Source organism: Notechis scutatus, chromosome 1, assembly GCF_049901735.1.
Source record: "Notechis scutatus isolate UNSWTSFEM ecotype Mainland chromosome 1, rNotScu1.2, whole genome shotgun sequence".
NCBI lineage: Eukaryota > Metazoa > Chordata > Lepidosauria > Squamata > Elapidae > Notechis > Notechis scutatus.
Window position 1 is genome coordinate 12,612,239 of NC_142009.1, and position 123,329 is coordinate 12,735,567.

General features: G+C 40.6%; 2 protein-coding genes across 4 annotated transcripts; both read left to right on the forward strand.

The window, feature by feature from the left end:
- The first annotated feature begins 212 nt into the window (after window positions 1-212).
- On the forward strand, window positions 213-108,052 carry NLK (nemo like kinase). Of its 3 annotated transcripts, XM_087957240.1 has the most exons (12): window positions 1,501-1,639; window positions 1,750-2,190; window positions 65,424-65,553; window positions 72,087-72,142; window positions 85,282-85,388; window positions 87,549-87,634; window positions 89,442-89,651; window positions 93,270-93,371; window positions 96,451-96,537; window positions 101,162-101,360; window positions 103,727-103,820; window positions 106,176-106,911. In XM_087957240.1, exons 2-12 carry the CDS (start codon window positions 1,769-1,771, stop codon window positions 106,228-106,230), a joined length of 1,548 nt encoding a protein of 515 aa, XP_087813366.1. In that variant the 5' UTR covers window positions 1,501-1,639; window positions 1,750-1,768; the 3' UTR covers window positions 106,231-106,911. The 3 variants fall into 3 exon arrangements, with proteins under 3 accessions (XP_026538476.1, XP_026538477.1, XP_087813366.1); XM_026682691.2 differs by having other exon boundaries at window positions 213-2,190; XM_026682692.2 differs by having other exon boundaries at window positions 1,197-2,190; window positions 103,727-103,826; window positions 106,176-108,052.
- A 3,236-nt stretch (window positions 108,053-111,288) lies between these two features.
- TMEM97 (transmembrane protein 97) lies at window positions 111,289-114,778 on the forward strand. The gene is made up of 3 exons (XM_026682699.2): window positions 111,289-111,462; window positions 113,631-113,775; window positions 114,480-114,778. The coding sequence occupies exons 1-3, from the start codon at window positions 111,349-111,351 to the stop codon at window positions 114,728-114,730; spliced, it is 510 nt and encodes a 169-aa protein (XP_026538484.2). The 5' UTR covers window positions 111,289-111,348; the 3' UTR covers window positions 114,731-114,778.
- Window positions 114,779-123,329: the final 8,551 nt, after the last annotated feature.

Consider the following 123,329-nt stretch of genomic DNA (forward strand, 5'->3'; position numbering starts at 1 on the left):
TCTCTACAAGCACTGGGTCAGGCTGTCAGGCAAGAGCGCCCACCTAGCAAAAGGGAGACGGGTCTAGAAAAAGGCTCGGGGGGAGGGACTGGGCGACTGGGCTGAGGAGTCTCAGGAGCGTCCCTGGGTGCTTCCTCTTTCTGCTGCTGGCTTTTCCTGTCACCCTTTTCTCGGTCTCGTCCATCCCATTCCTTCCTTTCTGTCACCTGTTTGGGTCCCCCGCCCCAGCGCTGTCAGCTTCTTTTCTTCTCCCTTTGCCGCCTCCTTCACTTTCCATTCATTCTCCAGTTTTCATGCTACTCTTCCAACCCTTTAACGTACAAGAGTTTCTCCTGCACTTCAAATCCTCCTCTAGATTTTTCAGAAAATTTCAACTCCCCTTGCCTTTTTTCTTATCAGTCTTCTTCACCTTTAATTCAAGACCGCGTTTTCCTTTTCCTCCACTTCTGTTTCCCATTTTGATTATTTGTTGCCTGTTTTTACACATACTCACAAAGCAGGCTTTCCCTTTGCTTTAAAAAAAGTTTGTCTTTTCAACCATTGAGTATGCTGTTCATCTTTGTTTAGTACACTGTCTGTATCTATGCTTTTGCTTCCCAAACTCTTTTTTTTCCTCAAAGCAAGAAATTATTTCCTCTTATATTTTTGCACCCTTTAATGTTTTCTCCTTTTTAAAGTGTTCTGTTTCCCACTTTTTTTACTTTGACATTTTCCAACTTTTTTCCACTGCTTAACAGATTTAGCTATAATTCTTCTCACTTTTAAAAGGTGTTTGTTGTGTAGAATTCGGCCTCTTTTCTTGCCACTTCATTCTATTACTTTTAAATACTTTAAATCCATTCATTTCAAATCCATATTCCTTGTTTTTCTATATTTTCCTTCTTTCCCCTTTATGTTCTTTATTCTTTACAATATTTTTTTTTTAAAAATCACACTTTTACCTGATTGCTTCACATTCCTTTTTGCAGTCTTGTTTTCTCGCTTGTTCTTTCACTGTTCTATTTTCTGCCACTAGCATTTCCTTTAGTCTTCTCTATCAACTTCTTGCAACCTTATGTTCTTTATTGATAATTTAACTTGCCTTATTTAGCTTCCAAATTTTAAATCTTCAGTTTATTTCCTTTGTTCTGTTTTTCCCCTCCATTTTAAATTGTCAATCCCATTCTTTCCTAATTTTCTTCCCCTTATTAATTTTGGAAACTTTCATTTCTACTAGCTTGATGTCTCTTGACCTGTTCAACTTTGTGGAAGTTGTTCATGTATTTCCAAATTTAATATAAAAAGTAGATGGATGTATATCCAGAGCAGAAAGGAGGAAAGCTGTAGAAGGCCTTTAGCATCCTACATGTTTTGACAAGATAAATGAAAAGGATGTGGGAATGGAAGGGGTGGGTTTGTCAGTACTCCTAACATTTTTTAGGGGGGTGAACTTGCATCCTTTTTCTGGAGGGGAGGGGGATTGAGTTGAAATTTCAAGACTGGCCCAGTTGAAGTGGAGGAGGTATGGCATTTTAGTACCAATTGCACCAGCCATCTTGGGGGAAGGGGGTTTATTGCATGCTCATACGCACATATACAAGCCTCCATTTTCTCAGATTGATGAAGACATAAAGGCCTGTTGAGCTCCATGTTTTTGAAGGTGGGCAACTTGTTTAGGAAAGTGTAGTAAACTTCATTTTTGTGGCCAAATGGCAGCTTGACCCAGTTGTTAACCAATCAGAGGGCATCATCTTGAATGTCTCTTTGTAGTGCTACAGTCAGCGCAAAAATGATGGCAGCTTACAATGGCGGTACATCTGCAGCAGCAGCAGGTCACCACCACCATCACCACCATCACCTTCCTCACCTTCCCCCTCCTCATCTCCATCACCATCACCATTCTCAACACCACTTGCACCCGGGTTCTGCAGCCGCAGTGCATCCTGTACAGCAACACAGTTCTTCAGCGGCGGCAGCTGCAGCAGCGGCAGCTGCCGCCGCCATGTTAAATCCGGGGCAGCAGCAGCCATATTTTCCATCCCCGGCACCAGGTCAAGCACCTGGACCGGCAGCAGCAGCCCCAGCTCAGGTACAAGCTGCAGCAGCTGCTGCAGTTAAAGCGCACCATCATCAGCATACTCATCATTCACAACAACAACTGGATATTGAACCAGACAGGCCTATTGGATATGGAGCCTTTGGTGTTGTCTGGTGAGTAAAAGGAGCAAAGCTCTTGTACTCTTGTGGTTTCTAAGCCACCGTATAATATATTGTAATTCAGGAGCGCTTGAGGATTTTTCAACAAATTCCCTTGCAGACCTGTTGTATGAAAAGGGTAGCTAAGGGCTGTGATATAGAAGACTTCAGTTTGAATTTATCTTTAATATTTTTAAAGTAACATAATGAATGTAAGTTAAACCTTTCTGTTAATGTAACACACACCAAAATGACTAATCTTGTGATACCTTTCATTGATAAATTTTACTTTGGGGAAAAGAGGGATGTGCCCCAACATTGGCACCCATAAGGATTTAACTATTTTTGATTGATCTGTATTTTTGCAAGGAGGTCCCTAAACATTTTCCAGTTTGAAGGTTGCAAGCATTTCAAAGTGGAAGCTGGTGTTTTTTATCCTTCCAGGAGCATGTTACTCATGTCTCTGTGCTTGGAAGTGGACTTTCCCAAACTTTTTCAGTACTATAACTTTAGCTTAATAGTTTCATCCTTTGAGTCTCAGTTTATATAAAAGTCCCACTGAATTTGGTGGCATGTAGCTTATTGAAGCAAAATACATTTTTTTTGGGGGGGAGGAAGGGTGATGACAATGTTTAATGATGTCATTATATAAATAATGATTTAATGTACTGTACGTATCACATATCAGAATAGTTCATAACTTAGTCACTTGCCTAATTACGTATCATGCAAGAGTTGTCATTTTGAAGTCATCATGGCTTGTTATGGATATCTATGAGAGAGTTTGGAAATATATAAGATTACTGCCTACCTTGCAACATTACTTCAAGATGAATGCTGCATGGTTACATTTTTCCCCAAACATTTTATTTAGAACAGTCTATTTTGCTTTATAAAATCAGGCTATATATTATTATTACTGCATTATTATTATTATTATTATTATTATTATTATTATTATTATTATTATTATTATTATTATTATTATTATTATTAATCATCGAAAAATAGCATTTCATCCATCTATTTTTAATTATAAATAAACTGCTGAATTTATTTCCTGATTTTTTAAATTTAGTTCATAACTGGCTGAGGCATTAGAAACAATTTATTTTGGACTTTGGTCTTGGCAGGTGATTGGAGCCTGCATTTCCACTGCAATAGCACATAATGTATACTCTTAATTTGTGATCTCAGTACTTTGTGCCTCACCCAATTGATTTTTCCATCTTGTTTTGCTTGGATATGATCCTGTCACCATGGCACAACCTGCATGAACTCTGTGAAAGGAATTTATTTATTTATACCACTTTTGTATGAATTTCAGGATTTAATAGTTCCCTACTTGGTCTACCTCTCATAGTGGAAATATGTTTTAAAGAAATAAAGTTACTTGTGTCACTTCCCTCACATTTTGGTTTTTATACCAAGTACTAACCAAAAAGCCATTTAGATTTTTATAAAATATGTTTGCTTTTTATCTTTTATAGAAATACATATTTATAACTTGTTTTCCTACATTGAGACATGAAGCCATATGTGCATGAATAAATGTTCATTTTTATTTAAAACAGAGTCAGAAATTAGACAGCTGAAAAGCTTTTCAGTGGCCCACTAAAGTGATCTCAAAAAAGCTACCCTTTTTTATTTTGTATTCTGATACCACCAGAATAACAATTCTTGATTCAGCAGAATTTGTCTTTTGTCCTTTAAGGAATGCTTTGCTTGCTTTAGCTGTCATGCTATGACAGTACTGAACTAAAACCACTGCATATATTAATGCTGTGATTCACTGGATTAATATGTATTGTAATTGAGTGCTTTGGAACAGAGTGGTTTTGACAGCTAAAACACAGTTGGTTTTAGATTAGATTGGTGACTGAAAATATGCAAATATATTAAACAGGTTTCATCATTTAAAAAACTTAAATGCATGCCTTACTTTACAATTTGTGAATTTTCCCATATCATAAATGAAAATTTGTCAAATGTATTTGCTATGTTGCTTATATCATTCTGAAATTAAGGGAGAATTTTAAAATTAAAATAGATTGTCACTTTCTTCCAGGATTTATACTTACTTGATTCATTTTATGTTGATCTATACATGGTTACTAAATGCTTCAAAAGTGAACTCTGGTAAATTTTATATATTTTAGTTTTTTAGGTTTAGGTTTTTGTTTCTGTCTGTTGAAAAAGATGCTTGCATTTTTAATCCTAATGGTTTGGCTTGTTAGATGATAGTTTTAAATGATTGATAGGTTATATGTTCACAATGAGAATACTTTAGCAAAATGAATTTTTAAGATACAAATTCAACAGCTTTAAAAAACTTAAATGCAGTAATATATATAAAGCTGTTAATTTAAAATATGATTTTAAGAATTACTACTCAGAAAATACAACATTTTAATTATAAAAGTTTTGAGAGGTTACTAGATATTTGTGCAAACCCTTTTGTAGCAAAGACAACATAAAGAGTCTTGTGGCTTTTTAAAGACTAACACATTTATTATCACATGTGCTTTCATGCATCATGTCCACTTCATCAGATGGATTTATTTTAATGCTCTTTTTACTACATAGTTTCCTTGATCTTTGGTCATCAAAATAGATAAATATAGAAAATTTTCTTTTACTCCATATAATCCAGATTTATTATATTTATTTTGCCAGCACAGTCACATATAAACAAAGACTGCTCTTTTTAGTTTGAATAATACTGTGTCTCAGCTTTAAAAAACAAACTCAGAGCTTACATGCTAAAAGAATTAGCTCAACATTTAGAGACATGACATATTTGCAAGTAGGTTCAGGGTTGTTCTTTGTGACATTTACCACTCTGTCATTTGAGTCCTCAATTGCAGTCTGAGATGGTAAAACTCTGGCACACATTTTACCACCTCTGTGAGAATTGGACTTTGTGCTCAGGATTGGTTTTATATCTCTAACAAAGATGTGCAGTGTATCTTTGAAGTAATCTGTAAGGGACTGAAAGCTTGTAAAAGGAGTCTGAGTTTTTTGTTTTTTTTAAAGTGAAACAAGTTTCTTAAAATTTATGGCAAGTATAATAGTTTTCATTTTCACTTTATTAAGCAACTTATAAAAGTTAGTTTTTCAGTATTGGAATATTTGTACAGTGGCTAAATCTACAGGCTAAATCTACTTCAGAAAATGGTATCTTTCTGTGGATATAGTTTTATTGAGATAATGTATACGAAGCTATCCTGAACTCGGTTGTGATTTTATCTGTTGTTAGTTAAATTGAATTTCAAATTAAATGACATTCTTCAGAGAGTCAGTTTTAAATTTTATTATTTATTGAATAGACTTATAACCTTGTTTTTCATTCAGCAGTTCAAGGCAGCATACTCAACACTAACAATCTTGCTGTTGTAGACCATAATATTAACTTCCATGAATTTAGAGTTATCAGTGATTACTCGTCATGATGGTTATATATTGCTTCCAACATTGGAAATAGTAGGGCTATATATAAGAGTTGCTTGTTAAGATCCATTGGAAAATACTCAAAATGATACCTGTGGACTTTCCATTATCCTTTGATGGAGCATGTAGGAAAAGAAACCTGAATTATTGAGTGCTTGTTCTGAAATATTACACTGCCATGTAATATTTATATTTGTATGACATTATTGAATAGTTTGAGATAATTACAGAATTATACACTGCTATAGTATGAGTGCTTGATTTTTTAAAATCCATTAAATGCTTATATTAAGGAGGCTAAAAATTTCAAATACTAATGCTTAGTTTGTTTCAATGAACTTTGAAAAGGGTTAAGGTAAAAATGTGAAAAAAGATTGCTGCCGTTTTTTTACATTCTGAAAAGCAATAAGAAAGATTCCCATTTTGAAGACTCCCTGGGTAGGATTAGTGTTGGCACTTCCATCGTAGTGTTCTGCACTGTAGTTGAGTGGCTGGTGTTAATATTGAATCTTTTGTTGCACGCACTGTTTGTCCAGTTCACTGATATAGTGCCTCAGTCTTAAGCTGTTATAGCATGATGTTTTGGCAGTTCTTCACATATAGTTGACTTTGGATGGTCAACTGAGTGCGTTTCCAGAATATTTCTCTTGGTTTTGCTATTACAGGCAATATTGCTCCCTTTCTGGCTGAATCTGATTGTTGGTGAAATAATAAACTGATTACTGTAGTTGTATACAGTATGAAAAATGTCCAGTTGTTTACAGTAGTATACATCAGTTTCACTTTATGTGTTTCACAAAAAGCAAGCTAAAACAAAAAGGCAGGTGCAGTTTTAGCTTGCTATTTTTCAATTTATAAAAGTCATGTTTAAAAAGATAGGTGGTGCGGTGGCTCAGTGATTAAGATGCTGGGTTTGTTGGTTGGAAAGCCAGCAGCCCAAGTTTGAGCCCTTCGCGCCACATGATGGGATGAGCTACTGTCCTCATCCCAGTTCCTGCCCACCCAGCAGTTTGAAAGCATGCAAATGCAAGTAGATAAATAGGAACCACTTTGGTGGGAAGGTAACAGTGCTTCATGATGTCACATGACAATGAAAACGTCTCCGGACAGTCTGGCTCAATGACCTTGAAATGTGTCAGAAATATAGTACATTAGCTCAAATTTACTACCTCTAGTTTTTGCACTGAAAAGGACAGTTGATGCTTCTTTATGCTATTTTATATTGGCTGCAATAAATTGCAAGTAACTGTAGATAGTTATGTAGAATCATGAATCATTTAAAATGTAATAATTCTAAAAAATGTTAAACAAAAAAGTGCTGGAAAAGTTACCTAATGCTTGTTTCGCTTATCTGGAAAGAACTAGATACCCATTTTCTAAATTAACTGGAGATAAAAGTTTGAAATCTGTTTTACCAGAGGCAGTCAACCAAGACACTTCACATGTTGATGAAATGCAGCTTTCAGTATCCCTCGCTATTTAATATGGCTGAAGTTTTCATTTACCAATATTTAGAGTTATATATGTTGTCTGTTTCTGATTAATATTATCAAAAGATACTTGATTCTACAGCAGATTCCATTATTCACTGGCCTAGTTAAGATTCTTGTGGAGAATGTGATACCACATTTCAGTTATTTAAGCATAAAAATGCTGTATGAAAGCATCTTTTTGGTAAAGTTTCTTTTTTTAATACCAGAACCACTTGGTTTAAAAAGCCCACTGCTTGTTCATTTCCCTTCTGAATCATTATTTAAAATTTTCTAAAGTTTAGGGTTTAAATGTAATATAGATTATATTCCCTGGTTTTCAGTCGCAGTGTCAATTTGGTGCAATGATTAAAAAATCAAGACTAGAAACCATCAAATGGTGAGTTCTAGTTCTTTGTTGGTAACAAAGCCAGGTGAGTGATCTTGGGTTGGTCACTTTTCTCACTCTTAGAAAGAAGACAACGGTTAACCATTCCTGAATACTGCTGCCAAAACAAGTGCAGGGAGCAGTCACCTGGAGCCATAACTGACAGTCAGGATTCTGAGAGCCAGTTTGACGTACAGTAGTGGTTAAGGCATTGCCTCGAAACTGTGAGACCATGAATTTTAGACCAGTCTTAGGCACAAATCTAGCTGGGGGAACTTGGCCAGTCACTTTTTGTCAACTCTGGAAAGAAGATAATAGCAAAGCACTTCTGAAAATTTTGCCAAGAAGGCTGAAATAATTAATCCAGGTGTTAACACTGACTCAAAGGCACAAACAAAAAAGGTTAAAAGTTAGTGTTTCAAATACAGAATCTTTGATTTATGTAACCAGTATTTTGAGACAAAATACAGGTGGTCCTCAACTTATGACCACAATTGAGCCGAACGTTTATGTCGCTAAGTGAAAAATTTGTTAAGTGAGTTTTGCCCCATTTTATAACTTTTCTCGCCACATTTGTTAAGTGAATCACTGCAGTTCTTAAACATGATTGTTAAGTGAATCTGGTTTCTCTATTGGCTTTGCTTGTCAGAAGGTTGCAAAAGAGGATCGCATGACCCCAGGACACCGCAACAGTCATAAATATAAGTCAATTGCCAATCATCTGAATTTTAATCACATGACCATGGGGATGCCACACACGAAGTGTGAAAAATAGTCATGTCATTTTTTCCAGTGCCGTTGTAACTTTTTGAATGGTCACTAAATGAACTGTTGTAAGTCAAGGACTACCTGTATTAGCTATAATAAACAAACATGATACCTACAAAAATATAATATTGTTAATATTCTCTCCTGTTTTATTATGTACCTGACAGTCTTAGACCTCTCTGGAATAACTGAAAAATGCCGTCCTCTATTTTCAATCTGGAAGATAAGGAATGTAATAAAAGATGAAAAACAAACAGGAATAGGAAAGAGGAGCTGAATGATTGTATTGTATGAATCAAAAAACCAACACAGTCCTAGACTGCATTAACAGGGCGCTAGAATCAAGATCACGTGAAGTGTTAGTATCACTTTATAATGCCTTGGTAAAGCCACACTTGGAATAATACATCCAGTTTTGGTTGCCACAATTTTAAAAAATGTTGAGACTCTAGAGTCAGAGAAAAGCAACAAATATGATTAGGGGATTAGAGGCAAAAACATACAAAGAATGTTTACTGTGTATGTCTAATTTGCTGTTTAATGAAAATAACAACTAGGGGTGATATGATAGCAGTGTTCCAATAGCTAAGGGGACGCCACAAAGAAGAGAGAGTCAACCTATTCCCCAAAGCACCTGAAGGAGGACAAGAAGCAATGAATGGAAACTAATCAAAGAGAGAAACAACCTAGAACTAAGGAGAAATTTCCTGACAGAACAATTAATCAGTGGAACAGCTTGCCACCAGAAGTTGTGGGTGTTTTCCAATACTTGACATTTTAAAGAAGAGATTGGACAGTCATTTGTCTGAAAGCGGTATAGTATTTTTTGCCTGAGCAGAGGGTTGGACTAGAAGACCTCCAAAGTCCCAGTTTTGTTATTCTGTTAATCAATTGAGCAAATAAAACAATACTAGCAACTATGGTTTTGGAGAAATGTACTTATTTCATTTGTAATTATATTTTAAAACAGAAAACAAAGCACAGACTCTTTGAAGAAAATATACACTGCTCAAAAAAATAAAGGGAACACTTAAACAACACAATGTAACTCCAAGTCAATCACACTTCTGTGAAATCAAACTGTCCACTTAGGTAGCAACACTGATTGACAATCAATTTCACATGCTGTTGTACAAATGGAATAGACAACAGGTGGAAAGCATAGGCAGTTAGCAAGACATCCCCAATAAAGGAGTGGTTCTGCAGGTGGTGACCACAGACCACTTCTCAGTTCTTATGCTTTCTGGCTGATGGTTTGGTCACTTTTGAATGCTGGCGGTGCTTTCACTCTAGTGGTAGCATGAGACGGAGTCTACAACCCACACAAGTGGCTCAGGTAGTGCAGCTCATCCAGGATGGCACATCAATGCAAGCTGTGGCAAGAAGGTTTTGCTGTGTCTGTTAGCGTAGTGTCCAGAGCATGGAGGTGCTACCAGGAGACAGGCCAGTACATCAGGAGACGTGGAGGAGGCTGTAGAAGGGCAACAACCCAGCATCAGGACCGCTACCTCCGCCTTTGTGCAAGGAGGGACAGGAGTTGCACTGCCAGAGCCCTGCAAAATGACCTCCAGAGGGCCACAAATGTGCATATGGTTGCTCAAATGGTCAGAAACAGACTCCATGAGGGTGGTATGAGGGCCCGACGTCCACAGGTAGGGGTTGTGCTTACAGCCCAACACCGTGCAGGACGTTTGGCATTTGCCAGAGAACACCAAGATTGGCAAATTCTCCACTGGCGCCCTGTGCTCCTAATATTTCATTCATTCAGATCTAGGATGTCTTATTTTTGTGTTCCCTTTATTTTTTTGAGCAGTGTATTATCTGACAGTTATATACTGAAACTTTTAGATCTCTTCAGAGAATGACAGTTATGTTTTCACAGATCATGGCTGCATGTAAACCTGTGTTTCAATATTCAATGTATACTTTTAACCATATAAAGTACTGTTTCAAGCTTACAAAGTACTATTTCAAAATGAAATGTCTGTATTTAGAACATTCATGTTTGTATGATGATGTAGCAAGACCTTTTGTTGTCTAGAGCATTTAATGCCAAAGCAGTGTGATTTCCTGAATGACTGTGTCAGCTTGATCTGTTTGTTGCTTGGAGGGAAATTGTGGGAATGCCTGGGGCAAGCAATCCAGTTCCTTAGTGAGCATGTGACAAACCAGTGAAACAGCGAACCTAACTTTAAAAAAAATACTCATTATTTTTATCACATTGCTTTGAGGCTATTCTGGTGTTCCAAAATAAATGTCCTACTTATATTCCTTACAAGTTTTGACTTCCTTCAGGTTTCAATACAGAGAGAAATCAGAAGTTTATTTCTTGTAAATGTGACCTAACCGAAATTGCTTGCCCACATGTGAATTTTTGCTCAAATAATGGATTTTCTCTTCTGACTTCATGTAGGTAAATTATTTCCCTATATTGATAAAGTCATTGAAGAAGTCTTCATGTCATTTTAGAAGGAATCAATGGATAGCCTCAGGGAATTGCAACTCCTTAACCATTAAGATAACTCAATGAGAATCTTCTAGTTCATAAATATGGCATTTCTAGGAACTTTCAATCCCCAATCATTAGTTCTTTTAAATATTTGAATTAATTGTAATCTGCCTTAAACATTTTGTTGTTTATGAATAAAGGTAAAGATTCCCCTCGCACATACGTGCTAGTTATTTCCGGCTCTAGGGGGTGGTGCTCATCTCCGTTACAAAGTCGAAGAGCCAGCGCTGACCAAAGACGTCTCCATGGTTATGTGGCCAGCATGACTAAATGCTGAAGGCTCATGGAACGCTGTTACCTTTCTACTGAAGTGGTCCCTATTTTGCTACTTGCATTTTTACATGCTTTCGAACTGCTAGGTTGACAGGAGCTGGGACAAGTAACGGGAGCTCACTCCATTACGCGGTGCTAGGGATTCGAACCGCCAAACTGCCAACCTTTCTGATAGACAAGCTCAGTGTCTTAGCCACTGAGCCACCGCGTCAGTGGTGATGAATAAAGGACATTAAATCTAAATAATGTGAAGGTATTTTTCTCTTTTTGCAAATACAAAGAATCTAGGTTGGTATTTTGTGCCAAATCACAGTTTACTTAATTATGATTTGTCATAAATTGCAATTGACTTAGTTTACATATGTAGTTAAAATCAAATCACATTATGGCTTAATGCAATGTTTAATCGCAGTTACATTTGTATGAACTGTATTGGTTCTATTCACAGATGATGATTTGTTTATATTTATGCAAATGTATTTTTAATTCCAATGTTTAAAAATTGAGAAAATTATATTTAATCCTTCTAATTCCCCTACCCCCACATTTCATTCCAGGGGTTACACACAACTCTTCATGAATGAGTCAGTGTTTGGAAAATATTTGTACAGGTTAGCCTCATGACTAACCTGGTTGTTTTGTTCTAGCATAGCATTTGCAGGTCTTAATGTTGTTTGTGTCTGTGTAATTGCATGTTGGCATTACACACAGAAGTGATCCAATATTTGTTTCAAATATTCTCGGCAAATGTTATAGCTGAACAGATTGTAACTGTATTGAGAACCAAAATTAGCTTTCCATAAGATATTTATATTTCCAATGTGGATTATTTTCTTTTAAGTTAATTCTTATACATTCTTTCTTCTCTATCATTGGTACTGAATATACTGTACATTAACATGGAATTATTTAAATTGGTCTGCTTGTTAATATACTTGATTGAATCATTTGGATTACCCCATCCCCTACCCCCACAAAATGGAACTCTGGTCAACAGCTGGTCTTAAAAAGAATCTTTTTGGGGATGAAATACAGTGCACTCATATTCTCCCAATAAATCTAAGAAAGTTTGTTAGGATATCTCAATGCTACAGCTACTGTTTCTACCACTCACAGCAACTGCCATGAACTTGGTAGCAATTGATTGAAGATAGTTTATGTTAACAATGCTGCCTTATGATCTGTTGGCTTAACTTGTTTCAATCCAAGTGCTGTGGGAGCCACTGCTGGACAATTTTCTAGACAATTTTAAGTGTTTTGAGATTTAGAATTGTCCTGAATCTTGCACAAATAAGATCAATCCAGATATTACTGCTGAAATATAATCTACTGTAAGGAATATAAAAGGGCCATAAGAAGAAGAAGCTGCTTCAACATGATGTTAATATAGTGGTTATTAGGGGATGTCTCTGCATTTTCTACTAAGCTTAAGAATTACTGAATAGCACAACTGTCATAATTACATAGTATCTTTTATTTTCAAAGAGCAATGGGAAATTGTTTTCCCATCTTGGTTCAAAACAGGAAACGATATTTATGCAAATTCACATTATTGATTCAGTAATGCACTAAATTTTCCATAGTAGATTATTCACTTATTAATCTCAAGTCGCTTAACATGTTTCAGTCATGCTGCTTGCTGTTCTGAATTAATGCTTTGGGCAAAGTGATTTAGACTGATAATACTACTTTATTTTGGAATTTTTTAAATAGAAAATGAGATTATAAAACAAACAGTGAAAAAGAGTTTGTTCTCAGGATAAAATAAGCAAGTAAAAAGGACACTTTTATTTAAACGTGATATAGTATATTGAGGAGCATATATAGTAAGCATCAGACCTTGACACTCTTAAATAACTTTAAACTAATGGGGGTGAAAGAACTTGCGCTCTGTTTCCATTGTGAATGTCTTTTTCCACAAATAACCTATTGTTTTAAGCATAATCACTTATATATATTTTGTCCACGACAATATCTCATCTAAGGATCTGAATGCCACATTATTTGAAAATTAAAATGCAGTGCATTTCTTAAGAATTTTTTAGGCAGGCTTGGCATCATTGATATTTCTTCTGAGATAGAAGAATGTCTGGTTGTGTGCAATACAGTGGAGATCAGCAATACCGGTATTTTAAAATTGATTTATTAAATTAGTTCACCATCCATCTCGCTGCGAGGCAATTGTGGGCGACTTAACATTCAAAGCAACTAAATCATACAAACCCATATACAGGTAGTCCTTGACTTACAACAGTTCATTTAGTGACCATTCAAAGTTATAACTGCACTGAAAAAAAGTGAGTTATAACCGTTTTTCACATTTACAACTTTTGCAGCATCCCCATGATCGTGTGATCAAAATTCAGGTGCTTGGCAACTGATTCATATTTATGATGGTTGCTGTGTCCCAAGGTCTCCTTTTGCGACCTGACAAGCAGAGTCAAGGGAGGAGCCAGATTCACTTAACAACTAGGTTACTAACTTGTCAACTGTAGTGATTCACTTAAGAAATGAGGCATGAAAGGTCACAAAATGGGGCAAAACTCACTTAACAAATGTCTCACTTAATGACAGAAATTTTGAGCTCAGTTGTGGTCATAAGTTGAGGACAACCTGTATAATTATAAAAAATACAAATTTTGACTAAAAGATGGCGCGGATCTGGATGTTTAGAGAGGGAAGAGGGATCTGCTATTGGTTCATCATCCACCTCCATCTCCCCCATTGAGGCCCCAAACCAACTTACCTTCTGTAAGGGTCTTCAGGCCCTTACAGAAGGTCAGAAGGGTGGGAGCAGACCTCATTGGGGGGACCAAGATGTTCCAGAGGGCAGGAGGCATGGCAGAGAAGGCTCTTCTTCTGGACCCTGTTGGCCAGAATTCCCTGACCGACAGAGTCCACAGCATGCCCCCTCTGCTGGCACAGGTGGGGCAGACCAGTCCCATTGGGACACAATGGTTCCTTAGGTATGTGTTTCTTCCCGAAGTAATTGCTTTTGGGAAGCAATCTGCTGTGCCTATGAGGTGAAGGGGAAAAAAACTAGAGTTTTGTAAGCTCTACTAGGAAAAAAGTAGATTTTTATTGAGCTTCTGCTGAAGAATAATATGTGACTACTGTGCTTCTGATTTGATGTACAATGTTGCACAGAAGTCCTTTGAGAAGTATAAGCACTATTGTATTGGTGGAAATGGGATAGGTAAACAAACTGAGGATAAAAATGGCTGTAGATTAGTTCTTGATACTACTTGTAACATTTTTGAGTGTTTACAGAAATATTAACACTAATATAGATCAAACAGAAGAGTCTTTTTTCTTCTTGGTCTGACTGAGAAATAATGCTAAACACAGTTTTTGTCTGCTGGGTTACTGAATAATAATGGCAACATATATTGGGACTTGCCATATAAAAGTACCTAAAATGTAAGGAGGAATACTGCTAGAATCATCCAACACATTAAGCAAACCTTTCATTGCTTAATCTTGCCTTCTAGCAATACTTGTCTTTTGTGTATAATCTTTATCTCTTTGAAGTCCCTTGTAAAACTGTTGTTCACTGCTTTGGAGGGACCATAAGTCTTCTCTTCCATGCTGCATCGAGAGCCCAGGATAGGATGGGTTGACTCCTTTCTATGACGTCATTAACTGAGTCTGTACTAAGATATAAAAGCCAGCCCCTGGAAGAGACCCTAGCTTTTGACTCAGCTCCTTTCAGTCAGTAGTTGTGTCTCTGAAAGCTTCTGTTAGATAACACTCACCAGTGATCTTCAGTGCCATTTTTCCTTGTTTCAAGCAGCCCCCAGGATCTGGGCAGCTGCTCTTCCAGGAGAGCAGGGCTCTCTTTCCTGCAAGGTTGGGAGCAGTGTTGCCAGAGTGCTGTTCAGGCAAATTGGGCAGCGTCTGTAGACCTCCCCCACGCATGCGGTTTGAGCGGTCGTAAAAAGCGATCGGCAAACCGATACCAGTGTCAGCCAGCTGATCGTGTGGCCAGAGGCTGCCCTTTCCTTTGCTGACTTCACTCGGGGCTCTGTATAGCCTAAGGAGCAATTGTTCGATCTCGGAGCCTGTTTCCCATAGTCAGTGGCCATCTTGGATTGAAGCCTTCCACCACAAGGTGAGCGGCCATTTTGTAAGCCCGGCGGCCAATTTATACCCTAAGGGGCTTAATACAAAAAATTTACAAACAGTTTCTTTGACCCCAATTGATCTTTCATCATTTATCTACCACCTATTGACTCCCAGCCATTTATTGGTCCCGTTTTACCCCAACCATTTATTGACCGCTTCCATTGTTCCACTGATCTTTGAGGGTTGATAGTGATGACTTTGGAGAACCCTGACCTAGAACATTATGTTAAAAATTACAGTAATCAAGTATTTATAGTAATAATCATGAATTATCTGAATTATCTATCTAATTATCTAAATTATTTATCACAATGGCAGAATATTATGTTGCCAATTTGGGGTGATTGTGGTCAAGTGGAAATTTGGGGCTAGGGTTTTGCTATCTGCAAGTGAAAAAGCAGGATTCAGTAATGTTGGCAGGAAGGAAGAAGGAACCAGTGATTTTCTAGATCTATATTATATAATGAGACATTCTGCTATTTGTAGCTTGGAGACTTGAATACTTTAGACTAAACTGTTGGGGGATTTGTTTATTTGTTATATTTTTACTGCCAGCTAGTAATAGTTTGATTTTTTCCATTTAGGTTTATGAATTAATGTCCCATAATTAATCACTAGTGAACTGATACATTGCCTAATATTTTGCTGATTTTTCCAGATATTTTGATTTCTAAATGCCACAACACTGTTGGATTTAACATTTGAGGATTTAAACATAACCTGGCTGACAGGACAGTGCTATTTTTTATAATCTGAAAATCTAAATAAATGTTTTACTTTTGGAAGACTGGTCTGCTTTGATCATAGGAATTGATTTGATATCTGCATATACAGTTCAAAGCAGTAGCTAATTATGATTGGATGTATTTCATAAGAGGGAAGTTAGTATAATTTTTAAAGTGATGGTAACTGATTATCTCTACAATCAATAGCGTTTGTGTTGCTATCCTGCCCTTTCCTCCATGTGATCTTTTTCTTTGCATTATATGAGATAGATTTAATTTAGACTAGATGAATAGACAGATTACAGATTAACAGAATTGGAAGGGACCTTGTAGGTCATCTAGTCCAACCCTCCGCCCAAGCAGGAGACCCTACCAATCTCTGATAAATGGCAGTCCAATCTCTTCTTGAAAGCCTCCAGTGATGAAGCTCCCACAACTTCCTTGTCTGGCCTTCGGGTGCTTTGGATAATAGCTTGACCCCCTTCCTCTCTGTGGCAGCCCCTCAAATATTGGAAGACTGCTCTCATGTCTCCCCTGGTTCTTCTCTTCACTAGATCAGCCATGTCTAGTTCCTGTAATCGATCTTCATATGTTTTAGTCTCCAGTCCCCTAATCATCCTGGTTGCTCTTTTCTACACTTTTTCTAGAATCTCAACATCTTTTTAATAGTGTGGTGACCAAAACTGGATGCAGACAAGATTAAAACAGTGAACATTGAGACCGAGTAGCAGCTACACAAGCTTTTGGTTTTCTTTCTTTTCCCGACTCATACACCCAATTTGTTTGTGCTTACCCTATGATCCTGAGTAAAATATAAAACTGGTTGAGCCATGTCACATCTAAATTTGAATTATTATTCTTTTACTTACATGATATGTTCTATCTAAGGTTGTGTTACCATCTCCTCAGCCCTACATATTTTGGTAACGCAATTTAAAAAGATTCCCACATAAATCTGTTTTTGAATTACTATTCTGACATGGTGTCAACATGATTTTGAAGAGCATAAATGCTGCATGATAAGTACTGTAAATTTTAGAGCTCTGTAGATATGTTGCAAAAATAGCTTCTCTGTAATGACCTCTTTATGATAAACTAGTCAAAGGACCATCTGCACCTCCTTCTTACCACTTTTTGACTGAATTATATTACCAACTATCATGGCCTTTAAACTGCCTGCCACAGGCAGTTTTCTGAACCATTAAATTTTGTGTAACCCTTTAAACCAGTTTTTTTTTTAAAAAAAAAGATATATTATTAGCATTTTATAATGGTTGGGTGGGTTAATGATTGATTGGTTGTTTGAACGATCATTAAATGAATGATAGTAAGTTGAGGACTATCTAAAGAGTGATAGCTGATGTAGCATCCAAACTCAGGTGAGGACAGGGAAAACCATTTCATGCAATACCACTTCTGCCCTCTCATTCACAGCTTGGAGATGAGATAGAATTATTATAGAAAGCCTTGACATTTAAAGCAGTACCCTGAGGCCAAAGCTCCCAATTATGATATTTTCATCTTTTTTTCCTTGTAACTATCTCCTATTATATTTCTTCCTTCAACTTCCAGCCTCACGTGTCCTGAGTTGCTGTATAACCAGGGCCCTCCCAAATATCCAAGGTGATTCTTTCAAGTTAAAAGGCCTCTACAACATATCAGTCTGTTATTCCTCCCAGGTTCACTAATCTCTTTCTGGAATCTCTCATCCCACCTATCAACCCCATCCTATTCAGAATTGTTTGAATGCCTCTGGTTTTACAGTGATCATTCTAGTCATGGTAATCCCAATGGCTTTCCATTCTCCATGTTTTTCATCTTCTCCCTTCTCTTGTTCATTTGTTTATGTCCTGCCTTGATATTATTTTTACAAATAGCTTACATCCATCTTCCTCCTGTTTTCACTCTAACCACAACTATGTGAGATGGGTTGGGCTGAGAGAGTGACTGGCCCAATGTCACTCATATGGCTTTTGGGGCTAAGGCGGGACTAGAACTCACTGTCTCCCGATTTTTAAACCAGTGCCTTAATCATTTGATCAAACTGGGTGTTACAAGTTTTTTGTTACTTCCTCCTCTTTTCCACACATCTTTAATTTTCTTTGCTATCATGGATTCACACATTGCAATAAATACACAGCATGGAATCTAAAGCTGAGAAAGCCCAAATATAAGTTCTAAAAAGTAAATGTTAGAAATAAATGTGTGTTAGCTGCAAGAAATTGAATGAGAAAGATCTTTAATTGGGACTGAGCCTAACTTGTTGCTGCAGCATTTTATGTCCAAATAACCAGTGTGGATGGATGTCAGTTCTACTAATATGATTTGAAAGATTTCCTGTTCTTCCAATATTTTTGTTCATTGTCCATGCAACCTGGACTTTCGTTTTGCCTAAAAATATGTAGTAGTCCTGCTGTATATTTTTGTCTTAAAATATTATGGCAACTGTTACCTAGCCCCTTCTCCTTCCAGCTAAAATTACTTAGAAGATGACAAAACATGTTAATTTGACATCATTGAATTTGACTCATAGTATCATATCACCACAGTGTAGGCTAAACACAAATGTATCACAGGTCTATTTCAGTTGAGCTCAGCTAAAACCTTTTCCCATTCATTTGGTCTTTTAATCTTGATTCCCTGTGATGGCAATCTTTCAACTATATGGGTTAAACTTCCTGTCTGGGATATTTTAATTCTAGATACCATTCTAATCCTGGTTTTAGGAAGTTACCCAAATTATATTTTGGAGCTGATAGTAATTGAAACTCTAATGATTAATGGGATCTGTCATCTCTGCTTTCTTGGTAGGAAAAACAATCAGTTCCTTTCTCAAGTCTATTTACATATCTTCTATGAGCCATGGTGGCGCAGTGGTTAGAGTGCAGTACTGCAGGCTACTTCTGCTGCCTGCCAGCTGCCTGCAGTTTAGCAGTTCAAATCTCACCAGGCTCAAGGTTGACTCAGCCTTCCATCCTTCCGAAGTGGGTAAATTGAGGAGGCAGTATGCTGACTCTGTAAACCGCTTAGAGAGGGCTGTAAAGCACTGTAAAGCACTGTAAAGCGGTATATGTCGATTGCTGTCTTGTGGTAACGCTTTGTGTTGTGCTAATGCTTTTATGCTTCTAATGTAGACAGATGATGGCCTCAAACCATGTCCCTGATGCAGGACACCTCACAACATCCTATGGCTGAGGGAAGGCCTTATGGAGATCCTGAGGGAGGTTTCAGGGTGGTACCTTGGCAAAAACAAGAGTGCAGTAAGCCTGGAATGGAGGTCACTTTTACACTTACTGCTGCTGGCCTCAGACCTGCTGAGCCTTCTGAATGAGAGATTTCTGTTAATTTGCAGCTTTTGATTGACAGAGCGATCAGAAAAGGAATCTCTGAAGGCATTCAACGGTTTGCCTGCCATTCTTCAGTGGTATCTGAGGCGTCTGTGATTCCATCCCGTGAACAGGTGGCTCTACTATCAGAACGGGGTTCCTTGATTCAAGAACATGTTTCTCCATCTGCTTCGGCTTATGCTCCATCTGTTGCTGCTGCGACCTCCTTGATAGGCGAGGCAGACAAAAGGGAATCTGACATGTCTGAGGATGAAGGCCTTACCCCGGAAATTCCAGTGTTTGTAGGCTGTTTCAAACATACATTATTCACCCCGTCAGTGTTCAAGGCAAGAAACACAGCCAACTTGAAAGATGCTGATGATGAGGACACTGCTGCTCATTCTCCCACGGAGTCAGATGCTCTTTTTGGTGAGCCTACAGTGAAGAAGAGGTAGTACCATCCCCCAGGCTTTCCCTGAAAGTGGTTCAGATACAGTTGGAGTCGCTGACTCCAGGACCCAATCCCTTGAATTCTGACTGCAGATTCTTCAATGTCAGTCCAGAGCTCACCAAGAGCCTCCAAGTGCCAATGGTAGATGCACCTGTAGCAGCATTGGCTTCCACCTCTATGGCTTCTTCTGATCTGGAAGATGTCCTCAAGGCCGAGGAGAAAAGGATAAAAAAGTCTTTGCAGAGATCTCACCAGGCGGCTGCCTGGGCTGTAAAGGCATCCACAGCAGCGTTGTTCTTCACCAGAATGTCCCTCAAATGGCTGAAGCTACGGGACAGGATTCCAATGGCAAACATCTGAACTCATCAAGATCTTAATAAGATAGTAGCTGCAGCAGACTTCACAGCGGATGCCATTCTTTACAGGGCCAGGTTCACCACCAAAGCTATCGCTTCTTCCGTGGCAGCCAGATGCATGTGTTGGCTGCATAATTGGCAGGCCAATGGCAGGAAAAAATGGAAGCTAGCATTGACTCCTATACGAGGTGACAAGCTATTTGGGGAAGCATTAGAACCATTCCTGGTGGAAACCAAGGATAAGAGGAAAGTGCTTCCATCGCTTTACAAAAGGGCTGAGAGCCGACCTGCTCCATACTTCAGATGCCCAGCCTTCTGGGCGGAATCTGGCTCCAGCTTCCATCAGCCTGCAAAGTCCCCTTACAATGTCCTGAGCCACCGTCAGGTCGATCAAGCAAGGGCAGACAGCAGTTCTTGGGCAAGCAGCCCTTTCGAGGAGGAGGAAGTCACCCGTATCATCGCCAACGCTAATAGTTCTCAATCTTTCTCCATTGGCGGACGTTTAGCTAGGTTTGCTGACAAATGGGGAGAGGTTACATTAGATGTCTGGGTGTTAAATACCATAAGATTGGGTCTTTTGTTAGAGTTCTACTCCACTCCAAGGTTTTTCATCTCCTGTCCCATTTCTAGGGATAAGGTGAGAAAGGGGCTCATGGAATCAGTTATCCAGCATTTGCTGGAGCTCAGAGCCATCCAACTGGTCCCAGAAGACCAACAGGGAAAGGGATTTTATTCCAGACTCTTTGTCATCCCCAAGGACTCAGGGGGTGGATGCGTTCCCTCCAGACCATCCTGGAGAGCATTAGGCAGGGGGACTTCCTCACTTCCATTGATTTGAAGGAAGCTTACTTACTTATCCCAATCTGTCATTTCCATAGGAGTTTCTTATGTTTTTGTTATCTGGCTACTTTGGCAGTGCACCTACGTTCTTTCCTGGTGCGTCTGCAATGTTACTTAGATGACCCTCTCCTCATCCTTTCAAGGGGCACGGAAGGATCTGCAGACTACCATTTTGGTGCTGCAGGATCTTGGTTTCTCAATAAATGTAAAAAAGAGCCAGCTTACTCCTTCCACTCGTCTTCTTCATTTGGGAGCTACTATTGACACCCTGGTTTGTCAAGTTTTCCTTTCCCAGGAAAGGCAGGACAGCCTGCAGTTGCTAGCTAAATGTATCCGGAGAGAGAGTTCCACTCCATTGGCTCATCTCTCCCAACTTTTAGATAAGATGATTTCATGTATTGGCATCATTCCCTGGGCTAGGCTTCATTCCAGGATCCCCCAGTGGTTTCTCTTGCCTCATCAAAAATTAGGTAAGAGTCACTCCTTGATGAAGGTGAAGGTGCCCAAGCAGGTGGTGCAAGTCTTTTCAGTGGTGGCTCTCCGGAGCCATTTCCAAAGGTCTGTCCTTCAAGGTGAGGATAGAGTCATCCTCACAACCAGTGCCAGTTTATCAGGTTGGGGAGCTCATCTGGCTTCTCACATGGCTCAGGGCATATGGTCGACTGAGGAAAAAGCACACAATATAAATTGGCTGGAACTTCGGGCTGTCCGTTTAGCTCTCAGAAAGTTTAGCCAACAGGTCTCTGGCACACATATCCTCGTCATGACAGACAATGTAGCCACCAAAGCCCATATTAACAGGCAGGGAGGCACCAGGTCCAAATCCCTTATGACAGAAGCTGAGGCTTTAGGTAGATGGGCAGAATGGCACCTACTGTCCATCCAGGCTGAGCATATTTCCGGCATGGATAATGTGCAGGCAGACTGGCTCAGCAGAGCTACTATTGACCACATGGAATAGAGGCTGCACCCTTCCTTCTTTCTACAGATTACTCAGAGATTCGGACTTACTGTGGTGGATTTGTTTGCTACGCCACACAATGCCCAGTTACCAAGATTTTTTACCAGATTTTTCACCCGGGGGGGGGCGCTGAAGGGACCAATGCTCTCTGTACCAGGTGGCCCCGGGGTTTGTTATATGCTGTAAGATTTTGGTTCTGCATATCTCAGAAACCATACTCAAATAACATTTGATCTGAAATTCAGTAACTTGAATCTAGAGAGAGATCAGGTTGTATTTTTTTAGAAATTGCTTATTTTAATCTTGTGGGAAAGAATATTCATAATACAGCTTTACTCAATAAGTGGGGCTTGATAAAAAATGTCATTTGTACTGAATAATTGGAAATGAAAAAATAAAGTTGTCAAGCATCTAGAAAATCACCATGCATGGTTACTAGACTGATTTAGCCTTAGTAGGCTAATGTGGTCAGGCCTTCTCCAATGGAACATGATAAGATAGGCTCCTTGCCTACCTGGAAGATTTGTAAAAAACAGTATTAATTTTAATACTAAAACTGATACAATTGCAAATGTTAGATTACCCATATCTGCATAGTAGAAAATCACATGCTTTCCTTTTCAAGCTGTCTTGTGATGAACATGAAAAGTAATAACATTGAATCCTATTTCCAAACATTATCAGCATTTAGACATAGAATAACAGAGTTGGAAGGGATCTTGGAGGTCATCTAGTCCAACCCCCTGCTTGAGCAGGAGAGTCTATTCCAAATATTAGCCTCTACCTAAGATCAAACTCACAGCCTCCTGATTGTGAGGCAAGAAATTCAGGGGCTGTACTCTATGATGCTGTCTGCATTTATTAATACTAAGCAGAATGAAAATTCTTAATGTACTATGTATCTGGAATTTTTATTCTCAACACAGTAACATCTGGAATTTTCCTGTAGCCTCTAATAAGGAGATGAATAAAGAATGGAATCTGTTTGCTGAAGATTAATGCATCTGCTGAACAGTTAGCTCCTTCCTATTATATGCTTGTCTGGAGCTCATGCTTCTTTATTGTAGTAACTGTACTGAATACTGTAATTGCTATCTTTGGTCACTGAGAAAGCTTTATTTTCTACAAGAACTGCTCAGGAGATATCTTAAATTTAATATTTGTCTCAATAGTAGTCATGCCAGAATATTCATTAACTATAACCGCCAGGCTCAAATAGCCTCAGAAAACTTTTGTCATAACAAAAAAAATTAGAGCAAATGGTCAACAGCATAATTTTTTCTTTTTCTTTTATGTCTAATCTAACTAAAGAATAGGCTAGATTTAAATTTACAGATTAGAGAGGAAAATAAAATGATTGGAACTGATTTTTTACTGTTGAATTGAGTTACTCAATTATCTTGAATTTGTAACTTAACTCAATGTTACCTGTATGCTGAGATTTAAATGGAAAGAATGGATCACAGCAGGTAGGGCATATGACACAACTTGGTTAACCGCACCATCATGCAAACTCTGTAATTTATGGACTTGCATCAAATACCAGAATGCTAATGTGTAGTCTTGACATTTGTGTGATGAAAATAGTTTTATTTAACTCATCAATATCCTTTGTTATTGGCCAAAGTGGCTAATGTTCTTTAAATTGTGTATGTCAAGAATAAATCTGGAACATTCTTTTTGGAGGGATGCCATACATTCCTCAATACTTAGTTTCAATTTAAGAAAGAAGTGAATATATAGAAAATATATGATATTTTGCATTTTACTAAATAGAAGCAGAACAGAAACAAATGACATTTTTCTTTTTGTAATTTCCATTCAAGAATTTCATCATGGGCTGTTCTCAAATCTTATTGTAGTGAAAGGCCAAAAATATTTATTGTTACTTTTAAGCAAATAAAAGTATGAGGTAACCTACTACAGACACATCATGCGTACATTTCTGCAAAAAAAAAAGAAGCTGATTAGTTAGATGCTACTTGAACAGTAATTTTAATTTGACCAAGGCCTCTGTTTATCTGAATTTTAAGTAGTGATCTGTATTTTTACCTTCATCATTGTTTGCTTCTGATATGTGTCTACTTAAAAGGAATTTTAAAATGTCATTTTTCTTATTTTTAATAAATTTGCTATCTTGTCTTACTGAACTCTAAAAGAATTCGTAGCCATATGCCTCAAAATTACTATTAATCTTCTCATCACTCCTTATCACCCATCCCCTCCCACTTGTGACTGTATGACTGTAACTTTGTTGGTTGTATCCTTACTATTTACACTGACTGTTTCCTAGTATGATTTGATGGCTTATTGTACCCTATGACTATTATTAAGTGTTGTACCTTATGATTCTTGACTCTTGACAAATGTATCTTTTATGTACACTGAGAGCATTTGCACCAAGACAAATTCCTTGTGTGTCCAATCACACTTGGCCAATAAAGAATTCTATTATAAGGAAATAGAATGAAGAATCAAGGAATAGCAAGATATAGATTCTGATTGTAATATAATACTGAACAAACAGTGGATAGAATTTTCATTTTTATTTAGCTGTACTACTGACAGAAAAGCAGCAAACAGAGCATTAATTCAACTACATAAACAGATATACTTTCTTTGTCATAAATCAATCTTTTGATTTGAACTAGTTTATCATAAGGTCAGACCAGGCCTACTTATGCATGATAATGTCATGGATGACAATACTGCCCTATATTCAAGTTCTCTTATTAAAGTACCGTATTTGCCGGCGTATAAGACGACTGGGCGTATAAGACGAGCCCCCAACATTTCCACTCAAAATATAGTTTTTGTTATATACTCGCAGTATAAGACGACCCCCACTTGGAGGCATGCTTTTCAAGGCAAAAAGTCGTCTCATACGCCGGCAAATACGGTAAGTTGTAACACTTGGGGTATTCTGGATATAATTCTTGATTGACACCCCCAACCCCTTTCCCCCAAACTTACAAAGCCACCAAAATGCTTTAGAGAGGCAGCTTCGCCTTTCTCAGGCTGGCACTCAATTCCTCTCCCTTTCTTTGTGACAGCCCCGCGTGCGTGCCATCGGGACTCCAAGGGTGGGGGGATGGACAGCTGCCAACTCTCTCTCTCTCTCTCTCTCTCTCTCTCTCTGTGTGTGTGTGTGTGTGTGTGTGGTGTGGAGGGTAATTCGGCTATCTCTGGCCTCCGCTCGGTTTTAAAGTCGCTTGGCCGGTTCCCAAGTCGCAGCGCGCGCTGGCCGGGAGACGCGGCGCCGGGTGGAAGCTCGGTGCAGGGGAGGCAGATCTTCTCTCTTAAGCGGGGAGGGGAGGAGGGGACAAGAGGAGGGACGGGACGGGACAGGGGCGGGAGGAGGCGCTCGCCTTCTTCCACCGCCCACCGGACCCTTTTCTTCCCAAGGGGACCCTGGAAAGCAGCTCGGGAGCCGGGTGGCCCTGCCCAGCCGGGTCCCATCAGGAACTTCCTGAGGACACCCCCCGCCCCAAGCACAGCCCTCCCGGTCTTTCAAAGAGGGAGGGAGCGGGAGGAGCAAATTGCCGCCCCGCCCGCTGCCCAGAAGGAGGGGCGCCACAGTCCACCCCACCACCTTCTCCCCCCACTCCCGGGCCATTACGCGGCTCGGGGCTGGCTGGGCGAAGCGGCCCGCCAGAGACCCTCCCGCTCCACCCCCACCCCACCTCCAGATTGGCCTCCGCAGCGCCCGAGCCGGGCGGAGGGTGGGTGGGTGGGTGGGAGGAGGAGGAGGAAAGAGAGACTTCGGCTGGGCTTGAAGGGGCTTCGCAAGTTGCGGAGCTCCGCCCCGTCGCTCTTGCACCGCAGTGACAATGTATTTACCGGCGATAAGACGACCCCCCACTTGGAGGCATGTTTTTAGGGCAAAAAGTTGTCTTATACGCCGGCAAATACGGTAACTTGGTGTACTTTATTTCAATGGTTAAGTTTTTTTAATCAATAATATACTGAACACTAAGAAGTTTCAGTAATTATTTTCCCACTTACAGGTATTTGTGTCAATTTTTCCTTGTTTCTTTCTCCACTTGTTCACTTTTTTTCTTGTAAAAAAGAGAGGTAAATAAATAAATCCCATGTTATAAAAGGTAGAATAATTACATTCTTTGGTTTATAAAGCAAATGAAAAAAAATTAATGGGAAGCATTTCCTAGGAGAAATAAACAAAAATGGCTTCTGATTTGAAGCTTCCTGAAAGAACTGTTTTTCAAAAAATATTATTGATGAGAATTCCCTTTAATTTTCTTGCCTTTCTTCCCAATAGTCTGGTTGACCTGGATTTCTTGTAACAATCTTTTTTTGGTTTTAGTTCTAATTTTGTTTAATTTAATGGTAATGATTCACGTGCTTGAGGGGGTGATTAGAACATCCTAAAAGGCTTTTTAATGCTATCTGCAATTGAAAAGAAACTCTGGAAATCTCCAGTTGGCAGCTGAATGAGATATGAATGAAGGTTACTTTTGAAGTATGGTGTGCATTGCGAGTTGCTTAACTCATTTATATGAAAACGTGCATTTCTGTTAATATCAGCTTAATATGGGACATATTTTTAAAATATTAATGTTCCTTAGACATTTTTTGATTTTGACAGACCCAGTAAATTCTGATCCCGCGTATATTGAAAGTAATTCTAGGTTTTGGAGGTGGGAGAACTTCTGGATACATATTGTTTGGCTGGTTATTTTTGGATAAGTTTAAATTATGGTTTAGAGTCAATAATTGTAAATTGCAATGTAATGTTTGTGGTGTGGCATATTAATTAGATCTCTTTCCTTTTATGTACAGCTCTTTTTTGTGTGTGGAGAAGTTTATTTCTAGATGCTTGTATGGCTACACTGCTAGAGATCAAATAGAAATCCCTGGATTGTAACATTTTTTTGCCTCTAGAACAGACCTGAAGAAAAAAAAAAACAGCTGGGGAAATAGTAGCTTCTAGGTCCCAGATGTCTAATTATAACTCAGACCTGTTTTTGCCTTTGACTGTTAAGATATTCTTCCAGTTTTCAAAGTACGACTGGATATATAAAGAATGTGTGAGAACACTTTTATTGCAGACAACTACCAGTTGGAGCAGGACCAATTTAATTAATATTCAGAAATTATGGAGATACACAAGTTCAGCATGCAAATAGGTTGTTGTGCTGGATGTATTTAACTTAACACAGAAGAGTCAATGTGTTTACCATTTTTAAAATTAACTTACATTGTTTAATGTCCTCTGTGTTGTATCCACTTTCAATATTTCATTTTAAATTTCAAATAAGCTATTCTTTTCTGGCAACCAGAAATATAAATTTGAAGAAAAGTATGTTGAATGCATTTTATAATAACTGCCAAAAAAGAAATATGCAAACTGCAGTAGGCCTACATGCTTCCTACTTATTTAGTTCATTTAAAAATTCATTAAAAGTCATCCATTTCAGTTTGGTCTTAGTTCTTCAAAGATGTACAATAGCTTTGTGTGATGGTAGGAGTTTGCCTAGAGTTTGCTATCTCCTTAGTTGTCTCAGTAATACTTTTAGAGCACTTCTCTAAATGAAACACCCTCATTCCCTTAAGCAGGGGTCTTCAAACTTGACAGCTTTAAGACTTGTGGACTTCAACTTCCAGAATTCCTCCTCCAGTCATGTTAGTTCAGGAATTCTGGGAGTTGAAGTCCACAAGTCTTAAACTTGCCAAGTTTGAAGACCTTTGTGCTATGGTTTCTGAAACTATATTTTAACAATCCTTTTTCAGGGTGCCATTTTACCCAGAGTTCTGCTCAGCTGTAACAATGTAGAAATTACTATAGTATAACTAATAACCTAGCATGTTTCCTTAAAAGTATTGCTTGAATAGAATAGCTTCCCTGTAGTAGTACATTATGTCTTTTATACAAGATATATGATTGTTATTAGATATATGATTATATTTCCTTATTTCCTTTAAGCAGAATTTGGGGATTGTTTTATGACTTTTTTTCTGAAACTCTGGTTTGCATATTATAGCTAACTAAGGTAATGATTTAAAGAATCTATACCTTGTGTGTCATGGGAAAAAGATGTTATTCATTTATTTGATTTGTATTGCTGCTCGTCTCAAGTGACTCAAGTGACATAAAAATAAATAAGATGAAATAAATAAAAGCATTGTGTAAATTGATACTCTTATGTGTATCTCTGAACGGATGAAAAAAGTGTAATGCTATTTAAAATGTTCACTACACTGCAAAGTATAAGTGGTATTACTCTTCTACATATCAAAAGCAATGTGATCATACTACCAGCAAGAAAGGGCCAGGCAAAAGCAAGATTGCCTATTGCTTGTTTCCCTCCCTATCTCCCTCCCCGCCTCTCTCCACCCCCTCCCCCTGTGCATGCTCACAGCTGCCTGTTTCAGGTTGCAGTGTGAGTGCATTGCTTTCAATATGTACAAGACAATAAGCAGGCACCAAAGGATGGGGGTGGTGGTTAGGAGGCAAACAAAAATGCTACTTTCATTTGGATTGTCTTTTCATTTCATTATTAGCTAACATTGCAGACCAGGATTCAGATTTTAATTTAGAAAACCATGTACCTATAGAAATAACATCTTAAAAACATCTGTGTGTGTGTGTGTGTGTGTGTGTGTGTGTGTGTATGAAAAGAGTATTTTTACATTATATTGCATTATTATACTGTATCATTTATTCCTTTGTACGACAGGCATATATTACTGTTTATCTCTTTTTGTACCATTGGAGTCTGTGCTGCTTTCAAGTAATCTATAGGCGTAAGCAAATAAATCAGTGTATGTGTGTGTGTGTGTGTGTGTGTGTGTGTGTGGTATGTAGTTAAAATAGAAAAACAAAATATCTTAATAAAGCAGATAATCCAAGGAGTCAGACTTGAAAAAGCCTAATGTTTTTAAATCATGAGAGGTCAAAATATTTTGCTGTGTTTTTTCAAAGGTAGTTTGGATTAAGTGTGATTCTTAGTCTGGATGGGATGACAAAAACTTTATAAACTAAGTGCAGAAATGAATGTTTCTGAAATCTTCCTAAGTCTCTAGAACAGTTGGGACATTCTGTCTTAACATGATGTTCAAGTGTGACTAATGTCTTAAACTAGTACTAGTAGAACAGAAAGGTCTTATTCTGTTTACCTTTGGTAATCAGATTAATTTAGCTTTTAGCTGCTGTAACTACTTTCATAATTACTTTTTCTTTACAGTAGGGTCTCAAGTGAGGTGAATATGAGTGAGTGATTGCTTAATCTTTTTAAGCATCTTCTTGCAATTATTTTAAGATAATTCTACATTTTATAGTAAGAACAGATTGATTGATGGCTATGGTATTTCACTTTTCTTTTCTTAAAAAATTGTACATTTCCTTAACAAGGAATTGACCATTTAAGTAATGTATCTACCAGTATATCTCTTATCATTTTGTTCATTTTAGTTATATGCTGTGAGACTTTTTCCCTTTTTTAATGGAAATTCTTTCTTTCTTGCATTTCACAAAATTGAAATAGACACTTTGCTCAAGTGTCTTCTCAGTGATCAACAATTAAAGTAGAAGTGAAATGTTGAGACCTAACAGATAATAAATACAGTAGTTAGAAAACAATGCCCTTATGAGATAGATAGGATTAGACAATATTGTGGCTGAGCCAGATAGAAGAGTGAAAGACAGTGGCTACATTGTGGCTATACTGGAAATATCAAGAGAAGCAGAAAAGGAATGAAGGATCAGTAAGCGTTGCACAGAAAATAAAAATAAATCTGAGGGCTGATATTCATTGGAGCTTGTTTGCTTATTAGCTTATGGCAGTTTAAGAATCTCTTCAAGCACAACATTTTGTAAATGAATGCAGAAAAAGTAAAATCAGAATTTCCATTAAATTTGCTAGTTTCATTTGTAGTTTTAAGTGGTAATCTGTCAACTCTTTCTTTTCTTTTCTTTTTTTTTTGGTTTAAAACTTGAGGATTACTTTATTGATGATGTACAGAATCTTTTAGGTGGTTGCCACAGCAGCTGCTTGAGTTCTTTGCACAGACACTCTGGTGGCATGGGTCTTTGCCAGATGATCAGTGAACTCCTGGTAAGGAGATTTAGTGAAGACGGTTTCTTTCCAGAGATCAGGGGTCAGGTAACTGTAGGTCTTGGATATAGCATCAAAGGTGGCTTTAGCAAAATTGCCCAAGGTAGCAGTGCAGCCCCTGGCTGAGGTGTAGCAGTCATCAATTCCCGCCATCATCAGTAGCTTCTTGGGAACGGGGGCAGACACAATCCCTGTGCCACGTGGGGCAGGAATGAGGCGAACCAAGACGGACCCACAGTGGCCTGTGACCTTGCAACCCTTTCTTAACACATAGAATATGAAGAGCTAAATCTCAAGGCTGATACAGTAGGTCAGCAGAGTAGTACAGATAGTCCTCAACTTACAATATAGTGACCATTACAACAGCACTGAAAAAAATAACTTATGAATACTTTTCACAGTGATGATCTTTGCAGCATCCCCATGGTCAAGTGATTTACTTTTGGATGCTTGACTCACATTTATAATGGTTGCTGTATCCCAGAATCATGTAATCTCCTTTTGCAAATTTCTTTTTATTATTATTTATTTATACATTTTCTCTTTACATACATCTGCTTTGTGAACAGTGTGTTGTCTTGGTTAATTTGCTTACATAATATTATTTGTCCAATTCCTAGTTTCTACCTCTGTTGTCTAGCCATTTGTAAAACAAGTCCCACGTTTGAAAGTAGTCTGTGTCTTTCTCTTTTATCTCCAGTGTCAGTCTGACCATTTCTGCACAGTCTAATTTTTTTTATTATTGCTTCTTCTGTAGATGTTTCCTCATTTTTCTAGTGCTGTGCAAATACAATTCTTGCTGCTGTCAAGACATGTAATATTAAATATACATTCCCTTTCTCATATTTTTCTGGCATTATGTGTAACAAAAATAATTCTGGCTTATATGCTGTTTTAACATTTTTTTCTAACCATGTGTGCATTTTTGTCCATTTTTTTTTTTTGCTTTTGGACATGTCCGCTACATGTGGTAATATGTGCCCTGTGTTTGATTACATTTCCAACATTTGGCGGATCTGTTTTTAAACATCTTTGCTAATCTCACTGGTGGCAAGTGCCACCTATTGAACATTTTGTACAAGTTTTCCTTGTAAGTGGTTGCCATTGTCAATTTGTAGTTTCTTTCCCAGAGTTTTTGCCATCTATCTAATTCTATTATATGTCAAAAAATTGTCTCTTTTACCTGTTCATCTTCCATTTTTAAACTTAATAAGAAATTATATATTTTCTTTATTACCTTTTCATCTGCCGCAACCAATATTTAATCAAGTGCTATTTGCTCTTTATAAAAGCCACAAGTCTTAATATCTTTCTCATATCTCATTTGCATTTGCATATGCCACCATGACAAACTTTTGCAAACTTGTGACAAGCAAAGTCAGTGGGGAAACCAGATTCACTTAACAACTGTGTAAACACTGCAGTGATTCACTTAACAAATGTGGCAAGAAGTCATAAAATAGGGCAAACCTCACTTAACACATTTTTCACTTAGTAACATAAATTTTGGACTCAATTGTGCTCATAAGTTGAGGACTACCTGTAGTAATTTTCTGTTTGAGAATTTTCCATTGAAGTTACTCATGGTAACCATATCAACAATTCCTCTGCCTTAGAGCACTACATCAATATCATTACTGGTAATTATGGATTTGTAGATTATTAGCAATTAGTTATCTATGTTTTCTTTTTTTCACTGCTTGATTCAGTGTTGTCTGTATAAGCCTAGATCATTTCATTTTTATATATATAATTTTTATTAAATTATTTTTTTAAATGAGTAATAACTACCAATTTGGAAAGGAAAAGAAATTAGGTATTTTCTTTCAAAAGAAATAACAGCGCCCATTAAGTAAAGGTTTTTTTAGAAAGGTTTTTGTGAGCATGTGCACATTTAAGTAATAACATACTATTATTATTGGAATTAATGACTAAAATAATAGTGTTATTTTTATACATTGCTGTTGGATTATTCTTTTTTGCCATACGTTCCATAGGCAAATATATATTTATTGTTCAGTTTATATTATAATTATGAGGATATCTGGCTAATAAACAGCCCATATGAGAAACACTTGGGTGGATCACAAGCTCAGCATGTCCAAATGGTACAATGAAACTGGAAAAAAAACAAAACAAAAGGCCAACGAAACCTTGAAGAGCATCAAGAGGAGTGTAGAGCTTTGATTGTGGGAACTAATTAGCTTGCTCTATTCTGTCTTGCTCAGCCTTCACTCAGAGTATAGATATGTCAGACCTGCCCCAGTCTGATCCCTTAGGAAAGAAAGACCCTCGACTCCATTTGGGTGAAGTGATAGGGTGTTTTTTTTACTAAAAGATGCTGACTGCAGTAAAGTCAGGCTATAACTAAATTTCCCATGTTAAGAAGATGCAGAATGTTCCTCCTTGTCCCAGTCCCCCCATGACCATTTCATCTTCAGCCAATGAGGATTCGCCTAGATGTTTCAAGAATTCTGAGATGTTTGCAGTGATCCACATTCCTTCTCGGGGTGCATGGCCTTGAGTGCTGGCACACAATGGTTCTGAGCTTCTCTGTTCTTCGTCAAGCTGTCATTTCCCCCCTCCCTATTTCACGACACAGGTTTATTGCCCATTTGTTCATCCCCTGCTGTCCCCTCTCCGCTAGCCTTTGATGGCTCGATGCCAGTGAGGTGTAAAGCCGAGAATGGCAGACCTGACCAGATAGTTCTCAATTTAATGACCAGTTGCTAACAACTGTTTGAAGATCTACAGATCTACCTGAGGGCTTACATGCAGCTTGGATTTGAAGTTCTACTGGTCTGTGCCTCCCTGTGGTCACTTGACCCACCCTTAGGTGTTCAGCAGCCGGGCTGCATTTACAGTCATTTGCAGCATTCTGCAGTCACATGACCATGTTTTGCAATATTTTTGCTGAAACTAGCAGTTTTTGGCAAACCAGTTTTCGGCAAAACTGTGCCCGTAGTAAATTATTGGTTTGCTTAATGACTAAAGTACTCACTTAACAACTACAGATGTACTTAATGACCACTGCAAAAGTTGTAAAATCAGGTTAGTCACGTGACTGACCTGCTTTACAACTGTCATGAGTTAACAACCATGATGGACAAGCTCCATTGCAGTTGTAACTTGAGGACTGTCAGACACAAGTAGTCTTCAAACCTACTCTCTTCAGACCATTACTCAGCAAGGCCTTGGTCACTGCCAAGCTGTCGCCAGAGGAAGTGGCTCCCGAGCCACAAGGAAATCCCTCTAGCCAAGGGGATTTGCTCTTCTCCAAGCCTGTAGTGCATGCAGAGGTTTTGCCTTCTCCCATTTTGTTCCTGGACATGGTCAAGGAACAGTGCGCTTCTCCTTCAGCAGGTCCTCACCCATCTTCTCTAGATAAGCGTTTCTACAATGTCAGCGCAGCTCTGGACAATGCCCTAGCAGTGCCTTCTGTTGACATTCCGGTTCTGGCCTCGTTCTCATCTTCTGGCACTCCCACGGAGCCAGAAGATATCCTGAAACCGGATGATAAACGTTCCAAACAGACCCTCAAGCGCAATCACCAGGCTGCTGCTTGGGCTGTTTGGGCTTCAACAGCAGCACCCTTCTTCACCAGGGCATCCATACGATGGCTGCGCCAACTCCAGAATAGATTGCCTGCTTCTGACCTTCAGTCTCACCAAGACCTTAATAAGATTATTGCAGCAGCAGAATTCACTGCGGATGCCACTCTCAATTCTGCCAAATTTGCATCCAAGGCCATGGCATCTTCTGTAGCAGCAAGAAAACTTTTATAGCTCCAAAATTGCCAGGTGGAGTCACGACCAAAATGGAAGCTGGCTTCAGTTCCATTCACAGGCGATAAGCTTTTTGGCAATGCTCTGGAACCTTATCTCATTGAAACCAGAGGTAAACGTAAAATTCTCTCTTCCTCTGGGAAGAAAGCCAACTATCGCCCTGCTCCTTATCGCCCTCCTGCCTTCCGAGCAGAGACCTCATCTCGCTTCCCCCGTTCTCCTGAGAGCCGTTCGGATCATCCAGTGTGTGGGAGGTGCTCCAGTCTGCGTCGTTGTAGGCTGAGCTTAATTACTGAGGAACGCTCCGCCCTCCGTCACGTGGCTCCCTTGCATTCCCCAGTTTGCGCTCAGCCTACGTGAGATTAGGCTGTGTAATTCTTTTCTCTCTCTGGCCGATTCAAGCTATTAACTTTCAGGTTTGATTTTTGATTTAAAAGGGACAATCCTTCCTTCCTTAGCCTGCTCGTATAGGAGATACAAGGGGAGCACGTTTTCTTCGCCCCCTGGGGGTTGTAGAACGGGTGGCTTTAGCGCTCGGCGCCAATCCCCCAATTCGGACGTTTCCCTGCCGTTCTTTTCGCCGCGATCGCAGCGGCTTGTTTAAACGCGCCAGATAGCGCTGCTGGCATTCCCCCCACCGCTAACGCCGCTTACAGCAAGTAGGGGAACAGCTTTAACTACCTTCTCTCGGCATTCCAGGTGCCAGAGAGGTCCCTACTCAGCCCTGAGCAGCCCGTAATTACAGGAGCGTGGGCGGTCGCCTTTTTGGGCACCGCCGCGCGTCGGGCGCCATTCTTGAGGCCTCGTTGTGCTGCGAAGTGACTGATTTTACATACAGGCCCTCAACCAGAGGACCGATTGATTAATCTGTGAATTTGGACAATATTGTTGGCCTTCCGCAGCTGGCTCAGGGCAGAATTAGCAGCCTATCCCTCCCGGTTGTTGTCTGGGAGCTCCAGCTGCCAGAGGCCTCATTACAGCCTCAGGCGTTCTAATTCGAAACATTGGTGTCAGTTAGCAGAAGAATCATAGAATATTAATAATTATAATCTTATTTTAATAATACTAATAATATTAACAATAATAATAATAATAATATCAGCAATAATAGTAATAATAGTAGTAACAGTAATAATATTACTATTGATCACAACTGTATAACTGCATCTTTGCAGGTCTAGATTCATATATATATATGTGTATACATACACATATATAGACTTATTAATGAATTCCTACAGCACCCACTGGAGGCCAAGCCTTGGGGTGCACAGAACCTTAATAATTAGACCAACTGCTATATTATAGAATTTATACATCTAAATTCCAAAAGGGGGTGTGGACCAGCTGAAAGGACACCCGGCCTTTGTTGTAGGTCGAACCCTTGGCGAGCCAACCGCCCTTAAAATTGTATTGTAGTCCTTTCTCTATAATGGCAGATGACAACTTCAACAAGCGCCCTTCTTTGAAGGCCAAATCTAAATCCTATCACCTGCGCAAACAGGCTAAGGAAGCCCCTAAGGAAGCCCCTAAGGAGACCTCCAAGGCTTCTCAGAGAGACGCCCTACGACATCATAGGGCTCTAGAGAAGGAATTTGACAGGCGATCTAGAGAGGCACAACCGGTTCTTCCAACCCTCCTGCCCTCAGCTCCTTCTACCTCCTCCCCCCCTCCTCCAGTTTGTTCTCCCTCTCCAGGCACAGCCCATCCCAGGGACAACAGGTTCCCGGTCCATCGACCAGACAGACTCCTGAAGCTACATTCACGCCCACGGCCGCTGGCCTGTGCCCAGAGGAGGCTGTCACACCAGAGATTCCTGCACACGTGCAGGCTTGGATGGAACGGGCCATTCGCCAGGGGATAGCAGAGGGCCTTCAGCAGAGGGTCAGGTCCGGTCCCCCTCATTGGCGTCCGAACTCGATCCGCCATCTGTCAGGTCCTCGCCCAGATCGGATCCCTTTCATGGTCAGGTACCTTTACAAGGGGCAGCCCTCTTCCAGAAAGAGATCTGGAGGAGGCCATGGAAGATCAGTTTGGGGTGGAGGAGGAACTGGAATGGGGGTCTATGCACCAAGAGGAGCTCCTATCGGAGGTAGACCTCTTGGAGGGGGACATGTCCGAGGACGAGGGCCTTACCCCGGACCAACCCACTGTTACGGGACTGTTCAAACCACACATGTTCAAGTCGCTGTTATTCAAAGCCAGGATTATGTCTGGCCTGTCCGTGCAGCCCTCCTTGACTCTCTCCTCCCCGGCAGAAGGCCAGGAGGATGTCATTTTAGACAGCCCGTGGTGGAGGCGGTGGTAATCCCGGCCCCACCCTTATTTCACGACCTGGTCTCTAACCAGCTGAATTCCACTAGGGCCCCCCCGCCCCATCCAGCCTGGACAAGAGGTTCTTCAACCTCGAGTCAAGCTTCTGCGACTTACTTAATTCTCCCGGGGTAAATGACCCCATCGTTGGCCTGGCCTCTTCGTCGTCCCCCAGTGATCCTCTAGAGGCCCTAAAGCCCGAGGACTAGAGGTCTGAGCTCGCCCTCCGTAGGGCTCATCAAGCAGACACCTGGGCCATTAGATCAGCCACTGCCGCCTCCTTCTTCACCAGATTTCTATCCGGTGACTTCGTCAACTGAAGCAGCACGTCTCCCCCTCCAACCCTAGGGCTCAACAGGACGTAGCAAAATTGTTGGCCGCGGCAGAGTTCTCCGCCGATGCCACCTACCATGCGGTTAAGTTTTCCGCACGAGCAATAACATCCCACGTCATAGCTCGCCGCCTGCTCTGGCTCAAGGCACTGGCAGGCGGGCATAAAAAACAAGGTTAAGCTGGCCACGCCCCCCATAAAGGGGGGACAAAATATTGGGTTCTGCTTTGGACCCCTTGCTTTCTGAAACCCGAAACAAGAAAAAATTTCTCCCTCCTCTTTTTCGGAGGTCAGAATCTAGAGCCCCTCAGCCATTTCGGAGAGGTTCCTCCCGTCCCTTCTACCAGTCCCCCTTCCCGCCCAGGTACCCTAGGCCATTCCTTCCGGCCATTCCAGCCCCAGGACCAAACCGATCCGGGCGACAGGAACAGGAGGGGCAGCGGCTACAGGCACCCCTCCAGGGGTTCAGGAGGGAAGCCCTTCCGGCGTAGATAGATCCCGTCCCTCCCTTCCCATCGGCGGCCGCCTCTGGCACTTCGCCGACCGATGGGACCCCTCCACTTCTGATGCTTGGGTCCGTGATACCGTTAGACTTGGTCTCACGCTTGAGTTCCAGCGCGCCCCTCCTGACTTCTTCATGGCATCCCCCCCCTCAAGGGACCCCTCCAAACGCAACCTAATGGATTCAGCAATCCGTCATCTCCTCACCATACAGGCCATTCAACCCGTCCCACCATCCCAGCGTGGACAGGGGTTCTATTCTCACCTCTTCGTGGTCCCTAAATCCTCTGGTGGATGGAGGGCCATTCTGGACCTGAAACGTCTTAACCGTTATTTGGTTTATCGCAGTTTCAAGACGCACACCCTACAGTCCATCTTACTCAGCATCCGGCAGGGGGATTGGCTATCCTCCATAGACCTTTCCGAGACATACCTTCACATCCCTATCCGGCCCTCCCATTTCAAATTCCTCAGGTTCTGCTACAACCATCGCCACTTCCAATATGTGGCCCTTCCCTTTGGGCTGGCCTCGGCCCCGGGAACCTTCACCAAGGGCCTCGCGGCCCTGGCGGCCCACCTCAGGAACCTCCCGGTCCGCCTCCATTGTTATCTGGATGACATCCTCATCCTCTCTCCCTCCAAAACCCACGCAGAGAGGCATTTTAGAGCTACTCTCTCAGCCCTCCAAGACCATGGCTTCCTAGTTAATTGGCAAAGAGCCAACTGTCACCATCTACACGGATCACCCCCTTGGGGGCCGTCATTGACTCAGTTCAGGGTAAAGTTTTCCTTTCCTCGGAGAGATTCCTTAGCATCCAGGAAGCCATCAAACATATCAGGTGATCAAGGAAGGTAACAATTTTAGGATTGTCTAAATTACTGGGTACATGGTCTCTTGTATTTCCATTGTTCCATGGGCCCGTTTACACTCTAAATCCCTACAGTGTTTCCTGCTCCCGTTCCAGCGGGCCGGCAGAAGCAATTCAAAGGCCTCAGTCAAGGTGCCTTCAAGGGTCCTCACGTCTCTCCTCTGGTGGACCCGTCCCACCATCAACAAGGGCCATTTCTTCAAGGAGCCCCAACGCCTCTCCCTCACCACAGACGCCAGCCTGTCCGGATGGGGCGCCCACATCCACTCCCTCTCAACACAGGGCAGATGGTCACAGGTAGACCGGGAATACAGTATAAACGGGTTGGAACTCCGCGCGATCCACTTGGCCCGGCGCAAATTCCTTCCACACGTATGCGGGCGGCATGTCCTCATACCCACGGACAACGTCACCGCCAAGGCTCACGTCAACCGACAGGGGGGCACCCAGTCCATCTGTTTGATGAGAGAGGCCGCGCACCTTGCCGTTGGGCGGAGAGCAACCTCCTCTCCCTCAAAGCCGAACACATCTCAGGGGACTCAAACTCTCAAGCGGATTGGCTAAGCAGGACCACGGTCGACCAGTCCGAGTGGCGCATCCACCCGTTACTGTTCAGGGAGGCGACCAGGATGTTCGGTCTTCCATTGGTGGATCTCTTCGCCTCCCCGCTCAACACACAACTACCCAGGTTTTTCTCCAGGTACCCCTCCCACGGGGCCGAGAATTACGACGCCCTCCGTGTCCCTGGCACACAGGGCTCCGATATGCATTCCCTCCACTAGCCCTGCTTCCCAGAGTCATCCAGAAGCTTATCTCCGAGAGAGCGGAGCTGATTCTAGGGGCCCCCCTCGGGCCCAGGCGCCTTGATTTGCGGACCTCCGCAACTTGTCGGTGGCCCCTCCTGGAAAATTCCTTCCAACAGGATTTCCTTCTCCCAGGGGCCCCTCCGACACCCGGACCCTCAGTGGCTCCAGTTAGCCATTTGGAGGTTGAGCGGGAACGTTTTAAAAAAACGAACACTTTTCTGACCAGGTTATTACTACCATTTTAGCTGCCAGGCGGCCTTCAACAACCCGTATATACGACGGCACTTGGAATAGCTTTTGCAAGTGGTGCCATAGTCTCCAGGTCAACCCGATTTCACCTCCCATCGCTCAGGTCTTGGAGCTTCTCCAAGAGGGCTTGAGGAAAGGGTTTCACAAACACCTTCCGGCGTCAGGTCGCAGCTCTCTCAACAGTCATTGCCTGTGATAATCTGGGTTCCCTCTCCCACCACCCTCGTATTCGGACATTCCTCAGAGGAGCCACCAACTTGTGTCCACCAACCGTACATCGATATCCTACCTGGGATCTTGATAGGGTCCTGGTGTCCTCACTAAACATCCCTTTGAGCCCCTCAGGAGGCCTCACCCCAGTTATTAACGTTCAAAGTCGTGTTCCTGGTGACTATTACTTCGCCCACGCCGAATATCAGAGCTTGCAGCCTTGTCGGTAAGGAAGGACCTTTGCATCTTCCATGCCGACCGGGTGGTCCTCCGACCGGATCCCACCTTCCTGCCCAAGGTCAACTCGGCCTTCCATAGGGCTCAGGAACTCACATTCCGAACTTCTGCCCCAATCCCTCTCGGGGAAGGGAGCAGCTTTGGCACACCCTGGACGTTAGGCGGGCCCTATGCGTTTACATTAAACGTACTCAGCCCTTCGGAGATCAGAATCCTTATTTCTTCCAGCCCAATTCACTAGGCCATAAGGTGTCCCCGTCTACCACCGGCCGCTGGATTAGGGCTACTATTGCCAAGGCCTATTTGTCCCAGGCCCTGCCGGTACCCAGGGGGATCACAGCGCACTCCACCAGAAGTGCAGCCACCTCGGCAGCTTGGGCCACTCAGGCTCCAATTTCCGACATTTGTAGGGCAGCCACTTGGGCATCCCCTTCTCCTCTCATTAGACACTATAAGATAGACACGTTTGCCTCGGCGGAGGCTTCGTTTGCAGACGAGTCCTTCAGCAAGTCTTTAGGGAACCTCAGAGGTTGCAGGGCCAGACGGAGTCCCCCCCGTAGGACAGCCAAGCTTTGGTATGTCCCACACACTGGATGATCCGAACGGCTCTCAGGAGAATGGGCGTTGGTTCTTACCTGACATGCCGATTCTCTGAGGCCGTGAGGATCATCCAGCCCCACCCTTTAGATTTGCCGTCTGGTGGGAACTTGTTTCGCCAATGAACTCTTTAGCATAGGAGGATGGGAGAACGACCTTCCTTCACTCGTCTTCGCGCAAACTGGGGAACGCAAGGGAGCCACGTGACGGAGGGCGGAGCGTTCCTCAGTAATTAAGCTCAGCCTACAACGACGCAGACTGGAGCACCTCCCACACACTGGATGATCCTCACGGCCTCAGAGAATCGGCGTGTCAGGTAAGAACCAACGCCCATTCTCACAGGCCATACTCCCAACGCCAAGACCAATGGGCGGAAACATCTGGCAGGCAACAACCTTCTACTGGTAAATGGCCCTTTCGGGGGGGAGGGGGTCGTTCCTTCCGTCGCTCTAAGTAATCCCTCGTTCTCCCCACCCATCGGAGGTTGCCTAGCCTTCTTTGCCTCCAAATGGGAGGAGTCAACGACGGACGCCTGGGTGCTCAGCACTATTAGGTCAGGGTTACAATCGGACTTCCTAACCCCACCCCCCCAAAAATTTTTTGATCTGTCCTGTGTCTCATGACATTTCCAGGCAAGCCCTCATGAATCAGGCCATTCAGCACCTTCTTGAAATCAGGGCTATTCAACCTGTTCCCCCGTCTCAACAGGGACGTGGACTTTACTCTCGCCTTTTCATCATTCCCAAAGCCTCAGGGGGTGTGGCGAGCCATCCTTGATCTAAAATTTCTCAACCAATTTGTAAAATACAGGCGATTTAAAATGCAGACTCTGCGTTCTATTTTAGAGAGCATTCGGGAGGGCGACCTCCTCTCTTCCATTGATCTCACTGAGGCTTACCTCCACATCCCAATTTGGCCTCATCATTGCCAGTTTCTCTGTTTCTGTTATCAGAATACCCATTACCAGTATCAAGCACTTCCTTTCGGCCTCTCATTGGCTCCAAGGGTCTTCACAAAGGTTCTGGCAGCATTGGTTCTGCGTTCTATTCCAGTGCTGGAATAGAATGTTGCTGGATCCAATGCTACTTGGACGACATTTTGATTCTTTCCTCTTCCATCCTTGCAACCCATCGGGATCTGCAAATTACCCTGTCATGTCTTCAGAGCCACAGATTTTCCATCAACACCAAAAAGAGCCAGCTCTCTCCTACAACCAAATTGCAACACTTGGGAGCAGTCATCGATACCATGTCGTGCCAGGTTTTCCTGTCCCCAGCTCGTGGAAAGAGCCTTGCAGAGATCATCAGCCAGATCCAGCAACATCAAATTGTCCCCCTGTCGCTGCTGTCCAAACTTCTAGGGGAGAGGGTTTCCTGTATTGGCATCGTCCTGTGGGCTTGGCTCCACTCCCGAGCCCTCCAATGGTTCCTGCTTCCCTACCAATGAGCAGGAACCAGCCACTCATCCATCAAAGGTCTCACTCCCGCCACAAATCCGGATATCTCTCAATTGGTGGCATTCCTCATCTATCTGGAGGGGACTCCTGTTCAGGGACCCAGACAGGCTAGTGATAACCACCGATGCCAGCCTCCTGGGTTGGGGTTCCCATATGCAGGACCAGATAGCTCAGGGCGTTTGGTCCAGATCCGAACAGACCCTTCCCATAAATTGGCTAGAGCTCAGAGCCATTTTTTCTGGCTCTCAAGCATTTCAGGCAATCAGTGACCGGCTCTCATGTTCTAGTCCTTACGGACAACATGGCCGCAAAGGCTCATGTCAACCGGCAAGGGGGGACGAGGTCCAAAGCCCTCATGAAAGAGGCTCTACGGTTGGGGTTATGGTCAGAGAAACACCTGTTATCAATCTTGGCGGACCACATCTCCGGGGTCAACAATTCCCAGGCTGGCTGGCTCAGCAGGAGCCTAGTTGACCAGGCAGAATGGTCCATTCCTCCATCTCTATTCAGGGATCTTTCCCTCAGATTCGGAACACTGGAGGTGGATCTTTTCTCCACTCCTCAAAACGCCCAAGTCACCAGATTTTTCACCAGGTTTCCTTGCCAGGGAGCGGAGGGGACCAATGCTCTTCGGTGCAGATGGCCCAAGGGTCTCCTCTATGCCTTTCCCCCGCTTCCCATCATTCCGGCAGTAATTTGGAAGAGGTTGGAGGAACGTGCGGAGCTCCTCCTGGCACCCTATTGGCCAGGGAGGCCCTGGTTTGCGGACCTGGTCAAACTGTCGGTGGCTTCTCCTTGGAGGATCCTTGCCCATCTAATCTCCCTTCACCAGGGGGTCCTGCTCCACCCAGAGCCCCAGTAGTTCAAGCTGACCGTGTGGCACTTGAGCGGCAGTGGCTAGAGGAGGCTGATCTTCCAGAAAGGGTCATCCTCACTATCCTGGCTTCTCGCAAACCTTCTACAAGGTGCATCTATGATGCCACGTGGAAGCCTTTTTCCCAATGGTGCCTCGGGGAGGGTCTTTCTCCTGCTTCAGCCCAGTTGGCAGAAGTTCTTAGCTTTCTTCAGCATGGGCTGGAGAAAGGTTTGGCCCCCAACACCTTACGCAGACAGGTTGCGGCCCTCTCCTCAGTCCTTTCATGGGGTTTGCTTCCTTCCTTATCCCATCACCCTTCAGTCAGGAGGTTTTTGAAAGGGGCTTCCAACCTGCACCCTCCGGTGGTTCACAGGTATCTTTCCTGGGACCTTCATTTGGTCTTTAATGCCCTTACAAAGCCCCCCTTTGAACCTCTTAGAACAGTGTCTCTCCGTTTCCTGACTCTGAAGGTAGTGTTCCTTGTTGCCATCACTTCTGCCAGGAGGGTTTCCAAGCTTGCTGCTCTTTCCATCAGACAGGACCTTTGTTCCTTTCACGATGATAGGATTGTTCTTCGTCTGGACCCCTCATTTATTCCGAAGGTTAACATCTGGTTTCACAGGTCCCAGGACATTGTTTTGCCTGACTTCTGTCCTCTCCCGCACCATGACTTAGAGCGGCAGTGGCACATGCTAGACGTAAGAAGGGCTCTTAGAATAAACATTAAGCGCACTTCCTTCTTCAGGAAGTCGTAAGCCATGTTTGTTTCCTTTTTCCCTTCTCACTTGGGGCACAAGGCCTCTTCTCCTACTATTAGCAGGTGGGTCAGGTCTTGCATTGAGCAGACCTACAAAGCTGCAGCCCTTCCAGTTCCCCGATGTCTGATGGTGCACTCTACCAGAAGCGAGGCCACTTCTGCTGCCTGGGCGACCCAAGCATCCTTGGAGGAGATTTGTCGTGCAGCCATGGGGACATCCCCGTCTCCTTTCATCAGACACTACCGTCTGGATGCTTTTGCCTCAGCGACTGCAGCCTTCGGCAGACGGGTGCTTCAACGAGTGGTTCCACAGTCTGTGTGATGAGCCAGACGAGGACCCACCCGTGGACATGCAAGCTTTGGTATGTCCCATCCTGGGCTCTCGATGCAGCATGGAGGAGAATAGGCGTTGGTAGAAGTTACCGTGAATGCCCTTTCTATCTATGCTGCGAGAGAGCCCAGCCCCTCCCTTGATTTGTCCGGAGAGGGTAAGACATATTTCTGTATTTATTTTGGGCTTTCAGAGACACCTTTCAGTCTGTCGAGTATCTTTGCCAAAGCTGGGGTTTCTCCCGGGGGCTGGCTTTTATGTCTTAGTACAGATTCAGCTATGACGTCATAGGAAGGAGTCAACCCATCCTGGGCTCTCTTGCAGCATAGATAGAAAGGGGGTTCACGGTAACTTCTACCAACGCCCATTCTCACTTGCTCCAGAGGGTAAGACTAGAATATGGGATGAAATTTCAAGGATATAGATACAGATTAGACATGAGAAAAAAACCTCTTGACAGTAAGAACTGTCAGTCAGTGGAACAGGTTATTGGAGTAGTATTTTTCTGTTCATTGGAAGTTTTCAAACAAAGACTGGATAATTGTGGGGATGTGTTGTGAATCCTGCAGTGTGCCAGGGATTGGATTTGATAGCCTCTTATGTCTCTTCCAACTCTGATTCATTGATAAAATAGTGATAACAAAAGTAACATTTTGAAAGTCTAGAAAACAGCATTAATGATACCAAATTTGTTGATCTCTACATACAAGAATGCTCCTTGGGGTGATTGTTGAATTTCAGTGTGGAAAATTTGGAATAAAATATCAGATGGCTTTAAATGTACAATTTGATTATATCATATTTAAGAAATGGAATATGATTTGAGAACCATTTGTCTGAAATGGTATAGGGCTTCTTGCCTGAGCAAGAGGTTGGACTAGAAGACTTCCAAGGTCCCTTCCAACTCTGTTGCCCTGTTATTCTGAGAAAGGCAAAGTAAATAATTATAACAAAATTAACATCCTTGGAGGATCTAGACTCAATAACCAGTTACTGTAGCATCTTTGTTGATTGCTAGGCTTTTCTAATTATGTTTTTCTCAATCTTGGAATCTTGATACAGAATAATAGGTGTTGCATAAGAAAACTATGATAAGAGGGAAGGCACAGTCTACTACCTTTGAATATTATTCCCACTTTTTAAATAAGTGCAAAAATATTTCCACTAACAGGGCCATATTTTAAATATGAAATGGTGTTTTAGATGTGAGAGGCAGGGAGAACAATTATGGTACAGGACTGCCTTATATAATTATATAATTACCAGCTAGATATTTTGTTGTTAGCGTGACAGTCATCTGAGCCTCCTGGGAGCCATATCCTCATTTGTCACCCCAAATAAACACTAAGGAGTCTAGACTAGGCACTTTGTATTTAGTCAGCCTCAGATTTCCAACAGTTGGATTTCAAAATACTGTACTACTGGCAGAGGTATTTATCTATATTACAAATATAATACAAGGTAATGGCCAAGAAATGAAAAAGTATACAGAGAAAATGATAATTTTCCAATAAACGTTAACAATGTCATTGAAACTGTTACCAATGAAATTTAGTAGGTAGAATCTAGGTAAATAAAAAGATAAAAACAGGGTGTAAGAGAGAATTATTTCGAAAGGATAGTTCCCAAGTCAAGATGTTATCCCGAAAAGTCCTTGTCCTGGATGTCATACATTTCGTCTCAGAAGGTGGAGGTGTTTTCATGACTAATCTAACTCAACAGCTGTCAAGTTGGAAAAGGCAGTCTTCAAGATATCTGGCCTGGATCATTAAATTTATAAAATGACGCAGATATTTTCAATTATCCTAAATGCATATTTAAATTCCATATGGAAGTTTCTGAATTTTTTTCAAAGTTGCTCAATCTCCACTTTTGGTAATCTTGTCTAATCTACCGAAAGTAAACCAATATGCTATTTAATCATGTAAAGTTATATTTTAAGAGAATTGGATTGATCCAGTGGTTAAGGCACTGGGCAGAAAAGGGGAGTGATCAGGAGACCTGAGTTCTAGTTCTGCTTTAAACTTGGAAGCCAGCTGAGTAACTTTGGGCCAGTCACTTTCTCTGAGCTCTCTAGGAAGACCATAACAGCAAACCACTTCTGAAAATGTTGCCTGGAAAATGCCATGGGCCTGCTGCCTAGTCATTTGAAGGCAATTTTTTATCTCCTTAAGTGGTTGGACTGCTGTTATAATCTAACTTACCCTTGTCTCATTTTCCTTCTCTTGATCCTATTATGTGAGCTGTTGTTGGAATGTGGAGCGAATATACTTCATACCCTTGCTGGAATGAGTTTGATAATAAAGCTCCCTTCTCTTGGACATTTCCCTTCTATTGGTAAAGGAAAGGCTTGCTTGAGAAATGGGGGGTGGGGTTTTTCACTTTTTAAATAACACTATCTTTTAGAGTTCCTTCTCATTGCTACTTGATGTGATACAATGAAGCTGTGAACTGATAGCAGACAATACTTTTTAGACGTAATCTAGTGCTTGAGCCAATGTGATCAGCTTAAAACTTGGGAACATTGGCTGTGAGAAACTTAATGCATTTTTGCTCACTGTGAGACATTTTTGTTGCTCACAGGAAAGTGTGAAGCACAAAAAGTCTTCAACCTTTTGTGAGAATGATTAGAGGAAATTAAAACAACACTAAGGAGTTTTACACTTTCCAAATACAGAGGTGTTTTTGAATTCAAAATCTGTCACTGACTGGAGAGCAGTTTGTGAACTGGATAAAGGTTGACATATGTGTGTGTGTGTGTGTGTGTGTGTGTGTGTGTGTGTGTGTGTGTGTGTGTATGTATATATATATATATATATATATATATATATATATATATATATATATATATATATATTCTTAAGTTTTGCTGGTATTACATGTATGGTGTTCGGCTTGTTTGGGTATTTTCCACGTCATTGTAGCTCTTTTAAAGTTGTAGAACGTTTCAGCAGAATCTCAAGCCTGATGATGGCAGATGAGATTCTGCTGAAACGTTGCTACAACTTTAAAAGAACTACAATGACGGGAAAATACCCAACCAAGCCAACTATATATATATATATATATATATATATATATATATATATATATATATATATATATATATATATATATATATATATATATATATATATATATATGCAATACTCTTTCAAATATCAGCCTATAGATAATAAATTGCTATTTCTTGAATAAGCAATGTTATAACCCATGCTGCTTTAGATCTAGAATAAAAGCAATTCATGATCTGAGATTTTTATTCGTGCCAAACAGAGAATATACTTTAGCCTGAATTGAGTTGTGGGCTATAGGATAATCATTTAGGAATGGTAACTTTTTCATAAAGTCAATTTACATACTGTTTGGGAAACCTATGCAAAGAAATTGTATGTCTTTTTTAATAGAGGTCACTGTGAAGGGACACAGGGCAGAAAACATCCTGCAGAAAGTACAACTCCACAACACAGTCCTTTCAGCAGTTCCAACAAGGCTCCACACCAGTGTTGGGATTCAAATTTTTGTTACTTCCGGTTCTGTGGACGTGGCTTGGTGGGCGTGGCAGGGGAAGGATACTGTAAAATCTCCAGTCAGAGGTGATATTTACTGGTTCTCCGAACTACTCAAAATTTCCGCTTCCAGTTCTTCAGAACTGGTCAGAACCTGCTGAATACCACCTCTGCTCCACACCCATTTGTACTACTCAGGTGATGTTGTGCACACAGACAAACACCCAAGTGACCTCAACAACTCTCTAAAAGAATGCAAGTGTCTTCATATCCTTCCATTCCCCACCATTCACTCAGAACTGAAGAAGCTTCTTGGATGAGAAGTGAAACGTCCTCAAAGAAAAACAAGCAACTCCAGTTGTCTCTTGAAAAAGCATCCTTGGGACAACCATGACCTGGATGACTAAGAATCTCTATAGACATTCAACACTTTAAAGAAAAGACTGGACAGACACCTGTTTGAAATGGTAAATGCTTGAGCAGGAGATTGGACTAGAAGACCTCCAAAGTCCCTTCCAACTCTATTCTGATTGATTGAATCACTGCAGTTATTAAGTTAGTAAAATAGTTGTTAAGGGAATCTGGGTTCCCATTCACTTTGCTTGGCAGAAGTTTGCAGAAGGTGATCACATGACCCCAGGGAGACTGTCATAAATTTGAGCCAGTTGCCAAGCATCTGAATTTTGATCATGTAACCATGGGGAATGCTGCAATGAGCATAAGTGTAAATGGTCATAAATCACATTTTTCAGTGGTGGTGTAACTTTGAACAATCTCTAAATGAACTGTTGTAAATTGAGGATTATCTGCATTGATGATGGCAAACAAATTTAATAAAATAAATGAATACTATAATGGTAAAGATTATAGTAGAAATGGAGGGACCTAGGTTGGATTAATTCATCAACCATGGAATCTCAGTGAGGGATATAAGGACAATCATTATTTCTTAGTCCCATCCAGAGGTGGGCTGCTGCCGGTTTGGACTGGTTTGCTGTACTGGTAGTTCTGACCAGCAGCTGGGCCCACTCACCCGCCCTGGTGCTGTCCCATGCTATATATCTCACACTCTGTCTCACTCGCCTCGCCCACACATCCCAGCTGATTTCCATGCCTCGCCCACTGTACTCACTGTGGCTGCCTGAGAAGGTGTACTGGAAGCCGTGCGCATGAAGCAATGTGTAAGCATGGAAGGCATGCACGCTTACATTTTCAGTTCTGCTTTAGGCAAACCGGCTGTTAAATTATGTGAAGCCCACCTCTGATCACTTCCGTGTCGTGGCAGAAAAAAAGATGATGTACATCTTGAAATTCTGGAGGAGAGCTAAAATCAATTGTAAGTAATAATGGTACATATGGCCACGTTACTGGAGCTTTAAGGCAATAATGTACTTTTTAATCTTTCCAAAATGTATTGCCAAACTAGACTATATTTTCATATTCTTAAGAGTAAGCAAAATTGAATCTAATGGCGTTTGCTATACCACATAAGTGATGCAACACTCTGGTGATATTCAGCAGTTATAAATATCTGTAGCAATGTTTCTCATTTTAGCACAATGTGTGTTTCAGACTCCAGATATATTGTTTTTAAGGGAACAGTTAATGTTGATTCCTTATTGTACTGAATATTTTGTATAGTCCTCAAATTGCCACCACAATTGTGACCAGAATTTCTGTTATTAAGCAGTATGTCTACAGATGCCTACACCAGTCCACCAGGGTCCCGGTCAGTGGTGGGATGCTGCCAGTTCGCACCGGTTCTCACAAACCGGTAGTTCTGGTGAGCAGTTGGCCCCAGCCCTGCCCTTTCCTTTCCTGTCCTATATTTCCTTGTTTTTTAGCTCAGCTGATTCACACAGCAGAGCCGATTGCCGCGCCTCAGCTGAGCTAAAAAACAGCTCAGCTCAGCAGGGCTGACACAGAGGGCATTTTTTGAGTGCTGCGCACATGCGTGAAGCTAGCTATGAAGCTAGCTAGCGAAGTGCGCTTTCATAGAACCGGTAGTAAAAAATGTGGAATCCCACCACTAGTCCCAGTCCTACTTGGCTGTCAATCGTTTAAGATTTATTTAATTAAAACCACATGAAAAGGTCTTTAATTCAAATACATATAGTCCATCTGCTACAGTATCCAGAGAATATTCCATAAGATAAATAACAAAATAAAATATATTGTGAATTAATTCTGGCACCAGGGACTGATTTTGGAAGAAAAACTCTCTTCCATGAACGTGTGTGTGTGTGTGTGTGTGTGTGTGTGTGTGTGTTGGTTTCCCATGTAACCTAATTCCCGTGCATGCATAGATGAAGCTTCACTCGCTCACCCACTGCTTGTGTGATCTGGTTCCTAACAGGCCACAACCCAATACCAGTTCATGGTCCAGGGGTTGGAGACCCTTGGTTTAAAACATAAGTTAACATGTCCCGCTGAGAAGGAGATCCCATACAAAACAAAAAAGAGCTAAATGGTCTGGGAAGATCAGCAAACAACAGTTGTTCTTTCCCCTATTGTGGATCATTTGAAAGGTGACTGCAGCAGTTTCGATGCCAAAACGGTCCTGAACCCAACTGGAATGGTTTAGATCAGGTGTCCAACCTTGGCAACTTTAAGACTTGTGGACTTCAACTCCCAGAATTCCTCAGCCAGCAAAGCTGGCTGAGGAATTCTGGGAGTTGAAGTCCACAATTCTTAAAGTTGCCAAGGTTGGACACCCCTGGTTTAGATAATCCTCCAAGAATGCAAAATGCTGATTAGCTGCTACTTCCTCAAGTATCTTTTCCAAGAGGGAGTTGATTGTAAAAGGGCAATGTTTAAGGCTAGCAACACTTTTTAAAGTGTCCCATCTCCTGTTAAAGAAGGATAACCTGGAAGAACTATTAACTGACTGCTGTGGTGTTTGGGTGTTTTGTGAAATTAGAAGACTTAGAATCTGGTGTGATATCTGGTGGAATGTCATTCATTCAGCAATACCATCTTTATTATTTATGTTCATAACTCAAGGCAGCAAACATACCCAATACTCTCTCCTCCTATCCCTTGGGGTGCTGGAGGCACAGACCTCAACTCTGGCAAAAACACTGGTAAACGGCATAGTCCTAGGAGGCTTGGAATGCTGGTATTTGCTAGCCTTTTCTCCTCCAGAGGAGCTGAAGCACTGACATTCATTAGCATTTACCCCTCAGGAGGGGTGAAAATGTGAAAGATTTCTGAAAGGCTCAGAATGCTGGTGTTCAGTAGTGTTTTCACCAGGTCTGTTTCTTCAAGACCTCAAGAGATTTCTCCTCCCTTCATGCTGGAGGAGCTGACCTCAAATCCAGTGTCCCTTTCACTTTCAACTTTCCCCACCACTTTCCCCATTGACTTCCTGAGGAAGCCAACAGAGAAGATTACAATCACATGATAGCAATAGTATATATACCGCTTTCCCATGCTTTACTGCCCTCTGTCTCTAAGCGATTTACACAGTCAGCATATTGTTCCCAACGATCTGGATCCTCATTTTACTGACCTCAGAAGGATGGAAGGCTGAGTCAACCTTGAGCCAAATCAAACTGCTGAAAGTCAGCAGAATTAGCCTGCAATACTGCCTTCTAACCACTCTGCCACCACAGCTCATGATCACAGGACACTTGGCAACTGATCATATACGTGAACAGGTTGCGAAATGCTCGGAACTGTGATCATGCGACTTGGGGAACCAGCATGACATTTTACAATGCGGGAAATGCTTTATGGGCACCTGTTCTGAGAGGGCTGTCTTGATGCAAACGGTTGTTAAATGTATGTCAAGGATTTCCTGTCTTACCCTGTCTCCAACCTCCCTCTCTTGTGAAAGGTCACTGAGAAGGTGGTAGGATAGCAGCTCCAAATAACTCTATAAGAAGTGGATTACCAGAAAGCTTTTCTGTTAAGAATAAACCTGGGCTTGATACAGAAGACACATTGAATGCTATTCTGGATGAGCTGGTAGGTTAGGGTTTGAACGGAAAATGCAATGCTCTTTTTACCTGCTGGATTTCTCAGTGTCAGGGTCAGCTTCAAATGACCCTATAGAGCAGCAGTCTGTCTCAGGAAGCAAGATGGAGACACCCGAAGCTGATTTGCCTGCAAAGCATGTGGAATAGCTGCAGGCCATAGACATGAAGGGTCTGATCAAGGCTCTCCTCCCCCGCCCCGTCCATCCGTCTTGAGGGCTGAGTGAAAAGCAGAGTTGAAGAGATTTGTGCAGCTCCTTGTGAGGCAAAGAATTCCCACTAGAAAATTATTTGACCCTGGACTGGCTCATGATCTCTCTTCAGTGCTGGATACCCCAATAACACTGTTGCCTACTGCTTTCCATACCAGAAACCCATTACAAGCAAGTTTCCAAGGATTTGCGCCTGCTCATAACTATGTGTGATTGCATATGTGCTTTGCCTGCTGCTTATAATTGCACAAACCAGAACAATCCAACTTCAGGGAGGGGGAGAAAGGCACAAATCTGTCCTGAAACAGGATATTCAGCTTCCTTCTGGATTACCTGCAAGGATTGGGGATTGGAGGGTCCGTTTAGTAGTGGACAATTACAATCAATAATTGTGGGTAAGCTTGAGCCTTGTGGGATTTCTCAGGCTCAGTCCTTTACTCCATTTTGATTAATATCTACATGAAGCATTGAAAAATGTCATCCATATAGACCACAGGTGTCAAACTCATGGCATCACGTTGCTGTCATGTGATGTATCACAACTTTTTACCCCTTTGCAGAGCTGGTATGAGTGTGGCCTGCGCATGACGCATCCGGACCGCGGACTGCCAGTTTGACGCCCCTGATTTTGACAAACAGAGGTTTCATCGATATGCAGATAATATTCAGTTATATATCTATACTACCAGGGCCAAATAGGAGGTATGGTGGAAGTATTGACCCAGTGTTTGGAAGCTGTCATTATCCACCTAGAGGACAGCAGGCTTATTGTCAGTCCAGGCAAAACAGAGTAGTTGCTTATTTAGAAACCAGTTGATTCCAGGACAATACCAAATCTAACAATGGCCACTCACACACTTGTCACCTCACATCTCTGTTACTCTAATTTCTTTTACATGCAGCTGCCTTTAGAGACCATGCAGAAATTTCAGCTAGTGCAAAACGTGGCTATCCTCTTGATAAAGTGAATGGGGGGGGGGGGGCGGCTATTATTCTAAGATAACACATCTTTTGCAGGAGTTGTATCTTTTTTGTTTGCAAGTACACCTATGAAACTCTGTATGGATCGGGGCCTGGATATCTCTCTGATTGTCTACTCCAAGTAGAATTTGCCTCCTGATACATGTGAGCAGAATCTATATTAAGAGCCTCACCAATCATAATGAAGGTTGGCAGGAAGAAGCTTAGAAATACACTCTCTGTTTTGGGGCTCCCCTCCTCTGGAACATTTTGCACTCTAAGGCAGGGGTCCCCAACTCCCAGGCCACATCCCATTACCGGGCTGCAGCCCATTTAGAACTCTGTAGCACACCTGCCATTTGCACAAATGGAGATGTGCGCACTTGCACGCATACCTGCCCCTCACATGGATCCGTTCTCTGTTTCCCCACCCCACCTCCAAGCTGCTAAGCTGGAAAGATTGGGGACCGCTGCCCTAAGGCAAAATTGGCTCTGTCACTGAACGAGTGGTCATAACTTAAGAACTACCTGTAGTCATCTTATGTCTTTAAAGCAAATTTCTGAATGTAGGGTTGCATGTTGGGAGATTCAAGACTGTTATTTATGCCTGATGTGAAGCCTAGCGGTTAGTGGAAGAACCTGTGAAAGCACTGATTTTGGAGATTTTTTAATTTATTTATGGTTAAAGAGCAAAATATCAGATACAGTGCAGTGAAGGGAAAACAAAATAGAAGGTTAAAATCTTCAATTGACCAGCTGCTCCACATTTATACAATTTATTTTCTTCTCATGACTTCATACCTTCCTGAATACTGTTCCCAAAACTTGAAGTTAACTGTATTCCTGAAATAACAACATAGGTGATTTCCTGGGTAAAATTCTTGCTTACCACAAAACACTCGCAAATTGTTATTTACATGGCAAACTGATTATGTCTCACTTCACTGCCAAAGTGAAATCATCTTATAATCCCACAGATGTTTTTTTCTTTCTCCTTGCAAGTTGTATAAGGAGCTCTGGAGAAAGTCTATGATCATTTGTTGTGTATAGTTCAGTATTTCGCACTCTGTTAATTGCATTATAATACCGTGTTTCTCACAAAAGAAGGCCGGGCCTTATTTTTTTTTGACCCCTGAAAAAACAGGTAGGCCGTCTTTTCGGGGGTGACTTAATTTCCTCCCCCACCTAGAGCAGCCCATACGCACGTACCTCGCCGCGAGGCCGCTTCTATTGGCCGACGAAAGCTCCCCGAAGACAGAGTCCCCAGCTGCTTCGGGGCGAGGCGTGGCTGCCCGTGTCCCCTCGTCTTTAGGCAATTTCTTTCGGGTGATGGAAGCTCCCTAAATGCAGTCACCAGCCACTTTGATCATATTGATGTATTTCAGTAAATTGTTCTTATGTTTTTAATTATAATTTTTAATTTCATCTGGTGTTTTACTGTTAACCCCTTAGAGCACCATTTTGTAATGGAAAGGATAGACAAAAATGAAATGGAATAATAGACAAAGATCATGTAATCCAGAAAACCATTGGATATTTCAAAAGAAAGGGGGGGGAAAGGCCCTAGAGAACAATACAATGACTATTTTTAAAATCTAGTCTGGCATAGGAACTCCTGAAGAAAAAAAAACCAATATATGTATGCTGTAACTCATGAATTTGTCATTTCAGTGAATTGCAACTCTTGTGGTTTATAGAGTTTCTGCATTCATTCTTTTATGTTTATAGATACGTGTTTAGTTTTTATCTCATATCTATGTCTATTTTCAAAAGTTATTTTTAGGTTAAATCCTCTTAGTCTCTTATCTCTTATCCACAGCCACAATTGATGCATAATAAATGAAAACCTTTTTCAGGCTTCTGCAGTGGCTTCAAAAAGCACCCCTGTTGATTCTGAGCTGGGTGATGGATAGATAGATTCTCATCCTGCGGCTCACTTTGCTGCCATAGTCACCCAGGATGCAGCGTCCTAACAAAGCTGAATAGGGGATGGGAAGTGCTCTTTCATAGAATAGCAGTAATCTAAGTAAAATCACTTATTCTCTTTCATTTAGGACCCGGGATACTTTTACACTTCCATAAATTTATTTGGGATATTAGTGGCTGGATAGCTTACTCTTTTATGTTAGTTTTTGGATAATCCAAACATGCAGGTTTATAAAGACAACCTTTTTTTTTCCTTAAAGAGCATAAAAGGCAAGTGCTGGCTTTTAAAAAAAAAATAGTGGACTATTTGGGTTTCCCTTAATTATAATTGATAGTACTGAAAGCTGGTGAGATATCAGGAAGGGATGGGAGTGATACACTGCCCTCATCTCAATCTTGCCAGAGGTCATTTACAAATGCTATTGATGTTAGCGGCACTCCTATAGCCTGGTCTAAAATCCATTTAGAAGTGATCCAGTCAATCTGCTTCCTTTAGGGTTCTCTGGAGCTGTAAATCAAATCAGAAAGGGAAGGTTGAAGACTGAACAAAACCTGGCTAGTTATTTTACCCTGCAGTGAATTTATTTTACCTTGCAATGAATAAGAGCTGAGAGAATACAAGGGTTAACAGTGATCTGACTATGCCAGGGGATTTGTAATAATGTTGAGAGCCAGTTTGGTCCAGTGGTTAAGGCACAAGCTAGAAACCAGGAAACTGAGTTCTAGTTTTATCTTAGGCATGAAAGTTAAGCAGGATAGTCATTCTCTGTCAGCCCAACTCACCTCACAGGGTTATTGTTGTGAAAAAAAAATAGGAGGAGGAAGTATTAGTATGTTTGCCATCTTGTGTTATTTATAAAAATAATAAACACAGGATATAAATGAATATCCCCAAATTCCAGATCATATTGCTATTATCCTGAGAGGAAAAAATATGTGACCATAGATGTGAGTTGTTCCCAAAAAAAGTTGGGTCAAGCCCATGATTGCCAAAAACTCCTGAAACACCCCAGAATCCTTACCTAGAAGGCAGATTAAACCCCTCCAGGAGACTGAGAAGCTAACATTTTTTACCATTTTGAAATTTAACCTTGAATAGGAAGGTCAATAGGATCATTTTTTTTACATCTGCTGCCTAATATAGAAGTAATATTGATTTTTTTCCATTCAGTCATTGTGCAAGTGGTACAGTTTTAATTGTTTCTAAATCTGTTAAACAGACCATGGGTCTTACTTTAAATTTAATAGTATACAGTATGTCATTCACTGTAAACAGAGTAAAATCTAATGTTGGACCCAATCTGTCAAGTTTTTGATTACACAAAGATGTATATATGTGTATATGAACTGGTTTTATCTCCAAGTCATCCAGGCTAAAGCTAAAGAAGCTCCTTGGATGAGAAGCGAAACACCTTCAAGAAAAAAACAAAGTCCAGTTAGTTGCCTTTCGAAAAAGCACTTTTGGTTCAGCTATCTTACTTTTTCATGCTCCACACTTGATTTAATGTTGCATATGCTGTAGGGTATCAGAGAACCATAAGGAAGTTGCCGAAGTCTAGATAGGGGAATAAGAACACCAAATGATATCATGTGTTAGATTCCTTCCCTCCTGCATTATTCTGTCATGAAAAGTACCATCTGGTGGACAAGCTGGTTATTAGTGTTCATGTGATGGTAACAGTTTCCATATTTTCAGCACAGTTCATTTCATGTGTCAGAGAGGCAAGTGTAATACAGTTGATCTGACAAGATAGGTACCTTATTCTGGGTTGCCCTGTAAGTGTGCAGCTAGGTTTTGGTTTTTGTTTTCATTTTCCCTTGGAGGATGGTGACTTTCATCTATTTGTGACTAATACTGAGTAACTCCTCGTATGTGTTTAACAGCTCAGAGATACTTTTGAAACTCCCCATAAACTTATGATCAAGAAGCAAAAGAGTAGTTCAGCTATATATAAGGATATCATATGGGATAACAGTTTCCTAGTAAACTCTTATATAAGAGTGCTTTTTGGCAGGGGGAAAGTGATATTTAGCTTTTTTGTATCTTTGCCCTTTGAAATTAAATATATACGAAACTTTATGAAATTTCAAGGCATTTGTTTGAAACAGGCAGATTAACTGCTGCTAAGATAGAACCTACACTGGCCATGGCAGTGGATAAACAGATCTTTTTTTCTGGCAAATAGTGTTTCTCTTTGGGAACATACTTTGTACTGAAAAAGCAATTAAAATTTGCTTTCATTTTGGATGTGATAGTAGTCTATAACATTTTTGATTCTTGAAATGTTCCATATCTAAATATTGAGAATTTTATTTTTAAAATTTGAAAAATACTCTAAATCTTAAGGTATTTTAAAAATCCCAGTTCAGTTTTCAGATATAATAACTCTATACACATGGACTTAAATACCGATCTTTTTCCTTCTGCCAATTTTTTATCTGTCTGTATGCATTTTGGATCCTGCTCAGATCTCCCCCCACCCCCAAGTTTATATTATAGATGTACAGCTAGGAAGTTCCCATACCTCAACCAGATCACACTGTTGCACAATCTAGCTTAGGTCTGTAAGCAGCATAGTAATAAGCTATGGCTTTCCCCCTGTGATTGATTTAGATCATTTATATAGCTGCCCATTTCATACGTGACTCTGGGTAGATTACAACAAGATTAAAACAAACAAGCCCCCACACATAACCCTATTGGTGCCCAAGGATAAATTGTTAACTATTAGCAGTAGCAATAGCACTTAGTTATATACTGCTTCATAGTGCTTTACAACATTCTCTAAGCAGTTTACATGGTCAGGATATTGCCCCTGATAATCTGGGTCCTCATTTTACCAACCTTGAAGGTTTCAGCCTTCAAGATTTTGAATGGAGCACCAGCTGACACTTGGAAGGATGGAAGACTGAGTCAGCTTTGAGCTGGTCAGGATTCAACTCCTGGTAATGAGCTCAATTAGCCTGCAATACTGCATTCTAACCACTGCACCACCACGACTCCTGACTTAACCATCGATAGTAGCAGGGCTCACCTTGATGATAGCAAAATTTCTATCCAAAATCCTGGCTGTTACTTTTAAATGCAAGGTGGACCTGTAATGAGGCCTCTTGCAATGTAATAATTGATGAGCGAGCTGACCTCTCATGTATTTGGGTTTGGAAAGGGGGATAACTTTTCGGACATATGGCTAGTTGGGTTCTAGGTATGGCATCAAAAGACTCTGGGATAGAAATGGAGCTATTGTGATAGTCATCTGAGAATCCTTATACTTCTGGAAGAACATCCCTATGTTCTTCTAGAAGTCACCAGATGTGAGACCCTCTTCATTAAATTGGGTTCTAGAGATCAGACAGGATCGTTGGTGTTGGCACCAGCCTCCCGGCTGCATAGCACCCTCCCTGCCTGAGTTCCTTGATTCCGTTTCTGGGCTACCGGTTGAGTTCTTATGGGCTTGGGGGATTTCAATTTGCTTTCTCTGGGAGTGGAGTTTGAGATGGCTCAGACATTTATGGCCGCCATGTCAGTCATGGACCTATCCAAGATTTGTCCAGAGCTTGACTTGGGACAGTGGTCTCACACCTGATCAGGGGTTCCTGTCTGAGCAGTGGTTATGTGATTTGAAATTGCAGGGGCTCTCAGTGACTCTTGTCATGGGGAGATGAAATCTGATTACCATGGAATTCTCTTAACATTTCTGCCCCTGAAGGGAGGCTGGACCCAGTAGATTGGTCCAACCTGGTGACAGATGGACCCAGTGGGATTTCAGAGGGAGCTGGGGATTGTTCCTAGTCAGCTGCATGTTCCAACGGAAGCCTTTAATGCTGCTTGGACTAGAAGGGCGGCCAAGGCTTTGGATACAGCCTCTGCCTCTTGTGGATCCTGTTCCTCTCCCCCCCCCACCCCATTCATAGAGTAGCTGAGGGAGATGAAAACCAAATCAGTCAATCAATCAGAATAGAGCTGGAAGTGACATTGGAGGTCTTCTAGTCCAACCCTCTGCTCAAGCAGGAGACAAATGAGTCACTGAATCCTGCTTCATTAAGCAAATCCTGCTTTCGCCATTGACTTCAGGAACCCTCTGGGTAGATCGCAAATCTAGATCAGATGATTCCAGAAGTTAATGTTGGTTTCCAGCATAAAACATCATTAATCACGGTCATGAGGCTTGCAGATGCTGCAGAAGGCTATAAATGTGGGCTGGTTGCTGAGAGCTTAAAATGCAGTCATGTGAGTGTGGGGCAGGAACAGCCAGCGGAACTGTGAATTTGGTTGTAGCCCAGGGGAGATCCATGGAAACTTTGAATGGTCGCTAAGTAAACTGGTCCTAGGTCCAGAATTGTCAGATATTCCACCAAATGAAGGTCTCCCGTGTGTAACTATTATAGTAGTTTTGCTTAGTTTTGTTTACAGCATTCTTTATTAATAATGGGCAGATATGAGTAGTGTTTCTTTTCCAGCCTTATAATAGAGTGAAATATAGCAATAAAAATTCTCCTAGCCACTTGTGAGGGCACTCCTTATATTGAATCTTTGGCTGTTAAACTACCAACAAAAAGGGAAATTGCTTTTCTCAAATATGTGCTTGTTTCTTGGAAGTGACATGGACTTTGTTCAGTAATTGTCCCTTCTTGTTGCAAAGTGTTATTTCATTTGCATTGAAATATATTAATAGTTTCTGGCTAACAGTTAGATTAGAGTTAGCAATTTCTGATGAATTATACTAAATTGCCAGTTTTGATTCAGTGTTGCTTAACATGGTTTTTAACGTCAGCTGATTAATCTTTTTCTTTTTAAAAATTTGGCAGTCAAGTTTATTAGAGGTAACAGCATGAATATTTCCTTGTTTTCTAATACCTGCTTGCTTGAAATACATCTTTATACAGGTAGTCACTTGTATAATAGCATATTCACCAAACAGACAACAGATAATATGTGTCCTTTTTAAAAAGAATATAATTTCAGCAGACAACAGATAATATGTGTCCTTTTTAAATATAATTTCAATTCTGTGTTCTCCTTGAAAAATCAAATGTTACGTTGGAAATTTAAGAATGGTCAGGTGCATTTTCATGTGTAGTGCTTTTGTATAACAGAGATTAATCTTGGATGGCTTATTTAGGTATTCAAGAGAAAAGATGTTATTTTTACATAATAGTTCCATTCTATTTTGTTCAGACCCTCGTGCTCAGTTTGTGGCACCTCATTTTAGAAAAGACCAAACTGGAAGAACTTCTGAAATAGCAGTACATATGATCTGGGGACTTGAAGCTAACTCCTGAAAGACTGAAGGAACTGGGTATGTTTAGCTCTTGGGGTGGGAAGAGACATGGAAGTCTATGATAGTGTCCTTCAAATACTTGAAAGAATGTTACACTGAAAAAGATCTGGATCTTTTCTCTATTGTTTCATGGGGGTCCGGGGAGGGGACAGACGAAATGCAGGAGTTAAGTTACAAGAAAAAAAGATTCTAACTGAATGTTGAAAAAAAAATTGACAGTGGAACCAATCAAACAGATGCAACGGGCTTCAATTCACTGTTTGTATTCAAGCAAGGATTAAACAGCCATCTGTCATGGATGCTTTAATTTGCATCCTGCACTTTGTGCCCTAAATGGCCTCTTCCAATTCTGCAATTCTATGATCTGTGGAGTCACAAAGTCAAGTCATTGAATTTTTAATTATAAGTTCAGCCAAGGTCAAATGGTTTCTATTCAGTCTAATAAAACAGATGTGAAAACTTGCTAAGAACCATGTACCAGGGATGGCAGTCTGTCAAGATTGTCTGAGTTGCACATGGTCAGAACTAGTGGTAGACACACAAAACCAAAACTGATCAAGAATCTGGCCGTTGTATTGTTTGAAGACTACAGGTAGTCCTCAACTTACAACCACAACTGAGCCCAAAATTTCTGTTGCTAAGCAAGGCAGTTAAATGAATTAAATGCCCCTGTTTTATGACTTTTTGCTACAGAAGAGCATTACTACAGTTCTTGAGTGAATCATGCAGTCATTGAGCAAATCTGGCTTCCCCCAGTGACTTTCCTTGAGACAATTGAAGAAGCTTCTTTGATGAGAAGTAAAACATCTTCAAGAAAAAATAAAGTCCAATTGCCTTTTGAAAAAGCATCTTTGGGACATCTTGGAGTCTCTTTTTGTGAACTTTGAGGAGTCATGGAGAATGAACATGGTATATAAGATTGAATAACAACTATCTTCAAAAATGGGAGAAAGAAGGAGACTAGGCTAACTACATTTAGCTTGACTTCAGTACTGGATCATTATTAAGCAACCTGAGAATATTTAGAACAGGAGCTCCCAACCCCTAGTCCATGGACTGGCACTGGGCCACGGCATGCCAGAAAATGGGCTGTGCAAACAAGTGAAGCCCCATCCATGGGATACAGGCAGCACACAAAACTATGCCCCCTCCGGTCCGCAGAAAAATCTCCATGAAACCAGTCCCTGGTGCCCAAAAGGTTGTGGACCACTGATTTAGAAAATACTACATTTACATGGCAGGAATTGGCATGGATTTATCAAGAATAAATTATGCAAAAATATCTTGATCTTTCTTTTGGATAAAGCAAGCAGTCTACTTGAATATGATTTTTCTGTGCCTCCCTGCTAGCCATTTCAAGTGATAAACAGAGCTCGGACAGAAGCTTATTGTGGGAGGTGCTTGGGGGGGCATTGGGTTTGGGCACTATTTTGGTTATTAGTAGAAAGCCCAGGGAACAAGACAGTGAAATACAGGTAAGAGCTGGTGAAATATTGGGGAATTCAGAGGTAGAAAAAACATAATTACAAACATTCTGACTAAAAGAAAAACTGCAGATGCAATAGCAAATAATAGAAAATAAGCAGTTTGACAGAGGTGGGGTGAATAATCCAGCAAACACAACTACAAAAGAAATCTGCAGGGAGGAAAACCTACTAACAGTAGCTGGGCCAGGGAGGAAAATTATTGTATACTTAAATACATGTATATTTAAGCACTCTGTGAATAAATAAGATCCTAGAAAAAAATCTTGATATTAAGAAGTGAGAATAAGATGGACCTGGGGTATGATAAAATAAGGACAAAAACTTTACTTTTTAAGAGCTAAGCTTGATTTTTGTAACTATTCTATTAAGACGTATTCTTATGCAGGTGAAATGAACATTCTTGTTCTCCTATTTCTGTATATACTATCCAAAAATGAACCTGTGACAATGCAAATAAGAGTAAGCGGAATCTTATTCATAATAAATGCAGGCTACATGTTTAATAGGATCTGAATTGGATGTGAAGGAAATTAGTGTGACATCTATGGTGTCACTGATAGCCAGGGATGATTCTGCTAAACTGCCTGGTAGGTGGGTGCCCCCTTCCTACCTCTGCTCCCCATGTGTTTCCCTAACAAAGCTATGTATAGGATCTGGATTTGGCAGTGATTGATAGGAAAGGGGTCTTTGAAGTCCTAGTGCATTGTGCAGCTTTTGTAAAAAAAAGGGAAATCTTTATGGAGGGATTTGAAAATAGAACTGCTGATATAATACTAACAACAGTGGCAGAAATAATAACATTATACAAATCTATGGCACAATTCTATCATTGTGTATAATTCTGGTGACATTTCAAGTGCTACTGGTATGCTGTAGTGCTAGAAAAGATACAAATCAGGGCAACCGAAATGTTAAGGGATCTGTATCTCTGATTTAAAAAAAAGACTATGATACTTGGATCTTTGTTGCTTTGAAGATGATTAAGTGGAGACATGAAAGAGGGATATAAAAGCATGCATGAATGGTATAGATCAGGGCTGTCAAACTCCCGGCCTGGGGACAAGATATGTCACATGCTGGCCATGCCCATGTCCAGTTTAGTGAAAGGGGAAAAAGTCCCAATATGTGACGATGCCGTGACAACACAAGTTTGACATCCCTGGTATAGCTAATATATAATGACATTTTTCTCTCTCATAATCTTTGAATTTGATCTGATCCTTAGTTCAAATTTAGTAAATAAGTCAAGAGTCCATTTTGACAATTACTTTTTCACCTACGGGGGTGGCTTCTAAATGTGGCACATATATTTCCCTTTTATTGGTTTCACTGTCAGCATTTAGGGTACAAACTCTGCTAGGAATGGGCTTAGACTCTTTGATCTTAAATCTGTAAAATGCTAATTGAAGATATATAAATAGTCACGTAACCTGAGCTTACACAGGACATTGTGTGTTCTGTCAGATTTATGAAACATCTGATGATACAGCCAGTTGCCTACAAAAGCTTGTACCAGAGTAAACCAATTAGCATTTCAAGTATCATGTTGCTTTTTTGTCCCCTGGGCTCTGCACAAATTAATTTTTCATGCACACATACGTACTAAGCAAAGTCAAAAATAATTGTCCTATTAATCCATATCCCCCAAAAAGCCTGTAACAAGGATCTTGGTTCAGTATGGTTTGCTTCATAGAGTAAATTTTAATTCTTTTAAAAAAAAACTGGTTTTGTTCAAATATGTTAGAATTACTCTTTTAAAAATGAGGTATTGAAACTTACAGTAAAAAGTAGCTGTTATCTTTACCAGTTGTAACTCATTAGCTCATACAGATTGGGGAGGAAGGGGACACAACAAGCTGAAGAACACAGCCAGCCTTTTCATCAACAAAGAAAAGGAAAGCATTCCTGTGTAACAGTCTTCAGCACTTATCTCTGATTTCTGGTACTATTTGTGCTGAACTAAAAGCAGCTGTTACCCCCAGTTAAGAGAGAACAAACTCAACATGCTGTGAAATTACCACACTGCCATTCACTTTCATTAGAGTAGTATTGCTAGGAGCTAGCAAGGCTAGCCTTTGTATGAATAATTAAGTGAAATGTTGCTTTCTGAGGGGTGTTTAATAGACAAATTGCAGTCCAATATTTTGATGTATTTCATCCACAGGTTGAAATATTTTTTTTTTATTTTTATGCCTTTCCAAGCTGTAAAACAGGGCTGGCAAATGCCCGGCCTATGGGCCGGATGCGTCACATACTGGCCACACCCATGCCCACATCCAGTTTAGCGAATGATGATGACATGAGTTTGACACCTGTGTTTTAAAAAGACAAGACGGAACTTAAGAGTAACTTAAAGAAATAAATGTTTAATGTTAAGCAATGCTGAATGATTGGCACACACTGAGTTGTTCTAACAAACTTTACAGATAATGGTAAGTTTATTTACACAAGGAAAAAAATTTTCACACTGAGAAACTTACCAATGTTCATTCTTCAATGACTGAGATATCAGATTATTTATGGTGGAATTTTTGAAGTTTTCAGAAAGTATTACATGGCATTATTACATTGTGCACAACAACTTAAATTAATGAAGAAATAATTCTGATAGTTTTGAGGAGGCTATTGCTCAGTTTTTAAAATAAAATAATCGAATGTTTATGTACTACAGTAGTGTTTGCAGTCATACAGATAGTTCTTAACTTTAGGACCATAATTGAGCTCAAAATTTGCTAAGCAAAACAGCTGTGATATGAGTTTTGCCCCCATTTTACAACCTTTCTTGCCACAGTTGTTAAGTGAATCACTGCAGTTGTTAAGTTAGTAGCACGGTTGTTAAGTGAATCCGGCTTCCCCATTTACTTTGCTTGTCAGAAGGTTGCAAAAGGTGATCATATGACCCTGGGACACTGCAACTGTCATAAGTATGAAAAATTGTCGTAAGTCACTTTTTCAGTGCCATTGTAATTTTGAATGGCCACTAAATGAATAGTTACTTTTGAAGTATAGGTACTTTTGAAGTATTCCTGAGTACAGCCTGCAGATGAAATTTTTTAGTTAGGGAGTCTAAATTTAAAACAGTATGCTTGCTGATAAATCTTAACCTTATCCTTGTTTTGGAAACAATATTTTTGAAGAGGTAGTACTTGGTTTTTTTCATTCTTGGTTCCCTCTCGACCAGGGGTGTCAAACTCGATTTCATTGAGGGCCGCATCAGGGTTGTGTTTGACTTGCGGGGGGGCTAAGTGGGCATGGCCAGTTCAATGTCCTGCAGCCCTCTGCCATCGAAAACGGAGCCCCGGAGGGCTGGCAGAGGCAACGCAGGCTGGTCCTTCGCTGTTTCCAGGGCAGCCCCGCAGGCCAGATCTAAGCACCCTGCAGGTGGACCCTGAGTTTGACACCCCTGCTCTAGAACATGCATTATGCATTAGGTCCAGGTTCAATCCCAGGAGGGATTCAGTTGAGGTAGGGTCAAAAACAACCTCTGTTTGAAAGTTGGAACAGCTAATTACTGCCAGCATTAAATGGTACTGAAATCTGATATACAGTATTTTGTCATCACATGAAGGACCTTCACTCTACCTTGGTTTGGCAATGAGGATAATTTTACATGATGCAAAGAAAATCACCCTTGTGATGAAAGAAATGGATCTAGAATATGAGTTTTATCTTTTTTAGAACAGAGATTTATTTTTTAAAAAAAGATAATATTCTGGATAAATTGAGAATACAGCATATTACAGATTTAATGCTAAACTTAACAATCAATAGGCTTAATTTTATATAGAGTCTTTCACATGGCTACTATCTGTGGTTTTATTGTATAGATTTTTCTGTTAGGGTTTTTTTTTTATGCTCAGCTAATTTATGTGTATAATTGTTTTTTTCCCCTTCACTGTATAATCATTTAATACAGATACTTTTGTATTTTTATGATTTTTAATTATTCATTTTTAAAGAAGTAATATTTTTAAAAGAATTGAGACCTGATAGACCAATAAATTAGCTTCAGTATGCGTAGCCTCTTATTTTCTAGTAAAGATAGTCTGTTTCAATGTTCCATGGCTATTTTATATCCATTTTGGATAACCAGAGAGATCTGTCTATGCCATCGGATTAAGCAGCAGCACCTGTTGTCATTTTCCTATGTTGACATTCTTAGATAATAACGTCTAACAATTTTTACTGCAGAGGAGGCTGCAGTAATTTCACTCTGTTCCACAATAATCCAAAGCTATCTACAGTTAGTCCTCGACTTACAACAAGTTGCTTAGCGACCACTACCACAGACCTCCCCAGGGCTACCTATGACCCACATTTGAAATTCTCCTCCCCCCACCCCTTCTATTCAAGTGATCACACTTTGGATGCTTGGAAACCAGCCTGTATTTACTGCTGTTTGCAACATCCCCGGGAAAAGAGGGGGGGGGGTCATATGATTGCAATTTTTAACTTCTTCTTCTTTTTTTTTTTTGCCAGAAACTGGTGTTTACTTCCAGTTTTCGGCAAAAAACAGCCATTAAAAACAATGCATTCAGTGGGGAAAGTATCCCAGGACCAATGTATCAGATACTGCCATTTATTAATTGAAGAAGAAAGAACACTGTACACTGGAGGCAAAGAGTTTTACTCACACAGGACTGAAGGATCTGAGTGTACAGAAATTCTGTAGCCGAATAACATGCAGGTTAGCGATATATATCTGAAGCACAGTTGGAATCCATTGAATGGAAACAATAAAAAGCAGCGAGACTCATTCAGGAGATTTGTTTGGCTCTTAATATGTGGATTTATTTAGGAAATGCTTTCAACTGTCTTTTCTCTTTGTACGGACGTAAGTTGCTTAAAATAAAATTGATGTTTATTCTTGTTTTCCTGTAGGTCAGTAACAGATCCACGAGATGGAAAGAGAGTTGCACTCAAAAAGATGCCCAACGTCTTCCAAAATCTGGTCTCTTGCAAAAGGGTCTTCCGTGAATTGAAGATGTTGTGTTTTTTTAAGCATGACAATGTGAGTGGTTCATATATTTTTATTATATTTTTTTGGCATTCTAACCAGGGGTTACTCTAGAATGTTACAAATATTCATAGGCATTAGAAAAACAGGCAACAATTTCCGAGTAAATTACATCTATTATCAGTGGAAACAAAGCTTTTTTAGAATGATGGAGACATCTAAAATCTAAATCCAGTTGAATCCGCTTTCTATGTTGCAATACACCTGTTTACTTAAAGATAAACAGCCAGTGCCCCCAAGGAAATGTATAAAAACAACACATTACATCTGAGCTGATTCCTTTACTTTCTGGGACAGTAAAGAATCAATAGTGTGCTTGCATGTTGCCCTAAGCCTGTGATGGCGAATTTATGCCACGTGTGCCGGAAGTGGTACACAGAGAGCTCACCCGGAAGAGCCCCGCTGCACATGTGCATGTGCCACCGCCGCCCAACAGCTGATTCTTGGGTATCTGGCATGCATGCGTGGGGGGAAGGGGGTGTGCGGGAGATGCGCGCATGTGCAGAGATGCGCGGCATGCACTGGGGGTTTCACGTGCATCTGCAGAGACACGGTGCACAGCAGGGGAATTGCGCAGGCGCACGATGCGCAGCAAGGGGAATTGCAGGCACAGGCACGTGGTGTGTGGCAAGGGGATCGTAGGCGCAGATGCGCAGCATGCTGCGCGCTGCGAGGGGATCGTGTGCGCAGGGTGTGGGGGGCAGCACGCATTGCCTTTTGGGAATGCATGCACAATTATTGGCACAGGAGCCGAAAAAGGTTTGCCACCACTGCCCTAAACCATAGCTTGTGCATGAAAGGAATGAATTGCAGTGAACCTCATGTGCTCCTCTTCCCTTCCTCTTCCCAAGCATCCCAGAGAATTTTGAAAGGTTTCATTTCGGCTTCAAATTAACCACAATCTGGAGAGACTATATTAAATATTAAGTGAAGTTAGATTCAAACAAACTTCAAGCAGAGACCATAGATTGATTATAGATATATATGTGATTGGGTTTAAGTTAGTTGTTCTTTAGGAGAGGGTGGTCCTGCTGGCTCTTAAGAAGGTGGCGATATGTCCCCTCCTCAAGGGGGCCATCACTCAACTCCACTAATCTCAATAGGTTTCATCAAGTCTCCAATCTTCCCTTTTTAGGGAAGGTTGTAGAGAAAATGGTCACATGGCAGCTTCAAAGGGCATTGGATGAACTGAATTATCTGGATCTTTTCTATTTGGGTTCAGGCCAAAGTTTGGGACTGAAACAGCATTGTTCACATTCTTGGATGACCTCTGTGGGGATGGGATGGGGGTAGTGTATGCATCCTTGCTCTTTTTGAGCTCTCAGCAGCCCTCAATACCATTGATCCTTCAGGACCAGCTTCAGGAGATGGGGATAGGAAGCACAATGTTATGCTGGTTTTCCTCCTTCCTCCGGAATCAGTACCAGCCAGTGCTGATAAAGAGGACAGTGATCCAGCCCATGGCTCCTACTTTGTGAGCTACTGCAGGGCTCATTTCTCTCTTCCTTTTAATTTAACATCTACTTATGGCCACTGAGTGAGGTGATCTGACAATTTGGAGTGAGGCATCATCAAAACCCAACTTTACATTTCCACCCTCGGCTGTCTAAAAGATACTGTGGATGTCCTTGTGACCAGCCCTGGAGACTAGGGGTCTGCATGGGGCACAATGAGCTTAGGCTCAACCTAAGCAAGATCAATGGCTTTGGGTGCTTGGGCCTTCCAGTACCAAGATTTTTCTACTTCTGATACTGGAAGGGGGGAGGCACTGCCTGAGATGGACCTGATGCAAAATCCAGGTGTCTCCTTGGATTCAGGTCTCCTGTCTCCTGCTGGAAAAGCAGGTGGTAGCCATAGCTAAGAGGCACACCTTCAGTTTGTGTGCCAACTGCACCCATTTCTGGACTGAGAGGTTCTTCTCACTGTCACTTCATGACCTCCCATTTGGACTATTGCAATGTGGTCTACATGGGGCTGGTGTTGAGGAAGCTTCAGATGTATGAATTATAAATGGTGTTGACTATTCATCACATCTAATACCACTGCTTGGGGGCTTCATTGGTTGCCAGTGTGTTTTCAGGTGCAATTCAAGCTGTTGATGGTCACCTTTAAAGCCCTTCATGGCTTAGGACTGGGTTGTTTGAAGGACTATCTTCTCCAAGTTGTTTCTACACGTCCAACCCTTTCCAGTAGGATGGGAATGCTGGAGGCCCCATCAGCCAAAGAATATTAGCTGGTGGGGACCCAGAGGCGTGCCTTCTCTGCCATAACTCCTGCCCTCTGGAACATTCTCCCTCCAGAGATTAGTTAGGATGGACCCAATCCTGCTAATCTTTTGGAAGGCATTGAAGACCTGGCTGTGTGCTTGGGCCTAGGGTCCCAATTATGTGAAGGGATCCTTGGTTACAGTGATACTGTTGGATTATAATATCGCTTGGCAGCTATTTGTGTTTAATTTCTTTTTTGTATCGTGTTTTAACTGTTTTAATTGTTTTTATGACTGTTCATCACCCAGAGTCATTGGTTTGAGATGAGCAGCTATACAAGTTGATTAAATAAATACATATAAATAATGAATTTATGCTTTTTGCTTAAAGTAATTATGGCTAAGACTACATTTTTGGATCAGAGGCTTTGGCAGGGTCCATTAATCAAACAAGACATCAGCCTTTGTCTCCTAATGCATCTCATGCCAGGAAGAGTGCTAATGTGGCTATTCATAATGCCAGATTATAGCTTAGTTTAATGACAAAACATAGTGTTAAGGGAAGCAAACAATGTAACTAAGAAATTTTTTTAAAAGGGCGGGGGGGGGGGGGAATGATGTGATGTAATGCAGACATCCTTCAAGCATCTAAATTGGAGCAGGTTAAGAATCAAGCAGAGCCAGTACTTCAAGTAGTCCTGTATGAATATTTCCCAGGGCCCAAAGGTGAAATTCAAGTTATTCATTTCAGAATCCCCAGCATAAAATTGTGACATTTTATAACCTAATCCCTTTCCCTTTTTTCCCTTTTGGTAAAATATTTACAAGAATTTAGAAGTATCCTGTGCAAGTATTTCATTTGAAAACTAGGATTAAGTCTCTTTGAACAGTAAACAATAAACTGAGCTACTAGTACAGATTGTGAGAATTGGGACAGGAAGGCTAGTTCGGGTCTGATAAGCTATAAACTCAAAAGAGGCCTGAGGGAAGCTTTATCCTGCAGCTTTAGCATTACAGATTGACTAATTCCAGATCTATCTTAATTTTATAAGGATGTATTTTATAAGAATGTATGTGAACTTTTAATTCTTATTAATGGCAACACTTTCTGCAACAAATCCAAGAAAGAAATAATTCCAAGTACAATGTGTTGTACTTTCTTTGTTTCTTTAAAGCCGATTCAGATTATTGTTCACTGAAATTTGGAGCAGAATTAAGATAGTCCTGTCATGTGGTGTACTATTTTGAAAAATGGCACAACTCATTTTACTTCAATGCTGTTATTAATAGGCATACTTAATCATCAATTACATAATTAATATAATTAATTTTAAATAATGAATAATTAGTAATATCAATTAATTAATATTAATTAAATTGATATTATATTCCTTTAACACATTAAAGGAAAGGGAATATAAAAGTCATAAATGACCCTGGTAAGAAGAGGGTAGCATGGTGACTAGAAGAAGGCATTTGTTCCAGTCTTAGTTTATTACCTGTACAAGTTTAGGCAACTTGGCTTTTGTGGTTTTAACCTGGCAATGAATATGTGTTTTGTATTTTGTTAAATAAATGTTTTACATTAGTTCTAAAGATGTTGGTTTCTTAAAAGAAACAAATATAATTTCTTCTGGTCAAGTTCTATTCAGCTCTCAATTATCTTTTAATCTCTGTACTTATCTGTTGATTTTTCAAGAATAGGATTTGAGTAACATGGAATGTTGCCTGTCTCTCTATCAGTTCTTGTAAGTTGACACAGAAATTTAAAAAAACAAGCAGACTGAGAAATATGATAGGATCATGATGCTTGTATCATGTGCATTTTTGGCAAGTAAAAAATTACCATGTTCTTCTGAATGAGGAAGATTAAGGGTTGTTGTAAGAAATGCCAAGGTAATTCAATAATATATTATATAGTTATTTTGTGGTAAAAATCATCAAAGTATCCTAATATCATTTTAAGTAACCAAGTATGATATATTCTAAATAGGGAGAAATCTTTCTTTGTAAAATAGAACTAAAATACAGTTAGTGATTTTACTTGATGGGACTTTGACAAGGTTAGTGAATATTTAAGTGCAAGACTTAGAGTTCTGGGTTGGCCCACTTTAGAATCAGAACAGATATTGGGAAAGTACTTATAACAGAGAAGTATTATTTGTGAATGGTTTTCAAGTGGCTAACCCTAAATAGGAAGAGCAGTAATGCTTTATAGCCCTTTGTAAGCAGCTTACAGAGTCAACATATTGACCCAATAATCTGGGTCCTCATTGAACAACCTCAGAATGATGGAAGGCTGAGTCAACTTTGAGCCGGTCAGGATCGAACTCCAGGCTGTAGGAGAGTTAGCCTGCCATGCTGTATTTTAATCACTGTAACACCACAGGATAAGTCGAACATGCCTCCCCAAAATAAAATAGTAATACAGGTGACCTTTGAGTTAATATTGAACCTGGCAATTACAGTTGTAAGTCATGACAGTCATAAAACAGATCACTACATGACGGGACTCAATTTTACTATGTATGTATGTACGTACGTATGTATGTAGTGGTGGGTTTCCAAATTTTTTCCTACCAGTTCTATGCCCACATGCGCATAGAACCGGTAGGAAAAAAATTGGAAACCCACCACTGGACTTCAGCAATATTCAGAGATGATTGGGAGAGGGACAGTTGAAATGATATCATGGCTAGGCGTCAGACCCCTTGTTTTGAGCACTATCCTCCGTTTACCAAATAAGGAGGATAACTGAAAGCTATTCCAGAGGCGTTACTTTGACCAATCAAGCAAAATGTTTCATCTCTCATATACATAGTCTAACCAGCAATTTGAGATTTTAGCAGCTGACTCTATCTTCCTAATGACAGATTTTGATTAATTTTCACTAGTGCTATAATATAAAAATAATGCGAGGCAATTAATATTCAAGAAATTCAAAAATGAATTCCGCCTGTTTAGTTTTTTTTCAGTGTGGAGTGGATGTACTTAATGTTTGATGTGGCACTCTCGTATCATACCAGAAATTTTAAAAAATGACCCAGTATACAATTGTCCATGATGCCTCACTTTCTTTTTTATATTATAGCACTAGTGAAAATTAATCAAAAGGGATGCAAAACATCAGATTGCCTACTCATTGATCAGATTGTCAATTCTGGAGCTGATTTTGTTAAATCGTGAGATACAGATAGTAATGTCAGCCGTGTTTCCCAGGGTGTCTCTCAGACCAATTCAAAGGAGTGGTTCTAATTTTTAAAGCCTGAAATCATTTTATTTCAAATTAACTTTAAGGACCATTATTCCTTGTCACCTATACTTTTTCAACATAGAAATGTCTAATGTGTTGTCATGGGTAGTTAAATGAATAAATAAATTATGGTGGCCAATAAATTGTATAAATAAATAAATAAATAAATAAGTAGAGGTGGAGTTTTACTTGAATTGTTCTGAGTGTTTATCTGAAACCTTCTCTGAAAGTTAACTACCAGTATGTTTTTACTTTGCTTCAGCAGTCTTGCATCTTGTGCATTCAACTGAGCATTTCATTTGAAAAAGTTCATTTAATTATTTATTATATTAGATAATACATTATAATATTTCTAATATATTATAATAAATAATATATTAGATAATATAATAAATAACTAAACAAATATAGTTAGGTGGATGATGATGATGGTGTGTGTGTGTGTGTTGGAATCTAAACATTGACCTTATTAAATCCTTGAATCTGCTGTGATAAATATCAGCAATTCTCTTTCCATTGATGAGTTTCCTGTCTCAGGTTTCCAAAGTTTATATCGTCCTTCCCAGTGGTAGGATTCAAATATTTTTACCACCGGTTCGGTGAGCGTGGCTTGGTGGGCACGTATTTTGTGCGTGCACACACTTTGCGTGCGCGTGCGCTCTAAACGTGTACTTTGCGCAGGCGCAGAGGCATTTGCACAGGCACAGAGGCGTTCTAACTCACCTCCTGCAAGCCTGCACTCTCCCGGTCACTTCAGGAGCTGCTGCGCGGCACTCTGTTGTGCCGCGCAAAGCAGCTGCACTTCAAATTCAGAGGATAAAGGTGAGTATGGGAGCCCAGGTGGATGGGTGGGCCCAACAGCAGAATGGCGAAGAGAACCAGTTCGGTCTCCATTGCTCATCGCCACTACCAGCTCGGCAGAACTGGGCCGAACCGGTAGAATACCACCACTGATCCTTCCCACCGTCAAAGATACAATTGCAAACTGAAGATATTTTTCCTTTGTTCATTCATTTCCTTCTGTAAAATAAGGCTTGGTAATAAATCAGCTTCCATCTTATTTCCTAGGTACTCTCCGCTCTTGACATACTCCAACCACCACACATCGACTACTTTGAAGAAATGTATCCTAAATGTTAAATAAATAATTCCATTGAGGTAGGTGTAATTAATTCTAGTTTATAAAACTGCCTGCAGATTTTGGACTTGTCATCTTGAGCCTTAGCATCTGGAAAGGTGTATGGAGGCCAGCTGTAATAGACCATCTAGAAAAACATAGTTATAAGAATAGGCTGCTAAAAGAAGGAATTGGAAGGCGTGTATAGAAATTTATCATTATTGTTACAAGAATTGAATATGTCAACCTGCTTTATGGGTAGGCTTTGGGATTTTCTCCCAGATTTATTTTAATGATATAAGGAAAAGTATTTGGAAAATGACTGCAAATTAATGCCTTCCAATGTGCAAATGCTCATATAGTAATTTGATGTATACCTATAAATGGTAGAGAGGATTGTTACAGGCATATCTTGAAATATACATTCGTGTTACTACGCTTAATGATCCTGTTGTTTCCCCTGTAAGGAAGGCTGCTCTACAAAAGTAAATTTCTTTCCGTGCCAGAATATAGTATTTATTTTTTATTAAATAACACAGAGCACAAAACAGCTACAGCCCTAGCCCTGGACTTTTGCCAATGAAAATTTTGAAGAATCCTAAAAAAAATCCTGTAAAACATAAAAAACTGGAATGTTTGTAAGATTAGGATTCAATTTTCATTTATATAATACTAAATTTCTGAAATATATTCCCATGTATTCTTAAGTATTCCTATCCTCATTGCAAAAAAAAACCTTTTGTCCTTGCTTCCTTGTAAATTGCTCCTTTCTTGCTTAGGATAATCTTTGATCTAGATTAGAGATATGAGAAACAACAATTCTATACCTGCCCTTTGCTTATACAAAATAAAAAAGCTGTCCTATAGTTTAAATCTCATTGCACTCAAATAAATATAGGAAAAAATTCTGCAGTAGGGCAGGGACAATTATGAGGGCTGTGAGGGATTATCCCTCAAAAGTCATAAATGTGCCAGATAGAACAGTTTAATGTCCTTTTAGTTCAGTGCTGCATTTTATGTTGTTAAAGCATAAGAAATGTGTTCTGGTATATATTTCTATATGTAACAATTTTATACTGATAGCCCTTGATTTACAACAGTTCATTTAGTGAATGTTCAAAGTTACAAAAAAAGTGCCTTATGACCGTATTTCACACTTATGTTTCAGCATCCTCGTGGTCACATAATCAAATTCGAGTGCTTGGCATCTGACACATTTATGACAGTTACAATGTCCTGGGACAATGTGGTCACTTGTTGCAACCTTCTGATAAGCAGTCAGCGGGGAAGCCTTGTTCACTTAATAACCGTGTTACTAATATATCATCTGTGGGGATTCTCTTAAGAACTATGGCCTGAAAGGCCGTGAAATGGGGCAAAATTCACTTAACTGTCTCTCTTAGCTACAAAAATTTTGGGATCACTTGTGGTTGTAAATCAAGGACTACCTATATATTTTTCATATTGTACAAACAATAGGAAATTGTTTCCTCATGCCCATTGCTTCTACATTTCCAGAAATGTTATTTCTTTCCTCCTTTCATTCAACATACAGCTTGTAAGAAATAACTACCTTTGACCTAGAAATATGGGTGCACAGATTAGCTTTAGGCATTTCTGTAGTAGCTCATTTCAGTTTTTCAAAATGCTTCTGCTTTTGATTATGGCCAGGATTATAGTAATTCAGTTGGGTTTCAAGAAAGGGTTTCCTCTTTTGTGATTTTCCCCAATTTATACTCCTTTCCGCTTTTGAGTTGAGAAGATTGAGCAAAAATAAAGGCTCCTTTGCCACATTATTGTCAAAATATTGATCTGATTTATATTTCATAAATATTCTCACCAGCGTAGTGTAATAATAATTACTGGACTTGGACCAAGTAGAGATCCATGTCCATCCTCAGCCATGGAAGCCCCCTGAGAGATTTTGGAACACCCATTCTGTTTTAGCCCCTTGAATCTCAAGGATGTTAGAAAAAAATAGGACAAAATGTTATGTATACTGTCTTGTGCTTTTGGAAATAATATGTAAGTCAATGAGACAAATGAAATAATAAATATTAATTATTTTTAAACTGGCCACAAGCAATTCACAATCAGCCATAGTTTGCTAAATTGCAACTATTTGATTCTTAAGATTTAAAAATGAAGTTTCAAAGAGCTGTTGGCATAATATAAATATTATATAACATAAAAGACTTATAGATGTCTAGTATTGAAGACTCTGCACTTTGATTCAATCTTCAGTTCTTCTAATTAAAGTGTGTATAAGAACATAGCTATGTAGCAGGCACACAATTAATGAATTATCAGGTGTTATCATTATACAAATGACTTTCATATTTGTTGGTGTTCATTCAAAATATTGTAATGTAGAAATGAGCAATACTAATTTTTTAGCTTTTCTTCCTTTTTAAAAACCTTAGCATCTTAGTTAATTTGAACTTGCTATTATTTCTTTTTATGCATTTCAGATCTAGGGAGTAGACCACCCAGCCAAGGACAGTGATTTAAATAAGATTTGTTTTGTTCATCTTAGGAAGTTTATCAGCTTAAAAATCTAAATGACAACAGCCAGCTTATTTTCATCCAGTCAATCTGTTGCTATATTTAGAGCTAATTTAAAATGTTAACATAGATGATTGCTGAAAAAAATGTTTGGCTTATTTGAGGAAAAACTAAGAGTAGACAAAAGAATTTTTAACATGTGCTCCTTTCTTTTTTCCAAAAACATTTTGCTAAAATTCAGGGCAAAATAAAAGTTTTGAAAAAAGTTTCTAAAAATTTGAACACTCGGTGGCAAAATGACTCCTGGCTACATTTGTGCTGTTGTCTTTCTAGATTCTAGAGGGAAATTTAAAAATAAACATTTGGGGGGGGGAGAGATTTATTCTCATTTTAATCTGAACTTTATTTATTTTTAAAGCAATAGGATTCACTTTTCCCAATTATGTAATACATATCTGACTGGAAAAGATGTATGCAAAAAATAGATCAGAAAAATAATGCTCAAAAGGAAATTTGCTTTCTAAAAACAAAAGGAACATACATATAAAAATATTTAGAGAAAAGTACAATAAATACGGAACAAGGTTTATATGAAGTATAAAAAACAATTAGAAATGAAAGGAACCAAAATTAAGGCTGAAAAATTATTTTTCCTGGTGAATTGAATATACTGCATGAGCATAGTTTGTTTTAACTTGTAAAAGTGCATTTTTTTAATTGGAAAAAGCAACTTCTGTATTTGATAGACATTTGAAGATGCCTCTGCCTCCTGAAGGAAGTCATACAGTGGGTGCTGCAATAACTCAGTTAAAACACTGACCTTGTCAGCTAGACCTGAGCATCCCGCAGCAATCCCCCCCTTCGCCCAGCTCCTGCCCACCTAGCAGTTCAAAAGCATGAATAGATAAATAGGTACCACTTTGGTGAGGAGGCAACATCACTCCACAACATCATGCTAAGCACCTGATTGTGGAAATGTGTCTTCAAACAGCCTGGCTCATAGCCTCGAAACAGAGATAAGCCCCACCCCCTATAGCCCGCAATGTCTAGTGGAATAAAATCCACTTTCCTTCTGTTTATTGCCATTTCTAAATATGATGTCCATATGTATAGTTTAATTACAATGTGTCAGACCCCAGAGCCTGAAAACCTCTAATACATACATAGTTGCTGGGCTATTTTGATCTCTATCACTGTAATGTAGCTTACTGTGATCCTGTCTTGTCCAAAAAATGGTAGAAATGTCACACCGAAAGAAAAAAAAGAGAGAGAGAGAGACACAGAGGCCAGAATTTCCTATTAAAAGGAGTATGGAATGTCTTGTTTGTTGGATCCAGTTGCTTTTTTATGCTGATGCTCTTCTCATAATTGTAGATTTGCTTCTCAGGGGCTTTATAAAATTGTGTACAAGCTCCACAAAATGGCTATTCCCACTTAAAATTCTGCCTAAGGCAAACAAATAAAGCCGATGCTGTCACAAATGTTTGCCTGTAGAGCATTGTATTGTATCAGGACTTTTTTTTAATGGAAGGAAAGAGGCAGCCAGCTGAAAATAATTTCATAGAGACACTGACATTTTGATAACTTTTTTGTATTCATATTATTGAACTAAACTGACAGAAAAAAAACCCACTGCCATTGATGTAAAAACTGCCCCTCTCCCGTTATTAACATGCAGTAATCGAACACAAATTTCACAACCATAATTGGGACCAACAACTTGGTCATTAAGTGAAGTGGTAGCTACATTAAACTGGTTGTGTTTATTATTTTACAACTTCAGCTTTCCTTTGCATTACAGACCTGAAAAAGTCATAAAGGTTAGGTTGGTCACAAAGTTATTTTTTTCAACACCACTATTATCTACAAACAGTCCCTAAATGAGGCAGTTGCTAAACAGGGACTTGGAGTGGTGCTAGGAAGATGACATGGGGACTTTGTAGTAGATGCCCCAGTCAGGAAGCATGGAGATGGAAGGAAAGTATTGATACTGGCAATTGAAGTGGTACATTTGCAAAGAGGCTTGAGAAGGTGTCAGGAAAATTTGACTGCAGAAACAGCAGGTAGAAGTGTAGATGGGAGACACAACATGGGTGGAGGAGGAACTGTATGCATATACATGACAGCTTACTGGAGACTAAAGAGGAGTTGTAAGCTGGGTCCTTCGGCATGTAATCAGAGGGACCCAGCTCAGCAGAGACGAGGTCAAGAACATGTCATGGATTTATTGTAAGGAAATTCTCTGAAGGGTAGAAGCTGGGCTCAGTTGTTCTGTTGGTAGCTAGCATAATAACTGAGGTACTCTTGTAAGTACACTGTTAGTCTATTCTGCCTCCCTATCGGATTTTAGGTAAAAAGTGGTAGACAGTAGAGCTTGACTTCCAGGAGCTTGAACAGGGTTTTTAGAGAACCTGGTGCCCAGTGATCTGGAACCAATATTTATTTCAAGAAGTAAATGTTGTAAATTTAAATTAATGCATAAATGTATATAAAAGAGATGTAGATGGGAAAATACATCTAAAAATTTAACTTGCCGTATCTGATCAAGTCTGGAGAATGATGCCATTACAATATTTTTTTAAATGTAATCACTAACGTGCTCCAGTGGTGAATTTTTGAGCTCAGCTAGTGACTATACAGCAAGATACAAATGAAGATGAATAAACATGCTTGAAAAATTAGCATGGCTAAAATGACATTGCCTGAAAGTAAATTTTAATCAGCCAGCCTGACAGCTTCTTTGGGGGTGGGGGGAGGAAAATGTAATACTGAAAAGTATGGTTTTCATAAAATAGCCAGGTTTCACAACTGTGCTATATGTGCAGCTATTAATATCTGATCTACATTAATTGTGATATGTTTTTTTGGTTTTGATACTTTTTTTGTAAAGGTTTGAATTAATGCACAACTCCAGTTATACTATGTTTTTTTACATATTTCTCCTGTCTCAGGAAACCCCTTAATTCCACAGCAAAGGCTCTAGCAATTTATCTTCCACGGTTGTAGAAACTAGTTATGTATTTTATTTTCATTTCTCCTATTGCTCTTGAGTTAATCCACTTCTGCAATCATCATCTTATTTATCTTAGATTTCTACCCCGTCTTTTCTCCAGGAACTCAAAGCCTCCCCTGTTTCCTTCCAATGTCCAAAAAGATCAAGGTAGAAAAAGTACCCATCCAAAGTTAACCAGTGAATTTTTGTGACTGAGGGCTGGGCCTTCAACCTGATCCTAATCCTGAACCTTAAACTCTGCACTACATTGACTCTCAATCCACAGAAGTGGAGTTCAGTCATTTTCTTGTTTTACATTTAACAGGACCTGGCAAGGTCCATACAAGGTCCCCAAGTAGCTAATTGAGGTCTCAATAAAACCTAATTTTTATTTCATGTTGTTTACATATTCATCAAACTAAACTTAAATACATTTGATATAATTATTCTTTAGTTATATATATATGTTCCCCTGTTGTCATTTAGAAATAACAATTTGATAGCAACTTTTAGAAATCTCTAAAGGTCACTCCCAAGACTTTGAGGGGCTGAATATCACTGTGGCTTCAAACCTGTTTAACCTATTTTGATTAAGTTGGAGATTTGTAACCTCTTAATTTGGAGTCAGTTTATACACGATATTATTTTTATTGGCTGTATGCTTCCACTTGGGAAAAGAAAGTTGCAGATAAACTTTGCTCATATACTACTGAGTTAATTTATAATCAACTCAGAAATGAGGGCTGGGTGTCATTGTAATTGTATGTGTATCTGTGGAAAAGTGTGTTAAATAATTAAAAGTAGCAATATTAATCATACTTTCACATACTCCCATAAAGTCTTAAGACTATGTGATCTTTCATTACAGCCTCCAAGCTACTGTTGAAAAACAGGTACAATCCTTGGCCTAATTGTGCACTTGTTACAGAACTAATTTAAAGATTTGAACTGTTCTTTGGGAAAATGCATGATATGAAGTGATATTTTGTACTTTGATAATTCTGTTTTATGAATGGAAATCAATTGGATAACACATGTTCTAATGATGAGCAGAGATATTGTCCCACCGAGGATTCCATGTAGCTTGTCTGATTCCTCAGTCAAGCCACATCGATATTCTTAAAATTGCCTGAATCATATCATTTCTTTCATATATAAGTAGCACACATTTTCAGCACTGATATAGTTAAGCCCAGTAGTAGCCCGATCGCCAGGATAATACCATAATCCTGAACTTTTTGCCTAGCGAGCAGTGCATTTATGTTCTGATATTTATGCAAGTTGCTTATGCTCATATGGCCTTTCTAGAATTATTTGTGTTTTTTAAAGATTGAAATGTTAAGGAATTGAGCTGGACAGCACAAGCTCATCCTGAAGTGAGTAATCAAAAGTCCAAGCCCAAATAGTAGTATTATTCTTAGTAGTAATTCTTATGTATTATGTACTTACTTCTAAGTGCAGAACATGCAAAGGAATAAAATACAATACAATTGATTGCACTAACAATAAAACAACATACTTTACAGGTAGTCCTCGACTTATGATTTGAAATTCTATTGCTAAGCAAGACAGTTGTTAAGTGATGCAGTTGTAAAATGTGGTGTCTCATGACTGCCCTGTTTAGCAACAGCACTTCCAGTTGCTATTATTAAGCGAATCGCATGCTGTCATTATGCATGACATCACTTGGTTGCCATTTGGGATCTTGTACCAGCTTCCCCATTGACTGCTTGTCAAAAGCCAGAAGCAAATGTTGCAAATGATGATCACATGACCATAGAAACATTGCGATGGCCCACCTTTGAGGACCGATCCTACAGTAAGTTTCACTGATGTACCAAAGTGTAATCAATAAGGAAAAATGTTAACCATATTACAGCTGAACTGAAACGCAACCACCAAACCCAACTGAAACCCAACCCAATTGTTGGGGAATATTTTGGAGTTGACATTGCTGTGAATCTGCATAAACAAATAAAGGTGCTGTGAGCAAAACAGAATTTTGTAAATCCAGCTGGTTATTTGTAAAATAATGTTTTTCCCTCCTCCAGGGGAGAAACTGTAGCAGATATTTCTGAACTCTTCACTTGCTGCAAAGGGAATTATGAAACAATACTTAGACTTGCACTTTTGTTTAGTTTATCAGTGTGGCACAGCCCGTTGACTTCTATGGCCTCTGAGTCAGCACAAATTAAAGGTCTGCTATTGTCCCCTGCTATGGTTGTTCTGAAGTAAATTGCTATTTCGTAGTTCTAATTTTATGCAGCGATTTGCTAATTATTACTGTCAGTATTTTCTGCCCAGGAGGTGCTGTTTGGTTTGAAGGAATTGTAACCAGAGCAACCTCACGTGCTCTCTTGCCATAATATGATTTGGAGTTAAGTGTCAAAAGACAGGTCATCCACTGAAACCTGCTTTTTATTATATTGCTTAATTATACCTTTATTGTGGGTAAGACGAGGAGAGAGCTCATCGCCATGTTTGACCTACCCAGATGCCAACTGATTTAAAATTCTTCTAAAGCCGTGAAGCTCCAAGGAAAGTCTGCTTTTGCTCTTGTTTCTAGGCTCTTGTTAAATTGTCCAGAGACAATCAAAAGATATTTGCTATTCAAGCTAATAGCACCTCTGAGTCCTTCTGAAACACTTTTTTGTAAAGCACAGCAGACCCAGAGCAAAGCAGAGGCCATTCCAGGACCTTACTTCATTTAAGCTGCTTTAGTTGGCATGGCAACTGGTTGAGACATTTGGGAGTTATCTTGTTTGGGACTGAAGCTGGGGAGGATTTAGGTGGGAGAGCCAAACAAGTAAGTTTCACGTGCCACAGTGAAGTACAGGCTACTGTACTGCAATCCCTGTTCCAGAAGTAAATGTGGGAGATATAGAAACTTTCGTTCTTTCTATTCAACTTATAACCTTATAACCTTGTTATAAACCTTATATAACTTCTAACAAGGAGAGAAGCAACCTAAAACTAATGGTGAGAGCAAACAACCAATGGAATAGCTTGCCTTCAGAAGTTGTGGGTGCTCCATCACTGGAGGATTTCAAAAATACTGGACTGCCATCTGTCAGAAATAGTATTGGGTCTTCTGCTTGGGCAGGTGGTGGAGGTTGGACTAGAAGATCTCCAAGATCCTTTCCAACTCTGTTATTCTAAGTGAAATGGAATAAAGAGGCTTGGGACTCTGCTAGGCAGGCAGCAGTATAACTCTATGAAAAAAGAATATAATCGGGCCAAACTTGGCATTGGGGAAAAATTGACAAAAGAAAGATCAAGCTTGTTTTAAAAAAAAGTTGGATCTAGCTGGGGGCTATAAAGAAAAAATACCCCAAAAAAATTCTTCAAAGCTTCCCTCTGGGAGGAGCATTTGGTCAAAGACTTGAGATGTTGCTGGCTCAGCCATTCTAAGTCACATTCCCTCCTCATCTCATGATACAAAGCATATGCAAATACACAGATGCAACACAAGAGGAAAGTAATAACAGAATTGGAAGGGACCTTTGAGGTCTTCTAGTCCAGCCCCTGCTGAAGCAGGAGACCCTATACCATTTCAGATAGGTGGTTGTCCAGTCTTTTCTTAAAAGCCTCTAGTGATGAAGCCCCTACAACTTCTGAAGGCAAGGCTGTCCCACTGATTAATTGCCCTCACTGTCAGAAAATTTCTCCTTAGTCTGGTTGCTTTCCTCCTTGATTAGTTTTCATCCATTGCTTTTTCTTCTGCCTTCAGGTACTTTGGAGAATAAGTCGACACCCCTCTTCTTTGTGATAGCCCCTCAAATATTGGAACACTGCTCTCTTATCACCCCAGTCCTTTTTTGGGAGGGTAGACATACCCAATTTCCTGCAACCATTCTTCATATGTTTTAGCCTCCAACCCCCTATTCATCTATGCTGCTTTCTTTCTGCACTCTTTCCAGACTCTCAACATCTTTTTATGATACAGTGACCAAAACTGAATGCAGTATTCAAAGCATGATCTTACTAAGGCTTTATAAAGCAGTACTAATACCTCACATGATCTTGATTCTGTCCCTCTGTTAATGCAGTCTAGGGTTGCTTTGGCTTCTTCAGCTGCTGCTCACACTGCTGGTTCATGTTTACGTGATTGTCTATTAAGACTCCCAAGATCCCTCTCACACTTACTGTTATTGGGCCAAATTTCACCTAATCTATACCTATGCATTTAATTTTTCTTGCCTATGTGTAAAACCTTACTTTTCTCTCCATTAAATTTCATTTTGTTAGATAGGGTCCAGTGTTTGAGTCAAGATCCATCTGGATCTTGAGCCTATTCTTCTGGACTGTTGACACATACATATATACAGACATTAATTTCACTAATACCTGTCTAATGGCCATTAGTAAAGGGACTGAAAATAATTTCAGACACTATTCTCTGCATGCTTTCCTCACCTTGTTTATGTTGGATGAAAAATCTGTAACGACTGCAGTAGAGGTAATTGAGGGGTTTTTTTTTGCACAATTTTTAAATTTTTATTTCCAAAGTTAAAATACAAAATACAGAAAAAAGAAGAAACATACTAGCAAACATCAAACATGAATAGTACAAATAAAAAACAGACAATTAGGAGAAGCTAGCATCCTTGTTCCAAGAAACCGTAGTGAGGATCGTAAGACAAAAACTATGAAAGACTGAAGAACCTTATAAAAAGAGATATGATGGTTAAACACTTCAAGTATCTGAAAAAAATATTAGAAAAGTAAGAACCTATTCTCTAGTGTTCTAAAATATGGGTCACAGGAAGGCAGGTTTCAGTTTGAGTTGTTAGGAAAAGTTTGCTAATGGGTGAGAACAGTTCACCAGTGGAAGCAATTAGCAAGAAGGTAACAAATTGTTTATCACTGGAAGCAGAGATTAGACAACCATTTTAGGGACTGGTTGATTTGGATTCTTGCACTAAATGGGGAATTGAACCATGGGCCTGAATTGCTGCTTTAAGCTGTGATTCTAAATGTGAAATCTGGTTATGCTTTAAAAATAAACTTTCTACAAATGCATGAATTTTCTCTCTATCAGGCTTTGTGGAGAAAATGAAGAGATCTTACAAAAACATATGAAGGTCTCTACTAACCTCATAAGGACATGGAATGAATAGCTGTCCTCCATTCTTGTTTCCAACAACATCATTAAGACTGTCTTTGGAGATTTTCAGTCATCCAGGTCATGGCTGTCCCGAAGGTGCTTTTTCAAGAGGCAATTTTCTGGTTTTTTTGGTGTTTTTTTTGTTTAAAAAAAGACATTTCGTTTCTCATCCAAGAAGTTTCTTTGGCTTCTTCAGAGCTGAAGAAGCTTCTTGGATGAGAAGCAAAATGTCTTCAAAGAGTTGCCTCTTGAAAAAGCACCTTTGGGACAACATCATCAGGAGCTTTACCTGTAATCCTGGGGGTGCACATGCTCACCTGGGGGTGAACATAGATGAGCCTCAGTGGCACAGTGGTTAGAGTACAGTACTGCAGGCTACTTCAGTGGACTGCTGGCTGCCTGCAGTTCAAATCCCACCAAGCTGAAGGTTGACTCAGCCTTCCATCTTTCTGAGGTCAGTAAAATGAGGACCCTGATTGTTGAGGGCAATATGCTGACTGTAAACCGCTTAGAAAGGGCTGTAAAGCGGTATATAAGTCTAAGTGCTATTGCTTGCTATCACAACTTGGTCCCCACTATTAGTAGGCCATTTCTAGGTTTGTATAATTATCAAGTGCAGCTCTTTGGACCATAATGAGAAAAATCCACAAATAACAATGCCTCAGTGTTTTCCATCCAGTTGAATATAGAAAGAGGATAAAATACTGCTCCTGGGTGGGTGGGTAGGAATGAAAAAGTAACCCAAGTTGTAGTTTGAAATGGAAAATGTATCTATTTATAGATAGTCCTCGACTTAACAACCACGAATGAAGCCTGTTTTGCCACCTGTATGCCATTTGTGTCAAAGCTGTGGACCCATTAGGCTCATATGTGTGCATACCTCTGAAGCCACAATGAAGGATTGATGTAGAAGACAGCATGTTACTCCTTCTGCCTTAAATCTCAGTTGTGGTTGTTGTTTCTCTCTGCTATTTCTAGAACAAATATAATAAAAACACTGGAATATACTTGTCAGTTTATCCCTCACTGTAAATATATCTTTACAAGCCACCTACAAAGAGATTTGAGAAGCAGAAAGGAATAAATAAAATATAGAGACAGTATAACAAATTGTTAGCCGCCCAGAGTCACAGTTGTGAGATGAGCAGCTGGCTATATAAGTAGATTTAAAGGGGGGAAAAGACAGTAACAGCATTTAAAACTCACACGCGAAAATTCTTGTATTGACTGGGTGAAACAGTTATTATAGGGCATGACTTTTTCAACTAAGTGCATCAACTGAGCTAACTTAAAGGATGCCAGGACCCGTTACTCCTAAAAAGGAAGGAAGGGAAGGAAGCAAGCAAGCAAACTTTCTGATACTCACTGCCCACTTCCCACAAGAAAATTCAATGGGGAAGCCAACAAGAAGTCAGAAGTCATTCCCACTCCCACTGATTTCTTTTTGCCCACCTGTGGTCCTTCTGTTTACTTAGGTAAGGAAATAGCTTTGAAATGATGACCCAATGGGTCACAGGTTGCATGTGTGTATGCGAAAGAATTTATTGTTCCAATGCATATTTCTGTTTCCTAAATAAAATCAATTTTGCTGTACGCTGTATGTTTTAAAAAGGCAAAATTGCAATTCCTAAAAGATGGCCAAAAAAAGGCATTTTGTAGCCTCTCCTCCCCTGAATTCTATTCCAGAGCTAATATTATAAAGATGCTGTCATCATCTGTGCCATCTTTGTATGTCAAGTCCCATCCCTGATCCAACTCCGTTTATGCTGTGCTTGCAACTCTTAATTCTGTATTTTTTTTCTTTAAGCTTAAAATTATTTTCTTCACTACTGCTTGTTCCTAAAATCTTCCAGTGCTGAAAGCACCGCTTGATACTTGAAAATCAAGATACACTGGTTTTGCTTCAGGCTGTGTGTCCTCCCAGACTGTTGTCAACAACCAAGATCAAACATCAGAGATCTTGCAATTGCCTTGATGCAGGAGGTGGAGCCCAGTTCAACATCTTGATCTCTCATTCAGTTATATTGAAAGATTTTATTGGAGACAGTAGAAAATTGTGTAATCATCTAAGCAGGTATAACTCAAGTGAGCAGATAGGAGATATTGCTCTTTCCCAAGGTGCCTCCTTAACTTGCATTCCTGTCTTAATGTTGTATGCGAGAAGTTCCCTGGTATGATTTTGATTTCCTGTCATTCCAGGTCTATCACTGGCACTTTTTGTCTTGTTTCTCATGTAAAATTACCAACCTGAAAAAAATGAGTGATGTGTAACTGAAAAGAAAGAGATTTACTGCTTCAAGCACAAAGGTTTTTTAATGGTCCTCTAATTTAAAAAATGGCTTAGAGGTAAACAGCAGGGCCTTATGATTAAAATAATTCTTAGCAACCGTCCAAATCATTCCTGATTCTGTAACATACAAATAGCTATGGATTTAAGGATATGAGAAAGAGCTGTCGTTGTGAAGTTTCTTGCATCTTGCAGGAACTGAAATTATCTGATCCACTTTCTGTCTTATATTTTCCTTAATGAATACAATTAAAGATATGTTGTTACAGAACTGATGCAGAGTGATCTCCATAAGATTATCGTCTCTCCTCAGCCACTCAGCTCAGATCACGTCAAAGTTTTTCTTTACCAGATTTTAAGAGGTAAATTTACTTTAGATTTTTAATGTGGAACAAATATATTGGAACCCCACTGCAATATGTAAAATGTATTTCTCCACTGCTGTCCATATAATATAAACCAGTGGTTGCCAACTGGTGCCAACTGGTGGTCCGTGAGAATATTTTGGTGGTCTGCAGAGAAATGTCCCTCCCCCCCCAAAGCAATTAATCCAGGCTGCACGGGAACACAAGGCTGCACCGCCCACATGGCCCGCCCACCCACTGGCCCCCACCCTTCGGCCGAGCGCAAACCTTACCTTGAGTAGAGCCATGCGAGCTGGAACTGAAAGGTAAGACCAACGGTGGGGGAGGGAAATTGCTGAAATTGGTGGGAAAGTCGGTTCCATATTCCAGAGCTGCAGTAGTCACAAGACTGGCCCTTTGGTCATCCCAGAGTAGCTGTTCCTCCACCCAGGTGCACCAGCCTGCCATGGACTAGAGAAGCTGCTCCGGGATGACCGAAGGGCCACTCCTGTGAGTACTGCAGCTCTGGAATATGGGACTGACTTTCCCACTAATGTCAGCAAGCCACGGTCAGTCAAAATTCATATTAGTGGTCCGCGGGATTTAAAATTATGAGTTTGGTGGTCCCTGAGGTCCAAAAGGTTGGCGACCCCTGATATAAGCGTTCTACTAGAAGCCAATTTGTGGGACTTCTGATAAAATAGGGGTGGTGATGGCATAGTTATAGGAGAATCATGTGGTCTTTAAGCAAATGTAACTTCCCCATTGACTTTGCTTGTCAGAAGTCAACTGGGAAGGTTGGAAATGGGGATCACATGATACCAGGATGCTGCAGCCATTGTAAATATGTGCCAGTTGCTAAATGTGATTTTGATCACATGAGGGAGGGGATGCTGTAGAAGTCCTAAGTGCAAGAACCAGTTGTGAGTCATTTTTTTCAGTGCCATTGTAACTTTGAACAGTCGCTAAAGGAATGATTGTAAGTTGACAACTATCTGCATTGAAACAGCAGGAAGAGGGGAGCCATATAAATTAAAATAAGTAAAGGTTTCCCTGCAAGTAGGCACTTTTTAAAAAACATTTACAACTGCAAAGTAATTTGTGGTTTAGTCATACTGTATTGCTTTTTTAACGTTAATGCAGTCCGTATGAATTCAATTAAAAAAATGAACAGAATAATAAAGTTGGAAGAGACCCTGGAGGTCTTCTAGTCCAACCCTGCTGAAGCAGGAGACCCTACACCATTTCAGACAAGTGACTGTCTAGTCATTTTTAAAAGCCTCCAGTGATGGAGCACCCACTGCTTCTGAAGGCAAGCCGTTCCATTGGTTTATTATTCTGTCAAGAAATTTCTCTGTAGTTCTAGGTTGCTTCTGTCCTTGATTAGCAATAATATATATGCTTCTTTAGTCTGGAAATGTTTTTTAATCCAATTTTTTTTTAAAAAAGTTGAACTTGAACCTCCCTTCTTAATCTTAGCATATTCACTATACTTCTTGGATAGTGTGATGTGATGCAGTAGCTAAAGTATTGGACTATGGTTAAGTCCACCTTCACCTCGTGAAGTTCATTAAGTGACCTATAACTATGCCTCTTCCCACTGTTGTTCGTGTGGATTCCATTTACCAAGTTTTTACAATGGAGCTTATCAGCAGATAAAGCAAAAAAGATTATTTTTTCTTTGTTCATCGGCCAGCTTGTTGCAAAGCCTGATGCTGATTTGGCTGAGTGGGAGGGACTGGCCAAAGGTCACCCTTGCTGGCTTTTGTGCCTAAAGAAGGAATGAAACCTTAGTCTCCCCTCTCCTACTACAATATCTTGTAGTTTCTCAATCATGGCAATTTTAAGACATGTGGACTTCTATTCCCAGAATTCCCAAGCCAGCATGGTGTCTGGAGAATTCTGGGAATTGAAGTCTACATGTCTTGATGTTGCCAAGATTGAGAAATAAAGCTTTAACTGCTAAATAATGTTGGTTGCCTTCTGGGTCTCATTGATCATATGCCATCAAGTCAGTGTTGACTCCCTGTTAACCCCAGAGATAACATTTCTCCAGGACCCTTCTGAGGGTATAAAAAACAATATTTTGGCTTCCAGTTTGTCAGTTTTTGCAGGCACGGACTTGATGCCACAGCTTGTTCTGATTTTGAACTTTTGTTCTGCTTTGCTTTTTTCTAGGCCTGAAATACTTACATTCAGCTGGTATTTTGCATCGAGACATTAAACCAGGGAACCTTCTTGTGAACAGCAACTGTGTTCTTAAGGTATTTTTGTAATGCCTGTATAAAATAGATTGCCTTTCTGAGTCTATGCCGAAAATCATTTGGGTGAAGACTTGCTTTTGCAAGCTGTATAACCCAGATATATTTAGTACAAAAAGTGTGTACTTTGCATTTCTCTGAAATAGTCATAAATATTTTTGTATAATTTTATTATTTTTAACAAAGATTAAAAACATATACAAACTAATATAGAGTGAGAAAAAAAGAAATCCAAGGGAAAGCTAGATGGAAAAGAAGTAAAAGAAAAATAGAACAGAAAGAAAAAAAAGATACCAGCAAGTAGCTTCTGATCTTCTTCTCAACAGTTATAAATACAATTATAAATTGACCTCTTATTCTATGGTTGTAACCTAGCTCTCTTCTTTCTATAATCTGTTCTAATCATTAAAAACATAAATCATGAACCAACCATAAATGTTAATGAGTTTCTACTGGTGAAGAGCTGTCCCTATTTTAAAAATAGGATTTCATTGAATGCATTATTGGATTGCAACACTGAGAAGTGTTAACTACTCACTTGCCATATTTCTCAGTTGTGATTGTATTCTGTTGGCATAAATAATTTCACTTGGGCTAAGTAGTAGCAGAGGGAGAATTATATTTCTCCTCATCTCCTTCCCATAATAAATTTAAACAAAACATGCTGTGCTTAAATGCCATAGATGTTCCCTCGTAAATAAATACCCTCCGACTGAAGCCAATGACTTTTCTTTTCTGTTAACTGAACAGCTTAGAATTGTGTTGGCAGAGTTTGGTCTCTTTGCTACTCTAGGAAAAAAATGAGTGTTTACTCCAGCTTAAAGCATGATACGATTATTTTAATCTCTTCGTATTCTTCTGAGAACATTGACAATACAATAGTTTGCTGCTACATGTGGCTAAGGACTTAATGTTAAAAACAGCAAACTGGATTGTACTTTAGGAGCACTTATGATTGAATCTCATTAGATAGAAAATAAATCTGCATCTTAAAAACAATGAGAGCTAGATTAGAATTCATTTTCATGATGCACAGAACTAATTTTCTCTCTGGAGAGATTTACAGCTCTTTTGTATATAGGAACATAATCTCATCTAAGCCCCACCTGCTCTTCTAAGTGGGTACAGCCCAGATACAGGTAGACTTTATCTGCTTGCAGAATAAAGGAAAGGAAAGCCTTGAAAGATCAGCACTGAGAAAATCCTAGTTAGAGTATTGCCTGGTGTTAACTCACCTTCCTGCCATCCATCCTAAACATAGCCATGTACAGAAAGTGGTGGGGAGATCAAGTGAATAGCACACTTGCTTTCTAGTGTGCACTGACATTCATAGATAATCTGGACTTGTGTGTGAGTGTGCCTTCCACTGCACTGTTTTTATTCCCATAATGGTGAGAGGATTATAGTTGTAGTTGCTACAAGCTACATGAATCATCTATATTTTCACATGCCTGGTTCTCATCTGTGCCCAAGCCCTGCTTCTTACAGGCTATTATTAAGATGAAGAATCAGTTTGGTGTAGTGGTTAAGGCTTCAGGCTACAAACTGGGAGACTGGGAATTCGAGTTACAAAGCAAACTGGGTGACCTTGGGCTGCTCTCTCTCAGCCCCAGGAAGCAGGCAGTGGAAAACCACTTCTAAAATCTCACCAAGAAAATTGCAGGGACTTCTTCCGGCTGCTTCCAGTGTCAGAGTCGACACTGATTTGAAGGTACCAAAAAAAAGAGAGAGAAAAATGACTAGGATATATATCAGAATTCTTCTCCCTACCCTCACTGTTTATAACTTTATCAAATCTTTACTTTTTCAGATCTGTGATTTTGGCCTAGCCAGGGTGGAAGAATTAGATGAATCTCGTCATATGACTCAGGAAGTTGTTACTCAGTATTATCGGGCTCCGGAAATCCTGATGGGAAGCCGTCACTACAGCCATGCTATTGACATCTGGTCCATAGGCTGTATATTTGCCGAACTGCTGGGGCGAAGAATATTGTTTCAAGCTCAAAGCCCCATTCAGCAGGTATAAAGGTGCTTTGCTTTTAATGCAATAGATCTGGCCCTCTACTCCCTCCTAAAGGGTTGGATTGCAACTGCCAACATTCCCAGTCATCATTCAGCATATATATATATTGGGGAGGGGGCACTAGAATAAGAAAAAGTACTTCCATATTTTGTGATTTTAAGAGTGGCCGCTTGCTGTTTGGTGTGTGTGTGTGTGCACATGAGCACACATAATCTTTACTTTTTATACTAAGAAATTGTGGTTAACCATTAGAGACCTGATGATTTAAATAAGTTTGTTTAATTACTATTTTAGCCATATGACCATGAGATGTTTCCCTTACTTTTTTTCTGTTAAATTTTCTGGGGGACCGCACTTCTTGTCCAGAAATAATATAGTTGCATTTGCTTATCTGATTAATTCCAGTGCAACCCTGTGAGGTAGATTGTCATTGTTCTGGGGAGACAGATGGGGAATGAAGGTTGAGTTAAGAACCCACTCAAGACCGCCCATCTCGTCCAGAATTGTGAGGACAAATGTGGGTGGTTTATCTTTAGCATGTTGAAAATGATTCTTACAAATTTGGATTAGCTAAAAAAGTGAGATGCTATTCTGAAATCTTTCGCAAAATATTTAAGTTGGGTAGATAAATAGCAAAGTTGCAAAGCTTAAGTTGCTTGCTATTCTTTACATTTGCTTTTTTCACCCATAGTAATTCATTTATTATTACTGATTAGACAAATTTATATAGCTGCTCAACTCACACATAGGTGACAGACCTACAGTAAGCAGTGATCTCTACATTGAGGGTGAAGTTGCAAACCATTTTACATTGTAACAAAATAAATTGTAATATTGTCTAATTGAGAATGAGACTTTTTGTTTATGTTTTTGTCTTGTTGTATTAAGAGTGGAAAACTGATATAGCTGGGCATGGATGTAAAGGTTTTGTGACTATGTGTCACTTGATTAAGTTGCTGAAAAAGTCTTCCTCAGCATAGCCCTTTTCATATTTGTCAGATTCTCCAATTATTCTGTCTGGGGATTCTGACAATCAGACAGCAGCACACCAGGGCTCTGTATAAACAGGTTTCAGCTACAGTATTTGATGTTTATGTTTTGAGGAAGCTTCCTAGGTTTAGTTGCATGTTTCTTGACTATTTCTCATTGTAGTTCTCCTTAACATGTGTGTTGTTTCAGTCTATGTTTCATCTTTACCCCTCCCCCAAAAAGCCCTTTGTGAGGCAGATGGTTTCTGTTTTATGTATCAAAAACTGAGGCCAAGAGATTTTGTAAAGCTATCCCAATTAACAACAAATAGCCACTGAATCAAAGCTCAGTGCCTGACTACTGATCTTTTGTCTCCAGTTTTCTGTTATATTTTGATAGGAATGGTAGGTCCGCGTAAACTTTATTTATCCTAATGATCTTAAATTTATCTTCATATGTTCCACTGTGGCCTCATCACATTAAATCTCTTGGAAATACAGTTCATTGAAAGGACCAGGGATTTGAATGTACAATTGTCAGGATTCTCCAGGTTTTTAGAATAAGTAAACAAGGTTGCCTGCCAATTAAGTATGGGTAGTCCTTGACTTACAACAGTTCATTTAGTGACCATTCAAAGTTACACAAAGGCACCGAAAAATGTGATTTAGGACCATTTTTCACACGACCATTGCAGCATTCCCATGGTCACATGCTCAAAATTCAGACGCTTGGCAACTGACTCGTATTTATGATGTTTGCAGTGTCCTGGGCTCATGTGATCACGTTTTGCGACCTTCTGACAAGCAGAGTCAATGGGGAAGCCAGACTCACTTAACAACTATATTACTAACTTATCAACTGCAGTAATTCACTTAACAATTGTGGCAAAGAAGGTTATAAAATGGGGCAAAACTTGCTTAACAAATGTCTCACTTAACAGAACTTTTGGGCTCAATTGAGGACTGCCTTCAGAGGCTGAAATCCTGTCTTCTAAGCAAGAGGCAAGTGGTTATTAGAGAAAATATACAAATAGTCCTCACTTAGTGAACATTTGAAGTTACAACAAACCCCAAAAGGTTACATATGACCTGGATTTGAAATCCAGACGTCCACCCTCACCCCATCTCATTTGGGGCATTTGGCAATTAGCCTACATTTACAGCCATTGGTAGCATCCCAGGGTCACATGATTGTGATTGATGATGTTTTTTTGCTGGAAACCAGTGTTTACCTTTGGGTTTTGTCAAAAACAATGATAGGTTCGCTTCAAGACTGCAGCATTCATTTAATGGCAGCATTCACTTAACGATAACCACAAAATAATGTCATAAAATCCGATCAGTCACATAATGACCTGCTTAATGACTTTTGACCATCTCTTGGGCCCAGTTATACTTGTAAGTCAAGGACCACCTGTATTACTCTATGCTAATGCCCAAACTACAGAGTTTTCTCAGTAGACATATTTGTATGCCTTTATTTATTTATTATTTATATAGGGTTTATATAGCTGCCCACCTGGGAAGCAATTTTAAGCGACTAACAGAAGGTTGAAAACAAAAAGGGTAAATAGAAATTCATAAAAACACATCCCACATCAGAGACAGCACACTTGTAAATGTTGATGTGGTGTCCTGACTCAGAGCCTGGGGAGAAATGGATTTTCAATGTCCTTTTGAGAAGATGCTGTTGCATGAGGCAGTCACAGTGACACCGAAGACAAATCTAGGCATGCCAATCATGGTTTTGCTGGATAGGTAGTGATGGACCTACAAATATTTTGGGCCTCGGCCATGAAGAGCTTTGAAGGTGACCCTTAGCACCTTAAATTGCCCTTGGAGTCAGTTGGTCACTAGGGCATCAGGGCAGATCAGTGTATACTAGTCTTGCTGCTGCATTCTGGACTAGCTACAGGTTCCAAATTGTCTTAAGGGCAGCATAAAGTATGAAGTTTGTTGTGATCTTTAAAAAGTAAAATTATTTGTTTCTCTACTGGTTTTACTATTATCCTTGTGGTTTCATTGCATTTGTTGTTTCTGTATAAAGAGATTGTATTACTTATACAAATAGTTGTAAGACTACCTGTAATAGCTTCTAACCTATTACAGGTAGTCTTACAACTATTTGTTTAGTGACTGTTTGAAGTTAAAACAGCACTGAAAAAAGTGACTTATGACTGTTTTTCATATTTATGACTATTGCCGCATCCCCCTGGTTACAGGATCAAAATTCGGATGCTTGGCAACCAGCTCATATTTATGACGGTTTGCAGTATCCCAGGTGTCATGTGATCACCTGTTGAGACTTTCTGACAAGCAAGGTCAGTGGTGAAGCCAGAATCATTTAACAACCGCAGTGGTTCACTTAACAACTGTGATGAGAAAGAGTGTAAAATGGGGCAAAACTTATAACAACTGTCTTGCTTAGCAACAGAAATTTTGGGCTCAGTTGTGGTTGTAAGTCGAGAACTACCTGTATATAAAAGCTACACACGCATGCACACACAATACGTACACTTGCCCAGTTTCAAAGAAAGCTAAACGTAATGAGAAAACAGATAGGGTAGTCATACTTTTGTATTGGCAGAGGTTATATCTCAGTATAAAATAAAATTGGAACGCTGGTTTATTTTTCCCACTTCTACAGTTGGATTTGATCACAGATCTTTTGGGGACACCGTCACTGGAAGCAATGAGGACAGCTTGTGAAGGCGCCAAGGCTCACATACTCAGGGGTCCTCATAAACAGGTAGAGTGATGATTTTCTAATTTGGAGAATTTGGTAATGCCCACGCCTTTTAGTTACGTGATGACAACTTTTAATTTTCAGTCTAAGAGCAATACCAGATTGGGATTTATACTGGGACAATCACAAAGCAATTTATCTCAGCTATGCAGAACTAATACTTAATATGTCATGCTCTCTGTTTTTTGTGGAAGTTAAAATTTTGATGCAGAGAGTAGGTATGGCTGTTTGGCCTGAGGAGAGTGGAGCTGCTGTATGTAATACTACAAAGCCAAGCTAAGGAAAAGAGATCTTATGCATTCCTTGTCATTAAGTACAGCCTATGAACCAATTACATTGAGGCTAAATTAGACTTAAATAACCGACTTACCTTAGTTTGGAAAGCTGCTAGCAGAGACCTAATTTTAGCCATAACATCAATTTCTTTTACCATTTCCATTTTGGGTATTTCAGCCAAAAATATGAAATAAAATATAATGGCTGGAGATAATAAAATATCTGTATAATATCTATTTTAGCATGTTGCCCATTTTGTTTGAGTAACCATTGTTCTGATGGAACTTCTCAACAGGAAGTTCCAATGTGTAATAATTGAAAATATTTACAGTGCAAAAATATTCATTATATAAACATCATTTTACAATGTGATGAAAACTGTATATATACCAAACTTTTAAAAACTTAAGGAATAGAGTGGGGTTGTTGTTGTTTTTGTTTTTTTGTTTTGTTTGGAAGAGGCTATGAACTCCTGCTGCAGCTTGAATTTTATTTAGAACTGTATGCATGCAGCACAGCCACAGGTAATAGAGATATGGAATTATACTCAAGGTTTCCTCAGTTACTGTTAACAGAAGGGAGTACTTTGTATATGAAATACAGTGGAGGAGCAAGAAATGAGACAGAAAGAAAGTCTTTTTTTCCCCAAAAAAATTCCATGGTATTTCAGAATTGTTCAAAGGTCTTGTTATAATCCCTGGTCAGCTGGTCAGATTTGCAATTCCTGGAAACATAGCCTTCAATCAGCTCATGGATTTTCCAATTTAAAAAGTACTACTAATAAAGATTTACTGTATTCTTGGTCACAATCAACAGTCTTGGCCTAACATAACTTCATATGACATAGAACTGGTATAGAAGAACTGTAGTATTTGTGAAAACTGATGGAATCCTACTATCATCCTTCCAGAATATTCATTCTCACTAAGAAATTAGCCATGGTATCCTTATTTATATGGAAAGCATTCTATGAAGCCTTTTATAAATTTTTGCTCTGTTCTGTAATGCTAACTAGCATCTAACCTTTTCTCTTAATATTGTTACACAAATAGATAAGGCAGAAGCTTGATTGCTTAGTTTTATTTCAAACTGAATATGTGTTGGTTCTTGGTTAGGTATAAGATATTCCTCCCACATATCAATAACAATTAATAAGCTGCCAATAATAGGAGAAAAATTATCATTACATAATGTATGTAATCATTTCTTTCTTGCTTCTAATGGTTTTTCACAACTCATGCACCTGTTAAATCTATAATGCTTTCCTTTTTAGAATTTGCATAGGAAAGCAGGGTTTTTTAGAACAGGAGTCACCAACCTTTTGGACCTCAGGGACCACCAAATTCATAATTTTAAATCCCGCATACCAGAGACCCTGGGAAAATGCCAAAAAAAGTCTGCAGGAAAATTCCCCACCCTGTTTTCCTACCGATCGATCATTCTTTATTTGGGATTGCAGGATACCGTCTCCATCTCTGTTCTCGGGGAGGGGGGAGAGAGAGAGAAAAAAAAAAGAGAGAAAGAGACTGAGAGACTTTTGGCTTCATGCAAGGAAAGCAGCAGAAGCAGCAGAAGTCTTTCTTTCTCTCCCCCAAACTCCGCCAGAAATGAGTCTTTGTGAGACTTGTCGCACTGGCGCAGCCTCTTGGAGCAGGATGCCTTGCAGAGTCCCAAAGACTCATTTCTGGCAGAGTTTGGGGGAGAGGAAGAAAGACTTTTGCTGCTTTTCTTGTGTGCAGCCAAAAGCAGAAGAAGAAAGAAGCGGAAAGAAGCAGCCCAGTGGCCAGGCCAGGTGAGTGGGGCAAGTTCCCCCACTCCACCCTTTTCCCCCTCCCCTCACTTCCTCGTGTTGTTCGCAGTGCAAACGACGCAAGCCTTGTGTTCCCACAGGCCATGTGGGTGGCGCAGCCTTTTGTTCCTGCGCAGCCTGGATTAATTGCTTAGGGGGGATGTTTTGGGGGAGACATTTCTCTGCAGACCACCAAAATTTTCTTGTGGACCAGCAGTGGTCCCTGGCCCACTGATTGGTGACCCACTGTTTTAGAAGCATCACACTAAGAAAATAATAGGATAAGAAGTGATGGAGAACAACCAGCTTCTTAACTCAATATATTTTAATATGCTATCCTTTTTTTCTAACCCCAAAAAACAACAAGAAGATACCTTTTACATTTGCATAAAGAGGTTATATCTATTTTTAGTTATGAACATTCCTTTTGAATTTTAGAGGTCATTTTTTTCTCTCTTCATTCTAATGTAAAGTTCATTAGGCCCTTTAAGGCCTTAATCTCTCTCTTTATGCACTTACTTAGGAACAACTAAGTCAGTGAGTGTCATAGGGTCAAACAGCTAGAAGAGGAGTGAGGGCCCCTCTCCATCCACTATTCTTCATCTCGGGTTTATGTTAGGAATTCTAGGAATTTGTTTTTAAATTTTTATTTATGAAATTTATTTGCTGACCATTTTGTGGTTAAGATGACTGACTGGCTTACATCAAGATAAAAAAAAACATACAACAGTTAAAAATATAAAATGAAATAAAATTACAAAAAATAGAACAATTAAGTTTTATTTTTAATCTGCTCCTCTGGAAGAGCTTGCTGGGCTTAAGCTAAGCTGTTTTGCTGGAAGAGCTCGCTAGACTAACTTGTCCTCTTCATTCATTTCCAAAACAGTTTTTAAAAAATCATAAAAAAAAACATGAACAGAATGTATTCCATAATTTTAGCCATGATTCAGAAAGGATGCATTTTGGCATCTCAATTATTCCTATGACACGCAGTGCTTTTTCTCTTTCTTTTCGCAGCCATCCCTTCCTGTCCTGTATACATTATCCAGCCAAGCTACACATGAAGCCGTTCATCTCCTTTGTAGGATGTTGGTCTTCGATCCAGTAAGTTGATGCTTTGTGTTATATACTTAAAATAGAAAAGGGGGTGGTGGTGGTGATAAATATAACAAAATATATATATCATGGTCCATAAAGTATGCAGAAAAGACTTGAAAAACACATGGCAAAGAACAGGAAAAAATATCCAAAGATGTATCAGAGGAAGATAGAAAACAGAAAAATAGCAGAATGATTTAATGAATTCTTGGTTCTGTCCTCAATGCTGAGGGTATAGGACAAATACTAGTGGAGTCTTTGATGCTAAGCTTTTCCATGTCATTCTTGTAGCTTGTCATTTTTAAATCCACATTGAAATCAATTTCAGTACTGTATTGGCTCTTTTCTATAACATTGTTTACACATCATCTATGATGACAGTCATTCTTAAAGTCAATTCTGAGTCCATTGTTCATAAATATCCTTCAAAATGTCCAGTATTGCTCCATTCTATGTTCTCATTAAGTATTCTTCTCCTTTAATTGTGACCTTTCATTTCGTCTAGTTCACTCTAGTGTCCAACTTTCAAAGTCCTATCTTATATTATTTTTCTTAAGGAATCCAAACAGCAATTTCCCATGGGAAAGATTCTTATAACTATATATTAATTATAATTCTTATAATTAATTTCAGAGTCTTATTTCAAACCCTTAGGCCATTTTTAACTTTCCAGAATCAAAACTATAAACAGCCTTTTGCTGTCTATTCCAAAAAGTTAAAAAAAATATGAGTTGTTGAACTTATATTTGAAACTTTCCTTAAGAAGAAGACTCACCCGGTGAATGAGATAAAAGCATGACATTCTTAGTATTTGAAAAGCAGTTTTTAAAAAAGCAATTCCAAAATTGATTAAGAAATGAGGCTTGGTCAAGCTTTGTATCCATATAGACTACTTTACAAATGGGGGCTTAGATGGAATCTCTTGACTCCAGCTGCAGTCATAAGCTGACTGGAAAAAAAAACTTTGGTTTCTGCAGCCTACTTACAAAGAGCAGCTATCCAGAGTACATGTGGGCAAACTCATAATCTCTCCTTTCCCTGGAAAGATTTTGCCAGCCACAATCCATCCGACCATCAATCTCTGCCATAAATATCGTCCTCACTCCTTCAGGGAATCTAGCTCATCCTGTCTTCACTAGAAGTCTCCCTGAAGCAGTATTTAAGATCTAGTTCCACTGAATGTATACAATTGTATACTAGCATAGACATTAGAAGATAATAGATAGGTCCAGATTCTTACCTGTGGGACAAGGAAGTGGTTATAGGTAAGAATATATAGTTGAGTTCATAATACTTTGCCTCCTATTATTTTGGCAATAAAAGAGTCTACAGTAAAGAAAGGAAGTCCTCTTTTTGTGTGTGTCATACATGAAATATTAAATTTAATAGCAAAAGGAATATTTTAATTGACTCAGTTCTTCTACATTATTGGAGTTTGGACACATTGTATTTGCAATTTCCTCTTACAATCTTGTTCATGAGCTTCCAAAATATTATCTGCACTTCTCCAGTGAATGCACTTTTTAAGATATTCACAAAGATTGAGCATATCTGCCTCTTTTTAAGACAGACGGTCCATGTTTTCAACCAGCTGGCCTCAAAGGGGAAGGATTCTGTTTTCTGAAGACATTTGATGTCTCCATCTCATAAATCCCATGTCACTTTGACAGGGTAGCAGTGTTGTCATATTTGTTCACCTGTGTGGCCACTTGCCAAGTTACGGCAAGTTCACTTTCCCTCCTGTTATTCTTGCGGGAATGGCATGCCTTCCTTATTGGCGTTGAAACCTTTGCACTGGACTTCTCTTTTTCTCCTTCGCTGAAGCTTTCTCCAGCATGCTGTCCTTCAGATGTCTTGGACTTCTGCTCTGAACAGCCATGCTGAACAATATCAATATTCATTATATTAGCCAACTTCCCTCATGAGAGAAATCCTTTTGCTTTTGCCATATTCATGGAGGAGCAGTTCACAGAAGAGGAATTGTTCTTCTCTGAAAACTCTGTTTCATCTGCAGACCTAGAAAAGAAAAATGTAATGTCTGACAGCCCTGGAAGGAAGAGATGGGGTGAACTCTTTAAAGAGATTGGGAATCTTTTTTTTGTCTCTCCTGCCTCTCTTAGGCAGTCAGTTTATTTTCCAGAATAAAGGCTGTTTTAAAGCTGTGAAGAACTGAACTGTATCTTTGGGGCAGAAAGGGCCTATTATAAAGCCAAATTCTACTTTCTTATCTATTTTCTCAGTATTCAGCATACTGAATAATTCCATGCCTTTATTTGTGCAGCACACTATACTACATTTCTACATTCACATCAGCCTTAGCTTTGCACAAAGTGTTACATATTGATAGCAATCTTCACAAACATTCCTTTTCAGAGCTTTAGTCTTTTGCCAGTCGCATTTTTTGGAGACCGCAAAGACCAGATCCTACAACTTGATCATTCCATGAGTCTCTTAAGCTGTGGCTGCTTACAGTTCAGCAACTTATCATGTCCCTGATGGCAGATGATTTGCCAGGCGATTATAATGTTATCTTACAGCCAGTCCTCACTGCATTCCACATGGTGTCCCAAGTGATAATCATGATAGAATTTCTCTAATACAGTGCGATTGAAGCCACATGTGGTGCAAGAATGAGCAGGAAGTATATTTTGTATGCAGAAGGCAGCAAAGTTAATTCTTGTTATGTCAATTCTCACCCTCTTATTAAAAGAGAATGGCATAACAATATACAAGTAGTCCTCAACTCTGCTGACCAGAGCCTGGGCCTGAATATAGAGAGACAGAATACAACACTGGTACCAGACACCTTGGTATCTTCCCCCAAAAGGCCCACCCTCTGTCTCCCATCAAAACATCCCGTCTGTCACTACCTGAATGTACTGACATGCCCTAAGCCCTCCAGTGCATTCCTTTCCTCCCACCATCTCCAGCCTCCTAACTCCCTGAGTTGAGCCCCTGCTTTGCTTCATTTAGCTCTCATTCTTAGCACCATCAAGAACCCTAGGCCACTGACCCCACTTCCATCCAACCGTTACTAAGTTAAAGGTTCCCCCTGTCTAGTTGTGACTGACTTTAGAAGGTGGTGCTCATCTCTGTTTCTTAGCCAAGGCAGCCGGTGTTGTCCGAAGACTTTTTTGTGGTCATGTGGCCAGCATGACTATATGCTGAGGCACATGGAGCACTGTTATCTTCCCACCAAAGTTGTACCTATTTATCTACTTGTATTTGGATGCTTTTCAACTGCTAGGTTGGCAAGAGCTGGGGCAAGTAACAGGAAGCTTGCACAGCATTCAGGTCTTGAACCCAAGGCTGTCAGCTTTCCAGCTGATAAGTTCAGCCTCTTTAAACACTGATCCATCACACCCTCTAAGTTAACAGTATTTAAATATAAAAAGGTTTTCTAGGTAATGATAGGGTTATGTATGCCTCAAAAATAATTTCAGTAGAGCACTTTGGCCTTCCCATGAGCATAGCAGTTTTCTGCTAATCATTAATGTCAATTCCTGCAGTTACTCTTGAAACAGATCCAATATTTTTTCAAGTTTGCATGGAGACCTGTGAAAAGGGAGGCTGCTTTAATGACTAACTGGGGAGTGCTGTAGCTTTGCTGGTGATTTGTGCTCCAGGGGCCAAAGGAATACTGTTTTTCAACTTCCATTTCTGAAATGGCAACAAAAGTATTGGCTTTTTAATAGTTGGTTCTATCTAAAACAGGTTCATGGCAGACAGGGATAGCTTCTTTTTGTCCGGGGCAAAATATTAAAAAAAAATTCTGCTCTGAAATACAGCTGCTATTCTTTGATGGGTTTATCAGATTTAAATTGTGGGAGAGGGGGAGGAACTAGGACTGAGAAACCCAGTTCACAGGCTTCCTAAACCGCATGTCTTACTCCCCCTCTCTTAGAAAATCACTATAAAAATCCTAGCAGCCTCACCAAATCGCATTTCCATATCAATTGCCCAGCACCTGCAGGTAGAAAAAGTCTGCTTTCTTTCTTCTCTCACTGTTCAGTCCTCTTTTGGTATGGCAATAGGAAAATCCATTTCTACAACACCTGGTTCTCCCTCTGTATCTACCAGGTACCTCAGCTGATTTGGGTCTGCCTGAACAGTAGCAGTTGACCCCAACTGGCAGCCAGGGGCAGTTTGGGGTGAAGCAGGCAAGAAGGACGGTAGCTTGGTTAGCGAAGCAGAGCCAGTTTTGACAGATAGCTAAGCCCGACTGTCTTTCTCCAGCCTTGTTAAGGAAAGAGATTGGTGGATGTCTTCCCTGCTCTCTCATTAACTTTGGTGGAAGGGAACGGAAGCAATGCCCAGAGTCATGTACCGGTGAGAGAGGCAGCAGATAAAGCATATCAGTGCCTACTTAACATGCCATGTATCCTGTAAATAGAGTTAGTGCTGTTTGCTGGTATGTGAATAAATACACTCTTGCCATGTAAAAAATACATGGCAAGTTACAGCAACATTGACTTTTTCAAGTGAACACTGCCTCCTAATGGTTTCAACTTGTCAAATGTTGAAAATTAAAAAAAGCTTATCACAGAGTTTGTTATCTGTCTACATGCATATATGTATAAGATAAACTAAAATCTATATGCAAAAATAATTTGTATTTTTCTGTATTCAGTCCAAAAGAATATCCGCTAAGGATGCCTTAGCTCATCCATATCTTGATGAAGGGCGATTACGATATCACACCTGTATGTGCAAATGTTGTTTTTCCACTTCTACTGGAAGAGTTTACACCAGTGATTTTGAACCCATCACAAATCCTAAATTTGATGATACTTTTGAAAAGAACCTCAGTTCTGTCCGGCAGGTTAAAGGTCAGTATTTTAAACATCCTTTGCATTATTTAGCAATAATGTACACTAGGAATAAATATGCATTTCTATCATTCTATATATTTATAAATATATAAATATTGCTTAATATCTTGTATCTCATTAAGCCAGGGAAAGGGCAGTACATCAATTCTTCAGTCTTTGCATGGAAAGAATATGTTAGATGGGAAATTTGAAATATTTATGAAATGAAAAGAAATGTCACAATTCTACAACCACAGAAGGTTGCTGAAAGTTTAGATTTTAGATTTTAAATTAGTCCCTTTCTCTCAGCCCAACCAGCCATACCAGGTTGTTACTGTGGAGAAAATAGGACACAGCATTAGATATGTCACCATGAATTATGCAAACTAAAGCAGGTTATAAAACAAATAAATATGCAAAACAAAACTTTTATTTTTCCTTAAGCATAGAACTATTATCATTTGTGGTACGAGGGGAAAGAAAGTCAGTTAGTGCAATCCCTGTGGAAAATTGAATCTGAATTAGACTTTTTGCATTTTTATTACAATAAACTGATCCAGTAAAGGAATTAGTATGTGTTACAATGTGAACAAATGTATTGCAAATTTATGGCAGGTGTATTTCCTAAATGTACAGTCTATATGTTGATATTAATTTACTTATAGCATTTTCTATCTTGCACTCCATAAGGAATCCCCAGTGATTTACAAACAGCTAAAAATGTGTCTTCACCACAAATCCAAGGTCTACCGTGTTTCTCACAAAATAAGGCCGGGCCTTATTTATTTTTTTGACCCCTGAAAAAACGGGTAGGCCATCTTTTCGGGGGTCACTTAATTTCCTCACCCACCTAGAGTGGTCCATACGCACGTACCTCGCCGCGAGGCCGCTTCTATCTGCCGCCGAAAGCTCCCCGAAGGCAGAGTCTCCAGCTGCTTCAGGGCATGGCGTGGCTGCCCATGTCCCCTCGTCTTTAGGCAGTCTCTTTCAGGCGATGGAAGCTCCCCAAATGCAGTCACCAGCCACTTCGATTGGCCGGTAGAAGCGGCCTTGGGACGAGCGCACACACACACACTCCCCTCGCCGCGAGGCTGCTTCTTTCGGCAGACGAAAGCTCCCTTGAAGGCAGAATCCCCAACCGCTTCAGGGCGAGGCGTGGCTGCCCATGTCCCCTCGCCTTTAGGCAGTCTTTTTCGGGCGATGGAAGCTCCCCAAATACAGTCACCAGCTACTTCAATCGGCCGGTAGAAGCGGCCTCGCAGCGAGGGGAGTGTGTGTGTGCCATGCCTCGCCCCGAAATGGCTGGGGACTCTGCCTTCAAGGGAGCTTTCGTCTGCCGATAGAAGCGGCCTCGCAGCGAGGAGAGTGTGTGTGTGTGCGCTCACCCCAAGGCCACTTCTACCGGCCGATCGAAGTGGCTGGTGACTGCATTTGGGGAGCTTCCATCACCCGAAAAGACTGCCTAAAGGCGAGGGGACACGGGCAGCCACGCCTTGTCCCGAAGCGGCTGGGGACTCTGCCTTCAAGGGAGCTTTCGTCTGCCGATAGAAGCGGCCTTGTGGTGAGGGGAGTGTGTGTGTGTGCGCTCACCCCGAGGCCGCTTCTACCAGCCGATCGAAGTGGCTGGTGACTGCATTTGGGGAGCTTCCATCACCCGAAAAAGACTGCCTAAAGGCGAGGGGACATGGGCAGCCACGCCACGCCCTGAAGCAGCTGGGGACTCTGCCTTCAAGGGAGCTTTCGTCTGCCGATAGAAGCGGCCTCGCGGCGAGGGGAGTGTGTGTGTGCGCTCGCCCCGAGGCCGCTTCTACCGGCCAATCGAAGCTCCCTTGAAGGCAGAGTCCCCAGCCGCTTCGGGGCGAGGCGTGGCACACACAAACTCCCCTCACTGCGAGGCCGCTTCTACCGGCCGATTGAAGTAGCTGGTGACTGCATTTGGGGAGCTTCCATCGTCTGAAAGAGACTGCCCTAAAGGCGAGGGGACACGGGTAGCCACGCCACCCCCTGAAGTGGCAGGGGACTCTGCCTTAAGGGAGCTTCTATTGGCTATCGGGGTATTCTAGCCTAGGCTACCTGCAGGGCACTCCTAAAGGCAAGTTTTCTCCCCACCCCCGCCCTTCCCCCACCCATTTCTCTTCACCTCGTGTAGTTCTAACAAACGATGTGAGAAATGGCGGGGAAAAGCATGGTTTGAATAGGCCTAAATTTTGGGGGCGGGGCTTAATTTCACCTCATGCCTAGAAATCATGCTGGGCCTTCCTATTGGTGGAGGCCGTATTGTTGGAGAAACACGGTACTAGTGAACAATATCCTGTTTTGTGCAATTTGAATTGGAAAGCATGAATTTGGATTTCGTTTTTTTTTTCTCCTACTTTTTTTTTTAGAAATAATCCATCAGTTCATTTTGGAACAGCAGAAAGGAAATAGAGTACCTTTGTGCATCAATCCACAATCTGCTGCTTTTAAGAGCTTTATTAGGTAACTGTATGTAATCACTTCTGATATTCATTTATTTCCTTAATGGTGAAACTTTTTTTTAAAAAAATCCTCTTTGAATTAAGGAGCCTTCCAGTAATATCACCTGCATGCCTGATTTGTTAAGAATGCTTTAACATTTTGATTGATAGATTTTTGTGGGATCCTTGGTGCTCTCTGAGTTTGATTGTTTTCTCACAGACATTCTCACCAAATTAGATAGTATCATCAATCATCAAGACCACAAGTTCTAATGATGTTACCAAGTTTGCTTTCTTGAAGACATCTCATTACATATCAAGCACAGAGTGCATCAAGGACCCTGAGTTGCAAATGTTCTTCTATCGCTAGTTTTTATGTTTTTATGTTTTTAACCAAAAGCAGCCAAAATGCAGCACAAAAAGAATAAAATAGTAGGTTGCTGCCTTGGATTTTTTTCCCGTCTATAACCTCCTTTGGATGAATAGAGAAGTAAAAATTTTCCATTGCGGCTATTTCATCCTATGGAACCAGCAATCCCTTAGCTTAGCTGATCACAGCCTTCAAGTCATGATTGTCCTGTTTAGTTGTAGAAGGAAGAGCGTTCAAGCTTCTGCATCATTGGTGGTGAATGGTGCAATATATATGGTAATTTGATGTAAGCAAAGGAAAAAACACTAATTCCCTTAAAGCCTTGGAGTCTAAATTTAACCTTAGGCAAAAATAAGCATAGGAAAGTGAGGTAACAATGCAGTTCGTTTAATTTAGATGGGGGGAGCAATCTACATTCCGTGGAAATTTCATGCAACCTTCAGCCTCATTTCACAATCCTTGTGCAAGAGACAAAGAGGAAAGAGGGAGCTCCGGTTATTTCAGTCCTACCCAGCAACACTCAGGAATATGATCTTTGACTTGTCTATCTCTGTTTAAATAGTTATATCTCACTTTTAATTGGATAAACCTCAAGACAGCTTATAATAAATTACACATAACGGAAGTGTACGCCAAATTACTCTATATCATCAGCAGTTGGTCCTTTCACAATAGCTGAAGACATTAGGTGTAATCCTAATGATAAAATTTGATATTAATTGTTGTTGAAGTCTAAGTGCAAAGCTTCACAAAACAAGGGGGAGGAGAACCAAATTGGTTCCATTTAGAATCTTTAGAGTTCTCTCCTAATGGGGAAGCAAAAAGAATACAGGCAGAGACATGAGGGAGTTTTCCTAAGATAGAATATATGGAAAGAATGAAGCTACCAAAGGGAAGAACATAAAATGGATGTCACATGCCCTAAACAGCAAAATATTAAGGGACAAACTGAGTTTTGATCAGAGACAAGAGGACTGAACTGTGATAAAAAGGCCTAGGAGAAGCTAGTCAGGATCTTGGCAGGAGGTGGCGAGTTTAGTTATTTTTTATTTATTTATTTACTATTTATTTATTCAATTTCTATAGTTACCCATCTCAACTAAGTGACTCTGGGCAACTTACAATTCTAAAAGTATAAAACCATTAAAGCAATAAAAAACCAATAAAAGAATAAAACATCAAACAAAATAAATGCGTACAGCAGGCAGGATAGTTAATCAACTAACAAACAGAGGGCTTAACACATTCCAAACCCCAGGCTCAGGTACATAGCCAAGTTTCTAAAGCTTTACAAAAAAGCTAACAGGGTTGGGGCCGTTCTAATCTCGGAGGGGAGAGTATTCTACAGCAGAAGCAGGGGCTACAGCAGAGAAGGCTTGTCTTGTAGTTTTTGCCAATCAGCCCTCTTTGCCTAACGGGTTTAGCAGCATGCCCAGTCTGTTGGATCCAATTGGACAGGTAGAGACACTTGGAAAAAGATAGTCCCTCAGATTACCTGGTTCCAAGCCAGTTAGGGCTTTAAAGGAGAAAACCAAGTCTTTGAATTTCACCCAGAAGCATACTAGTAGTAAGTGCACCTCACATAGTAGTGGTGTTACTTGTGCCATGTATCCAGCATCATTTACTACCCGCACAGCTACGTTCTTCACCAATTGAAGTTTCCAAATGCTCTTCAAGGGCAGCCATGTGTAGAGAACATTACAGTAATCTAAAACATTGCTTGCACATTGCAGTAATCTTAGGAAGAAAAGAGGGAGGAGCCTTACTTTGCCCCAGGATAATCTTATTCTCCTTAAGCTTCTGCTTTCACTCCCCTATGGTAAAAACAGAAAATTATCTTTCTTTCTCAAGCTTCAGATTCCAATCCTCCTGGGTTGAAAGGGCTTCCGGTTTTACAGTGGTTTTTTAAATTGGTTTTACGATTAAATTTGTGTGCTCTTAGCATTCTTTGTGCCCCGCCAACCTCTTGAGAGGGAAAATTGATCTTCTCTATTTATTGCTTTCCAGTTCCACTGTTGCTCAGCCATCTGAGATGCCACCATCTCCACTGGTCTGGGAATGAAAGTGGAAGATACAGTATACTACTGAAGACATAATGTAGCTTTCCACTGGATTCTGGGATTTGCAATTCTGGAGATTTAAATCATGCTTGTACTGTAATTTTACTAATGAAGTTTTAAATTAACAACCACTATCCTTGTATGTTATACAAATAAGAGTTAGAAAAATGTTAACTAGGCTTTTAAATCCTGTCAAAGGTGGGGTTGTGCTTTTAGAAAAAATATATATATTTTATCCAGGGTTGCACTTTTTTTAAAAATTTATGAATTGTAGTGCAGCTGTGGAATCTTGCTTGGCTCGGAACAAAAAAAAATTGAACCAATTTTTTTCTTCAGTTTTAAAAGTGAAATTGTATAAAAGGACAAGCTATTTTGATATTGAGCCATTCCTGAAGAATTGGGACTTTTGCTTGAAAAACAAAACAGGGAATACAAAACTTAATCATGACCAATCATAAAGCCTCATCAGAGGGCAGTGCCCAAGTGTGAGTGGGCAACGTCACCTGGTGGTCACCTCCATCTCCATAGCTTCTCAGTAGCGAAGTGATGATGCCTGTGTGCTGTTTTCCAGTCTGATTTTGTGAGTAGAGAGAATGAGTTTTGACTAGGAGAGAAAAGTGTCTTTTCCTTTGAACCCTTCCCAAGTTATAAATAAATATATATAAATATATATATTTAATCTATTTTTATTAGAAGCTTTTTCTGCTCTTTTTCTTACATGAACCATCCCTTCCCCTTCCCTTTCCTCTGCCCCAGCACGCATTCCATTTGGGGGCTAATATTTCAAAAAAAATCTTGATATCCATTGCCATGGAGAGAAAGAGAGAGAGAGAGAGAGAGAGAGAGTGCGCATGAGAAAGTAGTTTACACATTTTAGATCTGTGAAACTTTGTGATTTCTTTTTTTTTTTAAATCCTGCACTGGACAGTTGGATGAAAAAAAATGAAAAAAATAGTGGGGGAAAGCACATAGGGAATTATGTTAATTGTATTTGTGTCATTAGGCAAAGCTGTGGAAGTCTTGAAATGTCACAGTAGTAAATAACTTTTATTACTTTTTGGCTAATTCCTTTTTGTGTGTGTTCTGTTTAAACACTGAATTATTCTGTGCATATGTATATATATATATGAACACAAATTGAAGGCCTCTACCTCCTGGAAGTATACAACATGGCTTGTTTACCTCCACCTGATTTTTTTTTTTTTTTTTGGTCCAGTGTGGAGACTTGAAACTTGAATGTCCCTTCCAACTTTTATATTTAAAAAAGGCAAGAAAAATTGAAGACTGTTTTTCAGCTGTACAAAGAAATAACGAATGGATGGTCTCAAATTTTTGAATGTTGGTCTGGGATATTAAAAAAAAATAAGAGAAACCTTGGTGTTTGTCATGGACAATTAACTGTTAAAGTTATTGTAAGTTATCTGTATTTAGCAGAGTATTTTCAGGAAGGGTGATCTGAGTTGGAATTGGATTCTATTAATTTACGTTTTTGGAAGTTTTAACTTCAATGAAGTAGTCATTTTGCTGCGGGGGGGAGACAAATTTTGAATTTCTCAAACAAAGATGCTGAAATATCTTTGTTTTTTTGTGTGGCTCCTGAGAATTTAAAGCAAACAAAACCAACTGCGACATTTCAATTAACTTGAATGAGAATCATCTTTTTAACTTAAAAAGAGCCCATGAAGACACTGGTATGAAAGGTAAAATCTCAGAGGTTGGTCTGTTAAATGTGGCACACTTGCGGGTCACTTTGTACAATGTAGATTTTGAAGTACAGTGGTTGAAAACATTAAATGTGACATTTGAAACAAACAAGCAAACAAACTTCCGTGACTATGTTGTTGTTGTTTTATCCTTCTACTGATTTGGGGCATGCAGCTCATTAATAATGGATGTGGACTCTTCCAAAGATTTGTTATATGAAGTTGCTTTTAAAGAAGGCCATTGAGGCGTCACAGAGAGCTGGTTGAAAAACTGGAACCACTGACTGCTTAGATTATGACTGACACTCCAGTTTTGGCAACTAAATGTAGCTGCAGGACTGAGACTAAGGTTGCATTTTCCATATTAAGGAGGTAGGAGGTGAGAATTCTAGAGCTTTCTTCATTCGTGGGCAGTAGGTTTTCAACTCAAGGGCTAGACATCACACTTTTGAGAAGGATTCAAACAAAGTAGAAGACATTTATAGAAATTAGCATGGACAATTGAGGGAACAAGAACAACAAGAGAAAATAAAGGATATGGGGTGTTTAGCCCTGAATAAAGATGAGTGTCCTCTTCAGGGACCTCTCATTTGTGAAGATAAATATACTTATTTTAACTGAGAGAAGAAGTGCTAAATTCTTGCCACTGCACCCAACTGGTTTCAACTGGTTTCTGAATTTAGCAAAGCTTTTTCCAAGCAATTTTTATTAAAATACATAAGCTTATCCATCTAATTTTGGCTACGATAGACTAACAATTTACATCTTCCTTTATTTAGCAAACTAATATTTTACCCCCTTCAAATGTTTTTGTGCAATAATCATACAAAATAATAGTAGTTCCTTAAAACCTGCATATTTTATAACAGTCCTGTAAAATTAATGGCTCAGAGTATTTTTCCTATAAAGATCTTGAGTCCTAAAATGAAGAGAAAGGAAGATTATGTTGGCTTAGATCTTAATTTTTTCATTGCAGCAGCTCGTTGCTGCAGTTGAGTTTTTGGCTGAACCCCAAGAATGGGTGATATTCACACCTTTTCAGCTGTATGTGATATTGCTTTGCTAACACGTTGTCAACTCTGGGAGATAAACTACAGAGATATATTTGTACCATATTAGAGGTAATAATGCAGTGCTACATTGGAGGCAAGTGGCACGTTAAGCAACGAGGACAAGTATGAAATGTAGAGCCAATAATCCTTCATCAATTGGTAAACTAATGTAGCAACATGGAGAATACTAATAGCAGTAACACTTAGACTTATATACCACTTAGTAGTGCTTTACAGCACTCTAAGCAGTTTACAGAGTCAGTAGGTTGCCCCAAACAATCTGGGTCCTCATTTTACCAACCTCGGAGGGATGGAAGGCTGGGTCAACCTGAGTTAGGATCGAACTCCTGGCTGTGGGCAGAGTTAGCCTGCAATACTGCACTCTAACCATTGTGCCACCATGTTATAAGCCAATATTAGAATGCTAATATTGGCTTATAACACTAATAACAGCAAATGAGAATCATGAATTATTATGGCATGATTGTCATCTCGGACAAAACATCCAAATGGACACCATTAGATGGCAACATTAGCAGTTTTTGCTGCCATGTAGCAGTAATTGAAATTTTTGCAGGTTGGATAGAATAGCCCTATAATAATACGTATTTTAATTAGTTGAAAGCAGTACAGTGTTCAAGTCTCTCCACATTTGAAAACCAATTCCTTTCAGTAAAATGGCATTGCTGACCTTTTGATAAAATGTTACTTGTTTAACAAAATTACTTCAGCTAAAAGGAGCATCTCTTAGTGTTTCTCCTTCCTTCTTAGACATCCAAGAGACCTCTTCTGTTGAGGTATGTGCAAACGCCTTTAAAAACCAAAAAAGAGGTTTGATTATGGGTGTGTTTTAGATGTGCAGATGGAATGAGTTAATTTAAACAGCTACAATATTCTAAAATAATGCAGCCTCAAAGTTTAATAGAAACACAGAACTCTTTCCATAAACTTCCTTATGTGGCTGCTTAAGTGTTGACAGTGCGTTTTAAAAAGTGGATCAGAATCAATTTTTCTGAATATGCTTCCATATAGGCTGAATCTTGCCATGTTGATACTTCTCCAGCATCATGACCACAGCTCATTCCACTAACTATATTCCATGTGATTTGAACACCAGAATCCATAATGTTCATCTAGCCCAGGGGTAGTCAACCTTTTTATACCTACACTTTTGCATCTCTGTTAGCAGTAAAATTTTCTAACCGCCCACCGGTTCCACAGTAATGGTGATTTATAAAGTAGGGGACAAAATCCCTACCACCCACCATGAAAGCTGGAACGCCCACTAGTGGGTTGTAGGGACCAGGTTGACTACCACTGATCTAGCCTTTTCTGAAGTATCCTCTAGAAAACAGCAACAAAATAACAGTGTATTGAGATCCAGTTAAGTCTCTTCCACCAGAAAGATTCATTGTTGGCTATACTTGATCTCCACCATCTAAGTACAATGTTTCTCAACACTGGCAAGTTTAAGAGATGTGGACTTAAACTCCCAGAATTCTAACCAGCTGCCCAACTTTTTGGAATCCACTAAAAATGTTGAAGAGCAAGTCAACTTCGGACTTCTCAAACTCGCCAACCACATTTTTACCCTACACAGGGGAGGGGGTGTCACAACTTTGGCAACATTTTAGACTGTCCTTCAGGGGTGGAAGTATCTCTAAACAAGATTGGCTAGGTCTGCGGGTATGCTTGCCCGAAATTTAACCATGCCTTGCTTAATGAAAAATACCCTGAATAACCCGCACAAGTTGCATTCATACAATTATGTAAATCGGGTTGTCCAATCTTGACAATTTTTTAAGATTTGTGGACTTCAGCTTCCAGAAGCCATAGCATAAGGTAGCTGGGGAAGTCTGGGAATTGAAGTCCACAAGTTCTTAAAAGTTGCCAAGATTGGACACCCTGATCCACACGTTTGTATGGATGCAACTTGTGCAAGTTATTCAGGGTGTTATTTTTCATTAAGCAAGGCACGGTTAAATTTCGGGCAAGCCTGCCCGCAGGCCCAGCCAATCCCTGAAGGCTCTGCTATTTTTCCTGGCTGCTTCTTGGCAACTGCGGTTGATTTAAGAGACGCTGCGAGGCTTCTCCCCCATCCCGGCAGCCGCCCCATCTAATCTTGGCTGCCCTCCAAAAGCAAAATTCGGCGGAACGTGGGAAAATGTCCAGATGGGTCCACTAAGGGCCCGAGCGGCGAAATTAGGGCGCGAAGAGCTTTCCTCCTGCCCAAAGGACAACCTGGAAAAGCGGGCGGAGTCATCTGGGCAGGAGGCCACGCCCTCTCCAGGGAGAGCCAATGGTTACAGAGCGAAGCGATCGTTCGTTCCCGGCGCTTGCCAGCTCGACTGACCCCGAAGAGGCGATGGCTATGTCGCGCGTCCTCGAGTGGATCTTCGCGTTCTATTTCCTCACTCATATCCCGATCACTTTATTCCTCGATTTGCAGCCATTGCTGCCTGGAGTTTACCCTTCCGCCGTAAGTAAAGAGGAACCGCCGTGCTCTTGTGGCTGGTCCAATCTAAAGCGCCGGGGATCCGCTTCGCTTAAGAATCTGGGATCGGATTTACGTAGCTAGTGCGGAAAACTTGCCCCACGTTCCTGCCTGAAGAGAGGGATTCTTTGGGGAAGGGGGGAAACTGCTTGGACCCACTAGCTCTGGATGAGGCTGACTGGGGATGGGAGGATCCGGCGCGTCTCCGATCTGGGATACAGCCATGTGGCTTGACTGGATTCCAAGGGACTTTTGGAAAGATGGGGGCTATTCTGAGACAGCACTTTCAACACTCTGGGATTAGGAAACTAATTGTTCTATGTACCATAGGTCAGAATCTGCAAGTAAGCCTGATAGGCGGAAGCTGGGCTTCATTCCAGCAATTTTACAACAGTTTGTGCGTATCTGATCTAAAAAAAAAGGATCAAAATGTATGTAAACCTCTGCCCTGTGTTTTATCTGTTTATTGTTTGAAGAGGTTTGCAAAATGTTTAAATTCTTGGTTTTATTGCATACCACCCAGAGTAACTTTGATGGGGGGGGCATATAAATTTGACCCATAAATAAGTCATAAGATCATAAATTCTTTGGTATGAACAAAGATAAAATCTACATTTCACCTATTCCTGGAATCTTATATGCTAATCCCTGGACTCTGCTTTTAGAAAGGAACTTCTTGAATCAAAGTTAAAAGAAGTTGGATTAGATCCTTACATTACCTAGCAATAGAGGATGGATGGAAAAAAGAGAGAGAGAGAGAAGATTAAAAAATCAATAGAGCCCCAGGTCTATCCTTTACCTCATCCCTTGCAGCTTCTGAAAAAATGAAGATAGAGGCTCTGACTACAGTTTAATTCTTCAAGTGGATTCACAGTCTTAAAAGATTGTGGATCCACTTGAAGCATTAAAATATACAGTAGTCACAGCCTCTATTTTCATTTTGAAGAGTTAAAGGAAAGAGGCAAAAAAAGAGAGATGAGGGCCAAGAAGGGGGCTGTGCAACAGAAAGAGATTACAGATAATCAGAGTTGGAAGGGACCTTGTAGGTCATCTAGTCCAACCCCCCCGCCGCCCAAGCAGGAGACCCTACACCATTTCTGACAAATGGCAGTCCAATCTCTTCTTGAAAGTCTCAAGTGATGGCGCTCCCACAACTTCCGAGGGCAACTTCTGTTCCATTGGTTGATTGTTCTCACTGTCAGTGAGTGTCTTTATTTTCCCAACATATGAACTTTGCTACTGAATCAACACAGTTTCAAGCTTCACATAATTCACTCAATATGGGTTAGGTTCAGGCAACCACTAAAGCCATCAGCAGGCTAGAAGGTGGAATTTAGTATTTAGTTTACTTTATTGTCATTGCACCTCGTACAATGAAATTAAATGCCATCTTCGGTGTATATTATAACTATAAAAATAAAGCACAAACACGCATCCTTCACATTCTATACAATTGAATTGAAAACCTGATATTGCATTAATATCGCACTATACAGTAGAATATTGAATTAATCATATGTTGTGTGAATTCTGCTCTTAATGCAATATCTGACCTGTTTGAGGTTGCTTTGCCAACACAGCTAGGGAGAGAGAGACCAGGAGAGCCATAAATGGAAGGGAAGGGAGAGGGAATCTGAAGAGGGCTTGGAGCGCCTCAAGTTATCTTGACTAAGCCCTTCAGTGTGAGAGCCCCTGCTTGTCCCTCAACACAGTTCCTTGATAACTTAATCAACTACCAAAGAGAAAAGCCAACATTATACAAGCCACTGTGTATAAACAGGGAGCAAACTCCACACTCACTCGCACTGATGCTATTACCTCATTTGCAAGCAAGCACTGAAGTGCTCAGAGGTGCAGTTCAACCTGAGAGATGGATAGTCTCTTCTATTGTTCTATAAAAGTTGTAATCAGAACCTATCACATAGTTTGAGAAAGAAGGAAAAAATCTTCCCCGGCCAAACCGAGTGGTGCCAAGTTTTACCTACATGCTTTGCATCAGTAACCCACCCAGCATTAAAATGGGGCAGTGTTTCTATTGCACAGTTGCAGATGCCAATTGAATTTTGTTGCCCCACCCCACCATTGATAGAAGATTAAAAGGAAGGTTTAGGTGCCCTCCTCCTCCTTACTCACCCTCTTCTCTGTTCCTAAAGCTGTCCGATGCAATGACATGGTACACAGCTACATTCAAGGATCCATTGTTGGCAAGGCCAGAACCCTGGTTCCTGTCTCTCCTTTTCTTCGAAGCTTTTCTACAATTGTTTTTCTTTCCCGTTGCTGCCTATGCCTTCTGGAAAGGTAAGCGTGCCCGTTTGTGTGAACCAGTGGAGCATGACATTGGGTGGGCGCAGAATCAGAATAAATTGTCCTCGGAGAGAAGAATGCAAATATTTCCTAATGGAGTTTGAAGGTCATGACAGCCATTGGACTACAAAGCCCTCATGATGGACTGGGCAATCTGTTGGCAGCCTAGACAGGCTTATCTATCTGTTCTGAAATAGTGAAAGAAGCCCCTTTTATGGCACAATTTGTAATAGTCCTTGACTTAGAACCATTTGTTTAGTGACTGTTCAAGATAACACTGGCGATGCAAAATATAACTTAACGATCAGTCTTTACACTTATGACCAAAGCAGCATCCCCATTGTCACATGATCAAAATGCTTGGCAACTGGCATGTAGTTACAACTGTTACAGCATCCTGGAGTCATGTGATTACCATTTTCACCTTCCCAATTGGCGTCCAACAACAAAGTCTACCTACATGCTTTGGTAAGCAACAATGTAATTTTCTTAACTGCGGTAATTTGCTTAACAACAGCAGCAAACAAAGTCATAAAATTGACCTGACTCGGTTACCTTGTTAGCAAGGGAAATTCTCGTCCCAATTGTGGTTATAAGTTGAGGACTACCAATATTTACATACGTATGCAAATTAGAATATGAATACTTGAGTTTTGACCTAAGGCTGCAGTTATTAAAAATCTGGTTTTTCAATGCAGGGAACTGCAAATGGATTCGGGTTCCTGTGATTATCTACACAACGCACGTAATTACAGCAGTGGTTCCTTGCCTAGCCCACATCCTGTTTGCTGATTTCTCCAACGCTAAAGTCCCGGCTCCACAGACTCTACAGGAACGTTTGACCGTGTCTGCTTTCTACGCTCCTTTCTTAGCAATTTCCCTTGCAATGTTGCTTTTTGTACTGTTCAGCTCTGCTTATCAGCCAGCTGAAAAAAAGAAGAAGAAATAAAACCTTTGGCCTTTCTCCTTTGGGAAGAAGGAAGATGTGCCAATTGGATCAAGCACCATGTGTCTGTGTTCCTAGAGGAGCAAAGCACAGGTAGTCCTCGACTTACAACCAAAATGGAGCCCAGAATGTATGTTGCTAAGTGAGGATGTTAAGTGAGTTTTACCCCCATCTGACGACTTTTCTTGCCGCAGTTGTTAAGTGAATCTCTGCAGTTGTTAAATTAGCAACATGGTTGTTAAGCGAATCTGGCTCCCCCATTCACTTTGCTTGTCAGAAGGTCACAAAAGAGGATCGCATGACTCCTGGGGCACTGTAACCATCATGAATACAAATCAGTTGTCAAGCATCCGAATGTAAATCACGTGACCATGGGGATGCTGTTACAGTCATAAGTGTGAAAAAGGGTCATAAGTCACTTTTTCAGTGCCGTAATAACTTTGAACTGTCACTAAATGAACTGTTGTAAGTCGAGGACTATCTGCAGGGACTAGGCCTCAGTATACCTGTCAGATGGAGAATATTCTCTGGAGGGATCTTAGAAAACCATCTGTGTTATGCCATAAAGCAACCTGCTTTTCTTGTAAAAGGGGTGGTTTCACAAATCTGAGGTGAAGAGAGCACCAGACAGCGCGGGAATACTTGAAACCATTTGGGTTACCTCAACATTGTAAAAAGCTTTTCTTAAACCACAGGGGGAAAAAACTCAGATGAAAAATTACTGGCTTGAGTAGCTGGAGTCTGGGTTCTCCTGGCCCTCTTGGTATGGCTACAGGTCCACAGTGGTCCCTCGCTCAAGCACCTCTACTTGCCTGGGTCACACGGTGGGGTGATGGTCAGTTTTTCCCCAGCAGGCAGGTCACAGGATGAGGTGATCAGGTGGCTGGTCGGCCCTTCTTGATCTCTGTCTCTCTCTCTCTCTCTTGAACTGCTGCTGGGCTGGCCTTCCATCGCCTCTGCTCCTTCGTTGATTCCTCTGGTTGCCTCCTTTCCCTCAAACTCTTCTCTCCCTCAGGCTTGTCCCACAGAAGCCTCTCCTCTTCTTTCCCCTTCTCTCCCTCAGGTTTGCCCCGCAGAAGCCTCTCTTTTCTTCCTCAGGTTTGCCCACAGAAGCCTCTTCTCTCCTACCCTGTTCTCTCCCTCAGGCTGGCCCCACAGAAGCCTTTCCTCTCCTCTCCCCTTCTCTCTCTCAGGTTTGCTGCACAGAAGCCTCTCTTTTCTTTCTTTTCTCTCCTCAGGTTTGCTGCCACAGAAGCCTCTCCTCTTCTTTCCCTCTCTCCCTCAGGTTTGCTTTCCTCTTTTTTCTTCCTCAGGTTTGTCCCACAGAAGCCTCTCTTTCCTCTTTTCTCCTCAGGCTGGCCCCACAGAAGCCTCTCCTCTCTTTCCTCTTCTCTCCCTCAGGTTTGCTGCACAAGCCCTCCTCTTCTTCCTCTTCTCTCCTCAGGTTTGCTGCAGAAGCCTCTCCTCTTCTTCCTCTTCTCTCCTCAGGTTTGCCACAGAAGCCTCTCTCTTCTTTCCTCTTCTCTCCTCAGGTTTGCTTTCTCCTCTCTTTCCTCTTCTCTCAGGTTTGCTGCACAAGCCTCTCCCTTCTCTCCTCAGGTTTGCCCCAGAAGCCTCTTCTCTCCTACCTGTTCTCTCCTCAGGCTGGCCCCACAGAAGCCTTTCCTCTCCTCTCCCCTTCTCTTCCTCAGGTTTGCCCACAGAAGCCTCTCTTTCTTCCTCAGGTTTGCCCACAGAAGCCTCTCCTTCCCTTCTCTCCTCAGGTTTGCCCCACAGAAGCCTCTCCTCTCCTCTTCTCTCCTCAGGTTTGCCCACAGAAGCCCTCTCTCCTACCCTGTTCTCTCCCTCAGGCTGGCCCCACAGAAGCCTTTCCTCTCCTCTCCCCTTCTCTCTCTCAGGTTTGTCCCGCAGAAGCCTCTCTTTTCTTCTTTTCTTCCTCAGGTTTGTCCCACAGAAGCCTCTCTCTCCTACCCTGTTCTCTCCTCAGGCTGGCCCCACAGAAGCCTCTCCTCTCTTTCCTCTTCTCTCCCTCAGGCTGCAGAAGCCTCCTCTCCCTTCTCTCCCTCAGGTTTGCCCCACAGAAGCCTCTCCTCTTCTTTCTCTTCTCTCCTCAGGTTTGCTGCCGAAGCCTCTTCTCCCCTTCTCTCCTCAGGTTTGCCCCACAGAAGCCTCTTCTCTCCTACCCTGTTCTCTCCCTCAGGCTGGCCCCACAGAAGCCTTTCCTCTCCTCTCCCTTCTCTCCTCAGGTTTGTCCCACAGAAGCCTCTCTTTCCTCTTTCTTCCTCAGGTTTGCCCACAGAAGCCTCTTCTCTCCTACCCTGTTTTCTCCCTCAGGCTGGCCCCACAGAAGCTTAGACTTTGACTAACTTTATTGTCACTTTGAATGTACACTAATTGGCATACATTAAAATGAACTTTAACTGCATACAGCTCTCAAAGGGTCACCATCTCCAATATACACTACATGACTAAATAAATAAAATAAATAAATAGAAAATTATGCATATGCACACACCTATTATATGATACAGAGAAACCACAGTGTCTAGTTTGGATGTATACATGTAAATGGCGGGGGGGGGGGAAGAATCTTGCGAGTTTACCAGATGGATTGCACAGGGGACAGAACTGTTACAGAATCTGGTAGTCCTGTTAGAAATACTTCAAAATCTCCTCCCAGAGGGGAGCAGCAGGAACAGACCATAAAGTGGGTGTATGGCAGGGGTGGGATACGATAGGGTTAACTACCAGTTCGGGATTTACGAGCTTCCCTGCAGGCTGCGAGCCGCGCACCTGTGAATCGTCATCAGCAGCTGCCTGCAGAGACGCAGCCTTTGAAACTGCCCTCTTTTCCTGCTTTTCTAACTAGCTGTGCCTCGTTCGGCAGCTGAAGTTGAAAAATCAGGAAATAAAGATCAGGTAAGAGCCCAGGGGGCTGGGTGGGCAAAAACATCAGTAGACATAGAACCGATTCTATGTCTGCTGCTCTTCAGAGCTACCGGTTCTACAGAGGTGGACAGAACCAGTAGAAACCCACCCCTGGTGTGTGTGGGTCTCTAACAAAGCTTCGAGCTCTAAGCAGACAGCACTTATAAATTTCCCACCAAAACCTTTTATTACCTTATTTCCCGCCAAAACCTTTTATTACCTTCTCTCCCCCTCCCCACTCACTTGAAAAGAGATCATGGGGAAGTTTAATAGCCATTTCTATGCTAGGAAATACTTCTACTCTACACTACGGGTTTGGTTTTGTAGTATGTCTGGCCAACAACCCGGGAAGGAGAGGTTAAAGATGGTGGATGCAGGCTTGATTGGATAGTTGCAACTGTCATCTTGACTCTCTTGATCTCCACTTTGGACATTTTTTCTGAAAGATGACGTTCTATATCAGTGTTTCTCAGTAGTGACAATTTTAAGATGTGTGGACTTCAGCTCCCAGAATTCCCCAGCCAGCGTTGCAAGGGAGATTAGGCTGGAACTCTTTATCTGAGTGGACATTACCACAATCAGATTTTCATTGGTTTCTGGAAGTAGTCAGTATGCAGTCAATCACCAGTTCGCACACCACCATCAAAGGCACCGATGATGCTACCTAGTTGGGCCATGAAATGTCTGCAAACAGTCAAGTTCAGAAAGCACCAAGAACTCCACCAGTCAGCTCTGAACTACATATATTCTCTTGTTGTGACTTGGAGGTTTGAACCTGCTCTGTCAGAAGACATAGGCTCGAGTGATGAGGAAGATCTGGCATTAAGGTTTGAGCCTGCTTTGTTGAGTGACATAGACGGGAGTCAGGAGGAAGAGGAGGACTTGGCTCTAAGATTTGAGCCTGCTTTGCTGGAAGTTTCAGGGTTGTCTTCCTCCCCAGAATCTTCCTCCCTGATTGTGCCTCAGGTGTCGGCAGATAATCAGGAGAGCGTGCCGGAGTCATTGGCTGAAGATCAAGCCGAGAAATGCTGGTCTGATGCAAGGCAAAGACGCAGGCAGAAACGTGAAATACAACATAAAAGGAAATGTCAAATCAGGGACTGAGAAAAGAGACTGACACGCCCCTCAGGGAATATAAGGAGGCGTGTTAGCTCTGAATCCCTGTTCGGGTCAACTTGTTTATTTGAGTTAGCAGTTCTGACAAATTATTCTGTGTGGCGTTAGCCTCTGATTTATGGTTCTGCTCGTTATCAGACTTGGTAGGCAGCTTCTGGGAAAACTGCCAAAGACGGATTCAGCCAAAGGAAGTTAACTCTGTCGTTCCTGTTCCTTTCTGTTTGTGTATTTTCCTTTGGAAATTTGGACTCTCACCTTGTGGCTACAGGTGAGACAGAACATTCTCTTATATTGAGACTAGAGATAATCATGATAATTATTCAACAAGGGAGATCTTCACAGGCAGGAACACCACCTCCCTCCAGTAGTCACCATTTGTTATTTTGAGGAACCGTCTTCCATTTTGGATTTCTTTTCTAAAGATGTGAAATGTTTTTGTAAGCTTTGGGGTTCCCCTGAAGGCTTCAACAACCCCTCTTCTTCATGATGCAGTTTCAGCTTTGCAAGAATGAGAAATATTGGAAGGACAGGGAATTATTTTTAACCTTCATTTCAAGGCTGTGGATTTTGTTTGGACTGGAGATTGGCAAATAAAGTGAGCATTCACACACACGTTTTTTCCTTCTTAACAATAATAACAAAAAAGGCTGTCCAATGGGGTAACAGATTGCTTCAGGGAGTGGTGGGCTCTTTTGCACTGTTGATGGTTAAATGGCTAGATGGTCATTTGCTGGGGATGCTGTACTAGTGAATTCCTACACTGAATTGGGGGCTGGATTAGATGCTCTCTAAGACCCCTTCATTTCTCAGAGTCATGACTTTTGGAAAAATAAATGGCTATTTTTACCTGTGGCCTTTTTTTCTACTTGCGCTGTTTGAAGACATGAAAGTACACTATATCATTTTTAAGTACAAGTAGTCCTCGACTTACAACACTTCGTTTAGTGACCATTCAAAGTTACAACAGCACTGAAAAAGTGACATGACCAATCATTTTAGCATCCCCATGGTCCTGTGACCCAAATTCGGAAACCAGCAAAAAGTGTCAAAAGTAACATTCGCATAATTGCAGAATGCTGCAATGGGCTGTAAAAGTGAGTGGTTGCCAAGCACCAAAAATGCAGTCATGCTACTAAAGGGTGGGTGCTACTATTGGAACCCTGGAACCAGGACATGAGTACCTTTTGGGGGTCCGTTGTAAACTTTGAACAGTTGCTTAGTGACTGGTCATTAAGTGAGGACTACCTGTATGGCAACTGAACATCAAACAGACCTGGAATGCAATTGCTTGAGGAACATTCATATCAAACTAGTTTAGGAGACTTTAGGATCTCTCCAAGGTGCCAGAGAAGCTGAGGTTGCAGCTGAACCTGGTTAAGACACCAGGACATGTAAACAGCTACAAAATCAGGATCTCTTTTGGGATCCAATTCAGTTTAAATGGGACATGAGACTTTCTGGGACTTTCCAAACTGAGGCTCAGCTTCCATGGAGAAGTAGAGCCTCGCTAGCCAGATGCTGCAGGGCTCTAGGCACAAAAACTAGAAATCCAATAAATCTGCCGCTCTTTTAAGGCACCTTTCCTGCAATAGACTTAAATCTTTGAATCAGGGAGGCAATGAAAGAAATATACCTATCCAAACCATCATAACACCTGTAAAGGCAGGTAGGGTGTGGCTAGTTATCTTTCTTTTCCTGTAGCTTATAATCAAACCATTGTTCAGCCAACTTTCACTGCAGCTGCATCAGTCAGCCATGACTAGAAGTCTAATTGCAGTTGCTTGTGGAAAAAGAAGGGGCTGCATAGAAATCCCATGTAATATATGCTAAACTAGAGGCATATTAACACTATAGAGTCCCATCTGTACCAGCAGACTTGATGGGTTAAAGAAGTTAAGAATCCCACCTTGCTTTAGCATGCTCCCGACCCTCTTGCGCTCCACGGGCACTTTGGCCTTGGACTACTGCCCACCGCCTGAGACAGCTTTCACCTGAGTGACGTGATCAACGTTTTCCATTGCTCCTCTCTTGGACTTTTGGGAAGGGTTCCCCCCCCCCCGCCCCACCTGGAAGGAAGCTGAATGAAAACCAGACGTGTTCCGGAAAACACAACTTTTCTGGGACACATCTAACCAGTTCGTAGAACTCAACAAAAAAAATTAGGTACTGATTCTACCAAACCGGTACAAATTGGCTGAATCCCACCACTGCATCTCCTGCTCCCCAATTGTTCCCCAATGCCTGGAGATCCAACTCTTGGAGGCTGTTTTAGACCAGGACGCCTGTTCCAGGCTGTTCTGTGAAATCCCACTTGAGTTTCTCATGTCACCCAGGTCATGGTTTTGTCCCAAAGGTACTTTTTCAAAAGGCAACTGGACCTCCTTTGTTTGTTCCTTAAAGATGTTTTACTCTCATTCCAGAGTGAACTGAGAACTGAAGCTTCTTGAATGAGTATCAAAATTGCCTTGAAGGAAAAAACAAAGGAAGTCCTTTTGAAAAAACACTCCTGAGAGCATTTCCCACTTCACAGGGACCTCAAGGCCTCAGCCATGCTCTGCTCCCCCAGGAACACCAGCACACTTGACCCAGTTTGCACATTCCCTTCCTGCAGGAGAAGAAGAGCCAATGCCTTTATTTCTTTTTCTCTTTTTCCACTTGGTTGTAAGCAGCGCTGAAGAGCACCAGAAGCAGCATCAGGAGGGGAACCACTAAGAAAGGAGCAAAGGCAGTGGAGAGAGGCAGGTGTTCCTCCAGGGTTCCTGGGCTGAGGACTTGGGCATTGGAGAAATCAGCAAACAGGATCTGGGCCAGGCAAGCAACTGCCACTGTAATTATGTGTGTTGTGTAGATCACCACAGGAATTCGGATCCACTTGCAATTCCCTGCATTTAAAAGAAAAAAAAATTCCACTGTTACAGTCCCAGGTCAAAACTCTACGGATGACTTCTTGATGTGCATCGAGATATAATTACTGCAGATTGTGCCATCTTTCATCATTTGAGGAAGATAAGCCCACCTAGGCTACCACTAAGCCCACCTAGGCTACCACCAGTTTGCCCAGTCCGGCATATGCACCTCTGAGCCCCGATAGTTTTCATGAACACTTTCCAATCTTCAACTCTATGTGGGAATCCTTGCCTTCTTCTCTCCAGGAATTCTGTCTCCAGCCCACCCCATTCCCAACCTCCAGCCATTCTCCAAAAAAATAACCCCAATTCATCTAAACTGGCACCTTTCCAGAAAGCATAGGTGGCAATGGGGAAGAAAATCAGTTCTAGAATGGTTTCCATGTAAAGAAGGGAGCGAAATAAGGGCTCGGGATTCCCCATTAGTGGATCCTTGAAGGTAGTTGTGTACCAGGTGAAAAACTGGGACAGCTTCGGGACATAAAAAACAGGTGGTCAGTGAAAGGGGAGGGGGAGAACAGGAGGGGGAGGAGAAAGAGGAAGGCACACAAGTCCTTCTTTAATCTTCTATCAATGGCGGGAGGTGAAGATCTGGCCCACTTTATTTTTTAAAAGTACTACATATATATATATATATAGTCATTTTTGTCTATCTAAATCAGGGGTCCTCAAACTTGGCAACTTTTAAGACTTGTGGACTTCAACTCCCAGAATTCCTCAGCCAAAGCAAAGCTGGGAATTAAAGTCCACAAGTCTTAAAAGTTGTCAAGTTTGGAGACCTCTGATCTAAATCAATCAATCTATGAATCTATCACTAGGCAATGTAAGGATTAAGTCCAGCTTCTTTTAACATTGATCCAAGAAGAAACAGCCAAGGCCCTTTTTAAAAGCAGAGTCCAAGCAGGGACGAGAGGATTAGCATATAAGACTCCAGGAATAGGTGAACTATAGATTTTATCTTGGGTCACATAGAGTTATTGATCGGTCAGATTTATGTGGCCTCCATCTCATATGCAGAGACTCTGGGTGGCCTACGATAAAACGAAGGATTAAAACATTTTGCAAAGCCCTCAAAACAATAAACAAAGATCAAACACAAGGAATGTGTTTATGTAATAGTTTGATCCAGAAACTTAATTCCAAGAAACCCAACTTGCTGCAAGATTGCTGGAATCTAGACCAATAGGCTTATTTACAAAAACCTCTAGTCCAATTCTTTTACTAAACCCAGAGTGTGGGAAAGCGCGTTCTTAAGAGTAGTATCCCCCATCTTCCTAAAAGACCCTTGGTAATCCAGACAAGCTGGGTAGGAGATTCATCCGGAGCTAGATGATGCGACACAGCTTCTTCCCATTCCCCAATGAATCCTGGTTTGTCAACCTCCAAACAGCCGGGCATACGCAAACTGGGGCGCAAATTCCTTTGCGAGGCGGAGCTCTGACACCTTAGGTTGGAACAGCTTGTATAAGATCTCGGCAGTTCCTCTCTATGGAAGAAGGGTAAACTACAGGCAACAACGAAGGCATATCGATTGAATAACATCCGCGGGATGTGAGCGAGGAAGTAGAAGACAAAGGTCCACTTGAGGGCGTGACCTGCGATGATCGCCTCTTGCGTGTCCGTAGGACTGGTGGGGGCCGGGAAGAAGGCTC

Bases quoted from the DNA above. Each gene is read 5' to 3' on its own strand.
- NLK (XM_026682691.2), top strand. From the start codon at position 1,736: ATGTCTCTTTGTAGTGCTACAGTCAGCGCAAAAATGATGGCAGCTTAC. The intron at 2,191-65,423 runs GTGAGTAAAAGG...GTTTTCCTGTAG, and splicing joins GGAGCCTTTGGTGTTGTCTG to GTCAGTAACAGATCCACGAG. The intron at 85,389-87,548 runs GTAAATTTACTT...GCTTTTTTCTAG, and splicing joins TCTTTACCAGATTTTAAGAG to GCCTGAAATACTTACATTCA.
- TMEM97 (XM_026682699.2), top strand. From the start codon at position 111,349: ATGGCTATGTCGCGCGTCCTCGAGTGGATCTTCGCGTTCTATTTCCTC. The intron at 111,463-113,630 runs GTAAGTAAAGAG...CTGTTCCTAAAG, and splicing joins CTGGAGTTTACCCTTCCGCC to CTGTCCGATGCAATGACATG. The intron at 113,776-114,479 runs GTAAGCGTGCCC...TTTTCAATGCAG, and splicing joins TGCCTATGCCTTCTGGAAAG to GGAACTGCAAATGGATTCGG.